At 40.3% G+C, this 121,896-nt stretch overlaps 4 protein-coding genes across 4 annotated transcripts; 1 reads left to right on the forward strand and 3 right to left on the reverse strand.

The window, feature by feature from the left end:
* The first annotated feature begins 23,087 nt into the window (after positions 1-23,087).
* On the forward strand, positions 23,088-29,193 carry EXOSC9 (exosome component 9). Its single transcript, XM_005143001.3, has 12 exons — positions 23,088-23,178; positions 23,324-23,418; positions 24,031-24,150; positions 24,340-24,442; positions 24,983-25,120; positions 25,549-25,631; positions 25,901-26,033; positions 26,454-26,542; positions 26,738-26,884; positions 27,256-27,446; positions 28,379-28,457; positions 28,936-29,193. Exons 1-12 carry the CDS (start codon positions 23,113-23,115, stop codon positions 29,015-29,017), a joined length of 1,326 nt encoding a protein of 441 aa, XP_005143058.1. The 5' UTR covers positions 23,088-23,112; the 3' UTR covers positions 29,018-29,193.
* Positions 29,194-33,066: 3,873 nt separating this feature from the next.
* On the reverse strand, positions 33,067-40,692 carry CCNA2 (cyclin A2). Its single transcript, XM_031043600.2, has 8 exons — positions 40,469-40,692; positions 40,120-40,351; positions 39,550-39,665; positions 38,968-39,191; positions 38,206-38,410; positions 37,244-37,357; positions 36,620-36,753; positions 33,067-36,165 (listed from the first exon to the last, which is right to left on the reverse strand). Exons 1-8 carry the CDS (start codon positions 40,598-40,600, stop codon positions 36,114-36,116), a joined length of 1,209 nt encoding a protein of 402 aa, XP_030899460.2. The 5' UTR covers positions 40,601-40,692; the 3' UTR covers positions 33,067-36,113.
* A 342-nt stretch (positions 40,693-41,034) lies between these two features.
* On the reverse strand, positions 41,035-61,204 carry BBS7 (Bardet-Biedl syndrome 7). The gene is made up of 19 exons (XM_034063358.1): positions 61,100-61,204; positions 60,699-60,764; positions 59,665-59,727; positions 58,705-58,880; positions 57,920-58,106; positions 57,144-57,216; positions 56,139-56,255; positions 54,643-54,773; positions 54,030-54,114; positions 52,521-52,623; positions 51,783-51,975; positions 50,273-50,347; positions 49,165-49,230; positions 46,906-47,045; positions 45,704-45,868; positions 44,517-44,626; positions 44,306-44,409; positions 42,628-42,751; positions 41,035-41,672 (listed from the first exon to the last, which is right to left on the reverse strand). Exons 1-19 carry the CDS (start codon positions 61,133-61,135, stop codon positions 41,536-41,538), a joined length of 2,151 nt encoding a protein of 716 aa, XP_033919249.1. The 5' UTR covers positions 61,136-61,204; the 3' UTR covers positions 41,035-41,535.
* A 632-nt stretch (positions 61,205-61,836) lies between these two features.
* Positions 61,837-106,129, reverse strand: TRPC3 (transient receptor potential cation channel subfamily C member 3). Its single transcript, XM_005143002.3, has 12 exons — positions 105,903-106,129; positions 96,314-97,085; positions 80,502-80,687; positions 73,664-73,828; positions 71,034-71,250; positions 69,257-69,490; positions 68,357-68,621; positions 67,715-67,910; positions 65,733-65,942; positions 64,285-64,365; positions 63,245-63,320; positions 61,837-62,295 (listed from the first exon to the last, which is right to left on the reverse strand). The coding sequence occupies exons 1-12, from the start codon at positions 106,127-106,129 to the stop codon at positions 62,153-62,155; spliced, it is 2,772 nt and encodes a 923-aa protein (XP_005143059.1). The 3' UTR covers positions 61,837-62,152.
* Positions 106,130-121,896: the final 15,767 nt, after the last annotated feature.

The raw sequence follows: 121,896 nt of genomic DNA on the forward strand, positions 1-121,896 counted from the left end.
TATGCATCTTGAAATGCACGTATGGATTAGATTAGAATAACTATATTTATGAAAATATTGTGGGTTATGAAATGGCTTTAAAAATGGTAGTTGACATTCAGATGGGTTGCCTTAAGCACAACTTTACACACATACCCCCCCATTCTCTTTCTGCAAGCTTATGTCTTTTTTTCCTTACACATTCTATCTGGAGCACATCCAGACCATGCTGTGATCATGTTTCAAGCTCTAACACCCAGAAAGTGCACACATGCCCATATAAATGCATGCAAGATCTAAGTCTGCCCTCTTTAATACATTCCAAAATTCTGTCAATCAAATTGAGGTGCATAAACACAGCAGTAAATATGCTTCGAGTGCCAAATGTCACACAGGTGAGAGCACAGACAAATGGATGTCAAACCTCATTAAGGACTCACATATGTGATAAGGAGAAGTTATTGGGTAACATGAAAGTTTAAAACAGGCTCTATCTGTATCATGTGAACAATGAACAAGTGTCTGGAAATTAACACAGCTGTAGTTCTTGTTAGTTTGACATGTTATTAGAATCACTCTACTATAGCAAATGGCATACATAAAGGTTTGTACATCACCTTTCTGATAAAAACTTACTGATTAAACTGCACAAATAAACAAACCCTTGAATGATTTGGAAAAAAGTGTATATTTGTCTAACAAATTATATATCAGCGTATAACCACTACCTGGAATGCAACTGCATTGCCTCAGGAAAGTAACCCTCCCTCAGCTCTCCTCTGCTGCAGCAAGCCCCTATAGGCACCCAGCACTGAATACAAGCTTTGAATTCTTTGCTTCCTGTAATGCTAAGTATAGTTTAAACTGGGCAATGGGACATACAGTGTCTGCTGGCTGAATGAAAATGTTCAAGGTGTGTCACATGTATAACAGTACATCAAGAGGCAGGGAGGGGTAAGCTCATTTTCTCCCTGCCTCTTCTTATGCTTTCTGATATATGAGGATCCATTTTTCTGTAGTATAGCATTTTTGTTTCTTATGCCTTATTTAGCATCCTTACTATTTTATAGCAATTCTCAAATTTAAATAAATTATCAAATAGATGCCTTCAATTCCAGTTTTCCCCCAATTTCCCCAATTCAATTCCCTTTCCCCCAATTCCTGTGTTGGAGGTTGTGGATTTGGAATCCAATTAACATGTAGCTTGTGTTCTTCAGCAAGCGTCTCTGTGTACATTTTGCTTCTCATTCCAGTGGATGAAGCCTATCTTCCTTCATTTCATGGTATTTGAAATGGTTTCCCATTCTTCTGCCTTTGACCAGCTTCACAAAATAGCTTCTTATTCTAATCTAATCTTACCCTCAGCCAAACATGAGGTAATGTTCAGTCAATTGACAGTAATCTCTGGATTTCTAATCAGTGAAGGACAGGGAAAAGAATCTTGGCTGTGAGAACACAGAATATTTTCCTGCTTTGGAAAGGGCCTGAAATACATGATCCAAGATGGACTGGAATGGGAGGAAAAGCTTAACTAGAGGAGAAGAGACCATCTTATTGCCAACAGATAAACTTAGGGGTAAAATATACTCTAGTCCCTCTAAGAGGTCATCATGTTTGAGCAAGCAAATATTTGCATAACTTCACAAAGCAAGGAGGCCAGGGGCAGGGGAAATGCTAGAGTAGAACCATATGAAAGACTTGCCAGTCCATTCAGCAAAAACAGATATCTGTGTGGAAAAAAAAGTCTCCTGATAATAACAGAAATTCAGCCTTTGTATCAATTTGAATGGAAAGGGAAGAGGCAGAAATAGATTCAGCAAATCCAGAGTGAATGTGAAGACACGAGCATGTAACTGGAGAGAAATGCCTATTGTACTGACTGCTTTCAGAGGAAATAACTCTGGTTAGGCTAAACCAGTTAACAGATGGTGACTTATAAGCACCAGATGCAGGACCTTCATAGTCACCGTGTATGTAACCTGACAGCAGCTCTTCACTCACAAGCCACAAAGAAGCCTTCTAGATTTAGTAGAATTCTTTTTCTCCAACTTACCCACCACACACACACCCCTATTTTTTTTTAAACAAAGCCAAATTTTCACACAAGGAAAAAGCTTACATTAGGTGAAATCAGTCTTTGTGCCTTCCAAGCTCTTCCCTGCTCTTTGCATCTTCAAACACAAACAGATTCACACCAGGATGTAACCAGTGCTGCTGCTGGCACAGTGCACTTCTGATCCTTCCCTAAAAGAGAGTTGCAAATACCTGGAACAATTAAAAGCAATAAAATATGATGAGAAACAGAACGGTAGTATTTTAATGATGCATTTAGCTCTGGCACACATTGTGACTTGTCAAGCAAGGCCCTGTCAGTTCTCAGTCAACTTCAAGGCACAGGTCTTGTCCATATGGAATAAATTTCAGTGCTTAGTCTCAAAATCACCTTTCAAAGGACATGAAATGCTTAAATATCACACTGAGGCAGAATGCGCCTTGATTAAGCAACCAGGAAGTGTTCAACAGCCAAAAAGCCAAAGTAACCTCACAAGCACAGATTAAACCAGCAACTTCCTCTGGAGGCAAAGATGGGATTGCCTCCATTTGGGGATACATTCTGGGGTCACTTCATTTGCTCTGGAGGTACATTGGCTGGTGCTGCTGTGTCACAGCTTACTACTTCCCTGACCTAAGCTCTTGAAAAGAGATTTTTAAAACTACACATTAATCAAAAACTGCATCATGGCAAAAAAAAATAGATGATTAGTCCATATTAGGTCTTGCTCACTAGTGCTTCTGCTCTTTCCAATGAGGTGAGGACCTGGGAGAAATGTGACCAACCTGAAACCCAACTTTAAGGGGCTTCACAGCCTCTTCCTGCAGATAGGATGACAAGAGAGAAGAAACGAAGACTGTCATGGGGGGACCATCTTCATTTGTCAAATGCTTCTCTGCTTTTGGGAGAACATGGGGTTTTTGTTGCCTCCAAAGTCCACCTTTTGTTCTTCAAAGTTATACCTCAGTATAACCTGAAACTCTTGGCCAGGGTTCAAGAGCCTGTAGGCAGAATCACATCACATATGACACAGGATAAAACTAGTATGCATATGCTACCTCCAGCGCTGTGATCTCAGTAAGCTTTCTCACTTCCCTATGGAAGCAGACCTAGGCATATTTATGTAAAATAAAATAAGCAAGGAAATTTCCCTGAGCACTGACCACAGTGTATAGTCCAAAATTGCCATCACATCACAGTTACGCAACAGAGCAGTTCCAGTTCTAGAAAGGAGGCACAGATTGCATACAAAAATCATCAGATATGTGAAATAATTAACTTAATACAGGGTTTCTAATAAGGAGCTGGAAAATGTTTAATTCAAAGTCCGATTGTAGCACTAAAATGCATTTGCATGTTTTTTTGGGGTTGGGTTGTTTTTTTTTTCAGAAACAAAGTAAGAGTCTTAGAGGATGAAATTAGCACAAAAGCAGTTCATTTCAAAAGCATGCCCTCTCACAGCTGCTGTCAGGAGCGGTCTGCTAGATCACAGCAAGACCAGCAACTTCTGGTTTTTTTAGATAAATAAATAGGAAGATAGATGGTTTGCTCTATCAAGACAGTCTTCTAGTGGGTGTCCTTGTTTCCTGCCCAGAAGTACCATACGTCATTTTGCTACCAGTAATATTTCTTAGCTGTTATATGACACTACATAGGATCACAGAAGAGAAAAAAAAGAGCAAGGCCCATATTAGTTTGGGAAAGTTTGTTTCAGCTTGTAGCTGATGGCTGCTGAAAAGGAAAAGGTCCCCCAATTTATCTAAGGGAGCTGGAGCACAGCAATCACATTAGAGCACTTTTCACATGATACAGAAAGACCAAGGACAGTTAGTGTCCTAGTTAAAATATTTTCTCTTAAAAAAAGTTCATTGTAAAATATTTAAAAAGCCTATTGTAGAGGCCCTGAAGTGCAATAGGTTTACCAAGGAAGATTTTCAGGCTTGGGAGATTTCACAGAGATGACAGTTACCTTATGAAATTATAACTGAAGATCAATCTTAAATGCTTTTCCATACTTTAATGTCTTTTTGGAAGTGAAACAGTCAAAACTTTGCTGAATCACAACTCAGAAGCAAAGGTGAAGGAGGAAAAGAAAGAGCAATTTCAAGTTCATTCTTTGATTAATACTGACAGAGAATAAATGGGTTCTGTTCCAGAGCGGGTGCCATGGGATGGCAATTTCTCAGTGCCTCATTGCTGTTTTTGTGTAAGAGTGGGAAAATAGTTCAGCTGTTGGCACAGACGAAGAGAGTTTTGTGCTGCACTCTGGCACCTTGGGTGACAGGCATGAGGCAAACCCTAAGCAGCAAAGCTACTGAGATGAGAGGAGGGTGATACTGGTTTACAGGCAGAGTAAAATGTTCCAATTTTAATACTGACAGGAAGTTTATAAAGATCTTTCCCTGCTGCAGCTGCCAGCCTCAGGGGGCTGCTGAAGGACAGGCTGAGAGTACAGAGTAGAAGAAGGTTTGTTATTTGTTTGTTTTTCTAAAGCACTTTGAGGCTTGCTTTGGAGCCTAAATATTGGCTTATATTCCAGCAAAGACAACCTCCTCTAAGTGATCCATTACTTCTAATCCACAACCTATTACAGACCATTGCTCTGTCAGATTCTTGATTTCTCTTGGGACAGCGGTATAATGTGAAAAGGGTAATGGGAGCTAATAACATTCATACCAGTTACAGCATCAGGCTGTGCAGTTCCATTTACTGGAAAAATTCTTTCTTTTAGAGTAGGTGCAGGTTTCTTTGAAATTGTCTTTAGAGAAAGACACATCACAAGAATATCATCAATGCAATAATCTCAGTTCAAGCAAAGATAAATCTCTTGAGCCATAATACAGTACTTCTCGCAGGCACTGAATGCTAATCTTGATTACTAGGATAGCTGTGCAGTACTACGCTAAGACAGGGCTTGATCTCCAGACTGCCTAACTCTTCCCCAAAACCCAGAATTTCCATCCCTGATGACTAGTGATATAAACTCCTCCTCCAGGGCAAAGGGAAGGAAAAGGACCCAGGTGCTGTATTTCTGTATTTTCAGCTGTTCTGCAGTACAAATTATCTTGAGCAGATCGCTTGGGCTTTGTGCTTTGCACACTTCCACACAGTGATGGTGTATGAGGTGACAGTCCATCAATAATAGTAGAACACTTGTTTTGTTCCCCAGCCAGGAACTTGAAGCATTGTGCTAAGAATTTAAGAGCTATTGCAAACCTTCAGGTTATCACTAAGTAACTATCAAGAGTGACCAATACAAGTTAAGAAAGGTATTTCCCTTAACCTGTTATGCAATTACTTCCACTTACGGAGGAAAAGTAGAGAAAATAATAATTCAGTTCTGTTAGCTTAAAGGAAATTTGAAAGTCCTGAGGAAAGAAAATAAAGGTTACCCATGAGTGTTCCTCTCCCTCTCTGTGTGGAAGAGAAATAAGAATCAATTTAGTTGAAATGAACTTGCATAATGTCACTAAACAAGTTTGGCCTTTGCATTTATTATTCCCAAATACTTCCAGCTGAGGTCCTGCAACAAGACCTCTTTCTCATGTAGGGACCTTCCATTAGCACCCCACGAGAGTCTTGCAATACAGGAACACTATTATCTTCATTTTCAAATGGAGAATAAAGATAAGCTGGGACTCTGGTTTTCCTAAGGTCACTCGTACCTGAACCCAGGTTTCAATTCACAAGCTACCAACTTTGCATTGCTTTGTTCTTTCTCTCTTTACTTTGCCAAAGGGCCTCAGTGTCACTGCAAACTGCCTCCTTGTTTTACATATTCACTGATAAAGAATAAAAGAAACTATCCATTATTCTAAAGGTGGCGGGATAAGCAACACCATCTACCTCTGCACTCTGCATGGCTATTCTCACTTGAAACAGCACAAGTCTTGACTTCCATAAGAGCAGATTCAGGCCCACAAAACTTTGGTTTGATTATGAGGAAGAAAGTCTGGAGGCAAAACCAAACAAAGCCTACATAAACATGTTTTCTCTTCAGCCTTTATTAAGAGTTTCTAAAACATGTAGATCTCCATCTTCCAAACCACTATCCATCAAAACCCCGAATAACAGAGTGCTTGAATTGTAGATTGTGTACAGCCTACACCACTGCCTAGACAACCCAACATTTCTAACAGGAGGCACTAGTGTCTTACAGAGCTTTAATGATTTTCCTCGAACTGAACTGATTTATATTCTTTCTGTCCATAACTTATCATATAATTCCTCAGACATTGGATGTTTAGTGCTTTTGTAAACACAAGAAACACTTTTATCACTTAGCTCAAGACCTCTAAAGCCCCTTTCCTGGTTTCTACAACATGTTGTGACACCTGAACTAGGAAAAATCTACCTAAACTTCCAGCACATAAGTGAAGTCTATTTTAACTGCTCCTGGTAAGTTACCAATCTGTGCCCAGGCACACATTCTAGATTTAAAATGCTCCATTTCTTTACTTAATTTTGGAACTTTAAAATATGAGCAAGTCACTCAAAGGTGTATGCATGGACAAAGTCATGCAAACACAAGAGTTTGGGTGTAATTCTCTATAGGATAAAGTTCCATAAGCTTTCTCTTACTCACTGTCGTACAAGGTTGCAGGGACTGCCGCACTCTAAACCCCAGCCCTTACCTCAACTGAAAAAAAACAGATAAATCAGTTTTTTGGTATTCCCCTGTTCTCTCATTGATCATTGCCAGGCACAAGGGAGGCTTTTCCCCTCCATGAATCACTGGCAGCACTATTCAAGAACAGGGATGGGTTTCAAGTAGTAAGAGATGCATTTCTTCCATAATACTGCTTGGATTATATTGTCAATCCCTTTCTCTATAGCAACAGACATAGGGTATTGTCAAGGGTTAATGAAAAGTGAGATTTCCAGGTGATACTATGATTGAAGGAGTACAAGTTTCAGTAAAACAAGGCATGAAGTGTAACACTTCTGATAAATTCCTATGTGTAGTCAATGTTGCCCGTAGTTCAAACTTCTCACCCCAATCATGTTTCTAAGAGCTGGCTGTACAACAGAAACTTTCCATTCTTTCTAAACTAGCTGTTTTTTCTTAAAATAAGCTTCTAGTCTGAGTGAAATGCCTGTGGTAATATTCCTCTGAAAAGACCCAGTGCCTCTGCATCTCCTCTTTCAGTAGAGTTTTTAACCTTTATTTGCATTTTCAAGCATAAAACTATTAATAGAGCATACCAACACCTTCCAGTAGCAGTTATTATAGCAGAGCTTTAGGTAAACTAGAGACATGTTAGGGTTTGGGAACACAATAACAAATTACATCCTGATACAAACTGCAGTTTTGTTTACTTAAAGGAGTTCTCCCCCACAGCAATATATATTTAGCTATTAGTCAGATAAAGCATTCTTAAGAGCAAACCTGGTTTATTTTATCGTATAGACAGCTTTTTGTAATGCTAAGTTTTCCAGAGTAGAAGGATGAATTGCAAATTAGGGGCTGTGAGTCATTTTCAAGATCCACTGTTAGGTTACTATGAAACCCCAAATCTCTTTTTCCAGGAGGGATATGGTTAAAATAATATTTATTGTTTATAAAAGCACCTTGATAAAAGTCTCTGCAGTAAAAAACTAATAACGAATGATAAATCCTAAACTACCTATTAGCATTGTTTTTGCAGTGTGCAGGTAGATACCGCCCACGTATCTTGATCCATTCCCAGACCAAAAACCAGGCTGGTTTTTGGCGTTCCGATGCAACAGGATGAGCACATTTGCAATGGGAACCAGAGAAGGCCTTATATTAAATTACGTTAAATTCCCTGCTTCCTCCTGGTATATCTTGAGATCCTAATTTTGTTGCATCTATTTCCAATCAGTGGCTTGAATTACTTCTCATGGGTTGCCTGCAACATCTCTTGCTTGCCCATGTCTCAGGTAATCAAAAGCCTACAGACAAAATTGCTGTCACATTTCAGGTCTGGAGGTCATTGCTCAAAAAAGCAAGCATGCAAATACATGCATGGAACTAAGAAAGAATGAAATGCCATGACTGATCCAGCCAATTTATCTTCCCAGAAAAAGAGAATACCCAGACCTCACTATTCCCTTGCATATTTACCTGCACTTGTAGCAACAGCTCAGTGAAACTGAGGTTAAAGAGCACTAAGGTTTTGACACATGTGACAAATCTTGTTCCTATATAGCTTCACACCTCCCAGCTCTGGACTGGGGAGACCAAGGAAAAGGGAAGAAATTCCTGCCCTGATCCCTCCAACACTTTAAAACCCTCAGACCTTGTAGTGCCACTGGCAGAGGCAGGATCTGCAGCAGCTATGAGCTGTGGTAGTGCATTCACATCCTTGCAACAGCACCAGGCAAATCAGCCTGGTGCATCCGAACTAACAAACACGAGCTGATGCATTTGACTCTTTTAATACCCAAATTATTTGCTTCCTGGTGTGATATTATGTGCTGAAGACACCTGCAGACATGAATTACCTATTTTCCTTCAGTCAAAAGAAATAAATATTTATGGCTAATTATGGCTTCCTTTCCTCTTTTGAGTGTTCACCTGGATGAACTGCTGCAGTAAGTGCAAACACAGCAAGGCTGAGCCAAGCAGGGCAAGCAGCCATACATCCCAGACATGGGTAGCAACTGCTATGCCTCCAACCACAGGAGCAGAACAGTAAACACACAAACTTCACAGCAACACCAACCCCCATCTGCACAGTCATTAAGGGTAAGTGAGATTCCTCCTGCCCCACATTGTGGTTCTGTGGGTCAGAGCTGCAGAGACAGCTTCAGCATTCACCATGAGGGGTCTTGGAACAAACTTCCAGTGGCTTACAGCAAGATGATCAAGAAACAGTCCTCTGGGATCTAGAAGCCAAAATCTTCTCTTGGTTGTGCCTGCCGAGTTCTGGAGCCCTGGCGTATATAACTGGCATGAAGGCAGTGGTGAATGCCACCATCTGAATATGCACTGGTAGTATTTCACAGTGTAATTCTTATAATGCTGTACAGAGAAACCTGCTCTATATAATGCTGTATGTCGATATCTATATAAGTAATGCTGCTCAGGCCTGCTCAGAAATACAACACACAGCACAATTCATACACAGCTTTGACTCAAAATTATTTTTAAACCAAAGAAATCCACAGAAGATGTACTTTATGCCAAATAACTCCCACTGTCGGTAGCTACAGAGCCAAGAGCTTGGGTTTTGTATAAGGAGGTCATTGAGATGTATGTTGCAGTATTGCAATATTACAACACTTACAGTGCTGCTGTAAGCAATTCAAAACTGAATTATCACAAGTTCTTCTACTGAATACAGTGACAGAGAAGGATGCCTGCATTTTGTCAGACCCCCATCTGTGGCCATAGATGCCTGAGGAATTCCTGCTAAACCATGTTAGACCACTCTTAGAGGCAGATTTTTAAAAACAGCTATCGTTATCATCAAAGCGGAAGCGAACACCTAATAATGTTAAGATCTGACTTGCTGAAATCCCTTCCCGTACTTCCAACATAAAGGAACATCAACGGTTTCGACACCTTTAAGAAAACGCGCCGTCTAGTGGCAGTGATGGGGAACTGCAGCACGGAGGGAAGAGTTCTCAAACAGAGTTCCGTGAAGACTGTGACAAAGTAGAGGAGTAACACTGACAATACATGACTCGTCAAAAATCCTGACACACGGTCATATTTTATTCCACGAGTTCATGCAAAAAAATATCTTTTTTTAAATAATAACAAAAAATACTACGAGGTGATCAGGCAGGTATTCCACTGGATGGGACTTTCTTCCATCACACACTTGATGTTTGCTTCCCTTTCTCACCCCAAACCAGTCCAAATGTTCACATTATGCCATCCCACTGCATCTGAATTATGGGTTCACACTTCAAAATACCATGGGCTTGCCGTTATTTGTAATAAATTAAAATGGAGAGCTCTGGTGTTGGGGAAAAAGAAAGCCTTTGTTTACCTATACCATCTCCCTACACATCCTAGTATTTGATCCCAGAATACTTGTTTTTACTCGGCATTCCCAGCAGCCGTAGGCATATCTTCTGCTAGCTCTGCACTTTTCAGTATGAAAGTGTGAGGAGGCTTCAGTAAGTAAAATGCTCTGTATTCATAAGTAATCTCATGCCAAGAGTTTAACACAGGAAAGCCAATTTCTAAACTGGAAATGGACTCAATAAAGATGCAGTTAAAAAAACAATCCTGAAGTTGGGGGTTTTGGGGGGTTTGTTCAGGTTTGGGTTGGTTTTGTGGGGGTTTTGTTTGGTTGGTTTTTTTTTTTTTGTTTGTTTCTTTTTTTTTTTTTTTGTCATCAGTCCTTAATAAGATTCTGCATTCAAGTTTGGATTATGTGTTACACATTGAGGAAATATATTTAATGGCTGAGAAACTGCATACTACCAAATCCTACAGTAATGAAGAACAAATAGAGAAAACAGTAAAGCATGTAGATCAGTGAGATTACTTCAGTAGAGATGGCAACCAAATACACAGCAATTCAGAAACACGTTTCATTTCTTTCCCTGCACTAGCACTGAGTAAAATGTCAGCACCTTCTAGCATTCTAGCATTCAAAGGGAAGCTGAAAGTGGAAGGATTTTCACAGTGATGAACTGTCTGCACAGTTGAGGCAGATGTCAAGTCAAGTAAACCTTTTTCATTTTGATATTAAGCAAATGTTTTCAAATGGTGAATGAGAAACCCTGTCAAGCACTGATTATGCTCAAAGGACTGGACTAAACTGGAGATGCCAGATTTAAAAAAAGGCAATTTTAAATTTAATTTCTCTTTAAAATGACATTGCACAGTTCCAGGATTATGCATTTACTTCAAAAGTTGAAGTATTCCCCCAGAAGCTCCCAGGTAAGTATTCCATTTCACAGAGCTGCAGGCTGAGACAAGCAGAGAGATTAGTTTGTTACACATCATCTCACATCAAACAACTCTGCTCTGTCACAGGCATTTGTTGATGCTTGAGGTCTTTTACTTTCTAAAACATTGTCACCTTCAGGTTTTCCATGGAGCCTGCCTTCACTTGCAATGCTGGAAGCAGAAAGGGGAGGTTGGAAACAAAATTTGTGTGGGGGCTTAGCACTACCAGTAAAAGCCTTGTGAGCAAAGGGGGAAGTTTTGTGGGTTCATGAAGCAAGTTTCCTCAATGCATCTCCTAGTAACCAGCCACCCATGGGCAAAACAAGCCTGCATCTCAGTAAACATTCCTTTTCCTCTAAGCAGTTTCACCTACCTTTCACACAGGACAAGGGGGAAAAAAGCTGTGGTTTCCCTGAGCTGAAGGCCAAATTGCAAGCTTTGTTTATTTAGCATTATAAAACACTTTCTAGCAATCTCTTAGGTTTCAGACCAGCATTTTAGCAGCAGATAAAAGTGCATGCAGGCATAGCTCTGAGCCCATTTGCATTCTTTATACCTCAGTTTCCCCATATGAGGGATTAGACTAGCAGGGTTTTGCCAAACTTGGCAGCCTCCTGGCTTTTTTAGCTATGTACAAGGTGATTGAATTCAGCCAAGTTTGAATGACTTACATGAATACAGGGCTGGTTTAGAGCAGTGATGAATCATCTTTCCCTCCATGCTTATTTCTTGCACTATGATGTATGGCAGACCAATTCCCAGGTGTTAAACAGGTGCAAGTATGCCTTGGTGATCACAGCAGTCTCACAGTTAATTCAGCATTTAAAGATATTGAACACATTATACTGAATCTTACTGGAAGAACAGAAGTTCCATTTACTAACATGAATATTAGGTAAAGCTAACATGAATATTAGGTAAAGCCTTGTGTACAAAGATGGGAATGAAAAGTAATTTGTTTTTCTTTATTACCTCATATCTTCAGCAAGCAGAAAAACAGTATAAGGACTTCTCCGCACAAGGAGTAAGATACAACCACAAGACCTTGATTGATGACCTTCTTCCATTTCAAACTTCTTCCTTGCAACATGAGATCTAGTGAGCTTTTTGAAAATGGGAACAGGTTTGTATCCACCCACTTGAATCCAGGAGCTGGGCTTCTCAATCAGCACTGAGTCTTCTGAGTGCAGCACAAGCCAAAGGAGCAGGTGACTCAGCCCAGACATGCTAGCATGCCTGAACAGAAAACCTGCGTGGCTGAAGTTCCACCAAGGTACCTCAAAATAGGTCTTAGATGACTGTTTTGATAGCCCTCCACAGAAGCAGATTTTCAAAGTAGAATTTAAGAGACGCAACACTGGAAGTGAATCAAAAGGATAGAGAGTTTCTTGGGAATGCAGAGAAATTAAAGCTACTGAGCAGGTCTTGCGCTGCTGTGGCTGTGAGCAGAGCTATCCTCCATGACACTGGGAAAATACTCATACCAGATTAAGTACCAGAAAAAGAAACAGGTTGTTGTATTTGTTTTAGAGTATTTGCAAATGACCAAAGTAGGAAATTTCTCACATAATCCTTCAGGCCTCATCAGAAATTATTTTGGTCCACTGTGCCTTTGTGTCTCTTCATCTGGTGATGGGAAAAGAGGTGCTTACAGAGTCACTGCCTCTTCATAAAAGCACAGCTTTATTTCCTCTTGTACACCATCTAGTTTTCAACAATCACCCACTGAGCTTTACGTGATTGCCTTGGGAGATTATTTGTTGATTTAACAGACCTTTTTAAGGAGACCTTGTTCTCCTGCTATTAGTTTTACCCATCTCTACCTGCACTCTGTGTCATTATGCCTAGTTACAGGTTATGCTAAGTAAGTTCTTTCTAGGTATCTATATCTTTCAAGTGTTTGCAGATGATGCATCCCCTTATAGCTGCCAGCTAACAAAAGCATACGTATTTTTTAGTTTACTCTTTTCTTTAGAATACCCCAAAGACTTTTCATTGCTCTTATCTGAATGCTCTCTGGTTGTCAACAACGGCCTAGTAATGAGGCGTCATGAGAGTGCCTAGCATATTAGGGCTGAACAGCAAGGAGCCCTCAGGCTTCCTAGGGACAGGCTGCCTCTGCACTTCAGCAACACACAGGTGTCAGGATTAGTTTACTGCTAATGGTCACATCTTGTATTTCTTGGGCCCTGCAGTTTATTTGTTTACATCTTCCCAAGAGGATTCATATGGCTGATCTTTTAGTCTTTAGCTTACTTCTGACTCTCATCACTTATTAAACAAAATAATGAATGTCTTTTGTTGTGAAGATGGATAGAGAAATGCTCTGGACAGTGGGACAGGCACTCTCAGTGCAAAAGGTGGCCTGCCCTCCTCTCTGAGCAAAAGAGCAAGGAGCTATCGGCAACATCAATCTCCATTTGGAAAAATAATCAAGTACAACATCAGCACAACAGAGCTTGACCTCTATTCACCTTTCTGCCCTGTGACCATGCTACCAGATGGGAAGGTGTTTAGGGCACTGCCCTAAAATCCGTATCAAGAAATGGGAATTAATTTGAATGGCACAGATGTTGGATGTCACTTGTGTGTGTGATGCTAAACAACTCCCCCGCTTGTCCTTTCAAATTATGCTGCAGGTGACGGCATTGGAATATGGAGTGTTCATCTTATTTGCATTGGAAGTTTGGGGTACTTATTCCTCCTGCAGGTATTTGTGGAATTAGGACATTTGAGATGCAGTACTAGTACCAAAACAAGACAGAGCAAAGAGCTGTTAATCTTCTACTTTCCAAATGTTTAATCAAGTAACACCCCAAAATTTCTATTGCACTGTGCTAGCATAAAAAGTATATGTGTCAGAGGGAAATAATCTATTAGTTTCCATTTTCCAAATAAAAGCAACGGACAAGAAAGGGCTGGGGAGCCAGAACATCATATGTGCACTCCAGCCTCCAACAGTGGCCTCGTCCTCACAGCACACTGCCTTGCAACAGAGCAATGCACAACAGGCGTGAAGGCGGCAGACTGTGTACTGAGAGGCATCTGCCGAAATGAGCAGCTTTCTGCCCTGTAAAATACACCTCGTGGCAATGCTTCCACAGCCAGACCACCCCAACAGCTGCCATCTAATGTAATGACTCAAAATATAACCCCCAAGCCCCACACGTTTGAACAAGAACACCAACTCTATAGTACTTCTAAAATACTTTCACCAAGGTCATGGCACAGCTGCTAGCACTTATCCTTAACTTCTCGACGTGTCCTTCCTGTAAGGACAAATCTGTGTCTACTCTTTGCCATGGTGCAGGAACTCCCTCGAGAGCTCCACCTCCTTCCCCTACAAAAGTGCAAGGGGTTGTGCTTTGGTGTATGCCACACCTGATGGCTCAGTAACCTCAAACCTAACATAGTGCATTACCAGGCAGTTTTACTTTGCCTCACAGACGTAGCAGGTCTGTGCCATTCCAGCCACCAAAAGTCATTCCTAAACCCTACTCAGACTTTTTTACTGACAAACACTGGTATGGTGAGAGGGTCTCATAAATAAATGACTGAATCAAACTTGCGTCAGGGTACAGATCATATACTTGCTTGAGCTGTATCTCTCTAAAAGCCACTATGGTACAAGACAGCTACCAAAACCAAAACGCTGGGAGAGGGCAATCAAAGGTCTGCCACAAGCACGAGTTTCCTAAAGGTCCAGTGGCCGAGTTATTTACTCCATGCCCCTCTTGACCCGATACACGGCACAAGGTGGGGGCAGCCGGCTGGAGGGTGCATCGTTTCCCAGGACTTCCCCGCCACACCACGTGGACACTGGCCTCAGGCAGTACCGTGGGAACAGCGGCTGCAGCTTTGTAACACTTGGATGCAGACTAAAACCTGCAGAGTGAGCTCACCTTCAAACTTCCCGGGATTCTGCGCTGCAAGCGTAGCCGCCCCAGAGAGAGCGGAGGGCGGACGGGGGGAGCGCTTCAGCGGGGGAAGGAGGCAGAGCGGGAGCAGTGGAGCGCGCCCTGCCGCAGCGGTGAGCCGGAGGCGGCCCCCGTCCCTCTCCGAGGACTCACCTGCGGGGCCGCCCGAGGTGGCGGCGACTGGCGGCTCACAGCTCCCGGTACGCACCCCACGGCTGCCGCGACTGAGGGCGGCGGTGCGGGAGGAGCTGGCAGCCCTGCCCGCCGAGCCCCGCAGCTGCCGGAGGAGCAGGCAGAGCAGCAGCAGGACCAGCAGCAGCAGGAAGAGCGCCAGGTAGAGGAGCAGGTTGAGTTCCCACTCCATGCCGCCAGCGGCTCCGCTCGAACGGTTCCCTCGGACCACCCGATGCTGATGCCGGTCTAGCCGCCCCTCGTCTCACCGCCCGGAGCCTCCTCCCGTGCGGCAGGCAGCCTGGCCGGCCGCTGGAGAGGCAAACCGGCCGGGCGCCCGCGAAGCCGTTCCTGCCTTCAGACGTCGCCTCTGCGGCACCTCCGGGTTCGGGAAGGATTGCACCGGCTAAGCAGAAGGGCATCGGGGCCGCCCCGCACTCGGCGGCTGCGACTTCTGAGCCGGTGGTCCCAGTACCGTTGCCCATGCTCAATGGGCACAGGACCCTGGATACAGAAACGGTGCTCTGAGACCACCTGCCGCCGCCAAGGAAAGCTCGCTGTGGTGGTTTAGTGTGAGGTGTCCCTGCTCATGGCAGGGGGGTTGGAACTAGATGATCTTGAGGTCCTTTCCAACCCTAACTATTCTATGATTCTGTGATTCTATGATTCCCATCCGAGCTGTGCCTCCCATCCTTCTCACCCCACAATTCATAGCCGTCCACCTGCACAGGCTGCCCACAAACCACCTTTGAACTTTGTTCATATTAGAAAACTTCCATCTCCTTGAAGACCTTTGAGAACTGTCCCCATGGCCAGAAACGAAAACATGAGTGGTTCCATGGGAACAGAAGTTGCTCAGATTTTTAGCCACTCGACTCAGATTTCAGTGAACAATGTAATTGTGATGAACACACCATGACTTTTGCTTTGAAGGCAATAAAAAAAACATTCAGAACCTCAGATGTCGCTTGTTGTACTGTATGACTACTATCTGGCTGTTGGTGAGATAACAGAGCCACTGCCCTCAGAGCCAAGAAACACACAGGGTTAGATGTGGCATGACCTGGTGGCTCCCACTTTTGGAAATGTTCTGCTCAGTGCATGAGCCTCCAGATGTAACAGACAGGTACTGAGGAGCATGGCTGCAGTTTTGGCTCAGGCCAATGTTCACAGAAAGTGAAGTTTCATAGAGTCAATATAACCACACCTGCACATATTGAAAATTTTGTCAAGGCCATAGAAAGTGTGTTACTTCCTGAAGAAATACATCAAAAACATCCCATAAATTCTGCTTCATAAAGACTCACAAATTCTTAATGCAAGTATAGCATCACAGCAAGTTTGAGCTAAGGAGATAACTACATACTGAGTTACTGGTTTACACCAAATCTTCTATGCTTATTGGACCTCTAGAATAATACTTCATAATAATGCTCAATAAACAATTGGAAACATTTGGCAAAAAATGTTCTTCCACCTTTTCTTGAAGTAGCAAAACTTCATTCAGACATCTTCATCAATACTGCAGAAAACATTATCTGTCAGAAGCACAAAAGGCAGGCATCCATTGTACCCCAGCACTCACACATCCCAGCTCTGTATTCCTCCAGGCACTATAATTAGCACTTTCCCATTTTGTTTGCATTATTAGTGAGGAATTGAACTACTCAAGACACAGTTTTCTTATCAGTGTTTCTTTGCAAGGAATCTTTGGGAAATATAGTAAGTTTAACACTTGCACTTGATATGCAGAGATTATTTATCAGAAGCTCTGTGACAGACAATCTGCTCTTGTTATCAGACACTGTATAGCTGTTGCAATAGCAGGTACCTTCTAAACCATGGTTTTAAGCTTTAGCAATGATTTCATTTTAAGATACAGCTGTAAATGGGAAATTGTAATTAAAATTGGCTGAATTAATGTATTGGTTTGGAGGTTGTTTGTGGGTTTTATGATCAAAACAAATCCTGACTCTATCTTTAAGATATTTAAAGCTGTACAGAAGTAATACAGGCTGCTTCTTAGAGTCTGAGTACAGCACACAACCTAAACAGGCAGGTATGCTAGAATTCCTTCCCACTCCTTACTCACGTAAAGAAGCAGTCAGGCTCTGCAGAACAATGGCAAGACAATTACTCTGAAGAGGCATATGTATAAATTTTCTAAAATGTAACTCCTGATTCAAAAGAGATATTTAGTATCAACATCTATTTGCCTCAAAAGAGGTTGTTCACATAGAGTAAAAAAATTACTTGATTCAAAAATATTCTGACTTTGAGCATTTCAAGCACTATGTGCTTGAGATTCACTTCTGGTTTGTAACAAATACTTGGAAGCTGAAATAATTGAAAAGAGCCATTTTGATTTAATTTTGATTAACTATCATTTATCCTGCTTATCGTGGGGCTGATCCCACCTTTCCTGTAATTGCACTAACACACACTATTCCAACATGGTTACAGTTGGCAATGCTGCAAGTGTGCAGTCAGATTTTCCTTGCATGTTTGTATCCAAACGTTCATGTTCATTCAGTTATCATTCTGTGTCATGATGACATGTTGGAGAATCTGGGAGTGGGGATGATACTGGTTTGTTAGAGTGGCAGAGCTGGGCAGATTCTATTTATAGGCAGCAGAAATCCAGATCACGTTATCTGAGAACAGCAAACTGTTAGAAAATTGGCACAACACTGAATTGAATTATTCAAAATAATCCAGGTTTCAAAGGAGAAAATTATCCCCCAATTTTATTAAATGTACTATCAGCTCTTACCACTCAGATGTGACCTGTAAGCCTTTCAGTGTGCCAGATTTCCTTTGTGTTGTAGAGAATAAATATGTGGAATGATGTCACACATACATGGTACCAGTAAACATCTTCTGTCTTCTTTTCAAATAGAAAAAAAAGTTTCCAAATGGATATTCACTTCAGTTTCACACTCCTGAAATCTTGTATCAAGATTTTATTTAGATATTATTTAACCTCTCTGACAAGTTATATTTAAGACTCGTATATGAGAAAGTGCTTTTTTTTAACAATGCCTGCTCTAGACAAAAAAAAAATATCTCATTTAAAACAAACATTTATTACTTTTTAGACAATTTGAAGATGCTTCTAAAAGGTTTGAAAAGTAAATCTTAAACAACACTAAAATGTTAATCCAAACATTGGTTTTGTATGTTCAGAGCCTCCAACTCTAGCTGTAACAATTTTGGCTTAACATGACACTTAACAACAGTTTTCACTTGAATCAGTACAAATCATGAACACAGTTTATCTGGAGATGGAGAAGTTGTGGGATGTGGAAACAGCAGACCTCTGTATTTAGCTGTTGTGCACATTAATTGCACTCACACAGTGACAGAACAGCACTTCAACCATTTCAGTAGCCCTTAGAAATATTACAGAGTGAAGCAGGCAGCAGCAGCAGCAAGAAAAAAAGAAGGGACATAATTTCTTTTCCCCCAGCTTTGCTGCAGGTATAGAATCCAGCCTTGCAAATATATCTCATTTTCCCAAAGAGATTGCTGAGAGCTCAGAGGTGCTAAATGCATCACTGTCTAGAGGATCAGGACTCTTGGTAGGACTCTCTGGTGCAAACAATTTCTTTCACAAGAATAATAAAACCCAGGAGATTAAAGGCTAAGTATGGATGGAAACGGCAAGAATATTTTGGAATTTACTCATTAATCCAGAGTATAAAAGATGATCAGACAAACATCCAGCAAGCAGATGAATCACAAGTTATTACCAACTTGTTTTAAGCTGGTGTTTGGATGATAAACTGACAATTCTGTGTCTCTTTTTCGGAATAAAATTACTTTAGCATAAATATATACATTGGGCAACTGCTTTCCTAAATTTTAGCCATACAAGCTGTGACACCTTCCTTCTAATAAGCAAAGGATAGATGTGCTTACAGATGAGTTTCAGATGAAAGTGTGTTCAAGTGCTTCTCTGGATGAGGGTCAGAGCACCTCACACATTGCTGCAGACAAGCTGGTATGCATGCTGAGCTGTTTGTGCTTCAGTTCTGCCAGCTACACTGCATGCAGCGATCACCTATCCTCACACACTGGATCTGTTTCAAAGCCTTGAAGACTGTTGTAAAATCAAATTATGAATTATATTACTGCATATCTGTGGAGCCTTTCTGCCCAAATAATCTTATGAACTGAGATATTGTATACAGGATGCTGTGCACATGTGTGTATGCTGGAGGCACTGGAGAGCAGGGCTTGCAGCTAATGAGCAAAGGCGTATTACAGTTAAAGCTACCATGAAAAGATAAAATCAATATCTTATTTATTATTACACCATCAAACATGGTTGCTGAAAGCTTGCTGCCAAGATGCTGAGATTCTGATACAACTTGTTTTTTTGCTTCAGTCTTTGAATGTGATTTTCCCTCATGGCTCTGTTTGGTAAAATAATCCAATTCAAGCACTGCAACCTACAGAGCATTCATCTCAAATGAAATGTGGGCACAATAGACCATTAGGCTTTTCTTTCTGATAATTCCTCCTTTAGCCTGAGTGCCTGTGATTTATTCACTTGTTTATTCACTCTGCAGTGTAATACACTAATTCTTTATCTTTCTGATTTCAAACACCCCGAGTGTTTCTATTACTTGATTACAATTGTAACTCTGCCTTTCACCGTACAGAAATATAGTAATTGCTCAACTTCTATTTCATTAACTTTTTATATTGACCTTATTTTCCATGTAGCCTGTTTCATATTCCCAGTGCTGCCATCTTACACCTGCTTGATTTGTGCATGAAATTCTTTATCCTTTCTAGCACATGCCTACACCAAAATTCCACAAAGTAGACTGTGTAAAGAAGATTGCAGGAATCAAATGACACATCTGATTTCTAGCCCACACTTCCCCTGACCTGGTTCCCTTGAAAAATGTACCCATGTCCTCCTAAAGTTCACCACCAGCTTCTCTGTGTACTGATCTTGAACAGGACCAGCATCAGAAGCAAAATCCACCATACCTGCTTTCCCAGTAATGAAAGTATAATTAGCACTTCTGGAAATGTTTCTGACAGAACATGTATTAGTGCAAGAAAACCTAATGCAAATAACTAACAACACTGTTGAACGTTCTGGTTCAGTGGCAGAAGTGTGACTCCTTTAAAATACTACTTCATCAAAACTGTTTTGTAAGAACCTCTTTTGCAAAAAGGCTATTGCTGTGATTTGCTGCACAACAAGACTACAACTCCTCACCAGCTCAAAGACTCAGTCACCCAGTTCTATCAGGAGGAGCCATGAAAAAGGGCATTTGCCACCAGCTTGTCAGATCGAGGGACACCACAGATCACTCTGAGAAGCTGGGACAGGGATTTTCCCACTCTAGCCCCAAGCACAAATCTCAGCATACGCCTAAGGTGACATTTTTGTAATTGATAGGGAATAACATCATTTATAAGGCTCCTACAAACAATACAAGTGCTTCCAAGGTAGTTGACTGTAATCAAAGGGTTTTGGAACTTAACACCAAGCTTTCACTATCAATACTATTATCACTGAACTTAAACAACAAAAAAGGCAAAACCAGGCAGAATTTCTACTTCTACTGATCTCCAAAGAAAATACCCAATCCCTAGGGCGCCGCAGGAAAAATTCCCTGAAGGGACGCCTTGACTCACTTGGATCACTGCAGGAGCAGACAAGGACCATCACCATCATTGTAAAGGTATTCTTTTGATTATTTTATTTTATGGCATTCTGTAAGGCATAGCAGATGTCCTATGCAGGAGCGCCGATTAGTGTTCCATAAGGTGCAGGAGGCATCCAATGCAGGAACGCAGGATCATGGTTAATATTCTGTAAGGTGTACGCAGGAATAAGAAAGCCTTCTGTAAATCAGGATAGAAAAATCTCCTAGGTAAAGGCGTATACCCGGCTGCTAGCGTATGTTTGGTATACAGGTATACATTCTGAATAGTTCCATAAGGCATAGGAGACGTCACATGTCTTCAAGAAGAAGAAGGATACCTTCAACAGCTCTTGGTAAATTTGGTAAGACAAAAGAAATAAATGGCAGAGTGTTAGGGACCAGGGCCAGAGGTTTACATTATCCTATTCATGCTTTTTAAGCCAGGAGATTGGGTTTATATTAAGAATTTTGCAGGTGATCCCCTACAAGAGGAGTGGAGCAAACCATACCACATATTACTGACTACCTTTACAGCAGTGAAGATAAAGGAACAACCTGCTTGGATACACTACTCAAGAGGCAAGAAAGCACCAGAGCCAGAGGAGATATGGCGAGTTGAGTCTTCAGGACCCACACATGTGAGACTGTATCGATCAATATCTGGTCCTGTGTATAACTCAGTTGCAAAAAAATTTGCAATAGGACAAGAAAAGGGGGGATTGAAGAATGAGGTTGATCGAAGAATAGGGTGAGATTTACGAATGGGGTTGATTGAAGAATAGGGTTGTAAATAAGTAACTTCAAAGATGTTAGGCTTTGTTAGCAGCTATAGAGAAAAGGAAATGACTAAGATAAGCTTTGCCAGAACTTCCTGGTGGTTACTGATATGACAGCAATACTAAAACGAAGTGATGAAGAAACAACGACCATGGGTCCCAAAGCCCACTACCACATTTTAGTGCATGTGATACCTGGGTATAAAGGGTTAACACTGTGCCTGCTTGCTTAAGCAGTCACTGTGCTTGGTGAAGCAGAACTGTAGGAGTCAAAGTTCCTAGAATGATGAAGCAGAATTGCAGGAGTTACAGCTGCTAGGCAGAATTGTAGCAGGTAAGATTCATAACTTCACATTTAAGACATTCTTGTTTAAACAGTATCCATAGAAAGAAAAGAAACAAAAGATAAACAGAGTAACAAAATTTGCAAACTTGACAAGTTTCTGCTTTAAGATACTTAAAACTGGCTTGTATCAAACCTGGGATTTGGATAGGAGCCAAAACCCTATTCAGTCTGCATGAAAGCAAGAGGTTACTTGTGATGATGAAGAGGAACTACAGGCCTTCATCCTCATGACTCCATAACGACCACCACATGGTGGTGCACATCCATCAATGGGATGAATGCCAGAAAACTAATTATAATACTAGACGGGAATAGGTTTTGCATGTGTATTAGACATGAAGCAATCTCATGTTTATGTAATAATTATATGTAATATAAACAAACTGAGTGGCAAAGAAAGGGTGAGCATGCTTTTGGAGAAGCAATCCCCCATGCGCCTCAGTGCTGAATAGCATACCTACTTTACAACTTTAAAAGTTGTGGAGTCTATCTGTGTATCACATGTGTGAGAGGCATTCTCTGGAAGTATGATGTAATATATGTAATCTAATGAATATGTATGTTTAAGGACAATATAATCACAGCCTGGTTGATGCTCGGAGGAGACACGCTAGAAGAAGCGATCCCCCATGTCTCCCAGTGCCACAGTAAAGAATACCTGCTTGTTAACTTAAACTTTGTTGGCGAGTTCCTGGAGTTCTGAATTAAATTCTGAATTAAATTAAATTCTCTGAATCACGGAACTCAAACTAAACGTAAACGCCCATTGTAAAAGCCTTGAATTTCTACTTGCAGACAACGCCTCAGACCAACAGGAAAGGATGTTCTCCTGAAGGATTTGAAGCTTTTTCTCGCTTTTAGCCTACAGCACTGATTGCCTTGCTTGAACTACCACCCTGGCCGTTCCTAGGGACTGCAGGAGCACGCACATCTTGAAGGCTGGGCCCTAAGGCAGCGTTAACCTCTCAAAATGCCTGGGATGAGGTTGGGTTTGCTAATTTCTGACGGTTTCCATGACGACCGCACTTCGGCAAGACCCCTCCCGGCCTCAGTCCCTTCGGCAGCTGAAGACGCGCGAGGATCCCCGATTCCAGCCCGCGTTCTGGGCAGTTGGCCTTCGGACCGTGGGCCACCTGAGGGTGGCCCCTGCGATGCAGCAGGAGGCTCCTGTGGCCATCGCTTCAGGGCTGTCCCGTTCCACGGAGGGGGGGGCTCCCCGGCCGGAAAGGGTAAGGGGGCGGGTACCCGCAGACCTCAAAGCACCGCCCATCGCTGCCGCCGCGCGGTGATGACGAAAGCACGTCGCGCGGCTCGCGGTCCGCCATGAAGCCGTCGCCTGTCTCCAACTGCGAGCGGCGCTTCCTCCTGCGCGCCATCGAGGAGGGGAAGGTGCGGTCCCGGCCTCCCCTTCCCCCAACCCCTGCAGCGGCCCCGGCCTCCCCTTTCCCACCCTTCGGGGGCTGGCGCTGCCCTTCGCACCCCAGGGGGATGGCGTGTTAACCTGGGGGGTGTCTGTGTGTCTCTGGGCCCGCAGCGCCTGGACGGGCGGCAGTGTTACGACTACCGGAACGTGCGCATCTCCTTCGGCACCGAATATGGCTGCTGCATCGTGGAGCTGGGCAAGACCAGGTTGTGAGGGGGGCTGCGGTCGGGTACAGCGTACCGCCTGAGGGAGGGGAAGGCCTTTGGGCGTTGTGTTTCCGAACGTGTGGAGGCAAAACCTCCGTAGCGTTCAACGGGAGGTGGCCGAAAGCCTCCCGAGAAATCGCAGTAAGCAGAGCTTAAGGGCCATAGAGGAGAGGGGGAAGGGAAGGAAGAGGGAAGGGATGGGGTTTCCGTGATAACTGTAGATGAAAAATAGTGTATATAAGACAAAATTATTATAATTTTTCATCCTTTAGTTATTGATCTCACGTTATGTGTTCTGCATATCAAGCAGCCTTTTTTGTGTGTGGGCAAGTGGAATACATGCGTTTACATGAGCGTCTAGGTATATATTCTTATGTGTTTGAGCCTATTTTTAATCCTCAGAGAAAGTAAAATGTTCCGATTCTGGCATTTCCTGCTCTATTGACCAGAGTTTATATACAATGACAGGCATTAAACAAGAAAATGACAGGAGTGAGAAATACAAACTAAAACCGTAACTGCATGCTTTTTCAAAGTATATAATTTGTTTCTAGTGATAGGAGGGTTTTCCCAGCTAAATTCTGTGACTTAGCTGTTTATTTACCTTTGCAGGGTTCTTGCACAAGTATCATGTGAACTTGTTCCCCCCAAGCCAAGTAGGCCGACAGAAGGTATACTTTTTGTTAATCTTGAGCTCTCACCGATGGCCGCACCTGGTCTTGAGCCTGGCAGGTATGTAGCTGTCCTAAAGAGACTAGACAGGTGTGACAGAAGAGCCATTGGCATGGTTGCTTGTGGCAAGGGGGTTGGAACTAGATGATCTTAACGTCCTTTCCAACTCTGTAACTATTCTATGATTCTATGATACAAGGAAGTATAGAGTGTAATCATACTCGGTTGGGGTTAATTTTGTTTTGACAGGCAGTCTGACTTACTGGTGAAACTAAACAGACAAATAGAGCGATGCTTGAGAAATTCCAGATGTATAGATACTGAATCTCTCTGCGTGGTTGCTGGTGAAAAGGTATGAAAACCTATGAATTTCAAGTGGGTTTAAACTAAAAGGTGCATATACTTTTTTTTTAGATGGTCCTTGTTTTGGAAGATAGAAATTCTGATTGTAGGTTAATGTGAAGATCCACACATCTGACTTTACAGGCATTTTTGACTTACGTGTCTACATAAGCTTTCTGAAGTAGTTGGGACCCTGCACACTCAAATATTTTCTTTGCAGAAGAAAGTTTAACTTATGCTAAGTGTTACATATTTTGTCATAATTAAATTCAGCACGCTGGTTATTTTGGAATATACTGAAATCATAGAGTCATAGAATTGTTTGGGTTGGAAGGGACCTTAAAGATCATACAATTCCAACTGCCCCTGCCATGGGCAGGGACACCTCACACTAGACCAGTTTGCTCAAATCTTTCATCTTAAGCAAAGACCTGAAGAATATGTGATGGTGGTTCTTATGATTCAGAAAATGAAATTGTTTGGAAAACCAGTAACTTCTGTAGAATCCTGTCACACACAATCAACCAGTTATGTATGGGTTTCTTCTCAGGTTTGGCAAATCCGCCTGGACATGCACCTGTTAAATCATGATGGTAACATTATTGATGCTGCCAGCATAGCAGGGATTGTAGCTCTGTGTCATTTTCGCAGACCAGATGTGTCTGTGCAAGGAGAGGAAGTAACTGTGGTAAGTTATACTGGTTTACATGTGGCATCTCAGGTAGTTGTTTCTTTCTAAAGGGGAGAATTAGATGTTTGGGTAAGCAGATAAAATCCAAGGTACTTAAGTTTTAGGATAGATATGTTGCTATTTCAGAATTGTAAGGGTAGTGAGGAAGCCTGCTGAATACAGAATTTTAGCAATATCAGTTTATGGGAATATTAATTGTAAAAGATCAAGTATGATGAAGATGGTGTATTTACCTGTGTGGGTAGTAAAGGGTAAGAATTGCACCAAAAGCATAAAAAGAATTTTTGAAATATTTAGATGACAAAACATTTGTTAGCATTTTTGTTTGCTTTTTCTTATTTTTTAAAATGTCTTTGTACAGTATGTGATTTGAAAATTAGGTGTGTTTTGTAAGTAATTATATTCTGGTCAAACTCTTTTTAAAGTATACTCCTGAGGAACGTGATCCTGTCCCCTTGAGTATCCACCACATGCCTATTTGTGTCAGCTTTGCCTTCTTCCAGCAAGGGTAAGACTTTTCAGTCTTTTGACAGAAACAACTTATTCTGTAGAACTGAATTTTAAACATAGAAGAGTCCTAAAAATATTTATATTGACAAGCCAGTTTCTTAAATTACTTTCTGAAGTGACAGACACGACATAGAAATAATTTTTTGGGTGTGGGGGCTATATCTATAATTTCTAATACATAAATCAATTCCTTTGCTTAATTGTTTTAAGGGTAGTAACTCGCCTCAAGCTTTTACTGTTGCCCTATCTTTAAAAACTTGATTATAGGACGTATTTATTAGTGGATCCAAGTGAACGTGAGGAACGTGTAATGGATGGTCTCCTTGTAATTGCCATGAATAAACATCAAGAAATTTGTACCATTGACTCTAGTGGAGGGATTGTGCTGCTAAAGAATCAGGTAAATCTTTGCCTTGGCCAGTCTCTCTTGTATATAAATTAGTTCCTGTGCTGTAAACTTGATATTGAAGTATCCTTCACATTTGGAAGCTAAGAAATCAGTTACCTCTCTGATTTAGTTGGAAAAAATTACAGATTTTTAGTCCTAATAGAAGAGCATAGTACTGTGTATCATGCAGATTGTTGGGTCAGACTTTGTTCCCCTGTGGGAGTTTGTAAATCAGTTCAGACTGCACTGTCATGAATAGCTGGAGACTGTTACATTAAGCTTCTACATCAGCTCTTAGTATATCCAAGTCCCTCCTACTAGGATGCTATCTTTTATTTCAAGTGTTTGTGACTCCTATGATGTTCTACAGTTTTAATTAAAAACCATCTTGCTTTCATGATAGTAAACTGTTGTTATATATGTAACAAACAGGTTCTGAGATGCAGTAAAATAACAGCTGTTAAGGTTGCAGAAATAACAGAACTCATTCAAAAAGCATTGGAGAACGACCAGAAAGTTAGGTGAGTGTTTTGGGAAGGAAGAGAAATGGGTGTTTTTTAAGAAACATTCTGAAAAGCCTGTAGTTTGAACATCTAATTGCTTTCACTTGTATTTGTTTTAAATAGCAAGTGTTTGTATATTTGAGCTTGAAAAGAGAAAGCACTTTTAAGTGTGCGGTATCCTGAAAAAATTAATGTCTTTGACTGAATGACTAGGAAAGAAGGTGGCAAGTTTGGCTTTGCAGAATCTATACCAAATCAAAAGATCACTGCCTTCAAAATGGAGAGTGCTGCTGTGGATACTAACAATGTGGAAGAACAAGCAGAAGAAATCATCACTAAAGCTGACCCTCCTTCAGAAGTGTATCTTTTCTGTTGTATTATTTAGGGAGAAGCCAGGCTTTCCGTCCCCTGCTTTAGCACTAGAAACTACGCACACTTCCAAGATTCCTCAGGGCTTAGGAAGCCTGACAGCCCTCAGAGGAAACATCAACAGCACACTGGGTTTAGTTCTAATTGCTTGTAGGTAACTTCATTCCTAGCCTAAAATGCAACACTAAGGTCTGAAGTGATTGACTGTTACAGTAACTGGAGAAGTTGTACTCTCTCTCACCTCTCCTTGAAGGGTGTTCTGCCCTGGGGAGTAAAGATACAGCTTGAAAAAAATAAATGGTTTGCTCTCAGAATATGTCAAGTTTACCAGCAAGCACAGAGATTTTTCTTAACTAGTTCAGTTTTGCCAATCCAGTATTGTACACGCCTGGGACAGCCCAAATTGGGGAAGGAATAGAGAACTCCTGGGGAGACTTTGAAGAATCGGAGAGGGAAGAAGCAGCAGAAGAGGAAGGTGAAGGTGATGCTACTGCCTCTGAATGCCAGAAAATGGAAATCGAGGGTACAAGTATCATAGAGGAAACTAAGACGGGTAAGTGTTTATCTTGTTATCACATGTGCTTCTTATATCCCTTTATTAACAATCTAGGATTAAAATGTGAAAGAAGTCCTTAGTAAGGAAGGAGAACCATAGTAGCCACTTCCCACCTGAGTTACACACTACTACTCTCACTTCACCAGGTCAGTTGTTTTCTTCAAAGTAAATACTGATTTATGTAGTATAGGGAGGGCTCCAAATTAAAGAGTAACCACTCTGAACATTTCTTGAAAAATGCTTGTTGTGGTTTAAGCCCAGCTTAAGCTCAGAATCATGCAGCCACTTGCTCACTCTCCACCTTTATCCCTTCCAGCTTCTTGAGGGATGGGGAGGAGAATCAAATGAATGTAAACCCCATGGGTTGAGATAAGAACAGTCCAATGACTAAAGTATAATACATAACTACTACTACTGCCACTAATAATGATAAGGGAAGTACTAAGGGGAGAGAATATAGAGCTAACGGGAAAATGAAAACACTAAACACAAGTGATGCACAATACAGTTGCTCACCACCAGCTGACTGATAGCTAGCCTGATGCGGGCAGTGATCTGGGCCTTTAGGTAATGCTCCCCAGTTTATATACTGGGCATGATGTGCTTTGGCAGGAATACCCCCTTGGGTAGTTTGCATCAGGTGTTCTGTCTCTGCTTCCTCCCACCTTCCCATGCACTTCTTTGTTGGCAGAGCATGAAACTAAAAAGTCCTTGATCGGGGTAAGCATTACTTAGTAACAGCTAAAGCAGCAGTGTATTATCAGCATTGTTCTCAGACTGAAGGCAAAACACAGCACTGCACCAGCTACTAAAAAGGAGAAAAATAACTGTTACAGCTGAACCCAGGACAGTGCTCTTAGTAGTTACTTGTTACAGAAGTTGTTTGTGCAAAAATGATCACAGGTTTGTGGTTGGTTGATTTGTTTTAGATGAACCTATTCTGTTGTCTGACAGTGAAGAGGAAGAAGTTGTCATTCTACAACCACAGGAACTACCAAAGAAAACAAGGTATTTGAAATTAGGAGGGGAAAAAGGTTCATAAGGAGTATTTTCAGGTAGCATAGGATTTGGCAAGGCCAAGAAAGGTTTCAGTTGATGAAGGGGATTAAAAATATAGCAGAGAGTGAGGAATTCTAAATCTAGCCTAGTTTACTCCTGTCCCAGGAAGCCAGTCATCCTCATCCTGGCTGCTCTGCAGCCAGATGAAATGCTTATATGACTAGTGATTCCAAAGGGAGCGAGAGCATAAAAGTGGATTTGCAGGAGCTGCTCCATAGAGGATATCCTGCAGATATCCTACTACCTCTGAAATTAATTTTAATCTTGTACTGCATCTTGAATTTTATGTCCCAGAAGTGAGATTGATTACAGTAGCTCTGCACTAGCCATGGAAACCGTTGTATTGCATTTCACGCTGAGCGTGGTGGATGGTTGCCCTGTTACAGGCGATCAGCCTGTGTTTTCTGAAAGTGTTGTTTCCTCATAGAGCACAGACCAACCTGAAACAAGGAAGTACAAGTAAGAAAGCATTTATCAAAAGGAGAAAAAAGAAGAGAGCTGCTCATTAGCGCCATCATCCTTCCTTCAGAAATGCTGTATAATTCATAATTTGGTCTGTTATTACTGAACTTAGTTCTGTAGATAATTCTACATCCTCCCAACCCATATCTAGTTCTGCTTTTATGTATATGTTATAAAATTGTACACACCTTTAAATACATAAATAAAAAGCATGAAAATGAAATTCCGCGGTTAGCACACAGCTACACCAGTAAACTCGCTCATTTGAGATCTACAACATGAGTGGCAGAGGTAAGATGTGTTGCTGTTCTTAACAAAGCTGCCTGTGCCGTTACTGAAGTGAGCTGCACCCAGTCACAGTTCAGGTGGTAAAAAGGAATTATTAATGGCAGGAAAAAGTTTGTTTTGGTTTTTTTTTGTTTTAATTCACCCTCTGCTCTTGGAATTGTTAAACAAGCAGTCATTTGTGACACGGTTTGCAAATTGGCAAACTCATTAATGCTAGCACCACATTTTCACCCTGGGTTTTTCTTGGCAGATAGAAACATAAAAAAGCCCCTGCTTCTATTTGCTTTTCATTTCTCATTTATTTTCTCCCGACCTTTTTCCTGGTTCACTTGCCATCTCAGTGTCAGCATTGAGGTCTGGAACTGGAGCAGAAGTCCATCCCCATTTCAAGAGATTTCCTTGTCTTACTGCTTCTCCCCCTGGTTCTGTTTTTTCCACAAAATTGGCTCCCACTAACGTCCAAAGTGATCTCTGTTCTCCCCAGCTTTGAAAAGGATACACAAAATTAGACCTATTTCGGAGTCAATTTGGAGGCCTTATCGTATCCCTCGTGACAATTTTCCACCACAGTGGGGCTTTCTTCGCCCTAGTCTAGTGCTCCCATGCTTTGGACTCAGCTCTCTTGATGACAAAAGGGCCAGTGGGAGGGCCTGAGGCCATTTCTAATTCCTTTCCTCACCTAGTTTACTAATCTGCCTTTTCAAAGATTGGTTCCTTCTTTCGACTTTTCCAGTCCATTGTGGCCTCCGAGCTGTATGGAGGTCCCAAGTCATTCCCAGCCTTTTCCTAACACCCGCTAATAATCACGTCTGCAATCAAATGTGGACCTCTAGCCCAAGATATTCCGATGGACAGCACCCCAGTTCTTGGCAGAAGTTCCCGCAATAGTCACTTAAGGACTTCTTCAGCTTGACTGCTCCGACAGGGAAAGACTGCCGGCCAGCCTGCAAAAGTCTCAACCCCGACCAAAATGTACCCATCCCCATTTGGCCGAGGTACTTCTGAAAAATGGGCTTGGCAAGAGCCTTCCGGTTCCATTGCCGATTTCAGGATTCCCTCTTGAAATGTTGTCTTTACAAGCGGGCTGGTTTTGGAACCTGTTGCAGGTTTTGCAGACGCCGCTTTTGCTCTTTCTGGCATTTGGCCCGATGCTCGCTGTCTCTTCGAGAGGGCCACTCGTGCTTGTGCTCCGCAGTGACATTCTCTCTGGTCTGTGTGTGTGCTTTCTTTCCGTCCTTCTAAGCGGTGGAATTAGTAGTGGGGCGTGTGAGGCTTCCAGCAAGGTGACACGCGCGCCCCCCCTTGTGCGGACCTGCCCACGGCCCCGGCAGCATTCTGGCGCAGACCCGTCCTGCGGCCGGTCCCGCGCCGCAGCAGCCCTCGCCCTGCGGCCGGTCCCGCCCCGCAGCACCCCTCGCCTCGCCGCAGCAGCCCCACAAGGCAAAAAAAGGGGACCGGCAGGGCCTGGCAAAAGCAAAGCCTACAGCACGCGGCCTTCCGCAGATCGTTGACTCCCTCGCCCGGACCGAGCCGAGGCAAGGCAGGTCTCCCATCCTTGGACTAACCGAGCCCTACCCTGCTTAGCTTCCGAGAGCTCACGGGATCGGGCGCATTCTAGGGTGGTGCCGCCGTAGGCTACTAGGGCCCCTCCAGCGCCGCATTTAGGTCTGCCGCGCCACGCCCCGGCCCGGCCCAGCGCCACAGCCCCACCGCCTCACGGCACCGAGCGCTGACTGACGCCCCCCGGCCCCGCGGCACAGCCCCCGAGCGAGCACAGAGCCGCGCACAGCCCGCGCCGGCCCCGCCACGGCCACCACCACAAACCCCCTCGCACAAGCCACGCCACGCTCCCTCCCTTGCCGCCCGACAGCAACACGCCACGGCCGCCCCCTCCTGCGGACCTGCCCCTTCACCCGCAACGCCCCACCAAGGAAACGGGGGCCGCCATCCCCCGCGCGTCCCGTCCCGTCCCCCCGTCCCCCCCCACCCACGGACTGACAAAAGCCTACAGCACCCGCCATTCCCAGCCGCTCTCCCACACAACTACCAAGCCAGCCCGAGCCCTGCTTGCCCTTTCCCCCCTCGCAAACTTAGGAAAATCACTTCACTCCTTTCAGACCAACAGCGAAATATTTCTTCGGATTGCCGCTCGTGGCACTCATTCAGTCTTAGCGGGCGTCTTCGCAATTCATTCTTGCTCCTCTCGCTGCCTGCCCACTGCTTCAGTGCTCGTGCCACTCCATGCACTCTTGCTCTAGCTGCCTTTTGAAACAAGAGTGGAGTGAGAGAATGACTCAAGACATTATCAACACGGCTAATGCAGTGCTAATCAGTGCCGTTAGCCACGAGCTCCAATTCCACCCTGATCTCGCAGATTTTCTCTCTCCAGCTTGCCTGTGCAATGTATGTCTTATGGAAGCTTTGGAGGATTCTCTCCTACCTTTTCCAAGAAATCCAAGTCGTGCTCCGCATCTCCAGTCACCCTCGGAATTCCGTGCGCACAACCCCGATCAATTCTATCTTGCAAATAGGTGCACAGCCCGGGCGCTTCCAGGAAGAGCGTCTCCAAAGTACTTGTGCTTTGGAAAGCTGCCCTTCAAGTTGCCTGTCCTTCTCAAGTCCTTCAAGCCTTTTCTGCTTGCATTTGCTAGTCTTTCTCCTCGTCCCGTTAGTTGAGAGATGCATTCCCTGTTCCTCCTGTATTGCTAAGGGAGTCAACAAAGACTCCAAAGTCCAACCAACTTGCACTCCAGTTGAAGGTTTATTCCATTCTTCAGCTATTTCTACCAATTCACCCATTCCAATTTTCTAATGCTCCCCTAAAAGTTCTTTTGCAGCTTGGACTTGGCATGCTTCACGTTACTTCTCTTCCTTTACCACCTAGAGAAAAATGAGTTGTCCAGGTCCCATCACCCACTGTCCACACGAAGTGCCTTGGGCTGTGCAGTACAGATTTCTTTGCAGCTAAGAAGCCTTCCTCTTTGGGGAATGCGTATCTCACCTCAAGGTCATTTCTAAGGTCTCTATGCAAACAGCCATATTTCAAAGCAGCAGCTAAAGGAGGACCAGTAGCCTGGCTCACCATAGCCGTGCTATTACAATTAGACACCTTTTACCACTTCCACCAAGGCACTCCCTTTTCCTTTTCTCGCCACCAGCTGCTCCTCTCCTTTCCGTTTGCCCACCTTGCCAAAGCCATTCCGTCCCAAATACAACACCAAGGTGCCTTAGCCGCGGATTGAAACGAAGCTAAAACGGCCAGAGTCCAGCACACAGAGCCCCACTTGGCCTCACTCTTTTCTATCGGACTTGCCACGTTACACTGCCATGCCAGGATCATTTGGCTCCGTTTTCTTTTTGCACCGTTGGAACACCATGCCGCGCTCTTAGCTCTCCCTGCTTTGCTGAAAACGTCATTTAACGCTTCCCCACAGGCAGCCCGGCTACCGGGGCATTTCCACTCTTTCCAAATGGTTCCCTTTGGTCATTGCCATGCAGCCACAGGGTTTTGTTCTTGAGCTGTGCTTTCATTTTTTCTTAAAATTGTCAGATTTGTAGTTAAAATTCCCCATGGGATTGATAGCTATTGTCAGCCCTTGGAAGTGTTTCGTACTTTGGAGTGTTCTCCAAGGTGCAAATGGTATGCCATAGCTAAGTCCTAAATGCCCATGCATGTCACTCCGTATCTTTCACTGCTTCGTATTATAAAAAACAAAAAGACTTAACAAATGAACAAATGCATGTACGTAACAAAATAACATCAAACTTCCACAAAGCATTCATAGAAAAGCAAATCATACATCAGCAATGGAGTTTCTTAGAAAATTTAATTAAATATTATATGCAACAGACAAGAATGCTTCTTGAGCTCTAGTCAAAGAATTCTGCTCTGGATGTAAGTTGTGCAAACCAAAGAGACAGGGAAGTTTCCAACATATCCAACTCTTGTTCAAAAAGCAAGTCTATCTGGAAACATGCACATATTTACAAGAGCCAAGTAGGACTACTTTACGTGTGACCTTAGCATTTTATTACATAGAAACATGAGCTGAGTCACTGCTGCAGATGTTACATTCCCTAAATCAAGTTTAGAATTTAATGTTAAAAAATAAAAAAGAATGCTTTCTGGCCAAGTAGAGTTCTATTCCAGTTGTGCTCTCCAGAAAGGGACAAAACTAGAAAGCCCTGTTCCTCCAGGAGTTAAACCAGAACTAAACCCCCACATCTTTCTCATGTTGGTTCTTCCAACCCAAAGTTGCTGTTGGGAATATAGGAATGAGGGAAGGTTCAGTTTCTTGTTACTTCTAAAGTGCCACAAGACCTTAAACTTCTTTGTATTGCTGTTTCTCTTCCCACACAACATCTCATACCCTACATTGCTTAGAAGCTTTACATTGAAGGGAGTAGGAGGAGTTAAACTGGATAAGCAAAACAGTAGTACAGTACAACCTGGAGTATTTTGTTGAAAGTTTAAGAGCTGGAATCAGCCTATATTAACTTCAGAAAATTAGAGGGTGGGAGAGGATGGTGCTTGCTGCAGCTGCAAGAGGTGTCAGTAACAAGGGGGGCAGAGGCACCAACCCATGCCTGAAGCACTGTTTTAGGCTGAAGAGGAAGTCTTAGTGGTATACCTGAAAACAGAGCTCAAGAACAAGGGAGAACATTTCTTTGGCCTATGGAAACAGTAACAGAACAGCTTCCATTGAAAATGGAGCAAGGAGGCATTTCATTAAGCAGTAAGAAATACAATAAACCACAGAGTCCTGTCATTTAAGTACTGCTGCTGCATTTCTCTGGGGAAAAATATTGATTAGCTTCCTATAAGTTACTCCTCTTCCAATGTTCATATTTGTCAGTGATCTTGGAAAGTTTCCAGTAATATGCCACAAAAAAAGGGGGGGAAGGCAGAACCCAGTGATTTCCCATGAAGAATACTGTGCTCTGTCATCTTCAAAGCATAACAGTCTATTCTGAGTTGCCCTTCCAAGTTCACAAACTGTGGCAAACACATTCCCGCATATACAGACTCCCTCTTCTGCAAGGTAACAGCATTTCTAACACTGAGCACCACACAGGATCTATTGCACATTTTCCTCCCAACTAGTTTTAGCCTTTCAGTAGCAACCTACTGAAATTAAACTGAAAGGCTATTGGAAAGCATGATAGACCAACGAAACGTTAATTAAATGTTAGAACATTCTAAAAGTCAAAGCACATCCTTAAAATCTCAGGCTGGCCAAAAAAGGCAGCTTCTGCTGCATTCTTTTATTAGGACCAGGGAAGCCACTGCCACTTGGGTCAGTTTTGTAATAGAGCTGGTTTGTGGAGGGCTCAGACTACAGCACAGGGGTAGGGGCAGAACAGCAAATTTTTAGTTCTCAAGTTGAGATGTGCAAGTTGTCTCACTGTAATATGTGCTTCTCAGCTTTGACAGAGAAATTACAATTGTTTAATGTTTCTTTTCAATAGCCCACACCATAACAGCTGTTCAACACCTGTAAAGAGTCTATCCCAGCACCTGCTGGGTGTCCAGACAGTGTAGAATTAACTTCAAGTTGAAGAGGCACAGGTTTCACAGGGCAGCCCTTGCCAAAAAACTTAAAAAATGAATGCCAGTTTAAGATGGTAGCATTACCCCTCACTGGTTTTAAGGTATTGGCAAGACCATTAACATCAGATGTAAAAAAAGGTTTATTAGCAAACCTGGAAGTGGCTCAGTTAATCCACTTACATGTACTCACTGCTTTACACACAAAGAACAGCACATACAGGGCAGCACCACTCCATTTACATGGGTCGAAGGGGAACATCCACTCAATCTAATGCCAATTGTGCTAGCTTGGTGCTAGGTGCTAGCTTGCTCCTGTAACAGTTCCAGAACTAAGGAAAAGTAAGACCAGTTGGCTACATTTTTGCTGCGTGCCACAGGGGAACATTCCTTTACAAGAGAAGTGTACAGAATTGGTACCATTCCATACACAGCCCATCCACACCAGAAAACATCCCCTGCTCTTGAGGACATGGAGCTTCACTTCACCCTCTTGCAGTTTAATCCCTCTACTGCCCCTAAAGAGGCACTCAGCAGACCAATGACTAATTGTAATAGATATTAATGGGCTTTCAGGACAGCTAACATAGCAGTAGGAACTCCATGAGTTTAAATTACTATTAGTTTTACAGTTTGACTCAAAAAAAAAAACTATTACAAGACCATTTTCTACTGGAAGAAAGAAGAATGACCTGATGTAGGCAGTTCTAGCTGTGCAGTCCCCTCCAGCAAAGCATTCAAACTTTAACCTGATGGAAATCTGACATTACATTACACAGAAATAAAGACTTCCAGTGGCTGGCACATTGTAAAGTGTCTCACCAGCATTGATTCCAGCAATGTTTTCTCCTCATAGCTATACAGTTTCTTCCAGCATTACAGCCATTAAACCATGTTTTGGAACCTATATCAAGTCTCAGTTTAGACACTATTCAAAAAAAAGCTACCAATACTGCTGTGGAGTCCAAGTCATTCTTACCCGGAAGGAGGCAAGGCCCTACTATTATAATGCACTGCTAATATTAATGTTTAGTCTATAATTAGATAAGCTGTCTCAGACTTCAGTTGATCAGACTTTGCATGGTTAATTCTGTGCTTGAAGAGAACACTTGCATAAAATCCCAGCTAAATATTTTAACAAGACTGCATGTACAAAAGATTTACATTAAAAACACGTAAAACTATAGTTAAGAGCTCATGAAAGCCTGTATTAATACTCCGAGTGATCACATCTGCAGTTTTGAGCCATGTTTAAAACTGTACATTATTTTCTTGTAATATACATAGTAAGAACAGTCTCTTGATTATTACAATATATTTAGTGTCTCTGGTGGGTCAATAAGCGATACTCCATGGTACCTAGAGGGGGGGGAAGGGAGAAAGAAAGATGCAGGACATCATCTTGCTCAAGTGCTCTCTGACATACAGAACAGATAAGTATTGCAGCAAAGCACATTGCTCACAAGGCAGGAAACATTTGGGGCTTGTCAGCTGCAATGCTGACACAGGTTTTTAGGTGCATTAGGTACCATCTCCTGTCTACCTACTGTGGGAACATCAAGAAAATTGCTCCAGTTTCTACCCAACTGTTTGCGTAGTGATAGCAGCCCTGGTGAACACCAAGTACTGCTCAACAGAACACTGCAAAAACCTGAGGAGTCTTGTCACCATCGTGTTGACATAATAGGTTTGGTTAGTTGAGTCTCAAGACTCAAGATACACCCAACCACTCTCCTACCCCCCATTAAGCAGTTATGTGCTAGGATAACTTGGGTATACATACCAACTCTCACACATCTCTACAGATACTCACTTTGTACTCTTGTACTTTTCTCTTATGGACTGTTGTGTGTGCTGTGCTGCTTTGAGGTAGGTCTTGTGTAGGTCCAGGAGGCAAGGCTTGATGTCCTCAAGGGAGTAGCCTGTTACTTTGCACAAAGATTCAGGCTGATGGAAGAAAGGAACCTTTTAATGTTTCTGCTCACTTACCCAAACAGCCACCGGTGAAGATTTTAGCTTGCTTGTGAAATTCTGTTGTTCCAGAGCACTGTTTACTCAAGCACTAAGTAGTTTAATACTCATTGACCAGATTTTTAGCAGTTCATATAGATTTACAGTGATCCTGAAAACTATCATACTGTAAACAAATATTCCTTGCCTCCAGTGCTTCAGCTTTTTTACCACCCACTTCCTCATCACAAGCAAGCTGCTTACAGCTTTGAGAATGATTGACAGAATAGAGTGCATCAGTAGATGCCTCTTCCAAGGCGTGTGTGTGCCTCCCATTTTTCAGTTACCACAAATAACAATCCATAATTAACAGCTGAAGAGTACAGAGGGGCAGTGATTCCTGCAGCCCAAGCCCCAGCATTCAGAACCTACTAATACACTAGACACACATAAAGGTGTATGGAAGCTCGAGTTCAGTGTTACATACCCAAGTTTGTCCAGTGATTGTATAGCCTGCTAGATGAAACGCTGCAGCAGCAATAACTGATGGCAAGTATTTCAGGTAAGGATCAGCATCAATTAGACTCAGCTCCCCAAGGTACTGCAAGGGAAATGAGAGTGAGGGGAATCATCTGCTTCCAAAAAGGAAGTACAAGAGCCTTTAATAGTTGCACTAGAACACTCATTTAAGCTTCCAATCCTGCTATTAGATGAAGCACAGCTTTCACTAATGTCCATTTACTTTCTCTTTTAGCATTTACTGTTGGCTACTGTCAAAAAAGCATTCCCAACCTGTATTTTTTCAATATCACATTTTATATGTAGAGGTATTTTTTAATCCAGAAGGCAGACTGTAGTCAGGCCTGACCTTTACACAATGAGACAAAGACTTCTATTTGGGAGCTCTGGTACCTGCCACACAATTAGGATTTAGTATAATTGTAGCTGAAATGTTACCTGTGCTGTGCTTAAGAAACCAGCCTCTGGATTTAAAGCTCACTGCTTATTGAAGGGGAAACCAAAGCACAAGTCCTTTTTTGCCAAAGTGGGTGGGTAGGTGTGGCAGCTTGAGATAAGGAGGAAAACATCTAGCAGTGAAACAAACCCCAGATTAAAGTTGAATCTCTGCCTGCTGTGATTAAGTGGGCATGCTGGAGTTGGGCAAGTGTAAGCCTGAGACAGGAATGGAGCATTTCAAACAGTGTATGGTGATAGGAGCATTAATTTCCAGTGGTGTGGCACCACTGCTGGAGGAGTATGTATCAAACTGTACAAGCTCTCTAGAGCTCTTCCAGAGAGACTACACATTTAAAAGGAGGAGGCAGGGAAGCCTGGGCTGGAGAATCCTTCAACATTTCTTTTCTACTGGGACTAGGGAACAGAGCTTGTAAAGTGCATTAATAATAAAACTTCATAGTTATACAGGTCAAGCTAGTAATTCTTACTTACCATTGATAGGCTCTCCACTTTAGGATTTGTCTGTTCATGCAGGAAATACTGAGTGAGGAACTGGTTGATTGTTGGAGCTGCCAAGTCAAATGACAAAACCTTCAAAATTAAGTGCTCCATTCTTAGAACCTGCTTCTTGGTGTAGGTGTCATCTGTGATGTAGACAAACTCTGCTACTTCAGGAGGGTAGATTTCTTCAAATTTCCTGCCAGGAGAAGTAGTTATGAGCAAATAATCAAATACTAGAAAGCCAGATAACTAGCAACACATAATGAAAGCCACCATCCTACTTTGAATTCTGACCCGTGAAGTAGCTGGGCACTATTACTGAGCAAGTTTGCTGTACTTGGTTCTGCAGAATTACAGAGCTACAATAGCCTGCTATGTTAGCACTAACCAATCTAGCACTCAGTGACAGAAATTACAGAACAACCCATGAAACTACTATTCAGTGTAAGCAAAACTTTCTTTCATGTGCCTTGTGCATGCAAAACATGCACAAGTAAATGTTCTGAAGCCTGCTAGTGCTGCACCTAGAAATGATGAATCCTCACCATCTACAAAGATGCCCTAGGTCCTTGCTTGCAAAGTTTCATATAAACTACCAAGCTTTTAGGTGGACAACTCCCAGTTTGTCTTTTAGTGTGAAGCTGTCCCATGGCTATAGTATTTCTGGTGCCTGTAGCCAGACATGCCATAGCCAAAGGATTCCATTTGTAGAAGGCCAGTAGGTGGAATTTTAAATTCAACGGTCTCACTTACGATGCAAGCAGCATAGCCGCAGTACCCACAAGCTGAAGTTTTCCTCTCAAAACAGACATGGAAGAAAGAAACCTATCAATGTAATTTACAGCTAAGTACAGGGTTTCATTCTGCAATTTGTATTCTTCTCCAACTTCCACCAGCCAGTCCACAAGAATAGCCCGCATGTTGTTTGTAATATCAGGTTGCTTCTTCATGTAACCCATTTTAGGCTTGCACTTCACCTGGAGGTTTAGAAGACAGGTAAGATTGAGTTTGGACTAAGTGCTGGTAGGGAAGCAACCGTTTAAGCTCTATTTACCACAATTTAAGCAGATCAGAAGTAAACAAGGATAAGCTTAGGCTCAGTACATTACATTTCCATAATCTGGCTTTCCAACTTCAGTTCGTGGCACAATCAATCAATTTGATCACAAGAAACCAATCAATCTCATATTCACACAAGTGGACACAGCAACTTACTCCTCCATTTCTAGCAAGCTTTAATTTAGTCACTGTAGTAGCAACTAATGTTTACATCCATTTCTCAGCCTTGAATCTCTCCCCTGTAACCTGTACACAAATAAATAGAGAGCAGCTCACCTCCATTTCCCTAAGGTATGCATGGATATCGCTGATATAGTCTGGCATGTTATTAACATTTGTTTTTTTCTCTTCTGCTTCTGAGGTTATTGAAATATCCATAATACTTGGAGAATCTAAGCAGAAGATAAAAGCCATATTAAAGGGGGGCCCATTAGACCACTCTCTCACAGCAGAGGGAACTACCCTGTTGAAAAACTGCTGATTGTAATGGCATGTCCGAAGAAACAAAACTGGTTTCAGCAACCGGAAAGGGATCTTCTGGGTCGAACCAAACCAAACCAAGCTTTGTCCCCTGCAGCCTCCAGCTTGCTCTGGACATGCCACCCGTGATCATACGTGGGTAGGGCTCCGCTCGCTCCCGAGCTACCCGGGAAAAGGCCCTGCGGACCCGGGCGCTGCAACAGGAGTAAATGGGACGAGGCCCACAGGAGCACACTAGGAGGCTGGGCCAGCACGGCACTCCCGACGGGACGCCATCCGATCCTTGAGCAGGTGATGCTCTGGGCTACCGGAGCCTCGGGATGGAGGGGGGGGGGGGGGGGGGGGGGGGGAATTATTGGCACGTACCGAAGCTCAGCTCCATGGCGTTGCCCAGGGGTGCCAGAGGCCGCCGCTCCCCGAGGGTGCAGACAGCCGCACGAAGACCCAATGAGGCCTCCTCTTTTCTGGTCGCTGGGCTATCCCGTCGCCGCTGCTGTTGCTCCCCGTCCGGCTCGTCCACATGGATGGCGAAGGGCTGCTGCCCGCCGCCGGGCCGCCCCGCCGCCGCGCCATGGCCCTCGCCGCCTCGCCGCCCCGTCTGTGGGGAGAGCGGCCCATCAGTGCCGTATAGGGTCCGGTCCGGAGCTGACAGCCTCCGCCGCCCCAGCTCATCTCACCCCGTACTGCGCTCGCCCACACCCGCTGCCCCACTCACCTGCGGCAGGAGCCCGGTCCGCTGCTGGGTGTTCCTCAGCAGCCCCAGCACCACGCGGGTGCCGCCGGCGGCTGGCGGAGGCGCTTTGGCGCCTGGAGGAACGTTCTCCTGGTTCTCCTGCTCCGCCAACATGGCCGCGGGAGGGGCCGCCGGAGGAAGAGGGCGACCAGGAGAAACCGAAGCAGCCGCCAAGACTCGCGCCGGGGCGCCGCTCTCGCCGTTCAAGTAGCCCGCGACTATTGAATCAGCCAATCAGAGGGAGCGGCGACGCGCGGCGTCACGCGGCCTACGGGCAGCGGCAGGAGCCAACACGGGAGGGGCGACCGGCGGGCGGTGCCTGAGGCGAAGGGGTGGGGCCTGGCGGGCGGGAGGGCTCGGGGCGGGGCCGGGCAGGCGGGAGGGCTCGGGGCGGGGCCGGGCAGGCGGGAGCGCGCGTGGCGCCGCTGTGCCCGGGGTGAAGGCTGAGCAGCGGTCGGTGCGCACAGCCGGCTCCGCGCTCCCGAGCCGCAGGGACACCGAGCCACAAGCAAGGCGAGAGTTTGACATTAAGAACAAAGACACGGGAGAAGCGCGGAGAAAGTTTAATGCCAGCCACTCTCCAACCAGGAGTGAACGTGCAGCTCTGCCTAAAATACAGAGTTTCCCCCTTCTTCGTGCACCCCAGTGACATCAGATGTGACAAGATAGATACCAGCAGCAGGCAAATACCATAGGTACAGGTTAACACACAGATTTCTTCTACCTATAGTTAGGTCTGTGAAAAACAGTTTCTTGAGACCTTCTTACAGGTGGAAAACGTTTTTGCAAGAAGGAAATGGGGTATTTATACCTGATTCTAGGTTTTCTTTAGCTCTCAAGAGCATTGTGGGCATAGAAACTCTGTGTGCACTTAACAGGTAACATAAACTAAAGGTGACTACTGCATTCAGTATGATAATAAATACAAATAAAGCTGAAATACAACATAGTGTTTTTCTTAAAAAGTGCTTTTGGACTGAATACTGAACTGCCTTGAGTAAAAGAAAAAAAAAGGAAAAAAAAAGAAAAATTACCCAGCTCTTCCCTTATCAGGCTGCAGCGTCAAAGAAAGCAATTAGTCCGTCTTGGTCACAGCCATCCAGAGTTTCCAGGAGAAGAGGAACTTTGCTTTTTACATTGGTGCCTTTAAATTTAAATTTATCTATGAAGAGATCTGTGATCATACCTGCAAATGTAAAATTCCAGGAGTATTATTTGCCTTGTTTTCTCTAGCTGAGGTATCTCTAAGTCACTATTATGTACCAACTATTCTAATTTAATCTGGGTTTAGAGACGAGACTCTTTTTAAACATCATGTTTTAAACCATGTTTTACTTATAAATATACCCAAAACAGTTATAATACCACAGATTCCAGCTTCACTCTGAAGCATGTATTTCTGGCTTAGAATTACCCACATCTGAAACATAAAAGAGTGAGGAACTATCATGGGATGGGTAAAGGGGACTCTGCTTATGCTGTATATACTTAGGATTATTACACCTGGCATCTGGCAGAGAATCTCTGAGCTGAAAGGTGTCCAGGGAACACCAAAGAAGGTTACAGAATTTCCTTCACTAACTTGGATCATTTTCCATAAGTCTCCCTTTCCACCCCATGTTTAATTTTCTGGTTTTATGATGTTTTACAATCATACACATTCTTAAATACCATTGTGAATTTGAATATGATCCTTAATCATGTCCATAAAGACATGGAACACAAGATATATGACAAGAATAAAGTAAGCTGTCTGTTAAGAAAAGCCACTTGCAAATAATCCTGGTATCTTCATTCTCAGTAATATGCTTGTGATGCCCAAAAATTCTTGGATGAACAATTCTTGAGTACCTTTAGAGAGTTACTCAAAGTTTGTAGTAGCATACAAGCTATTTCCAGTATGTGCTAGGCTTTTTTACTGCCTTACTTTTAACTTCAGATTTTTATGATCAAAACCAGGATGTATATATGCAGTCTTGCCTGTATGACCAAACAGACAGTCCCGAACCTAACCAAATATACGCACTTATCAAATTATTTCAACTCTACTAATTCTTACTTCATAACAATTGGAGTCACATCGAGTGTGCTCTCTGGACATTAAGTTACATTTAAATAAAAAGTTGAATTGAACAACAAACCATAAAGTCTCTCAAGATGTGCAGGTTGTCTCTTGTATTCCTCGAGCAGCTGATCTGCCTCTTCCAAAATGCTGCGGTATTTTGGTAGCAGGAAGTCCACATTTCCTTCATGAACTTGTAATTCCTCAAAGACATTATAAATCATTAAGAATTAACAGCATTTAATTATCATAAGAGCATAAAAGTATGAAGACAGGAGTCTGACAGGAGGAAGTACTTCAGAGACAAAGACAGTCGCCTTCCAAACTAGCAGGAGTTACTTTCAAAGTGCTTAATTTTCTAGTCTTATAATGAAATGCCAGATGTCACCTGTCACTTCCTAGACTGGATTCTCAAAATCCTGTGTATTACAGCCTCCAGCTACAAGTACTGCCAGAACAGGATCGCATCACTGCCCAGCACCTACAGGATCAAGCCTAGTGGAGGCTCAAAGCCTTCATCATGTCTTCATTTCTAGGGTAAGTAAATGCCTAAAAAGTGTAGCACATGCGAAAGTCTGAGAGTAAAAGTAAACTCTGAAAGCATCACTCAAACTGTGACAGGAAAAAGTTTTAAAGACCTCTTCTAAAATGCCCCAGTCTACCATCAGACAAATCAAAGATGATCAATAGTACAGATCTTTTTATTCTCAACAGAAAGACTATTCTTTTCCAGACTAAAGGTAATTATGCTGTGCATCATGAATCTGCTAGAATAATAGCTTTCATCAATCATCAGATTATTTTACTACCTATCAATAAGTTATAAAAAAAAAAGGAGCAACAAGACTAAAAAAAACCCCAACAAATAGAAAAACCCAAGAAAGAGTTATCAAAGAAGATCTGCTAAGAGGAAAAAAAGCTTAAACAGGCAAGACGCACACCATCATTATCACTGCACAAACATAATGTGCATTAAGAGTAAATTCTCTATTGTTCTCTACCCCCTGGTTTGTCACATCAAACCCGAGTAAAGGAAAATACTCTTAATGATAATAAAGGTACACACTATTGTCACTGCTAGTCAGTTTTTCTACTAACTGAAGAGTTCTGGCAACTAGTATTTGATTCCCCCAAAGGACCAGAGAGAATTGGTTGCCTGTTTTCATCTCTGCTCTCCCTCAAAAACCACAAAAAAATACCAACAGAGATGATTGCAAGTCTTTGACAGTAAAATCCTGGTTGTTGGATTTTCAGTTGTTGGAGAAAGTCCAAGAGACAAGCTGCCTAACTGGTACCTTCCAAAGACAAACTGTTGAGGAGGAGGTATTAAGCAAAAGATTTAAAAGCAGATAATTCAGAAATTAGGACATACTGGGATAAAGTTCCAAAGGGAGGGAGCCACATCTGGCCTGGATATTCACTAAAACCCTTCAAAGGTTAGTGGAAAGAGACAAAGAAGGAACTGGAAAATAACAGCAGGCAAAAGGAGAATGTTAGGTGACAAAGCTGTCTGCCTTCTACTGTCCAGTTTAAGCATCCTCAACATCAGTCAGTAATCCTACACGTTATTCACTAGTTGCATAGTATAAATGAGAATTTTCCTTGAAGAAGTCTGTCTCCTAGATAATTCAAATACATATCCTGGGAACAGAAACTAAATGGAAACCAGAATGACACACATCTGACTTGAGCTGTACAGCTTGGTATCTGACAACATAATTCCCCCTAAAAAATCCTGCAGGAGTTCAGATACTTACTCTCAAAGCATCTATTAAGTGAACCTTCTTGGCCAACAGTTGCTGATACTCTAATTTTGGGTGGATAAGCTTTAATGTGTGCCTCACAGATTCTTCATTTATGTCTGGCAGGGAGTGAAAAAACCCCAACAAGCAAATAAGTATCAAATATTCCATTTATAAGAATATAAAATTGAAGTCAAGGACAACAAAATAGGAAAGGAAGTTTTACCATATGATATGTTGAGATTAATCTTCCTTTTTGTAGCCTCTTTGGAAAGCACATCTTTTAGGATGGATATTGTAGAAATGTTGTCAGACTTAAAACATCCCTCACCTTTTCTATAAAGGAAGAAAAGATTTAAATGAACAAACTTAAACACACATGGGTGCAGTAGATTTGTCCCTGCGTTAAAATAGAAGGCCTGTAAATCAATGTCCCTATCAAAGTAAGCAATCTCTATAAAGTTTGTAATGATTCTCCATGTATCATGCAGCTGTATACACATCTATGCTATTCCATCCTTCCCAGGGTAATCTTCACAGAGCACACTTTGTTCCAGTAAATAAAACAAAGCAGTATACACAGATCTCAGCTATACACAAAGCAGTTATCCTTATTGTATGGCACTAAGGTTACACAAGTAAGATTTCTGACTGTATTTATTTCTCCTAAGTTTTATCATTACAATATCTTTGAAGCCAAACAGGAAAGCTTCAGTACCAGAAGGGTATTAAAACTTCCCCTTCTCCCCAACAAAACACCACCCAGGAACTAATTACATCTTGAGTAGGCAACATGTATGGTAGGCAGGGAGTACGCTGGCATCTAAATAATTACAATGGATGTTGTAATTACAGTTCCATTTTCAGATGGATGTATATAATTTGCTGAAGGAAGATATAACTAAGTTGAGAACAGAGTATTAATCTTAAACATAAATATTTGCCTAATAAAAGCTTCAGAAAAAAGGATTTTAGTTTAATGCTTATCACATTTTTGTTTGCATGAGTATTAGATGCCTTTATTTCTTCTGCTCAATACAAAAAAAAGGACGTTAGAAAACAATAGGCATTACACAGTCATTTGAGGGCTATGTTAGTTAGCTCTATTCTTTACATTCTAAAAGCAAGCCAACATCTTAACAATATATCAAGCCTTTCTTTCCTGGCAATTTTGGGTTTTTTTGACAAACTTACAGAAAAACCCTATTTGAGATACAGAGTGCATCATTACTGGATAATGCACACCCTGGTAATGTTTGACAAGCCTTTATAAAAAAGATACCTATTCTCTTTAGTAGGATGGGGTTGAGGGTAGAGTGGTATGTGCGTGAAATGTTATTTACAGACTGGTCAAGAATGAAAAAGACAAACCTCATGGCATAGTCATATTGCACTTTATTAATTATATTTTACCTGTAAGTACTTTCAAGCTGTGTACCCAGGAAGGTGTTCTGAAAATAAAAGGTGATGCTTTCTCCAGCGGGAGTCTTTTCAGGCACCTCAGGCAAGCAAAACACAACCCATGAGTGAATTTCAGCAAAACTGAACTGGCCTTTGAGCATCAGTGTATTCATGGGTCTGTGACATTATGAAAGTAACAACAAAAAACAAAGCAGTTAATGAAGGAGGGGCACTGTCAGTGCACTAGTTACTAATACAAAAAAAGGTTAGTTCCACATGGTGGTTTATTTTTAATCTACACCCTGGGAAAAGTCAGATATCTTGCTAAGTAGTTACATCTTGTAGATTACAGCTACTTTTATGTATTTCAAGACTAAAATCTACAAGCACATTCAAATTTGGTCTCCTAGCCAGCATGTCAGAACTGGCAAAGACACTAATTAGAAGTTTCTGATGTATCTCATTTCAAGTTGTTAAATTTGAAACTTATGACAAAGGTAAATATCTGACAATACAGCATACATGACTTAACAGCCTCAACAATCTCCCATGGCATAAACCACAGACACAGCATTTATATCAAGAATGAGGCATAATAGAGCTTGTTTGTGCACTGAAGCATTTACACATAAAAGCATTTTATACCATTCCTTCAATCTTTACATTCTGTTCTGAAGCAAGCAACACTTTGATGGCAATACAAGATGTTAACTGAAGGTGTGGGAAAAAAATCAAGAAGGTATTGCATAAAATACTAGGCTCTTAACAGAGAGATAAGGGAAAAAAAAAGATATAGTGGCTCAGTTTTGGAGCCAAATTAGCTATGGGAAAGAACTGTATTAAAAGGGTGGAGGGGAGAATAGGCTGAAACTGAAAAGACTATGGTTAGTAACATTGAAGTTTCCTTTCCACCACACCCTCAGCTCTACTAACACATGGGGCTGCACTATAACCCAGGTCAGTAAAATGAAAAACAAAACAAAAACCCAACCAAAAACCCTTCCACCAAACCCTGTAACCAAGGATAAAAGTTGTCAAGAAACCCATTAAACCCACATTTTCTGTCAGAAAACCCACAAAATGGAACTACAGGCTCAAAATTGTTAAGTTAGAGGTTAGAAATTATGCACTCAAGTTTATAAAGTAAACATTGTTTCAGTTGGATCCTGTCAGTTTTCCAAGAGAAGGTGGCATTGATTTTTCTTTGCAAATACCTGTCATGGTCAATAGAATGAGTTTTCTGATGAAGCGAAAGTGGTTTAATTTGATATTGATGAACTTGGCAGGTTTTTGGTTGAATTTTTGGAGTTATATATGCTTGAAGTGTCCCATACTGACCTTCAATTGACCGAACCTGCAGAAATAAAAGCAGAACCCACCAAAAGGAACAAAAGGGAAATTATTAATTTACCATGATTTGGAAAATCCATGGATGTTCAAAATGTGTTCAAAAAATACTGTTGTATTTCAGGAATATTTATAATACTCTATTTACTTGATAGTGCCACTATAAATAAAGCAGGTCAAGAATGCTTTAAAACCATATGAAGTAGCATCCAGTGAAGTGCTGCTATATTAGATAAATGAACTATTAAGAAAATAAAACCCTCTAATTTACTTCTTGATCAGTTAAATTAAAAAGTCTGTTGACTTGCTTCCAATTCCACAGTGGCACCATTTTTTTAATCTTTTTTTAGTTAAGGAAAAAATACATTCTGTAGCAGCTGGCAGCAAAGAATACATCAACAAATTCAGGAGAGTAAAGTGAATTTCAAAATATGAGTTCATCTCTTCATAACAATCAAAAGTTCTTCCTGAGCTATTTTTGGAAAAGTAAGAGGCCAAGTTTAAGTTTGAGTCGTGGAATATCCAACAAGCAGGGTGTACAAACACATTCAAGACACAGGACATACTCTCCATGCCTTGCAGAACATACCAATGCATCAGTCACTTCTCAGCTACACAGACTGCACTAAGAAGTCTGCCCTTCAAGCAGAACTGACAGAAACAGTAGTGTCCCACCTGTAGCATCAACACCACTGTAAAAGTTGGGCAGAAGAACTACTAAAACAGCATTTTACAACCAAAAGAGCAGATTGAAGTTCAAGTAAAGGTTTGTTTTATAATCTTGATCATATCCCCTATTTTATAGGGTCCTGGAACTCAAAAAGCAGCATTTGGCAGGAAGATATCTGCTTCAATGTTTTGAGTACAAATAGTAAAGAGTTCTTTTTGGAAATAAAAGCACCAAGACTTAAAAGTTGTATTATCTTGCATCTGCATAGGCGAAATACAAAAAGAGAATGAACTCCATGTGACAAGTGTAAATCAGTGGAGATCCTGAATGCATTGCAGTGAGGTGGCAGTAGAACCTGTACAGATCAAATCCATCCCATCAGGATCCAAATCCACAGGGTCTGATGACACTCTGCACTATGATGACACACAACAGCAAGCTTAAAAATGTTTTTAGTGTGAGAGTAAAAAAAAACCTTCTTTTTATGCATCATGAATGCATTTGATTAATTTTTCCTGTTACTTATCCTTTACCTAGTATTTTCAATATTAAAGGGGGCCAGAGTCATATTCCTAAATTAAAATATGAGAAGATCAAGTGACCTGCTCAGAATCAATGAACACATTTACAGTATTTCTTAAGAAAGGGACCTGGGAAATAAGACTCCTAATTCTGAACACTAGGTCCATTATTGCAACCTCACCAACAAACAGATAACCACCCCCAACTTCCCCACCCTTGATGCAGTTCATGAAGGCACAAATTTCTAATGATAATATTTTGCCTGAGAGTTTTGCATAAGTAAACTCAGATTAGGAGGCTGCAGTGTTAGGCAACTAAATAAAGAGAAAACCCAGAGCTGTGTGCATGTTGAGGATTTTCCTAGTTGTGATTTCCTTCATTATTTCTCCTGATGGTAGTCACAAAACGTGTGAATTTGGTGATTCTTTAAAAATAAAACACCTTCAAAACACCCACATGCCTGTAGTATAGTAAGCATGGAATGACTGGATTCACTTCCTCTCCAAAATAAATATCCAGTTTATATTCCCTTGTTACTTCCCACTGTAACTTCCTTCTAATGCTTCTGAGGACAAACAGTGCTAGAGCTTTCTTTCCCACGCCTCTCTTTATTTTACTTGATTCTGGCAATGGTGTGTGGAATTATTTTCACAATCTGTGATTTCCCCACTCCTTTCATCACAGGGACATTCATGAAGGACCCCAGGCTCCCCTCTGAAGTAACATATTTTTAGAAGCTTTTAGAAACCCTATAGACAAATATAAAGGAGCACAAGCCCCAGACTAGAAAGTGCTCAGGAAACAGCTAGCACTAGAAGTTGAACTTATCATTTGCCTCGGCTAAGCAGTCAGTCCAGGTGGAGAGCCCTCCATTCCAAAGCAGACATCTACACAACAATTAATTTATTGTGAAAAATATTTTGGAGCATTTTACCTTAAGTTCAAGCCTCGTAGTATTTGCTTGGCATCGGTAAGTTGCAAGAAGAAAGTTGCTATTTGGCTATAAAGAACAGAAAAAAGAAAAATAACACAAAACAGTCTGTGGATTCACAAGAGTTCCACTGGTCTGTTTTAACTGGTCTGTTTTATGTGTACAGTAAATTTTTTGCCATTTATGTACAGCTAATTTACAAAAGTTAAATAAAAGTAATCTTTGGCTCTCTTGATTATTCCCATTAATTTTAATCTTTGTATAAAGAGAAATTAACTGAAGCCTCTTAATACTACCATTAAAATTACATAGGTATCTGCTTTTCATCTGAAGAATGCGTGTCAGCCTGCCCCACTCATCTGCAGTATTAGTCCAAAATCCACAAGCTAAAGTAAGATGAGTAAGAAAACACACCCAGAAAAGCTAATTTTTAATCATCATAAATTATAAGAAACTTAAAATAAAAGTTTATTTCTGAAAGCTTCAGGGTAGATCAATGATGTGCAAATTTAGTTCTTAAAACTAGAACACTCAGAGGACTGTTAGAAGGAAAAAGACTTCACAGAAGATTTTCATAATGCTGAGATAGTTTCTGCATCTTCTCCCTGGTCCTAAACAGCATTAGTAATTCTGTAAGTATAAGTTTATAATTATTACATAAAAAATGAACTTAAACATATGAGTCCCTAGACAGCAGAATTTTCACATTCTGAAGTGATTTTTTATAGACAAACTAAGAAAGAAATATAATGTTCTTCACCTAAATTACTTTGAAGTAAATAGATGTGATAGTGGCAAATTCAGAGAAGAGACCAAAACTGAATGTGTCTTTCATATTCCTGATCAGACAGGAAAAAAACACAAGAAAGCAGTTGCTCCTCTCCTGGATCCTTCTGCGGACATTAGCTTTGCCTTATGTCAGGGCTTGCTACTAACTCCTAATTCTGCAGTATCTCTAATGAAGCTGAGCTCTCTGAAATTACCAAATAGAAAGTTTAACTCCATGTATTTAAAATGACAAATATATAAATCCAAATCCTATTTTTACTATACATTATTAAGAGCTTTCATCAATGCAATCTCTATAAATATCATCTCTTGTTTCACTTACCTCAGAATCACAACTGCTAAAACTAACAACAGCAGAATTTTTATCCACATCCAGCAAGTCTAGTGGGACATCACTCTGCAGAACATATGAGGAAGGAAAAATAAAGAGCTTAAGTTCCTGAGTAGCTTCTAACGCATTTATCTTCCAACTGTCATCAATTGTTTTAATAAGGGAGAGGAAATGATTTCTTCATCCATGAGGTAAAAGCCTAACAGACACACAGTTTACTACTTAATTCCGGAGTAAGATGATGATCTTTCTCTTACTCTCTTATGGAGTCCCAACCTCTTTTGTGGCTGGCTTACAACAACTTCAGTATAAGACATGTAACTATCTTTCAGACATGAAAATATACTTAATCCATACGCATGATGTATATTCATGATTGAAGTGTTTCCTTATTTCAATAGGGGATTACAATACTCATTCAAGAAACCAAGGATCATAATACATAATGATTAAAGATCCTTTTACTTACAGTAACCCTTCTAACACAGACCATTTCTTACCTAGATGCGTTTTCAGTTGAATTAAAATTAAATCTAATATTTTTTTTAAATAAGATTAAAAGGTATTAGGATGATTCATTGCTTGATATGGTAATGCTTTATAACTTCACAGAAGTACCAAGAAATGCTGATAAATATGTAACATAATTCCTAAAAAAAAAGAAAATTAAAAAACCCCATTCTATTGTCTTTTCACAGCAGAGGAATATCAGATACTGGTTTATATTTCTTTAAATAAAAGGCCATAAGTTCTAAATTCTACATTAAGTTCAGGGCAACACTAAACAATTTTGTTATTCCTCACTTGGCTATGGAAACAGCAGGTACTATAGAGCTGCAAATTAGCTGTAGCTGAGCATTGCTCTAATAACACCCTTAATAAAAATAGATTTTTATTAAGAAGTGAAAAATAAGATCTTACACTAGTTCTCTCCCATTTGTTACGGCAAATTTCTCCATGTCAAATTTTTCTCCCAATGCATATTGCCAGAGAAGGTAAGTCAGTACCATTACTCCTTCTGACTACCAAAGATACCATTAATTTCAGCTGATGAAGTAAGAGAAATTACTAATTAAGGCTGCAGGCAGGAGTATTTATCATCAACTGCACACAAATCAAATGCTGTTCCACGCTGAAAGTGCACAGGTGGCCCATACCATTCTGAAATTAATTTCCAGAACTGAAGAGTGAGAATCTGTACCTCATTAAGATTAGTGAGTTAATTGCTGTTTAAATAAGGAGGGACATGCAAAACAACATATTACACAGAAACTTGCAGTACAGCAGCCATTTTAGTCTACTTTGGTAGGGCAACCTTGCTGTGTTCAAGAAAAGTTTAAATTGTGTTTGTTTCGTAACAAGCATTTACAACAGGTACTTCATCATTGCAAGGCTATACACTTCATTTCCCTCTTCTTCTCTAACAATTCACACATTTAAAAATCCATATATTTCCCATACTATAACTTGGATTTTTGAACTAGGAAGTCTCCACACTTACTTGCACCAGGACATTATCTATAGCTGTCTGCACCTCCAAGATGAGGCTGTAACTAGCATCATCCTTATTCAGTGTAAACTTATCATTCACATTAAATGCAGGTACTGATGAAACAGCAGTACTGGATTGAGAAGACTGCTGATACTTTTCACGTTCCTGAAGTACTTTCATCTGCAAGTGTTGCAGTTCATTCCTAGAAAAGGGAAACCATACATAATGTCTAAAAAAAGCTATCCTAGAAATTAAGTAGATTAGCTTGCAAGGCAGTCATGTTTATCTTCTGTCCACAATTTTCAAGCAGTGACTGGTATTCTCCTTCCACATATATAACAAAGACAAAATATAAACAACACCACATGAAAATGTAGTTTCTACTGTACCTTGCCAAAAGGGATTTCTACAAGTCACAGGAAAGGACAACTTTTTCCTTCAGAAGTACAACACATTGTGAGTGACATGCTAGTACCTGCTTTCCTCCCATCATTTAGAGGCTATAAGCAGCATAGAAGAAGTCTTATCTTGCTGATACTGAGGGAGAAGGCATCAAGACATCAGCAAATGAAGGCAAGATAGAAAGAGACTGAAATGAAGCTGATATTCATTTCTGCTTTAAAAAGGCTTGCTTCTACTTCTAGATACATTAATGAAATAGAAAATCCAGTCAGATAGGAAGTAAAGATGACATTTCAGCTTTTAAAATTTCAATTTTTCCATCTAATTTTCTTCTAGTGCAATTACCTTAAGGATGAAATCTTGCTCTGCATTTCTTGACTTAATTTTAGTTCTTCACCTGATCCACCTTCTCTATGGACAGGTTCTGTAGTCAGTCCTGTCAGCCAGCCTAAACCAATATATGAAGTTTATATTCCTTATAAGCTATAAAGAAAAGTTTACACTCAGCTTTTGTATGTGTGGAGTGATGCTTGTTCCAGATACTGGGTAGAGAGAACCAAGTCTTGAACTTAATCATTTCTTTGGAGGATTAATCTAGGCACTGAGCATGGTTTTTTATGGATTTTATTCTTAATTTTTAACATTACTTATTCTTTTTCATTAAATACTTTGAGAAGTAAATCCCTCTACAGCAGTTCTTACACTGTGCTTTTGAGTTCTTACATTTTTTCTACCTCTATTTTATCTGCTAAAGTTATTTGCAGTACTACAGCTGAAAACAAACCAAAAAGCTGTGTAATGCATTTATAGCAAAGTATGTTGCAACTGTGTGCTTTCAGGCTGAATGCTGCCCCTTGGAGGGAAAAACCACAAATCATCTTTTTGTTTACTTAATTACACCACAGAAGTCATTTACTGCCAGGCTTCACGTGTCATTTTTACTGCTCTAAAACACTACTTTTCCTACTCCGCTTTGAAAACCCACAGGTGAACCTGAGCTTTCGCTTTTTTCTTTCTTCTAGGATTCATGGATCTTTATAACATTCCCAATAAAAGAAGCCACAAAAGACTTTGACCACAGTATGGTTGCAGCCTATCATACCAAAACAATCATATGAGGTGAGGTATAGGAGTCTTTTAATCACTGAAAGACTATTTCAAAGAGGTACTTGAACACTGTTACTTCTCAATAACCCACTGAGAATTGTATCTTGCCACAATACATTATTTTGAATATGAGAGGTTTCAGTAGGCTGTCTTTTTAGCACTGAAAATAACCAAAGATAATCAATTAGCAATATTTTATCTCTCAGCAGTTAACACATGCAGCATGTTTATCGTGGCCTCTGTAAGAGTGAGGCCAATAGGTCAAATCCTACAGAGAGGCTGCTGAGACACCTCACAAGGGAAGCTGAAAAGCATCTACTGAAAGCAAAATCAATCCTATTCAAGGCTCTATGAAGCTGAAGAGGAAGGAAATTACATATAAGATATGAAAACAACAACAAAACTTGCCTATGTCTCAGTATTTTGAATACAAAAAAATCATACATAATTCCTTCAGACATAACATATTTGTTATTTCACCACAGTTAGGCAGCAGTCTACACCAGAAAATAACCATCTGGTGTGTTACACAGCAAAACACATAATGAATACCTTAAAATATAAAAAAAATAGTTTTAAGTGTGAATATTAAATCAGAGGAGATCTTTTCAACAAAACACTATCCTGGCTCCAATCAATACAAAAAAATTTGAGGGAAGTGAGCTGTATTAACAACATAATCTGCTTAATTTTTATCTCATCACCCACGCTATGTGACATTTATTAAGTAAATGATACAAAGCTTACCCGAGTACGTGCATACTAAAATTTCATCGTATCCATCTTTTCCTACACAGCCACCTTGGATTGATGTAATGCTCTCCGGTAAAGCCTTCAAATAAATGCATTCAAGCAGAGGGAAATATTACTGTACTCATTTTAAAAGTTTTGGGGGGTTTATGGAGTTTTTATGGTTGTGCTCCTCCTCCTACCTGCATCACAAAATACCTACAGAGATGCACAATATCTAGACCTACAAATGAGTGAGCTGATAACTGTCAGTTACATTGGGATGTTTTAACAAATGCATTCCAATTCTGCTCTGCGTAACAAAAGCATTAAAAAGCAGTTTAAAGCAAAATGCTCATAGATTACATTTTTCCAGCAGGAATTAGCAACCTGACTGAAGGCTGAAATAACCACTAGGGATCAAATCTACTCTTTTGATTTTTCCTCAGATCAAGATTATTTTACTATACTGCTTTGAAGTTTATATTGTCAACATTATAGAGCTTATCAGATTAAATACAAGCCACACATTTTAGCAGTAATGATCTTGTAAATAAGTTTTGTAACAAACGGCTGGGGTTTTTTAATTCATTTTTTTCAGCAAAGAAGAATACGATAAACATGGGCTTACATGATCATACTGAAGGACAAGATCATCTGCACTTTGAAAGTTATAGATTTCTAGCATTCCGTCATCTCGCCCAACAAGTAATTCTTTAACTCCATCTCCCCGAATGTCAAAACTATCAATACATAAGATACCTAATGAAAAAGAAAAGAAAACCATTTACTTCATCTTTATTTGTTTGTGACACAATAATACATACAGCACATTAAATTACATAGAAATAAGATTCTTGGTCAGCTGTTTTTATTAATGCTATTTCTGGATGAGTCCACTAGAGGGCTGAAGTCTCTCACCTGTGCTTGAGGTTTAAGCTTGACAGTGAGTTTTACAGTAACCAATTAAAAACCAAAACCATTGAATAGAGACCCCTTCTGCTGTTCAAATAGCTTACTTCTGAGGGGTTCAACTCTCCCTCGTCAAACATTTCCCAGGTGAACTATTTGTCTGTCCACACTACTGCAACTTTGTCAGTTGAAGAAGCAAGCATTCTTGATTTCTTATAATTGACTTAAAGCTATTGGTAAATGGACTCTTCTGGCTAAGGTGACAGAAAGAGGGTTCTGACTTGTGCCAGATCTGGACTAGGTACTGCTACTCAACATGTTAGTGGAAAAACACACTACCAGCACATGTTGAACCAGCCTATGACAACTAATCTTGTTTGGACAGGAAAGAGAAAGAGGGTCTGGAAGAAAGAAAAGCAGCAGTGATATAGTTTGTATAAGAATATGAAAAACAAGAGGGAATGTAACTTTTATGACTCATATGTATTTCATATTAAGAATAAGGACATACTAGGAAGCATTTTAGGAAAGTAATTTAGCAATAGCTTTTATGATATATTTAAATTTTAAAATATTGTATCTATTTTACTCTTGGTCTTCTCCTTCACAAAGGTGTAGGGGCTAATAGATGCTGCAGAAGCAACATACCAAGGCTAAAACTGGAAAAGTGTTGTACTATGCTTTGATAAGTTAAGCCTTATTCTGGAGCTTTAATGAAAGCCTTATTCCATCTTTAGACAAAACCCCCTTATAGTGGTTTTTTTTTTAATAGAAAAAAAGAAAAAAAAACAAATAAAGAAAGACTTGCAGGAAAGATGCTAACCTTCCCCCTGAAGAGACTTTAAGACCACTGAACATCCAAGAAATCCAGCGGGTATATTTACACTTAGAAATAGTCATGAAATGGTAAAATCCTGAAGTAAATATATATGAATCAATGCTCCTTTACAAATGCCAGAGTAGTGTAAAAATAAAAGTATGCAAAAGTGTTGGAAATAACATGAACAGAAAACCCAAAGGAAGAGAAACTGATCAGATTCATTTCTGAGAAAATCAGAAGAATGAAAGGGAGAGCTGACTTGTACTAATAGCACATACTGACATAATTACAATTTCCCTCAAAAGTATCTATGAATAAGATTTCCTGATTATTAGACTTGTAATAAAGCTTCACATATGCTGGAAAGCTAAAGAGTGAGAGACTGAGACACATACCTCCTCTCTTTTTGTCATTTCCAACTTCACACTTGGGTATAGGCTTGGTACCAGTAATCTGAGTAAGACCCAGTTTACCATCAGAAGTTCCATACACAATTTCTTCTCCAGAGTCACCTGAACACATAAACTGAATTTACAATCAATAAAATCAAGTACACCAGTTTCAAAAATTGGAAGTGTTGTTTAATTACACCCTATAGCCCAAAGGAAAAAGAAAATGCTAACATTAGTGCTGTATAACAGAACTGTCAGGCTTTAAAAGCAAAAATTAATATATGCAAACTGCACCTGTTCTGACAATTTGTTCCTGGCTATCACTCTTCCGTGTGTGAATGCCCCCCTACACTCAGTTACGCCTAAAACACACTCATAATCCAATACTTTAAATTTCAGCTATTAAACTGCCTTTACAGAAGGGAAACAAAGAGGGTTCCAACAGTGAATGTTGTGCCAAGACTTCAGCACAAGTAAGAACTACTTTTGCAAGCTCTTGATGCCACTGCCACACAATTTAACTGAAACTAAATTAGGCACCGGATTAACACACTAAAGCGATTTCTATTAGGTTAGATTAGCAAAACGGATAATCAAACCATTTTAAGCTTGATCCTTCCAGTCTTAGTTTGTATGAACTCTACTCAATATTCTCATTCACCCATGGACAGGTGCAACTAGTGATTCTAGTTCTGGAAAACCACGTGCAGGAGAAACCCAAACTCTTAACTTTGACAAGGCCCCCAAGAGCTCAGTTTGTATTTACACAATGAGACTATTTCATATCTCACTGCTCTTGTAAGAGGCTTTCAATTAACTATGAACATAATTTAGAACTAAAACAGTCATATATGTGTGTATATATTTATTTATGTGTAATAAACTCTATCACCTCATCAGTTTTCTGCACCATTTTTAACATTAAGGCAAAATGTAATTAACAAGGCAATCCTAAAAATACAGTAAAATCATATTATCTAGTTCTGTGTATATTCAAAATCTTGTTACCCCCATTTCCATTCTTTAGAGCAAGAACAGTAGGTGGTCCAGGAACTTCTACTTCATACAGTAAATCAGATCCCTAAAGATAAAAAGAGTTATCTTGAAGGAATTTTGTAAAAAACAAACAAACAAACAGAATCCCAACCAAATCCCACCACATCACCAAAAAGACCCGACAAATAACCAAGCAACCAAACCACAAAACAATAACCCAAAGCATAAGGAAAAAAATATTATGGATAGTAGTAACTGATATGCTTCACTTGCACAAAATCCCCATACCAATGGGAGAACCATTTCTAAGCCAAAACAGGGTAAAGTTTATATAAATAAAACCCAGGACTCTTTAAATGTGTTGCTGTTAAAAATAATCTGTGAATTTGGAAACAGATTTGTTAAACCACTTGATATTACTCAGACCTGTCAAAAAATTAACCCGTGAAAGTAAGAATTTCCGAACTGATAAAGACTTAGGTATTAAATTCCCTTATGTGAGCACTTTTAGTTTGAAGGGATCAATTCGTTACGTACCTCTTCCTATGAATTCCAAAGCCTATTTATAGTGGGTCTATTAATCCTCATTCTGCAAGTTTATAATAATGATTTTCCTTTAATAAATAAATAAATAAATGTACCAGCATTATAGACAGTAACACTGCCAAATAAGATACAATATGCTTATCCTTACAATGTTTAAGCCATGCTGATATGTTGATTTCCTCAAGAATTAGTCCAATTCTATGGCATCAATACATAAACCATAAACAAGCAAGTATTTTAACCTGTAAAACTCTCAGTACTCTATCTTGACATGCAAGTACTGGTGTAATGCAATTCACTTTATGTACAGGAAGGCAGAGAACATCATTGATTTTATCTCCTGAGAGGTAGTAATGCTGGTCTTTGCAGTCGCAGTAATGGTTATAGATGTAGCTTGCACAAAGAAAGAGATCTGCTCCTGAAATATGCCTGAGAAGAAGAAAAGACTTGCTGTAGCATTTTCCCAACATAGTTGCAGTGATAGTCTTTTAGCCTTTCTACTGCTGGCAATCCAAGGCATCAGGGACCCCACAAGCTGTTACAGCTATTAAAAAGTTTCTTATGAATGCTAAATCCACATGATTCCTATAGGTTTCTACTTCCTATTTTGTCTTCATGTAAAATCCTACAAATATCTTTATAGAAATTTAATTATTATATTTTGATTGTATTCATTCTTCCCAAGCTGGTTTATATGTGTGACAGCATTATAGAACAAAAACCAAAAAGAAAAATAAAAGATTTGTTTCTTCTCTGCCAGAGAAAGGGTATGTGGATGTGATATAATAACCCAGCTGTGCTCACCTACATCTGTACTGATGTGAGTGCCCCCATACCCCTCCCAAGTCCCCTACTCTATCTAAGCTTCACCATGATTTTCTAAGATCCTTCTTACATGTCATGGCACAAGTAAAGTTGGACTGACACCATTACTTACAAGCACACAATACAGTGAAAAATATCATTTAATAAAATTATAAACTAACAGTCTGCTGTGGCTATGAAAAAAATTGCAAAATATACATACATAGCTTTGATGCTTTCAGTAAGGTTAGTTTCAAATGAAAGAAACTGCTTCCCTCTTTTTGTGAAACCTCTCACTTCTGATCCTGTAGCCACAAAAATTTTTTCTTGTGGGGTATTAAGAGCCCCTCCCAATTCCAATCTTGCAATTTTTTGGCCTGGCAGTGTCTTGAACACTGGCTGTAAACAGAAAAGTAGTTTTCAGCATCACAACCTCGTATTTATTATAATCTTTTAACATAAAGGATAACAAATTTGCTTTAGAATTTTTGGCAAAACTAAAATAGTATGGATTATCTGTGGACAAGTCAGTAAGTATAAAATGCTGTAAAATATAATAAATTAAAACTTTATTATTTCAGTGTTATCCATCCATAGGAAAAATTCAGCATTGCAGCTAGCTGAAAGTTTTTTGTTTGGTTGGTTTTGGTTTGTTTTGTTGCTTTGGGGGGGTTTTGTAAATAACAGTGACTCACTCCCTTCTGCTTATATGTTGCATTTTTATTACAGAAGACTACATAGGTTTCTTTGTATTCCCTTAAGGGGGGAAAATGATAAAATTTTATGAAGTTGGGCAGAAGTCTATTCTCATAAAAAGCAACCTGTTTGGCAAAATCCCCTAAGGTGCGTGACTTAGTGACTCACTGAGTGAGGGCTTTTGTCCAGTCACAGTAACAGAGTACCCATACAGACTTAAGCCCAAGTGTGCTGCACAACAAAACGTGTTAAACTGACCTTCTTGGTCATGATATACAGTAACGTGTGACTCTACAACTGTAGAGGACCATGTGCTTGCCCAGACATGAAATCAGCATGCCCTCATCATGGCTAGCAATCAGTCCCCAGCTCTACCTTGACACCTTCCACAGGTATCTTATTGGCCATGTCAATAAAAACAGACTTTCAAAGTTCATAAGGAAGAATATTTGAAAAGTAAAACTTGGAATGGAACATTTCCACTTACCACAGCTTCCCCCTTTTTTATGCCAAAACATGTAATGACCCCATCCTGATCTCCAACAACCACCTTCAAAAGTATAACACATTGTTATTTTTTACTACATGCATGGGTATTTTTAAATAATACTTTTCCTATGTTAATAGTTTTCTGTATTTAAGTACTTTGCATTCTACAGTACTTATTTTACATAGCTCTATGGGAGTATGCATTGGACAGCTAGGTCAACCGTTACACGTAGGACACTAAAGCCTAAGAACAATGGTTTAAGAAAAAGCATTTCCAATCCTTTTCCTGCTTCTACTTGCAAACACCAGCAACCATTGGATGGAATACTCCAGAAAAAGCATATTTGGGAACAGCTGTATTTTCAAATTGAGAATGTATTATTAAAACCAAACATGCACTGTTATTCCTATTGAGTTTTCCTAATTAAGTTTCCTAAGCCTGAACTTACATTAAGGAAAAATATAAAGTAAATATTTCATCTATATAAAGTGTTAGCAAAACAGAAATAGAGAAATAAGCAAGAGCTCCCTTGTGGTTTGAGCAATGCTTTAAGACTTAAAAATTGCTTACTGGTCCTAAAAGTTTTTCAAGTCCAAATTCAGATTGGGGGGGGGGGGGATGGGGGAGAGTTGTTTTGTTTTGGGTTTTTGTTGTTGCTGTTGTTTTCTCCAAAATGTTCAAAAAACATCGGCTTCAGAGGTTTTTTTCCTGTCACAGAATCATGGAATAGTTTGGGTTGGAAGGAACCTCAAAAATCATCCAGTTCCACCCCCCTTCCACAGGCAGGGACACCTTCTACTAGATGAGGCTGCCCGAAGCCCCGACCAAACCTGACCTTGAACACTACCAGGGATGGGGCAGCTACCACTTCTCTGGGCAACCTTTGCCAGTGTCTCACCACTCTCACAGAGAAGAGGTTTTTTCCTAAGCGCTAATCTAGACCTACCTCCATGACACACTACCTAAAGAACCTCAAGAGACGATTAAGAGTATTTTCGCGGTACATTCCACAGTGTCGCGACAGGCGCTACCTTCTGCGTGGCCTTTCTCCCCGACGCGGGAAGCAGCCTCATTGTCTTCTGCGCTGTCACCCCCACCTGTTGGCAGACACGCTGTCACCGGGACGCAGCGGGGCTGAGGCGCGACACCGGTGTGGGCCCAGCCCCGCTAAGGCTCCTCTGGAGCCGCGCACCCTGAGGCCTGCTCGGCAGGCCTGCTCGGCCCCCAGACCACCGGGCGGCGCTTCACGCTCGGGCCCCGCCACCGAAAGCACCGTGGCCCTCCTTCGGGCTTCTCACCGGCCCCACCACCCTACCGTGAGACCGCCGGACGACTTCCCCTCAGCCGCCGCCTCACCCCGTGGCCACCCGCGCTCGCCCAGCTCGCTTCCCGGGGTACCGGCACAGCGGTGCTGCCTGCGGCCGGGACCCACCTGCAAGTAGTCCACGCGGGCCAGGCTCAGCTCCATAGCGCCGGTGGGATGTAGCCCGGAGCTCCCACAGCTCCCGTTACCGCAGCAACCGAGCCGGCTGCCCGTTGGCTGGGCCTCGCCGCGAGGGGCGGGTCCGCAACGCGGCCTGAGGCGCGATTGGCCGCGGGCGCGGGAGGGCCCGGGTAGGGTCTGGGCGCTGCGGAAGGAGTGGGCCCGCAGGGAGCGTCAGTAAAGTAGGAATGTTTTATTGAACAGCCAAGCACGGAGGCAGCATCGAAACAGTGTAACAAAATACCAGCCCTGCGGCAAGTAGGAACGTTAAAAAAATCTTTTCTACCGCATAAAGAGTAGCTGCGGACTGAGGTCAGTGGCCTGCCGATGTTGGGTTGTACAAAATAAAATGTCCAGTCCTCACTCGTGAAAGGAAAGATGCTAGGTCAATAAATGGTAGGTGTGGGTACATGTATATACATCCGTGTTAAATGCTGTTGCTACAGTTACGTTCACACTTGCCTGATATTCATTCTTTCTTTGAAATCATACCATGAGGCCTTAGCTTAAACACATCACTAATAAATAAAGATTTCAAGTAATCCTCCACAGATCTATAGTTGATTTGTTGTATTACGAAAAATACTATTTGGACCCTATGGGTGCAAGGAACACAGTACTACACTGTATTTATTATTTTACTTTTTTTTTCTTTTCTTAAAAATGTAGTGTGTGTTTTTTTTTTCTTTTCTTGCAAATTTAGTGCAAAGAATTCTCAACATGTATCCATAAACCTGTTAAAATATCAGCAATTGATACCATTATACCTTTTAATGCATAAACAAACAAAAAAGATAATTCTTTGCCTTTAGACAAGTAAAATGAAGAGAGCAATCTTTGCGTGGTGAGTTAACAAAATCTCCTAAGATAAATACCAGAGAAGCTGTACATTAAGTTATTTAGTGCTAAAAATCTACAATACATTTTTCAAGTATAAGATACTGAAATATTATTGCCAATAAGTAGTTGTGCTGTAGTCAAAACCATAGTTCCTTTGTTGAATCATTCACATGTCAACACATTAGGATTTAGTTTCTCACTGAGTTTATGTATTAAAATTGCTAATTCTTCTGTTGCTTGGGACTTATCCTCCAAAAGTTCATAGCGAAGACTGGAGATATCCTGTTTGATTTCCTTTAATTCACCTGTATTAATCATTGAAAGAAATACTTGTTAGCAAAGTTTAATACTCCTTCAAATACTGTTAAATCACATCAGTGTGTATTTCAGACGGTCATCTCAAAATCTTCATGAGACCAGATGCAGGAAAGGCTTTACCTTTTCTCATTCCCAAGGGTATGAGAGTGCGTCTCCACCCCTATATAGTACCAAGAGTATTTTAATAGCCCACTGTACCCTAATATGCTCTACACGTAGACAGGACATCAAAAAGCACGGATTTTACACAGGTTAATAAATTAATCACACAACACTGCTGAGCAGCTGGTAAATATTAGTATCCCCCTTTTAGAGAGAAAAGGCAAAGAGATTTTTTTTCTGACATAATGTGCAAGATCACACATGGAAATTGTGGCAGAGCTGGCAGTAAAACTCACAGCTTCTGAGTCTCTCTCCTCTTCCTTACCAATATCCTTTGAATTAGAAAAAGTCAACCAATTTAAAATGGTGTTACAATTTGACACGAACACAAAACCACACTTAAATGAAGACAATTGTCAAGGCCAAGCTCATAACAAGCAACAAGATACTTTCCATCATAGGATATTCAGCTCAAGAGCAGAAGCTTCTTAAACTGTTCAAACACTATTCTTCCAGCAAGAGTGAGGTATGTGAATTCTTACAGCTCTGACTAGGACTCTGGAAGTATGCATACAGTTAATGGCTTTCTCACAAATTTCTACGGGAACTGTTACTTCTGTGCTCACATTTTCCACCTGTAAAATGGGGCCCATAATATTTCTCAGCTCTTCTTTGGTCCTACTTGTCCATTTTTGTTGTCACAAGCATACTTACACTACTATCTGAGTTCTGTGCATCTTTACCTGAAACTTCCATACACCACTGTAATGCCAATTCTTACTACAATACAACAAAAATTGTCTCTGACTGCTGCAATTGCAGTCTCTTTCTTACCTTCATTTACTTCATCATTTTCTTTGTCCACTTGTGCTTTCAGAACATAACGTTTTATCAGCCTTTTCATTATTTGCTGCCAAATTGCAACAGTTAGATAATCAGATGAGCATATACAATTAAACACTATTCACTTTTCTTTCCCACCTATCTACCTCACATCTGTGTAAATGAACAAATGAACAGCCTCAGATAAAGCTGTTGCCTCATATGGGGTTTTTGGCAGCATGCTGAGATTCATCATCACAATGAAATACCTTTCTTATCTGCTTATTTACAGAGCACCACAACTTTTTGTAGGGAACAGGACAACAGGAAAATATGTCTAAACACACCTAATTTAGGCTGTAGAATAGGTCAACTCTGTTGAACTCAGTTCACATATGAAAGGACGTGTAAAATATATTTATCCTCTAAAAATAAAAATTGAGATTTTACACTATGACAATGTAATGTCAGCTTTAAAGCACTCATTAAGATTGTATCTGTATTTTTATACTGTAACTGCCAATGTTGTATGTAATAATATTGTTGAAGTGTGTTACCCTTTCCAATCTAATGTAGGTCACCTAATATGGGTTGCACAGGTAAATTACATACCTTCAACATTTTCACAAGAGCTCCTATCTACTCTTTTATTTCTGAGCTGGAAAGATGTCAGGAAGGGAATATCTGTCAGATTCCGCCTACCAGAAGGAAGCATTCCTATCTGCAGTAATGTTCAATGTCACACTTCAGATGAGAAGAAAGAAAACGAAAGTAGTGCTAATCTTTGCTAAAAGCAGTGCCTTCACATTGCTTCCTCAGAAATCAGTTTCAGATGCTTGCTTCTCACACTTTCCAATCCAGGCCATCAAAGGAAAATCTAAGTTTTGCATGGGCTAGTTTTTAAACTCTATTTTAGAGTCGCATTCCAAAGTTTGATTTCTACAGGAGGTTTTCTTTATCTAGTAAAGGCAAAATGTACCTGAAACACAAAATTCTGCTAGTACCTTCACACAGTCCTATTACTCAAAACAATGATCATTGCATGTATTTACCTGATAGCGTGTTGGCTGATTGAGAATGCTGTTGAAGCTGTGTGATTCAAAAACTCTGGAGTTCGACTGAAAAAGGTTTAACTAAGGAGAAATAAGAGAAAATTAAAACCTGTTGTGGAGTTCACAGTAAGCATTCAGCACCTTTTCTTTTTTTTCTTGGAGATGTGTTTGGTGTGTCTCCATAGTCACTATACCAGAATATTATTAAAAAAAAAAAAAAAAAAAAAACAAAAAAAACCCCCCAAAACCAAGATAGCCTTATTTGTTGGATTTGTGGGGTTTTTTTTAAAGTACTAATAATAGCTATCCTGTTCACAGCACAGCTCCAAAGCAAATGTGCTTGCACAGCTGAGGAAATAATAAATTGTGACTTGGAGGCAGGGATGAGTGACCAGAGTAAGGAGAGACTCTGAACTGTCTTTAACAAAGATCTGTTATGGATCTGCACTCATAACCCTACTTTTAACCACAAATACATGCTCAAAACTATTTCTGCTCAGCTTCAAGTGTCTTTCCAAAGCACTCTTTTCAGGAATAGTAATGCATTTCTTTAAAAAAGAAAGGTCATTGCTCAACCATTCAATGATAACAAAGCTATTAGATCCCAAACAATAAAAGGTTTTTGTAACAGCAGGGTAGAAATAGAAGGGAGAAAAAAGCTATCTTGGACGAGAGAGCTTTGTGACAGATGCAGAAGGTTTGTTACTACCAAATCAAGTACCAGACTCTCCTTTCAGATACACTAATAAGGATTAAGTAAAAAATGTGTAATCACAGGTAAAATTCAACCCCCTAATCTGCATCTGTCATTGATTTTTAGTGTCACTGCATTCCATTTATATTTGTAAAGATCATTTAGATACTCAAATTTAGAATGCCATTAACACACTGAAGATTACTACTATTGATCCCTTCCTCTTTCCTGTTGTCTTCTGTTGAGAACACAGCTTTCAACAGTGGGAAGCGAGTATCATACTGACAACACTTCATCTGTCTCCTGTCCTAGTGAAAAGTTATCTATCTCCCCTTATTCCCTCCAGTTTTGGATTGTGTTTTTTTTTGTTTTGTTTTGTTGGGTTTTTTTGTTTGGTTGGTTTTGGTTTTGTTTTTCTTTTTACCCTGAACTAAAATATCTTTGTAAGATAAGGCTGAAAACATCCTTATTCAATATTTAGGTCATTCCTTGTGTGAATTATTTGCATCTTTAAGTACTCAGTTATTTTTATTGTGTTTTTCCAGTCATTAGACCTTGTTATCCTAAGAAAATTTAAAGCTATTTTTTTGTTTAATATAGTACATTTAGGCAGTCTGCAATATAGATCTATGAATACAAATACTTGACTAATTACCATACCATCATTGGAAGCACAGATTATACCCTAGAACATAAAGAAAAGCAAAATGCTTTTTACAGATCTTCACTGCAATGAAAAGATTTCAGTACCTACCCTAGATTTGGAATTGCCCATTCCCATTTCAATATCCTTCTGTAGTCGTCTCCTTCTGCACTTAGAAAAGTTAATGATCCTCATGATGAAATAGAAAAAAGATTTGGGGCTTGGTACAAGACTGAATGGTGGAGGTAAAGTTTTTCCATCATCAAAATATGATAACCACAGTTTAGAACGAGCAAACTTCCACTCTACATCACTGTCATCCTGTGTAAAGATATAAAAACAGGTATGTGCTTTATTTTTAGGAAATGCAAAACTTTTTCCACATGACTCTTCTTTTAAATATTGACCCTTTCTGTTTTACATAAAATGTTGCTTGCTAATAAGACTTCCAGTAGATTTGCAAAAGTGCAACCACTTTATCAAGTCTATTTTAACTAAATTTCAGTTGTCTCTTTATGGCAACACTTCATTGACAATGCTGAGTTGAAGCATGTGAACCATTTAAGTAAGTGTTATTTTTGCATTGAGTGAAACCAACATACAAATTCCTTTCAATTTAAAGTGGAACTTTTGGGGTTTTTTAAAGTCTCATTTTTCTCCTTAAACTGGTCACATGAATTTGGTACTTGCATAAATGATGAAGCATTAGCCTCACGGCAGATGGCTTAAAATGGTAGTACTCATTAGCTTATTACATAAAAAGTGATTCCAGTTTACAATGGAATACAGAAAACACAAACTTTGTTGCCATACAGAAATTGTGTCAAAAATGACAAACTGATTTTGTCCTAACACATTCTTACTGAAGTACTCCAAGGCTAGACTTAGTTTATTCCAAAGGTGAAAAGTTGATTTAGTATAACTATTTTTTACTCCTGCTGAATTCACTGTTATCTCCCTGGAATCATTAAAAATATTGGAAATTACTTATCCATTTGTATACTCTGTCTTAAACAATCTTTTTTATCCTGCTAGTATGTGTGTGCACCTGCATCTAAGAGAAGGTAATACTCTAAATAATATCAGAACTCATGGTCTGAAAATCTGGCAATATAAATATACTTTAACTTCAGCAACTTAATTTTTAAAACCCAAGTATCTTCTCTACTTTAAAATTTTCTGAATTTCTTATTGGAGTTGGATGCTAAATATTAGTTGCCTCTTAAAGTGGAGATACTTTGTCATCATGATGAAATTCAAATAAACTATATGTCGTTTAGTAAGCAATGCAGCTAATAACTTTGTGTGAAATCAGAGTGTTCATTCAACTGAGTCATTTGGCAGATTTGGAGCAATACTACCACTGTGTTTTCAGGACATATAGCAAAGCTCAGTAAACACAGAACCAGGTTTTGATATCAGACATAAAGTGGAAAAAAGCACATATTACAAACAAAGCATATAACCATTGCAAAGTGTGGCTCAGTCACAATAATCTTAAAGATGTTACCTGTACCATATTTCACCTACAGAGACATATAAATAAAGTGTATTCAAGTATCACTGTTGTATACAAGTGTCTAACTCCTGCACATTTTGCTAAAAAGTATGACTGGAACTAAAAATCAGATCTCCCTTAAAGCCCACATCAAAATAGCATTTAATATGTATTCTAATGACTTGTCAAAGATCAAAGTGATCCTACATGAAGGAATCATGAAATAAGCATCCTAAGGAAACCAGAATCAATAACTCATATCTAAAATGCTATGCCCAGTAACCTTGTTTTCTACTTCACAGCAGTCTTTGTTTTAGTATTACTTTAGATTTTAAGATTTCTGGATGGGTGACATCTCCTTAGATGCATATACATGGCCCAAGATGAACTACTTAATCAGATTCTGTATGATTATGCAGCTTGCATGGGTTGTTAGGTAAAGTCAGTCCTAGGAACCTGGTATTTTTTTTCAGATTACCTCAGTAAAGGAGATAACTTCACTACTGTATAATCCAGATGCGCTCACTGAAATAATTCTTAGTAATTCTGCCTTTTCTCAACATAAAACAGAGAGAACAGTGAGAACAGAGCCCACCTCAATTTCTTGATATGAGCTGTTGATCATAGCAATCAGCATGTTGAGCAGAACTACCACCATCGTTACATTGTATATACCATAAAGAACATAACCAATGTTCTCTATGAATTTATGATCATATTTGAGGACAACAGAGGTTACTTCAGACAGGCCAAATATTGACCAAAATAATGTCTTGAAACTTTCTTCCACTCTGAAGGGAAAAAAAAGAGGAAGACACTATTAACTATCTACATAAATAAATATATGGGTTGTGTTTACAGTAAGGGATAAACAATCTCAAGTAGTTTGTCTGTGAATTGGGTTTGTAGAGCACTGAACAAAACAACAAACATGAAAAAAAAAGTTCACGGTACATTCAATTTCTCCACTATGCTCCACCAATTGGTTTCCCACAAGTCTCTGTGATTAACACAAGGCAAAATGATTTCAGAATGCAATGAAAGCTTCCATTACACAAGTAGGACAGAATTTTGTGTTCTGTGAAATAACTGATTTCCCACTGACTTCAACTATTTTTTCTTCAGTTTTATGTTAATGCTAGGAAACAGCATACGATATCTCACAGTCTTTGTTACTTTAATGAAAAACCCGAAAGTTACATATTAGCTCTTTACTTGAACAAAACTGCATACTTACGTTGTAAAGGCTGGGTTTAGTTTAGCTCCAAGGTAGTAGGAATACAGTATGAACATTCCAATCATAAATGCAAGAAATACCATAATAAAAAGGACCATAAACTTAAAGATGTCTTTAACAGTCCTTCCAAGTGAAATCTGCAGAGGCCCAAAACTCTCATTTGCAGGCAGGATATATGCGATACGAGAAAAGCTAAGAACAACAGCAATTGCATAAAGGCCTTCGGATATTATCTGAGGATCAGATGGGAGCCATTTATCTCTAGCTGGAAGATACAAAATATATGGGTAGAGTTACTCATTTATCACAATGCTGAAAATTAAGTCTTAATAGGATTTTTCCATGAGCAGGTCTGAATTTAGTTGAGACAAATATTCAAAGTCTAGCAGTTCCCTTAGTCACAAGGAATAAATCTAAGTTACATCACCTTCTACTAGTACTTGAAAAAACATGACGGTTTCTTCTGCAGTTTGCATTTTAGCCTGACATACATAACAATACACAATTCCTTACTGCTTCTCTTAAACACAACTGTTTTGTCTGAATAAGCACTATGCTAAAGAAAGAAATGTATTTGTATTTTGTTACTGATTGGAAGGTAACAGTGTGAGGTGTCCCTGCCCATTGCAGGGGGGTTGGAACTAGATGATCTTAAGGTCCTTTCCAACCCTAACTATTCTATGATTCTATGATTAATCCCACCAGATTTTCCCATTGGTAGAAGTTCAGGATATAACCTAATTCCCTTTGAGATCATGAAGATTTATGCCATTTACCTCAATGGAAGTAGGATCGCCACAAACACATGCAAACGTTGATCTTAAAGCTTCAAAATGCTTTATAGTGCATCCTACCAGTGTTTCTATGTTCAGATCTGTGTTGAAGAAAAGTTAAACTCACCATAAGTAAAATATTCTATTTCTGGAGGAAGTGTAACCTCAGAGAGGTCATTTTCCTCAATGTAGTTGTCCACATATTGTTGTGCTTTTGTGGCCTGCAGGAATGCCAGAAGCCTTGCTGTGAAAGCAGCAATGAAAATGGACAGCATCCCAAAATCCAAAACATTCCATAACTGCAAAATATATTCCCTGGGTCCTTCCAGCCATAGCTCTTTGCATTCTGACCACATCATACCTGCAACAAAAGGTGAAAAACCACATTGCAATGTTGGCCAAATAATTTTCACTTACATTCTCTGCATTCCAATTCATAAAACCAGGTGGTACCAGGGGAGCAAAAATTCACTTATTTGCAGTGTCACAGCATCATCACACACCTTGAGTAAGGCTCTCTTGGTTTCAACATGGTCGATCAAATAGCAAGTTATGAATTGATATGTGGCAATAAGGCTCAAACATCTCCACATAGGGTAGCAGAGAGCCATGACTTTGCAGTGAGAACATTATGGCCTAACTAAATAACAGTATGCTGTACTTCTAAAGGAAGAATGTTAAATATGGAAAAAGAACTCCTCTCACTTCCTTACCCTTTATGTTCATAAAACACTTCCAAATCAGAAGGATTCACTTTTACAGAGGATCTCAACTATCCAGCTACACAGATGACCAAATATAAAGGGCACAACGGCATTACTCGTTCTCCACTTGGGAGAAGAAGTTTGCCTTTCAGCCTAGCAACTGGAATTCAGTTTTGGCTCGGTAATTCAGAGGGGGTACTGCTGCCATTCCAAACATACTCACTGCAGCCACGCACTGAATTGGCTTAAGGCTGGTTGTCCCTGAGTGCCCAAGAAATTTCTCAGTGACCAGTTCCTAAAGACCACCAAAATCTCTGTCCTTGCCTCCCATCAAATAAAGAGGCTGCTCTCCAGGAATGTACACTGGGACTACCAGAAGGCAGCACACAGATATGTATCTCCCTACTCTAACATAGTTTAAGACAAAGCAGGACTTTAACCAGGCATATAGGTGATTCAAAAGACAGTGTGAGGCACCGTCATGCAGCAGCCACCTGCTACACCTACCTGTTGTCTCTGCCACAGCCTGTAGAAGCAGAGAATGCTACATTATCATGCAGCTAACTGACATTTTGCCATGTAAAGCACCTGACCTGGATGAAATGCTAGAAGACTGCATTTTCTGCCATACAGAGTTTCAAACAGGCTAACAGTTTTGTGAAGAAAAGAAGGAAAATCAAAACCAACCAACAAAAAAAAAAAAACACAAAGCAACCACACAACCTCTAATCCCCTCTTTCCCCCCAAAAAATACCAATCAACCAAACACCCTCTCAAAACTACAACAAGAGAGTAGTGGTAACTGACTCCAGCCACTTGACACTGGTAGATACTGCGATTTCTCCACATACTATGTCAGCACCAATGTCACTTAAGTGCTGATGTGCTTTCTGGCACATGCTGTTACTATTTAAGAAAGCCACTTCAATAAAGTATGATTTCTGCAACCTGCTGTCCCGTTGCAAACACCAGAATTAAAAGTGTGGCAAATCAGCAAACAAAATTTTACCCCATGCTGCAAGAGGAAGCAGCAAAGAGATGATCTGATGCTTTCACCAGTCCTAATGCACTGTTATCTGTCTTAAGGTTTATTCTAACCATGCAACAGCAGGAGCAAAGGTCTGGGAGTGGACTTTTTTATTTTACAATTTATATCTGCAGGAGAACAGCTGACATAAAAAGAAGGGGCTATATACCTACCAAGTACCCACACCATGATCAGCATTTCTGTCCAGGTGAATTGGGTAGTCTTCACCCTAAAGATCTGTTTAGGGTAATCAGTAACAGTGACATTCGGTAGTGTTGTTATACCTTCAAATCTGTCAGAAGCATTGAACACCAGTAGGCCCAGGAAAATAATGAAGGATGCTGCATGTGCCACAAATTTCATAAATGGGCTTCGAAGAATTCTTCCAAGCTGCAAAGGCAGAACAAAAATTTTCTCAAAGGACAAACTCTTTCATCAGACATTCCAGAATTGTAAATGGGCACTCAAAGCTCAGGACAGTCTGAAACCTCATTTTTAAAGGATACGGAACTGTGATGCTTTACCATTTCAGACAAAAGTCTCCCAAAGACAACCTCATGGAGTACATTGTCTCTTTAGGAGAATATATGTTCAGAGATCTAAGTGCCAAATAAATAACTCATGTCTACTGGAACTAATGACTGTTCCCTCACAATGGACTAAGAAGAGTAAGATCAGAAATACTACTATTTTCACATAAAATCAGCTTATTTCATTCATATCTGCACCTGGGAGAAGTACAAAACAGCAACAGCAGAGGCAGTCTGTCTGCATCAGAAGAGAGGACCATCTGCCTCCAAAAGACCAGACTGGAAAGAGCAATAGGCCTGTCACTGTATGAAAAAGTCTGTGATCCCATCCGTACTAGCCTGCAAGCCAGCATTAAAAGTGCCACGCTATAAACCCAGTTTTCTGGGGGCAATACTGTCAGTATCCTTTATTTAGGCAGTGAAGTTCTCATATGGCCTGTGCTGCTGCAACTCCCCACCACATACTCAAAAAACCACAGGTATTGGTGAGGCTGCACCACAGACAGCCATTTGTGCACTGGCTGAAGCACAGAGGTGGAACTGAGATTGCCTAACTACCTTCTTTGGAGGAATCTTAGGGGAATGCACCTGTCCTTCCCAGCCTACTTCCTGCTGGGAGGAGCAGTAGCTTTGAAATGCACCCCCTTCCTGTGGTCTGAGCAGGACAATGCTCATCCTATCTCTGCACAAAGTGTGGCAAGGTGGATACTAGACACACTTCATCTCAGCTGCTGCACACCTCTTAAGGTCCCAGGTCTCCTGTCTCCTTCACTACAACAAATAATATACCGCTCTGTACATAATGTCCAACCTTTATTGATGCTAACATACAGTTATAATGTGATAAACTATCACATAAATCACCAATATTATGCAACATTCCAAAATTTCCCATGAAGAGCTGCTAAATACAATCAGCAGTATTGTATAAGAATTAAAACCAATTTCAGCAGATGGGGAACTTCCTCATTTCAAGGAATGTTTTTTCTGAAACTGGGATCAGCTACCATGAACTACGCAGAGTAGCATACACTAAACTGCACTTACCTGTGCAAACCATCTCAGTTTCCCTTCCTGCTCCTGACCTTTAGAAAGTACTTTGAAATGACAGTATCAAATTGCTGATAGGGATGTACAGTACTTTTATTTGACATGCACACTAGGAAAAATGTCAGGTGTTTCTGGTACTGAGAATTAAAGCTCAAGGACAAATGTCACTTTCCTATATTAGACACCAGCTAAAAATATATTAATATGTTTCTGTGATATGGAGCTGTGAATGAGGAATATCTTTACTACAGATGTTGACAGTGACATTTCAGATAATGAGAGTAACAATTATACTGTTTTCATAAATGCTTATCTTTAAAGTAAACAAATATTTAACCTACAGAAAATGACAGGTTCCCTTGAAATATGCAGTCAATCAGCAAAATCTTATTCTTTTGAGGTGAATTACAAGAGCAAAATACAAATGAGCAAAACTCACATTTAACTTATTAAGGAAATAAAATTTAAAAACCACATTCAGGACAAAGCAAATTTATTTAAATTTTTGAAAACAGTAATGTAACAGAGAAATTGTCCTTCTTCTGATTTACCAGATATCTATCAATGTGCTTCATTTGCAGACAACTCACATGCTATAGTCTACAAGTATTTCAAAGAAACTGCTGTTATTTTCATTGTGACATCACCAGGAAAGCTGGAAGCACCCATGTATTTTCATAATGAGGCAACAATTTACAGTTATGCTCTTTTACGAATACACTCTACTACATGGTTGAAATACTGTGTTTAATTTCATTTCTGCTCACCTGGTAAACAGATCTATAGCAGGAATAACAAGTATTTTACTTAGGATTCAGTTCTGCATCAGCAAAGTCAACAGATGCGCTGGTAATGGCCTATATTGGAACAGCATCAGATCTTAAGATGCCGTCAGAGGAGACCTAATACAGAATCTGAGTGGTGAGTTTCAAAAAACCCATGTTACTAATACAAATACATAGTAGAGATTGTGAAGTAAGCATGATTTCATTTAAACTTAATGACAATGTATTTTCATGCTTTATCACCATGGTCCTCTCTTTACGGTGCAAACAAAACAAATAGCATTTTTTGACTCAAGACTAAAGATTACTAAAAATACCATTAATTAGTTAAAACTCGTAAGCAGCAGAACTGGAGGTACAATATTGCATTTTGAATGCCAGAAATTGAAGACCAGCTTCCAGAATAGTACAAGACACATAATTTATAAAATTCAGTACCCTGCTACACGGTGCAATCCAATAACCAATAGCTAGAAATGGAAGGCCCAACGCCACAACCAGCACAACCAGACACTTGATAGCTATGGTCTGCTCCCGTAATCCTGAGAGATTTTCATACCAGATAGTCAGTAGCTGTTGCTGGCAGTTTGGATGGGCTACAAACTGTAAAGAAGAAGAAAGAAAACCAAGACATATAATTATTTGTAAGAAGAATTATGTAACTGCTACATACATGATTAATTTAAATACCTGGTGTTAACTTAGACCTTAAAAACATGTTATTTTCTCCTTTCATTTAAATTAAAGGTTAATAAATAAAGAAGAAACTGCAGAGCTGATTTAAAACAGCACTTTGGGGACAAGGCTGCACATGTTGGACAGCAATCATTGATAGAAGCCTCTTAATGCATTATTAGAACAACTTCACATATCCAGCTGGATCCTGTCAGAGTTGAATCTCAGTCTTAACTTTCAAAAATTTCTTAGCAAATCAGGCTGATGCAAGGTACGTGCAGAATTTCTGTGGAGACCGAAAATTTCAACCTGATCAGAATCAACCATTTCATTCATCCCAATCTTTCATGAATTCTTCCTTAAGTGTCCCAAAATTGAACAAGAGCAGAGAGATTGAATCATTAAGATATCAAACTGGCACATATTAAAGATGTAGCAGCCACTTAAAAAAAAAAACAACAATCAACTTCCATCTTTCTTCTATGCAGCAGATATGTGCAAGTGTTATTTTCCTAGCTTCAGTAAGATTTTAGTATGTTCACAGGGAAAGGGAATGATTCCAAAATTAATTACAGACTGATAAAACAAGCTGCTGCCAACAACTGCATTTGCTTAGATACGCTTTAACTTTCATTTTACCAAAATCACTTTTGGTTGAATTTGGTGAAGTGTGAGCATGTATCGATTGCTCTATTTCTTTAGGATGTCCACTTTTGGCAACATGGACAGAGAAGACTGTGCTACCACCACATCACCATCATGTTGTGTAACCAGGAGTGTGAAGCCCACGTGTACTCCCTATGTTCTTTGCCCATCATACTTACATTTCTGGTTAAGTCCATTTCTGAAGTATTATCATACTTACTATCATTGTCACTATTATACCATTGTCCTGTGAGACATCACGAGAGCACTTGGAACAATCAATTAAGCGCAAGGGTAACAGCCTAGTTATTATGGCAGTCTGAAGAAAACTGGTAATGTAGTTGTCAGAATAGCTGACAATAACTAGTAAATCAGAGTAAAGAATGCTAGGCAGTTTCACAAAAAATGTTTTAAAAATAATTCTGATAACTTTGATGATCCTTGTTGGATTAAGAGTGAGATTTGATCTGAGTTTCTTACACTTAAAAAGTGTAAACCTTAGATATCCATTTTATCATCCTTTGTACTCTGTTGAGATCATAATGTACTATATACACTGTTGTTAGCCAGGTCTTGTCTGTAAAACTCCATTTATGTGCCAAATCCCATTAAAAAGAGCATTCAGTAGTACAACAGAGCAGATTTCATTTAAAAAGCAAAATTAAATCATTGGCAATGAAAACAGGCAACCTTTAACTCTCAAGAGAAAGAATCTGAAGCTGTTGCACAAACTTTAAAAAGGGAAGAAACTTTTGTATTTTAACCTATTTTGCCCTAAATGGTAAGTCCAGAAGTATTTTGGTGTGCTGTTCATGACCAGTTAGATCATATATTAATTCAGTTTGTACCTATAGTGGAATGGCCAACAAAAATACATTAAAAGATTTTTAATTAAAAAAAAATATCAACCTGAACTGTTTGCATTCTTTTTATTAGTCTGTCACGTTTGAAGCCGCCAACCTGGCCCACTGGAAAAAGAGACTGGATTTTGTGTACTTCTGCATGCTGACTATGCACCCGGTCTCTTCTTTTGCTGAAATAGATCTCAATCTCAACACAGGACATCAAGGGACAAAGCAGGTTACTGTGAACAAAGTCAGGAATGAAAGTAAACAACTATTTCAAATTGCAAAGACATTTTTTAAAACCAGACTTAAAACTGTAGGGAAGAGGAAAGAGAAGAAACACCCACATCATTGCTCCTGTTACCAGAAGCAATAGGAAGAAACAGCAAATGAGCTTTAAGGGAGCTTGCCTAGGCACATAAATCAGCCCTCAGGCCCTCTTGCATATCTCATCCAAGGCTGTGTGCTGGTTTATTCCTCCTGGTCTATCAATATTTTGATCTGACAGCAAGAGGAGATCTGCCTGTGCTATAATTTTCCCCAGAAAATGGAGGAGTTAGTGAATAAGATGCCAGTGGATATGGCAAGATATCTGGCACTAAGTCTAACAGCTCTTGAGAACATCTTAGCAACTTATTTAACTGTTGGCAACTGCACAACACACACCACTTCCAAGCCCTCAGAGAAATTTGTGTCACTTCTTTCATCCACAAAAGTGCTGAAAATCATCCTTCTCTTCAGCTCACTGAAATACTTGAATTTATGATTATACTATCCTTATTTTCAGCAATTGCAACCTCCCCTAGCTGTTTCCCTGCCTTGTGTATCTGTCTCTCCCCCCAACTTCATCTCCTCCAAAGACAGGAGGTTCACATCATATTTCACCTATGAATCACATCATCCTACAACCTTGTTCCTTCTGCATTTCTCTTCTCTCATCCTACTTTCCATAGTTTCTTACTTACATATGTTGAAATCATTATCACATTTATTTAATATTTTAGGATCCAATCCAAACCCCAGTGAACAGCAAGGACGCAGAAGGACAGTATCTTGTCACTAAAAAGCTCTAATTCTTAATTAAGCTGCCTTTCTTGGCATAACTGACTATAACACTTTACATTTCATGACCATAAACCAAGTCATCAGTATGTAAATATTTTTATGTATGACTAAGTGATCATAATGTTATTTATTCTTAACGTCCTAATGACTAAGTTCAGACCTAGCAGAAACAGATCCTGGCATACTTTGATACACAAACATACAATGTAGAAAAGGAATTTTGAATCTTCTTTGTTATCTATTGATTCAAAACCTCAATATTTGAAAATTAAATTCAGTGATTTTGCTCAAACTCACTTGGAAATTCCATTCTGATTTTTATTTTGGCAAGAAATAAAGAACTTGGCAGTGTCACCACTTCTCTGTAATTTGGTTGACAATCTAAGGACAGAGTTAAAATACGATACTAAAAGCACTACTGCGGCAGCAATTTAGCATACCGCATGAGACTACTTGTTCTAACAAGCTTTTTTTTTGGGGGGGAGGGGTGGTGGTATGGTCTGGGAGAAGGAGAGGAAGGAGGAAAGAGGAGTATTGTGTTTTTTTGTTGGTTTGCTTGTTGGGTTTTTGTTTTGTTTTGGTTGGTTTTTTTTTTTGCCACTCCCTTCCTCCCCCCCCATTTATTAATTCACTTAGTCATTCACTATTGGGACTGCAGTTTCAGTCTGAACCTTAGCTTCAAAATTATATCCTGCTTACAAGGTGGGCTACACTTTAATGCAGTGCCTAAGATAGTAAGTGCAAGAGTCTCATTACTAATGGAATTAAAAACTCCCACTTCCCTAGCAGTGAACTTGTGAGCACACTTGCTTACTCGTCATTTGTTTCTTCCTCTGTCTTCTCCCTCTGAAAAGTGCATATGGCTCATTAACCATTTCATGGACCTGTAGTTCTGTTTGGCTGTGCTGCCTGTAACAGAAAACTGACCTTAATGTAGCTGACCCAGAAACCCAGGTAGAAACACTGAAAGGTAAGAAACATAAGCCACATCCTTGTCTGCTTCCTACAGTTATAGGGTTGAAAACATTCTGAGTGGAGTTCCCACATGTGAACCTGTTCTGCAGTCAGAATATCGCTAGAATGTGCCACAGTTGTAACGGAGCTGAGCCCCAGCATCAAAGGACCACCATGGCAGAGACATTTCCTGGCTCAGTCCTTGCCATGCCCTCTCTAATGGCCTGTGAGCGACTGAGCTGAAATCAGACTCCATGTTCATTGTCTCAAAGGTTGGTCTGAGAAGTGGAGATGGAATTCCTCCTATCTTTTGTTCAGAGATGGGTGGGAGGAGTTGAGATTAGACTCCAATATCCATTGCCTGGGAGAAGGGTGTGACGAATTGAACTGAGACTCCACCACCCATTGCCTGAGGGATGAGTGGGAAAGAGTTAAGACTCTTCCATCCATTAACTAGAGAATTGATGTGAGGAACTGCTACCCATTATCCCAAGAATTGCTGCAGGCACATGTGTACAGACACATGCAGTTGAAGAGCTGGCTGCAAGAGCAGGGAAACTGGTCAACCAGGAATGTGTAACACATGACACAAAGAATAGAGGTACTTCACCCAACTCCTTCTAAAAGGGGGAAAAGGTAATCACCAAGAGAGATATCACCAGGGAGCCACTGCCATGAGGACGACTCCAGAAGGACACCTCTCTGAGGACACTTTCCTCTGACTAGTACGGACCATGAGGGACACCCTCCATGAGACATCACCATGATGGCAACTTCACACTCCACGGGATACCTTCAAAGGAATTACTCCAGAAGCACTCCTCCACAAGGACACCCACCTCTGATGGACTCTTGAGGGACATTTCTCCAATACTGACTATGAATTCTGAAGAACTCCCATCACCTATGATGATGACAACGGATCCTCAGGACACTGCTGGATCCACGGTGGTGACTCTCTCTCTCTCTCTCTGCACCCTGAATCCTTGCTTCATTTTCTGCCTTTTTTCCAATCTGTCCTATCACTATCCCCTTTATTACAATAATTCCCCCTTTTTGGGATAATCGTCCTTTCCTAATAAACCAACTGATCGATTACAGTACTTGACCTTGTTAGTGTCTTAATTTCACTCTTTGGATCATGAACTGAAATCGAATCTGGCACTGGGGTTTTCTCCAATTGGACCCTGACATGGCCATTTATAGGGAACAGCATATGTATGAATATGGTAACAACTGTGCATCATCTATTTATCTTTTTGCACCAAGATCATTAGTCTTGTAGGTTCTGAATTGTGTTTGTCACAAATTGGAGCCAAAACCTTAAGTTTATATAAAAATACTGAATCTCTTGCAAGATGAGAGAACAAGTTTGTTATATGGAATTATCATTTCTTTCTTTCTTTTTTTTTTTTTACTACACAGATTATTGTTACTCTTAACAGACTTGTGTGATCCTTTGCTCAGCAATGGATTCCATCAGTGACCACGACCTCTTAGAAGAAAATCACAGTCTTCAGAAAGAACGCAGAGACATAAGTCTCTGCAAGGGTTTAGTACATATTAAAATGCAACAGCATAAAGAATTCATGTGTTATTTAGGTATGATAACATGCTCATACACTTTGATTCTCTCCCTGTTTTATAATTTTTAATTAATTTAATACTTGTATATATTTACCTTGAATTTTGGTAATTAATATGCACTTATCTGCTGTAAGCCAATTCTATATTGGAAACAGTGATTTGCTGTTTAGGATATGCATTCACGATCTTTGTTAACCATCTGTTGGGAACATAATAAACATCAGTATGTCACAGTTGTTCTGGCAGATTGCTTTCAATGCATTTTATATGGCAGATTGACACAATAGGTGGCCACAGAAGGCAGTGTTAATTGTTCTGAGAGACACATCTTGTAGAGATGATGAACCTAATGGCTGTTAAGAATGGAAACAATGCTAACTGTAAGCAAGTAGCTGAAAATAATGTATAGGCATTGCTGTATTTCTAGAGTCCTCCTACAGTACAACACAGTGTTAACTATTTTCTGTGCTAGAGTAGTGGGATCTTAAAGAGAAAAACGTGCTGATATATTGGGAATTTCTACAGTAAATGGGTACATCCAATGTGTGATACACAGCTACACTTTTCAACACATAACATTCATTCACAAGATAACAGTTCATTAAAAATTACTTTGAGAGGCATTAACCAAAACCACATTGTACTTTACAAAACACTGATGAATACAGGTGCAATGATGAAGAACTGAAATCAATTAATTAACTACAAATTGATTAGCCACAAGTATCTTCCATACCTTTCCAGGACTAAATTTTAAGATATGTCTTAAAGAAACACACATGGTAGATCATGTAGAATTTCTCACTACAAACCACACAGTTGCAGATAAGCTGTATGACTTACTGTCATACTTTAAAATAAATAAAAAAATAACATACTTAAAGAGAACTTAGATGTACTCTTCCTTTTTCAAAGTAGTAAAAGACCTTTCTCTAAAAAATTAAAAAAAAAACCACCCAAAAACCTCCCTGCAAACAAACAAACCTTTCTGATGATAAAAATGCTAGTAGATAGCTGCAAGACTCACTTCCCACAATTTACTTGTCCAATTCAGTTAGAAAGCAAAGATAATAAAAAGAAACAATGAACAGACCAGATCTTTTCATTGGTTGAAAGCAATACTTTCACCAATACATCCTTCTCTTTGAATTAGATATTATCACACAGACCAGCAACAAGACTCATACTTGCTTTCACTGAGTGAAAATCTGGTCAACATTAAGATGTCTTCTTTCGGATTACTCAGGAGAAGGACCTGACCAACTACATGTCACCTTACTAGCTGAGCTGATTTATGTCATTAAAATCTCCTGCCAATTCTCAGCTGCAGAAAACTGATTAAACAACTCCTTTGCTGTAGTCTGCTTCAGCCTTGTGAGAACCTTGGTTACATACACTATGTCTCATTAATGCATCTGACCACCAGTCCGTAACATCTATGGGATTATGAGATGACACTGCATTCTGATTACACTGTCTGAAAGCACTGGCTATGAGGACATTACCTTTTTGACTTCGTACTTAATGGCCAGCTTCACACGGCTCAGTGATGCTCTGTGTCTCTGTGCTTCAACTGGCTCAGAGTTTATATCCCCATTCAGAATGGCCTCCACTTCTTCTGAGTCTCTGCAGAGATCAAGAACACCCACCACAAAATCCTTGCACTGCATAGACAGCTTGCGATAGTCATTCTGAAACAGAAGGGTTAGAGAAAACAGCCCATGACGAACATGCTTAAGAGTCAATGGCAAGGAAAAAGGCACCTGTACAAGTTGCTAGAAATAAGTAATGTTTGACTTTTACATACTATGTTAAGGTGGGAGCATATCAGACATGACAGAATTTTTGTACAGCGGAATTATTTCTCTTCTGACACAAAGTAGCCACTTGAACAGAAGATGATGACAGCTGTTTAACAGGGCATTTGGAACATTACATAATAGTATGATCAAAATAACCCAGACAGGCAGCAAGGGGAAGTTGAATGGACAAATCAGAATTGCTCAAACAAACCAGGACCAGAATGTCTGAAATACTAACCTCACCCTTGCAAAAACTTCACAATTAATGAAATAATTCTTGCAGTGTTGCCTCCCAGGCTACAAATATATTTCTGCTCTTTCTACACTGCTAAAATGGCTGCTTACTCTCTACTCTGTTATATACTGTAATCACTTCCCTCCATTTCCCACCCACTCCACTTCCCACTTCTACTTGGAACACTTCAGGCCCAACAATAGGGACAGTGGGTTAGAAAGTAACTGCAGCAGGTAACTGTGGTGTGAACCTGGATACCAGTATTATGGGCAAAATACCCTGAATTGCCTGTACAGGCAACACAAAAAACAGGTTGTTCAAAGGACAGTTCAAAGGTACTAGGCTCTCAAATTGTTCTCTAGTGATGGCTTTGCTGCCATTGTTGTTTTCTCATTTAATGTCCATTTTTTTTTCCTAAAACCCTCGCTTGTTCCCCCTTGCCTAGGTAACTTTCACGTCCTTGACCTGCTAGTTTTGTTACATATTCAACTCAGCATCTGTAAAATGGTATAGAGAAACTAACATGCTCTTAGTAGTTTCAGCTTATTCTGGGAAAAGATGGAAAAGAGGCTGTATAGGATAACTACAAGAATCAATCATGGTTATCAATCCCACAGGTCAAATTCAGATATGAATCAAAATGAAACATTACCACAGACAAGTACTACTAGGAACTGTGTTATTAGGGAAGACTAACATCCTAGGTACATACTTGAAAACAGACAGTAATAATCATAGAACTAAGCAGCACCTAGGCATTTCCCTTGGTCGTAGAGGACAAATTAATGCAGTTGCCAGTGAAACAATGGGATGTAAGTTATTGTAGATTTGGTTTTGGTAACCAAGAAAAACAGTACAGAAGAGCCAATTATAAAAACACTGAGGTATATGATTAAATTCAGTGAAAGGATGAGCAAGCATTTGTATGACTAAGACTTAGAACTTTTAAAAAGACAGTCTCATAAGAAAGTTGGTCAAAGGAGTAAAACATAAGCATGGAGGTCTGACTGCAAAGAATTAAAAGTAGTGAAAAGTACTGAAATAAATACTTTTTAAAGTAAAAGATATGAAAGTGATTAGACATTAGATCCCACAAAGATAAAAGCCTTGCAGAGGAAAACTCCAGAATGGTGGCTAGAATAGTAGTCTTAAAAAAAGACAAACAAATGGAAACAGTTTTTCTTGACAACCTAGTCAAGAAAGAAAGTTTCATCATAGAGACCAAGAAGGGAAAGTGTAAGTTGCTAGAATTCAGGCTTGTAAAGTATTTAAACAAAGCACAATGAGGTAAGGCAATGTTAAATGAAGATGGGGATTTTCTTCAGTGCAGGCAGGGTAGAAACTGAAGATAACTCTAGTGAAGCCTAAAACAATACCTTGCCTTCAGTCAGATGAAGTCCTATGTTCTTGACATTGTCTATATTGTTTTCACAACAAAATTGCTATGTATCTGTGAGAACTTGAACACTCTTCCTTAAATTTACAGTTTCAAGCAAGAGTTGTGTCGTGGTTTAAACCCAGTCAGTCATAAATCATGCAGTCTCTCTCTCACCCCCACACTCCCCCCTCCCCCACTTTCTTGCCCTCCCCCTGCTCCCAGAGGGATGGGGAGGAGAATCAAAAGAATGCAACTCTCAGGAGTTGAGATAAGAACAGTCCAGTAACTAAGGTATAACACAAACCACTACTGCTACCACCAATAATAGTAATGACAAAGGAAATAACAAGGGAAGAGAACACAACACCTCACCACCCACCAACTGATAACTCACCCCACCCTGCCAGACCGAGCACTGACCAATACTAGTCTAACCCCACAGTGCCCTGGCCCTTCTGGGTAACTCTCAGTTATATCCAGGGCATGATGTGATGTGGTATGGAATACTTTTGTCAGTTTGGGTCAGGTGTCCTGTCTCTGCTTCCTTCTCACTTCCCCTCCTCCCTGGCAGAGCATGAGGCTCAGAAAGTACTCGGTGAGACTAAACATTTGAGCAGTAACTGAAAACATTGCTGTTATCAGTGCTGTTCCCAGGCTGAAAGTCAAAAACACAGCACTGCACCAGCTACTAAGAAGAAGAAAAAAATGACTGCTACTGCTGAACTACTTGTACATTTCACTACAGCAAAAGAAAGGCATTTAATGAGATGGCTGAGCAAAAACCATGCTAAGCATCAGATACAGCATAATATTATTTCAACAGGAATACAACTGGTAATCAGTTTGTCTTTCAACACTATGAAGTAGCTGTAAATCTGCAGTTTGAAGCACATGGGTCAATACACTAACTTCAATGAGTTTAATCATAGTTCTATATTACTAAAACAGAAACTACATTCTTTCATGCCTAAATTTGTAGGCACTTGTAACTTTACAGGGAAAAATAAGTCTGGTTTAGTATTACATCTATCCTATGCTCAAAGGTGATACTATATTAAGATTTAATAAAGTTTAGATGGTTTTGTATATTATTCAAGTGCTTTATGACATAACGGAATCCAAATTTTGTCCTTGCATCGATGAACATAGGCAGTCCAGTTGTGGGGAGTGGCTTCATTTACAATATTTTTTTCTCACTCCTTTTCTAACTATGAAGAAAGCGAAAGAGAAATTGTAGACTTGTGTTATCTAGAAAATAAGTTACACTTGCTAAAGGTTCACTACATTTTCTTTACCATTCAACTATTATCTTTTTCCAGAAAACAACACAGAAACATGATAGCAAAAATTACATTACTAAGAAGATACTGCTCTAACAACTTTAAATATAAAATCAGGAAAATTAAATGGTGTTACTTCATGTGTAAGCCGTAACGAAGTCTCACAGCACACACACAAGCAGACAAGTACAACCCAGCATGAGAGTCATAAAATGTGAACATTCAAATGTGTTTCTGGTATAGTCACCCATACAATTTAAAAGAGCAATTAACATAGTTTTCTCAATTGGTACAAACTAAGGAAGAAGGACACATTTTCACTGTCAGTTGTGAAATACTGCCTGCAAATGGCAAAGTGGTGTAAAATTACCTCACTTTGGCAAAAGAGGCAAATTGTGACTGCAGTGCTATACCATAAAGACTGCTATTTCAACACCCTACAGATGGTTTAATTTCGCTTTTCTCTCATGAATGGAGATTAATTTGCATGAGTGTGTCAGAGCTCCTGACTGATACTGGCAAAGGGTGCAAAGCTCCTGTCACCACAGCTCACATGGTATTAACCGGCATCCTGAAAATTACACCCATCCACCCTGTGAATAGGCCTGCCAGTTCCTGAAGGACAGACTGCTTTGCATGGACTGTTTCTCTACTACTCAAGAGGTATCCACATTTCTACTGGAAAATTAACAGTGCTACATGTTTCTGAATAGGTGGATAGACCACTTGCTTATGAAAGTTATGCTTACTGCCAGATAAGATTAAAGATACCATGGATGAAGTTTTATTCTTTCTAATTTAAGGGTTAAATATAGGCTACATTACTTAGAAATGTTGTTACGGGACCTGAAAACCAGTACATGCATTGTTAATATCTAACTCAGGCTTTGAATCTTACCCTCAGAAAACTTGTCAGATTTCCCTCTCAAGGTCTTAACTGACATATATTAGGAAATCAAATTTATCTCTGTCTATTTGATTGCTTTATCGAAAAAAACAGACAAATGCTACCCACACTGTAACCATGGGACCCAATTTTCAGTCTTCTACCTCTAGGGTGTTTTATGAATATCAGAAAACAGAATCTGTGGTCTCAGTCATCCACACACACCTCTGCTTGCTCTGAAGAACATACAAATGAAGCCACCAGGCCATTCATCCCTTCCATGTCTTAAATAAGGCTAATGGACACACTCCCCCCTTCCCCATGTGATGCATTCATGTATGAAAAACCCTGATACATACTATGCAAGTGGGCAGTTTGTTAATGTGAACCTTATCTTCAGGGGAACACCAGGCTAAGGCACCTATAGACTTTAGGTCTGAAGTAGGGTTCTTAGCCTATTTTTTGTCATAATACTCCCCTTCCTTGAACAAAGTCCTTTTCCCATTAGTTCACAATCTAATTACACTGATTTCACTAGCTATATCACCTTAAATGATCTCTCTCAAAAATAAATTACTGGTTATGCATACATTGTTAACACCAAAAATATCATAGAATAATAGAATAGTTAGGGTTGGAAAGGACCTTAAAATCATACAGTTCCACCCCCCCCTGCCATGGGCAGGGACACCTCACACTAAACCGTATCACCCAAGGCTTCATCCAACCTGGTCTTGAACACTGCCAGGGATGGAGCATTCAGTCTCTCTGGGTAACCCATTCCAGTACCTCACCACCCTAACAGTAAAGAATTTCTTCCTTATATCCAATCTAAACCTCTGCTGTTTAAGTTTCAACCCGTTACCCCTTGTTCTGTCACTACGGCATCCCTGTAGGCCCCCTTCAGATACTGGAAGGCTGCTATGAGGTCTCCACGCAGCCTTCTCTTCTCCAGGCTGAACAGCCCCAACTTTCTCAGCCTGTCTTCATATGGGAGGTGCTCCATGCTGTAGGTGACACTGGTACAAAATAGGCAAGTGAGGATGCCTGGAACTGCAGAACTGTGTCTCATGAGCACACAGGAGGACTCTGGCACACATCAGTGGTTGGACCTCAGCCTACCCAACTCAGTATACTGTGCTCTCACTCACAACACTAAAAACTACCATGTGACTATCTACGAAATTTACAGAACCTATGAATCTGTGTGCAAAGAAAAAAGTATATGAACAAAAAAACTTTAAGTGATTTCACTCAGATGATTTTAACTATTCCAAAGAAAATTTCCACTGAGCGATCACATGCAAGCAGACAAAACATATAGATCTGTTTTTTATTAGGAGAGCCACATTCCTGTACACACCAGTTTGTGACCATGCAAAACTGCGTAACTAGATCACACACATTATATGCAATCATAGATTTATGTTGAGTATTATATATTACATGACCATTTTGAGATCATGTATATAGTAAGCATGTAACACTAGAGGAACTGTATAGGCAAATCAAGCACATAATTGCAGTAACAATTATAGATCTGGGGCTTGTCCTTTTAAAGGTTAGATCTAACCATAGATCAAGCTTGAGCACTCTTTGTTAGTTCAGCTGAGATAACATTATGTAAATTTACTTGGAACAGTGACAGATACTCCTTTTAGATGCACGTCCTCATCTTCCGTTGGTTTCGGCAGGAGCTTTTATCAGAACTGGGAACAGGGATTTATCCTATATAGAGCAGGATGACAATCTCTTTGATCCTTGCTATGATGGACTGGATACTGACATGGTATCAGCTAGCACAATTTCAACTCTGAGAACTGAGCTTGCCTAAACAGAACAATATTTGGTTGAAAGCTAGTATACAGAGACTGTCATGTGGCTTTTTAGCTACCTTGACCTGTTTTTTTTCTACGGTGACTCCAAAGGAAAGTTCCATCAGCTGCTCTGACTGCTAGAAATTCTCCCATCACCATGCAGTAGCAATTTTAAAGTTCTCATGGAGGAGGGTAAATATCAATTAACTTTAGCTACTCACAGCAGCAGTGGTGATTAGGCTTTGCTAAAAATAGAAGAAGAAAACATAAAAATAAAGAATATTGGTATTTTGTGGTCCTACTGGGACTGGAAAACATGGTACTCCAACTATGGTAATGAACACTTTCTCTACATTAGAAAAAGATAAAGGTCCAGACTGAGCTTCCCTAGACAGTCTATCAGGTACAAAGCAGTACATCTCAGAGATCTCTAACCTCTCATAAAGACAGACACCAGTAGAACACCACTCCATAACTTTTTCTAACTGTTGTGGTTTAAGCCCAGCTGGTAACTCAGAACCACGCAGCCACTCGCTCACTTCCCCCCCCCCCCCATCTTCCCCCACTCCTGGAGGGATGTAGGGGAAAATCAAAAGAATGTAATTCCCATGGGTTAAGAACAGTTCAGTAACTAAGGTGTAACACAAAACCACTACTGCTACTACCAATAATAATAATAATAATGATAAGGGAAATAACAAGGGAAGAGAATACAAGCACTCACCACCCGCCAACTGATATCCAGCCCAACCCGAGCAGCAATCTAGCCCTTCTGGGTAACACCCCCCAGTTTCTATACTGGACATGACGTGCTGTAGTATGGAATACCCCTTTGGTTAGTCTGAGTCAGGTGTCCTGTCTCTGCTTCCTCCCAGCTTCCCCTCCTCCCTGGCAGAGCATGAGACCCAGAAAGTCCTTGGTCAGACTAAACATTTCTCAGCAACAACTAAAACCACCAGTGTTATCAGTGCTGTTCCCAGGCTGAAAGTCAAAAACACAGCACTGCACCAGCTACTAAGAAGGAGAAAAATGACTGCTACTGCTGAACCCAGGACAGTATCTACCCTTACTCCATACCATTCACGTCATGCTCTGATCCCACATTTTGCAATATACCATCACTCTTGTCTCATGCCAAGAGAGAGATACCATTCCTTAGTCCATGGACCAATCCCTGTAAACCTGCTGAATTCATCCAGTCCATGATGTCGGGCTCCATCTCTTGTAACAGTCTTTCAGAGCAGGAGAGACAGTGTGCAGTGTGGGATTGTTGCCTGCTGATGACACTGCGGAACTCATCTGGCCACTGCTGAGCTCATCTGGTTTTGTCAAAGTTCATTCTTCATTGGGATGATGGTTGGAGGGACGTCAGGGCCAGTCACTGGTGACCTGAAGACATCTAGCTGGTGGGCTATAAAAGTGCTACATAGCATGCAACAGCATACAGTTGAGTTCATTGGCTGTTTTCCCCTAAAATCAAATCCCCTTGAGGTACACATCAGAATTCCCCATCTTCCTGCATTACCCACCAAGAATATCCAGGTCCCTGAGCAAAAGCAATCCCACAAGTGGGTTTGCCTTTACCTGAAGCAGGAATAACCCAGACTGTCTTCCCTAGCAAATTCCTTATGTGCACTACAGGAACTTTGTCCCCTTCTACAGTATGTAAAAGTTCTGACTGGGCTGGGCCAGTCCTGTTGGCAGATCCTCTGGTGTTGACCAACCAGGTGACCTTTGGTAAACGTGTATCCCAGTGTTTGAAAGTTCCCCCTCCCATTGCTCTCAGTGTAGTTTTAACAGCCCTTTGTACCATTTAATTTTCCCAGAGGCTGGTGCATGGGAGGGGATGTGATATACCCACTCAATGCCATGTTCTTTGGCCCAAGTGTCTATAAGACTGTTCTGGAAATGAGTCCCATTGTCTGACGCAATTCTCTCTGGGGTGCCATGTCGCCACAAAATCTATTTCTCAAGGCCCAGGATAGTGTTCCGGGCAGTGGCGTGGGGCACAATGTATGTTTCCAGCCATCCAGTGGTTGCTTCCACCATGCTAAGCACATGGCGCTTGCCTTGGCAGGTTGGTGGGAGTGTGATATAGTCAATTTGCCAGGCCTCCCCATATTTATACTTCAGTCATCGTCCTCCATAACAAAGAAAATTTAACCATTTGGCTTGTTTAATTGCAGCACATGTTTCACACTCATGAATAACCTGGACAATAGTGTCCATTGTTAAGTCCACCCCTTGATCATGGGCCCATCTGTATGTTGCATCTCTGCCCTGATGTCCTGAGGTGTCATGGGCCCACTGGGCCAAAAATAATTCACCCTTATGTTGCCAATCTAAGTCCATCTGAGCCACTTCAATTTTGGCAGCTTTATCCACTTGCTGGTTATTGTGGTGTTCCTCAGTGGCCCGACTCTTGGGTATGTGGGCATCTACATGGCGTACCCTCACCACCAGCTTCTGCACCCGGGCAGCGATATCTTGCCATAATGCAGCAGCCCAGATGGGTTTACCTCTGTGTTGCCAGTTGCTCTGCTTCCATTGCTGCAACCACCCCCATAGGGCATTTGCCACCATCCATGAGTCAGCATAGAGGTAAAGTACTGGCCACCTTTCTCGCTCAGCAATGTCCAAGGCCAGCTGGATGGCTTTCACCTCGGCAAACTGACTCGATTCACCCTCTCCTTCAGCAGTTTCAGCAACTTGTCACTGGGAACTCCATAGAGCTGCCTTCCATCTCCGATGCTTTCCCACAATACGGCAAGAACCATCAGTAAACAAGGCATACTGCTTTTCACTTTCTGACAGTTTATTATATGGTGGGGCCTCTTCAGCACACATCACCTCCTCCTCTGGTGACATTCCAACATCTTTGCCCTCTGGCCAGTCCATGATGACTTCTAGAATTCCTGGACCACTGGGATTTCCTATCCGAGCTCATTGTGTAATTAGTACAGCCCATTTACTCCATGTAGCATCAGTTGCATGATGTGTATAGGAGACCCTGCCTTTGAACATCCAGCCCAGCACAGACAACTGGGGTGCCAGGAGGAGCTGTGTTTCAGTGCCAATCACTTCTGAAGCAGCTCAAACCCCTTCATAGGCTGCCAGTAGCTCTTTCAGCTGGGGAATAGCTGCCCTCGGATCCTCTGTATCCCTGACTCCAAAAGCCGAGGGATCGAAATCAGGTCTCCCCTGGAGCTTTCTGTCAGAGTCTCCAGGTAGGACCATTCTCCCCAGCTGCCGTGTACAGTACATTTTCTACCTGTGGGCTGGTCCGGACTGGTCCAAGGGCCACTGCATGAACTATCTCTCGTTTATTTGCCCGAAGGCTTGTTGTTGCTCAGGGCCCCATTTAAAATCATTCTTCTTCTGGGTCACATGATAGAGAGGGCTTACAGTCAAACTGTAATTTGGGATGTGCATTCTCCAGAACCCCACAACACCCAAGAAAGCTTGTGTTTCTTTCTTATTAGTCCGTGCAGACATTGCTGTTAACTTATTGATCCCATCTGTGGGGATCTGGTGACATCCATCTTGCCATTTTATTCCCAAAAATTGAATCTCCTGTGTCCTTTGACCTTACTCCATTTTATGGCAAAACCGGCTTTCAGCAGGATTTGGATTATTTTCCTCCCTTCCTCAAAGACTTCTTCCACTGTATCACCCCACACAATAATGTCATCAATGTATTGCAGGTGTTCTGGAGCTTGCCCCTGTTCCAGTGCAGTCTGGATCAGTCCATGGCAGATGGCAGGGCTGTGTTTCCACCCCTGGCGCAGTCAGTTCCACATGTACTGGATGCCCCTCCAAGTAAAAGTGAACTATGGCCTGCACTCTGCTGCCAAAGGAATTGAGAAAAATGCATTGGCAATATCAGTGGTGGTATATCGCTTGGCTGCCTTTGACTCCAGTTCATACTGGAGTTCTAGCATGTCCAGTACAGCAGCACTCAATGGTGGCGTGACTTCATTCAGACTACGATACTCTACTGTTAGTCTTCACTCTCCATTAGACTGTCACACTGGCCATATGGGGCTATTAAAGGTCCTACTGATCATGCCTTGGCTCTCCAGTCTATGGATCAGCTTATGGATGAGAATCAGGGAGTCTCGTTTGGTGTGATATTGCCACTGGTACACTGTTGTGGTTGTGATTGGCACTTGCTGTTCTTCAACCTTCAGCAACCCCACAACAGAAGGATCCTCTGAGAGACCAGGCAAGGTAGACAGCTGCTTAATTTCCTCTGTCTCCAAAGCAGCAATACCAAAATACCATTGGTACCTTTTTGGGTCTTTGAAGTACCCTCTCCTGAGGCAGTCCATGCCGAGGATGCATGGAGCCTCTGGGCCAGTCACAATGGGGTGCTTTTGCCAATTCCTCCCAGTCAGGCTGATTTCAGCCTCGAGTACAGTCAACTCTTGGGATCCTCCTGTCACTCCAGAAATATAGATGGGTTCCACCTCTTGACAGCTTGATGGCATCAGGGCATCAGTAAAAACTAGACCCTTATACTTCTGTGGGACTGATGTGCCAGGCCATCTGATCCACACAGTCCAGTAAATCCAATTGTCCCCTACCTCCACCTAGCTGGAGGCAGGACCCCTCTAATAGTGATCACAATATTGGTCACTTACATCTTATGGAAAGGGATTAGTCTTCTTCATCACAGGAGCTGGAGTAAAATAATTTCTTCTCCTCCATCTGGGAACCTGCTCACCAGAGAATGAGGCCGCAGCTTTCATGGGCTGATCATCCTTCACCTTTGTTCTTCCTTCAGTTCACACAGAGGGTACCCAAAGGCCATTCAAAGCCTTCAGAACTCTCAAATAATGTTGTAAATAGTCTGGTGGGGGAGCAGAAGGTATAAGGGAATGTCTCCTTCACCGACTGACCACCCAAGGAGGGAAAAAAAGATGCACAATTACTGAACACTTCCATTATATACCTCCCAAAGTATAGAGGTGATGATCACACTGGGAACGCAAGCTAGACCACTTTCATGATCAATGAGTCTATTGTATTACAAGTCATTACTATGAAGTACAGCGAAATAAGAACTTTAGGCCAGGGCCCCCAGCTGACAAACACTAAAACAGCAACTACAGGCTGTAAGTAAAGTACGACATGCTGAAACTGTGAGATCAAGAGCAACAACTTTGAGAGCAAATAAATCAGCATTGTGACACATGACTAGTAAGCCAAAACAAGGAATGCTTATCACAAATCTGATCAGACACACTCTGGTCAGATCTGTCGTTATCTCTACCCATCGATCCCCATGTTGGACGCCACAAAGAACTGCCATGGCTTAAGCCCAGCTGGTAACTCAGAACCACACAGCCACTTGCTCACTCCTCCCTTCTTCCTCCCCCAGCTCCTGGAGGGATGGGGGGAAAAATCAAAAGAATATAATTCCCACAGGCTGAGATAAGAACAGTCCAGTAACTAAGGCACAACACAAACCACTACTGCTACCACCAATAATAATAATAATGATAAGGGAAACAACAAGGGAAGAGAATACAACCACTTACCACCCATTGACCAATACCCAGCCTGACCCAAGCAGAGATCTGCCCTTCCAGGTAACTGCCCCCAGTTTGTATACTGGGCATGACATACTGTGTTATGGAATATCTCTTTGGCTAGTTTGGGTCAGGTGTCCTGTCTCTACTTCTTCCTGGCCTCCCCCTGTCCCTGGCAGAGCATGAGACTTGGTCAGACTAAACACTACTCAGCAACAATTAAAAACATTGGTGTTATCAGCATTGTACCCAGTCTGAAAGTCAAAAACACAGCAAAATCATAGCACTGCACCAGCTACCAAGGAGAAAAATGACTGCTAACACTGAACACAGGACACTAACTTAACAGGTTTTGTCCTTCTCAACAAAAGAAAGGAATCAAGCCAGTAGATTTGATATAGTTTGAAAACGTTTTCTGATCAGACACATTGGTTATAAGAGCCCTTGTAAATACCAAAATCGGTGAAGAATTTTAGAGTGAAGCAGAAATCTAGTTTTGCATATTAGACACAGGACTTCATGAGCAGTGCTACTTTCTCTCTAATTATCTCTATAACATACAAAACACCCCTAAAGACATAACAGGAAAGAATCTAATCCACTACTTTGAGAGACTGAAACTTGGTGTGATAGCAGTTAGTATGGAAGATGAAAAAGAACAAGAGGAGCTTGGAATGAGGATTTCACAAAGGAGTAGGAAGTAAGGAAGCTTGATTAAAAGGGAATCAAAATGATCTTTAGGGCTTCAGCTTCCTCATCTATTTTTACTCATTTTCAATACTTATTCTTGGCTACACATCTTTTATCTTCCAGGAAAAATCAAGGTTTGTCAATTCCTTTAAATCTTTTCTCCTCACTTCTAAGGGAAAAATAAAAAAAAAATGTATAGTAAAAAACATTTAAATCCATGCAATTTACAAGGTTTTTTTAATTATTCACAGGAAACTGATTGTCATGAATTAATGTCCTAAGCTACCTTCCCACATTTCTAATACACTTGTGTAAACTCTGGTTTTCACACAAACATTTGTTAGTGTAAACCGTAAGTCATAGAGGCAGAGTGGACTTTGCAAATGCAAAAAGTGGGAAGTACAATTTAGCAGGTGCTTACCAGGAAGCTTTGCCCTCAGGCATTTTTAAACAGGTTCACCCTATATTCTTTCTCTGTAGGAAAACCAACTAGGAAAGTGTTTTCTGTATAAGTGCTCCACATCCAAGGAGGTATATTGCTGCAAGCGTGCTTATGAGATGTACGAACCTTAACGTACCATAGCTACTAAGAATAAATCATTAATATCACCATAAGTTCCTTTAAACAGATTTGTCAATTTTTGTGGGTGATGAAATATTTTGTCCATTTTCCTTGAAACATTTCTGATCAGTGTTGTGATATAGATAGAATTTGATTAGAATGCTTAAGTATCTCCAGTGATGATCCTAAAAGAAAGTGCACCAGAAGTCTATCAGTCATTCTGCCTCATAGGGAGTGCAAACGTTGGACTACAGCTTTCTCCTCTGGCATGTGACAAAGCATTCAAATTACATACCTATAGAAAAGAAAGCACTGAACTGACGGTTACAAATCAGATTTACATCAAATGTGGTTAGCTCTTACAATGAAGTAGTTCTGTAAGACACAGACGTGCTGCTTGTTTTCTCCTTGACCTGTCTCTACAGTCCTCAGTGCAGCATTCTGTATTACACCCATGCCATGAACACCCCATTGTACCCCTCCACAGCCCCAGTGGAATACATGGTCTTCTCATCAGGGCTGCAATTACAGACCTTCCCAGATTTTGTTTAATGGCGATGCTAAAAAATTCCTAGCCTCTTCTTTTTCCTCCTTCCCTCCATTTTCCACTCCCATCTCCCCAGGAAGGGCAACCAACCATTAATGCCAGAGAAAAACAAGCAACTCTCCTACCAGGCTTGGTAGAAACAGAAAGATCTCCCTAAGGCACATAAAAATCACAAGGAAGAGAGACAGATGTGAGGTCAATGAGGAGAACAAATCTTTCACTGGCATGCTTTGAGTTTGATGAGAAGCCAGGAGCAATTTCTAATATAGGTGCCCAAACTGGATTATCTTATGCACCTGGCAAGATTAGCAGCTGTATAAATACTATCCAAAAATACCCAAATCTGTGAAAAAAAGGATTTTTTTTTGTTTTGTTCTTATTCATCCCAAATTAGAGGCTAAACCGTTGAGAGGGGAAAAAAAATAAGAAAAAAAAATGAAAACCAGAATATTTTCACCTTTTTAAAATTGAGGGTTTGTTTTTTTGTTGGGGTTTTTTTTGTTTGTTTGTTGGGTTTGGTTTTTTGTTTGTTTGGGTTTTTTTTTTCCAATTCTGGTTTGAAATGAGAAGTTCAAGTAAAACTCATTACTTTTTCTCCTGCAAAATTTCAAGCTTTATTTTTTCTCTGATTGAATTGTATTCATGACACAAAAGCTTTCCATGAATTTATGTTTTTACTGAAATTTTTCTGTGCAGTTTTAATCATCCACATCCTCCCCTTATAAAAACATGGTACAGCTTGCCTTAATTTAGCTTTTGGTGGCAGAGATTGTATTTTGGGTTCCAAGCAAGTTATGTACCACTTAAATTGTGTCTCTAAGCCCTTCAGTGTTTCTGAACACAGGTACAATAACAAAATTTGTATGCAGTATTGCAAAGAAAAAAGAAAGGATGGTAGAGTTTCTAAGGTGCAATCCAGAAGAAAAGTTCTCTCTATAAACCTGTAGGAGAAAACAAGGGCAGAGAAACAAAGAAAGAAGGTTGGTATCCACAACCACTGAGGCATTATTTAGAAAACACATAAACCTCCATCTTGGGCACAAGATTCTGGAGACCCTGTCATTCTCAGGTGGTTTGCCTAGTTGAAAAGGAATCAGTGAGAAATAGGATGGTTATTTTATACATCAGAGACTTAACCTTCTATAATGATCTGTAAATGAGGAACATATAACTGTAGTTATTGTGTGAAGCACACAAGCCAACAGGCTCTGTGCATATGATGAAATTTTCTAATTCTTCCATTTTATGTTCATAAAGAGCTTTCACGGAACTTTCAGTACTTTCAATATGTTATATTTTCAGCAGAGGAAAAATTAAACGCTGACATTTTTCCTACAGTCCTACATAAATACATTGAGGAAATACTCAATTCACATGCCAAATTACACAATACAGAGCACGGCATGAGTGGTTTCCTTCAGCAAAGGAAGGAAAAGAAAGGTTTAAGCTGACTTTTATACTTCATTAGTGTGCGGTATAATACATAAATCCTTCTCAGCACTGAAATTTCATTTTAAAACCACATTTTAAAACACTCAGCCAGATCTTGAGCTGCTCTTTCTCAGGAGTCTAAAACTGTTCCTTCCTCTCTTAGTGTAGTTCACTTTAATAATTTCTGTCTATATTTCTCCAGGTTGTGGTATATCTCTTCTGAGTACTCCATAGTGTTAGCAAAAGGTTAATGCATCTTTTGCCTCTCTCAGATCATTTATGATGATATTAAACAAACAAGTAGTACCTAACACTGCAGAACACAGTGTTGTTTACCATTACTGCCCACTGATAGCAATCTATCATTCCCCAAGCTGAGCTGTTCTTATTACACGCAGTGTACTGGGGTTTGATTTTTTTGGTTGGGTTTGGTTGAGGTGATGGGGGGAAGGGGAAAAGGACAGGCAAGAGAGAAGGTGGGTACTTCAAGGTATTCAAAAGAATTTCAAAACCATTAAAAAAAGAACTGGACAACAGTTAACTAAATCAATTGTCTGATGGAGATGCTGAAATATAGAGAAGAGTCAGGGCATTGACATACGAAACCAGATATTGCTCAAAACCAGATAACAGCACCTACATCTGTTATCAGTCTAACAGCTGACTTTGAATAAGAGGCATTTTTAAAAGGTGAATCAAAACCTCCACTTCCTGTACTTTTAACAATTTAGACACCACTCAAAATTAGTACAAATACAAAAGAGGGGACAAGGTCAATACTGCAGTATGCTTAAGGAAAGAGTAATATTTTTGCTTATTGCACTTTCATTATTCAGCATTTGTACCTAAAACTGATCTTTGCTACAGCAATCAAAATTGGTTTTCATCTGCTATGAGTTATAAAAACACACACTACCCCTTTTTCCAATTTTCCCTGTACACAGTAGGTTCAAAAGCAATTTCATTTTGTTTAAATATTATATTTTTAAATACTTATGCATTAAAACCTCAAATTCAAGAGAAAAGAGACAATAAATAACATGAAAGCATTTGCAATTGAAGAAGTAAAGACACAGGAAATAATTTAAAGTATCTAAGGATTTCATGAAGCAGCAGCAACTTTAAAATAATAACAAAAACACCAAATACCATTACCTTGAATTCTTTTTCAATGTTGGCCAACTTGGCAAGTTCGTTGCTGAGTTCTAGAGCAGTGAGTACTGGATCTTCACTGGAGAGGGACAGATAAGCTGGACTGGCTAGTCCTTTGTATGCGTTTATTCTTGACCTAGAGTGACTAAAAGAATCATGCTTTTGCTTCTCTGTACAGTCATTACATTTGCAGAAATAATCATGAGGTCTTTCTATCCTTGCTCCTTTCATCAACAGCATGTGCACGACTTCGTATTTTTGGCAGTGAGCAGCTAAAATTATGGGAGTGATATCTGGAGAAAAGCGGGTACCGTCTTCATCATAGGAATAAAAATCATCATCCTGGAGCTCCTGCTCACAAGGGCTCAGAGTCAGTCGCTTATTTACTGAAAACCCAGGATGATTCAAAATTGCTTCCACTATCCTAATGTAACCCTTGCTGATCGCAAGCAGCAGGGCATCTCCAATCCGTGCCAAGTTCTCTTTTTTTAATAGAAGCTCTGTCACTTCCAAATGTTCATTCCCTACAGCAAGCTGCAAGGCGTTTTGACCCATGTAGTCAACACAGTTGACATTGAGTGTTTTTGACTCCTCCAGCATTTTGCGCACCACAGGTATGTTCCCATACTCTGCCGCATCTAGAAAGCGCTCCTCTTCAGCCGTAAGACTGGTGCCTCTGTTGTTGAACATGAATGCTGGGCCTCTAATGGCCTGTCGCCTTCCCTTTTCCCTCATCATAGTCATACGTCTCAGAGATGGACTTTCCTCAATGTACCTAATGAGAAAACAAAAAGTTTTTTTTTAAATTCTCAGAATTTCACTATGCTGGTTATTTGTAACTTCCTCTTCTCCTGTGGCTATAACAATAATGACTCTTGTCCTATGCAATTTACTTGTCTATTGACAATAAGAATTTTTTACTGTGATCTTTCTGCCTTCGTGCTTGCTTGTCTGCAATCTAAAGACACTTACAGGTTCAATGTCACAGGCCACTTCTGGTCCGTTAGCATGGACAAGATCTTACTTTTTTTTTTTTCCTTTTTCCTTACTTTATGCAAGATATCACTTCAGAACTCCCTCCCACTCACTTCAGCATACATATAAAATAAAACCATATCTCCTATACTACTTGCAATAGTAATTAGTGCTATTATCTAATCTATTATATATCTGCCATTCCAGGAACTGAAAGGAAGAAGCTATCTAACGTCATCACGAGTATATACATATTTTTAAAAGCCTTTATGCATTCTTATAATACAATAAAAAAAAAGGAAAAGAAGGGGAAATATCAAAGAGGTACTGGATGAAAATGAAAACTGGAATGGTGGGCTGCACTGCAAAGGAAAAACAGGTGTAGCAAAGCGAGATTGGGAAAAGGTACTGAGAGCCAGGGAGCCTGTGAACTCCCATCAAAAACTGGTTTAGAAAGTAGAAAGAGACAGGAAAGAGAAGGAGAACAGGAGAAAAGAAAGAGTGAACAAGCTAATTCAGAAAACATAGAAACTGAAACTATGAACCAGTGAAGCTATTGGCTGAGAACAATGGAAAGCAAACAGAAATGGGATGAAATACCAGAGAGATCAGATGATGAGATGGACCTACCTGAGGAAACTAGAGGGGGGAAATGAGCTTCAGAGAAGAGAGACTAGGAATTATGAAGAAAACTGACCTAGGATGAGAGGCTGAGAAGCAGACACTACCTTGCTGGAGAAAACAACAAGAAACAACTGCCTGGTGAGGTCTGAAACAACAGAATAGATGGGATCATTCTGAAGTGGTCACAGCTGGGTGAAGAAGAAAAGCATTTATGCCTATCAGAGCAGAGGTTAAAGGCCTAGAAAGGTACCTGGGATACCATAATCTTCCCACTACCTTCTGCAAACAAATGTGAAACCCATCAGCCAACTCCCTTTACTTTCTAATCCAGCTCAGGCTATAGCTACTATCAGTTAATCCAGTACCTCAAGGGATAGAGATCACTGGAGATGATTTGATGGGCACAGAGATACCAGGGCAGCTGATCAAAAATATATGAGTTAATGGAGGGCATGCTTTGAATACATATATACATATGTATGTTACACAGAGACAAAAAAAAAAAGCCTTCTAAATTTCAAATTTGGTCCTTAAGTCCTCTAAGCCTTTGTCCATGATCTATAGAAAAAAGGACAGTTTGCTCCCATTTCACAAAAGCATTGTGAAAATTAGTTTGTGCACTTTGGTGAGAAACTCAGAAACAACAACAGAAAGCTAGAGAAAAACTGAAAAGGAAATTGATCCTTCTACCCTCAGTGCAAAAGCCAGCTAATGTGCACTAAGAGAGATGTGGGTCCATCTAATGAATGCTGAGGGCAAAGCAAAATACTAAACAGCCCTTTTTAAGCAAACCCCATCAGTCTGAAGAAGGACAGAATCAAGGGAAAAATGCCACACACACCTTTGACACACACAAAGGCTGTGTGTTTAAGAGAACCCAGTGGAACCTGCATGGGCAGCTTCAAAAGCTGCATATCCTAATTGCTGCAGGTTCAAACCCACCACCAGAGCAACAGCCTCTTAAATGTAGGTGGGTTTTTTTGTGTGCATGTGATTTTTTACAATGATCTTAGCAATATTGATGGCTTGGCTTCATAAGCGAAGATTTTGGGAAGGGTTTTAACATGCTTACTGCAAGCACGGTGACCAAGAGTGAGTGGGATATGCAAATCTGGTTTGAAAAGGGTGCTTAGGCAACCAGGGAGTACCCGACCAGGACCATCATCTCCTGGGTAATCTTGAGCTACCCATGCCCTGGTCCACCCACATGCAAGGTTGGATCTGCAGCTAACCATGCACCTTGTCACCTACCGATTCGACCCTTGCCTGTCCATACCGACAAGTGAGAGCAAGCCCTTCCAGCCTGAGCAGTGGAGTTTTCAGGTGAGGCACAGCTTGCGCAGAACTGGCCTGAGGTTTAACTGCCAGGCCTAGCTAGCTAGGACAGTGACAGCAAAGTCCGTAGGTCATAGGTTCTATAAGAGCGTCCTTCTCTGAGAATGAAGATCCAACAGGGCTAGATGAGCTCCATTAGCCTGGGTTTGAAGATAGGAGTTTTCCTTCTCCTAAGTTCTGAGCAAGACTGTCATCTCCTGGGTCAACCTCCAGCGACCGCTACCGCGAGCCCACCGAGGCACCGGCGGTGCTGCGGTATCACTACATCTAGGCGGGACCGGCTGAGGGCTTATGACTGAACGCCTCTTAACAATATTATCACTGCACTAAATACACCTGTTGACAACACTGAATTTCCCCATAAGCAGCAGTGTCAGTCCTAACAGCTTTCTAATTCCATTCAGACTGTAAGAATATGTCTGACCTCCCAGCTACCTGCATCAGGTGTAACAAATTCAGCCAAACATAAAATCGTAATCACTTTATCACAGCTACAGATATCTTAACACATAGTCCATGTTCTGCACATTTCAGTTAACGCAGTTCTGTTGCAGACCACTTGAAGAGATTGTAATACATATTATCAAGGCAGGTCTCTCCTGGGATGAAGCATTTGATCTTTTTACATTTTCATCTGTGCTTGGTGTTTCTGAACTACCAGAAATGACCCGGGTGGCACTGCAGTGTCAGCGGTACTAACTGGTATTTACTTTGAGATATGTGTCAAAATTGTACCATCATGGAGTTAAATCCATGAAAAAAGGCTGTACAACAGACAGGATTTGAGACTGTTAAACACAAAATTGAATTAATGTCTTAAAGCTCGGGTGTATTTCATGTTTGGAAGTACTCAGACATAAAAACTTGAGCCCAGAGTGTACAGGGTGAACGGACACAGGTTGTTGCCTTATTCCCCAACAAAATAGTAAGTAAAGCAACAAATACTGTCTTTTCATAGTTACTTTTTAAAAAAGATCTTGTTGCCTGCTATGCTGTTGCATTTCTAGTCTTCCTCCACATCTAAAAACATATAGCTACAGAATGTAGTTGTTTACTATAATGTTATGAAGAAAAAAAAAGTATGGGTATTGAAAAAGTAAAAAAGAGAACAAATTGGCTCATGCTGACTTCTTGATTTAAGAAGACTCTAAACTGCTATCCAGAACCTCATGTTTAATGAAATAGAAACCAATATATTTTATCTTATATGTTTTTATTTTTTCAGAATATTTTTAAGTATAACACTTTCTGTTTTCTCTACTTTTCTTTCAAAACCTACTGTCTGACAGAGGTGACTCATCTGACTTCCTTGAAAAGAAATATAACCTTCCAAAGGTGTTGCACTAGAATGTATTTCCAATAAGGAAGATATCCTTAGCTGTAAATCTTGTGACAGAAATTAAATATTTGAACTGACTGCAGCATCTTCTCAAAATAAAGGTGAAATTGACTCTGTATTAAAGTGATGAAAATTCTGTCAAGCCTCCCAAAAAGATAAAAAGCAAAACATCTTGTACAGCACCACACAGCCAGAAGACTGTTAGGTTCATCCATACCCCTTCTCTCTTCTTCCCCTGTTCCCTCAGAAAGCCTTGAAGCCAGCACAGCTCTGATCAAACTACCACATGCAAGAAGTACAAGGTCTCCTATTCCATTTTCTGTCCTCCTCTTCTTACATATTATATTTTTCAACTATCCCAAAACATGAAGAATATTGTTAAAATTTTATTTTTAATATTTAACAGTTTTCAGCACATTTTATATGTAATATTTGCCAACTGAAAAAAATAAAAACAACCAAATCTCAAGTTGTTGTATTTAGAGTTACATCTCTAAATATATTAGACTTATGAGTTAAAGAGAACTAGAGTACATTAATTATTTGTTTTCTGCTTTCTAAAGCCTTTACATTTCATATTCTCAACCTTGTCACTGTAAGGAGCCTCAAGCCTCTGCTTCTCAGCACAAATAAGAAGGGTGGAATTTGACAAAAGCAATCACGTTAACTGAAGTACACCAGTCCATCAAATCTGGACAAGCTTCATTTGGTTCTAAACATGCACCAGTTAGGCAGCTCTTTTGAGGCACTGAAGAGCTTCATCAGCAAGAAGGAAGAACTTCAGAAACACCTATCTTTAGAATCATTCATTCATCAGTATAAATCAAGGATGGTCTCAAGTTATATGTTTTATTTCCTAACTGTATTGCTACCTTTATCCATTTGCCAGGTTAAGTTTAGTTCATTTCTTCGTACTTAAGCAAACTCTCAAAAACTTCAGTAATATCTGTAAACAAATGTAACTCACAACAAGACTATTAACAATTAACCAAGATGTGACATGACCCTAAGTCAGCCCCTTGTAGAATAATATGAAACCAGGATACCTCCATTTCAGCTTTGCACAGCAGAACTCTCACATTAGTGAGGCCACGGTTCCTAAAGATGAGCACCACCTTTCAAGACCTTTACCTAATGAGTAGTATCACAAGCTTTCAGATAGAGCAATGTTATATACACCCTGAAAAACTAATTAGTTAATTACATACCAGGTGATGACATAAGACACAAAAACCTATCCTACATTATAACATATTTATGTTTACCTTATATTAATGTAAAATGTACAACCTTCATAAGTACAATTAACACCTTATTTTTTATTTTTATTTTTAATTTCCACTAAACGAACAATGGCAACTTGCTTTTTTGTGTTTTGCACTCAGCACACTTACAACGACCTTACACAGTGTCGTATTGCTGCCTGGGAAGAGCTACTCCTACGTACAAGGCTATAAATTTGAGCAGCACAGCAACTGCAAAGGACTGGAATAAGTACTTCCTCTGCTTCTACCATGGATTGTTTAGATTACTCCATCTATAACTTCACATTCAAACTTTCAGAATTGCAGCAGCAGGACAAAAATGTGGGACAAACAGTTGACCTAAGAATTCCTTGTGTTCTGCTGTTCATTATCTCAAAAACAGTAATTCAAAAGGTTTATAATCTTGTTTCTAAGTCTATTTTTTAACACAGCAAACTGCATAAGCAATTTTAAAAGAAAAGGAGGGAAGCTGGAGAAACAGAGGTTTCGTTCTGGGCCTTCCCCAATTCATAGAGCAATTTTCTAACATCTGTACAGAACAGGCTGTTATTCTTCCTGAACTATTAAATGCAATAAAATAGAACATTAATAATTTACAACTTTACCCCACTGCAGTAAACTTGTGGGGTTTACTGCAGAACAACTCTAGTGATCTTGATTCTTTTCTAGCCCTCAAAGGGAAATGCAGTTCAGTGATTATAGGCAGGTAAGTACATCACAGAAACAGCGATGCACACACACATTTAATAGTGACAACATCAGTCAGCTGCACAGATGTGGACTATGCCTCTGTTCTGCCAAAAGTAGCCTCCAAAGTCCCAGTTTTAAAATTAAAGCCCTACAAAAGTAAGTGCTCACACATGCACATACGTGTGAGCAGCATTTTAGCTCATGACTCCTGAGATCTCTTAAACTAAATGATCTCAGACACCTGCTTTGCTACCATCACAGGAAAAGACTGAGTTGTTCCATGGGAGGTAGCAGCTCCTGGTCCTGTGCAGGATGACAGGCAGGGTTAGAGGGGCAACGCCCCATGCCCCAACCTCACTGACTCTCCCAAATGAAGGCTTTGACATCCCTCCAAGCTCTGCTGCAGCCAAGTGCCAAAGAGGCTGCTGGTAAATTTGTTTCTCCACCAGTAAAAATAATGCACATTCATGTATGCTTGCATGAAAGCTTTTGCAGGTTCCACCCAATTTGGGAATCCTTGCACCAAATCTAAAATGTATTAAACCAGTTTCCTTCTCCCTTCTGTGAGCAACTGCCTGGGCTTTCCAGAAGAGAGGCTAATTGGCTAATTCAGCTGAACAGCAGAACATAAATCAGGCCAGCTGCAAGATCCAATTCAAGTCTATACTCTCCCACTGGTTTGAAATGATATAATCCATCATCCAAAATGCCCTCATGTCAGCTCACAGAACTTCTGGCTCCAAAATGGAAAGAATTAGTCAAAAAAATGGAACAAAACACAAAGAGGTATCAGGGGGAGGTATACACATATTTAGCTTGTTCCTTCCCCTCCCGCTCCAAAAACTATGCAGAGCTTTTTCCTACAATTACTCTTCATTAACTCCTCAATAAAAAATACTGAGTGTCTGAATTCCTGTGGGAAAAAAGGGCTATACTTTGGTGACATGAGTACATCTATACACAGAAAAAGGCAAATATCGCACCAGGAAAGAACAAATACAGCAAACAGTGCCACAGCAGCAAAGAATTTTAAAGCTCCTTTTACAGTCCTTTATTTCTGTTCTGTCATTCCACTCAGGAAACTAAGCTGCAATTTTTACAGAGACTTAGGGAACCAACCACCCAATGACTACTACATTTAATTTACAGTTTTAGTCTAAGTTTTTCCCACTGGGACATATATTACATTGTGAAACAAGTATTAGATCCAGTTTGCAGTCTTAGTAGGAATCTGAGGTTAATTATTTTTCCAGAAATATTTGGCACAGAAGGGAGTCAGCTGTACATTGACTGGTACCTTGCACTGGTTACAGGTTTCAGAATGAAGACATTTCTATACCAGCTAAGTGCATCTTCTTGTGCACACTACTTGACATCTTTCTGCTTCTTTCCCCTTGCACTTTTTGTCAGCACTGAATACTCAGACTACAAATTCTTCCAGTCAAGTAGTCTCATATTCACTTTGCACACACTAAAGCTTTACATGTGTCAATCTGAGTGTATTATGGAACAAACTGATACTCGTATTTCTTTGATTAACGTACACTGATTTTATGCATTAGCACCAAACACAAAATGTTACTCCAGAAGAAAAGCCCCACTGTTTATGCCAAGGATGAACACGGGCATATAACAAGGGAAATAGTAGTTGTGGGTCTTTTCCCTCTATGCCCTGTCAGTTGAATATACTCCTCTTACAGGGATAAATGTCAGGCCTTTTGTCAGTCCACCTGACAAAAAGTGTCTTGTAATCACCGCTGTCATAGACTCCCAGGACAGGGTCACAAGAATTATATACCAGGAAGCAATTCCAACAGACGGAGCTCGCTCCAGGCTCAAATGCCTACAGCTGTACAAACTGAATGCCAGTTTTATTCCCTGGTGGCATAATACCTGTTTCTTAAAGAAAGGAATATGCTAGCAGTTATAGGACACTAACCTAAAAGGGATCCAGAAGTTTAGGACTCATACGTTACAATTCATCTGAGCTAGTTTCAGCTGTCTAAACATAAAGCAAGTCTAAACTAATCATCTAGGCTCCATTATGGTGAATGGAGAAAGGCAGGCATCTCAAGAAAGAAGACAAATGACAATGCTGCCTTGCCTACTGCTATTTTCTCTCACATGCCATCAACTACAGAGGCAGCCTAGACAAATGACTTAAGGCAGCTAACTTTCAGACAGCTGAAGACATGGGAAAGACTCCCACATTTTAAGTCTGGATTGCTAGGTACAGAATATATGTGAAGAATTGCTACCGTGGGGTAGTAAAAATAATTTTTATTAGTGGTTACCCCATTCTAAGCACTACTCTAATTATTTTTGTACTTTACAGTTGCCTCTAGGGTGATTTTACCTATGGCTTATTCTACAAATGCTGAATATTTTACCTTAAAACTCAAAATAAAGTGTTTTTCATGTGGTAATTAGAAAATTTAATCAAGAACTAAATACTGTCCTGAAAGTATAAAACACTCAAGTGACCCTCAGAAGTAAGTCTATGATGGATTGCAGCATGTTACAAGAACAGGTTAATAAATTACGAACAATGAACATTTTGTAAGACAAAGGGAAAAAAATAACATCCCTATTAGTAAGATTGAATAAATTTCTCTTGTGGTTAAGTTTAGTCATGGTCAGGATTTTTATGTGTATCTATCTATCTATTTATAAAATAGCATTTTAAAACCAACAAACTGAAATTTCCAAAGACAACATAGAACAGGATAAGCCACATCTCAGGAACTGAGGCTTTTCTGCACAGGTGTCCTTGATTTCTGTATGTCTGTGGGGAATGTGGGCTTCCCACAGCCTGGATTAAAAAAAAACCAAAAACAAAATGATGCATTAGCACTGCTAATACAAAGGGTGCAGTGGGCTCTCTAAGCCTCAGCCGAGTCAATAAATAGTTTTTCTAGGCAGCTATGGTAGTAGCCAGGAGAAGAAAAAGGGGGAAAAATACAAAGGAAGAGATGAAATGTCTTATGCCCCAGAGCCCGGGGACCCCTACCTGCCTCCTGCTACGTGTTGCCCCCGCCTCGCTTCGAAGGAGCAAAGCCGAGAGGTTGGGGAGGAGGCAGCAGGGGGCAAGAGGGCAGGTAGTGACCGGACTATCCCCTCAAGGTACTTTTTCCGAAGTCCTTGCACCTCAGCCCATTGCAAGCCGCCACCTCTCACCCCGTTAGCTGCCAGGCCGGGCGAGCCGCTCTCCCGGGCTCAGCAGGACGGAGCGAGCCACCGCGCAGCCAGCGTCGCTTCCCAGGGTCGAGCACCGCAACTTGCCGGGGAGATGGCTGCCGGCCCCCCCCGCGGCTACTCCTGGAAAGTTGCCTGCCAACACCCTTTTAACCCTGCCCCGACTTACATGGTGCTGGAGAAGGGCTGTGGCGGGTAGTAGCCGTAGGGCTCCCGGAACGTTTTAACGGCTCTCTGAGGTGGTGGAGGGGGCTCTGGCCCCCCATTGATGCCTCTCCAGCCGCGGCGCCGGCGCTGCTGCTCCTCTTCTTCTGCTCCCTCATCCTCCTCCTCCTCCTGCTGTGGAGGGAAGGTCACTCGCCCCTGCTCCTTGCTCTTCCTGCTCTTGCTCGACATGGTTAGGGACCTCTCAGACGGCGGTGGCTGCTCCCGCTCCCAGCCGGCCTCGTCCGGCAGCGTGCGTGGCGAGGAAGAAGACAGGAGAAAGAGGAAAGCCCTGCCCAGGGGGGACAGAGTACCTAGGGAGGACAAAACCCTCACCATAAAACCATCGCCGCACCTCTACCCTCTCCTCCTGCCGCCCGTCAGGAAGGCAGCGCGATGCGCAGCCCGGCAGCAGAAGCCGGGAAGTGCCAAGGAAGCGAGCAAGAGACAAGGGCTCCCGGCAGCGGCGGCGGCTGTGTCCCTCTCCTCTCCCTGTCATCATCCCTCGCTAGGACACCATCGTTATTGAGGCAGAGGAGACGAACCACCGCAGAGAGGAGCAGCCGCCTACCGCAGCCAGCGCTCCGGAGAGGAGGAGACGCTTCTCCCTCCCCTCCGTCCGCCCGCCCGCCCAACACCGCCTCGGCCCGGGGGGCGTGAGGGGGAGGCGCTGTTACACAGGGCTGTTACTCCGAGGTGAAACCTGCTGGCGGTACGCCCGTTCTTCAGGTGCGGGTATCGCTGCCTCTGTGGGGTAGTCCTTGGGAGGTCCTCGCCGCCGAACGGTCCTTGCAAAGGTGGCATCGAGCCCTTCCAAGGTTGCCCGCCACTGTACGAGCTCCGAGGGAATCTCAGGTGGTAGCGGCGGTGACCGTGAACAGCAGCGTGGTTTTCGTTGAAACAGCCCAAACAGAAAAGCGGTGAAATCCGCATAAAGCTTGCTCATGATTTTGAGAAATACTCATCCTTAGGCTGAGAACAGTTGAAGTTCAAAATTTTCAGGTAAAAAGAGACTTTTTTGACTGCCTCACCGTTCCAAAATTTTTCAGATGCCACTGCCTTAGGCTTGGCTGGTTTAATTCTGCATGGTGTTAAACTAAAAAACAGTGGGGGGATGATAAGACGCCCACTGAGTGTAATCAGAGTTAGTTATACTTTACTGATACCTGTCACAAAGATTCTTGCTATACAGAAATGTATCACATCTTTTCTTACTACGAGATTTCCCGTGCATTATGCCATAGGGAAAAGTGTTCTATGACAAAACTGCAACTCTATTAAAATGGAGGCAGAGAATCTTTGGGTTTATACACAAAGTATGCTGAACAGTAGGTATGCAGAGACTATATGTTGACATATATATATATATACAACAAAGCTATTCCTTTGTCTTCACACTGTCAAGATGACATTTTTTCTCTCGCTTTAAACCTTTTTTAGGCATTATGTGGCATCAATACAAATTCGCACAAGTCTATTAAAAAATGCAGGTCCTATGTAAGTTTTCCAGTTACTTCAGAGAAAGTGGACTTTAAATCCACGTATGACTGCTTAAATAGAATTCTCACTGCTAAGCACCATTAAGTAGTCTCTTAATAGAAAATGCTCATTATCTCACACTGTACACTGTTTTCAGTGTCAGCCATGGGTTTGCCTTTGTTGTTTTCTATGTGGACAATATTTGTACTCATGAAGCACAGGAAAAATCAACAAGGAGTTTCACAGAGATAATTTACTCAGCTACAGCTTTGAAGAAGCAACTGGGGTTTGGTTTTGTGATGATAATTAGTTTGTATCTTGAACTATTTAGGGAAGTGGTTTCTTATGTCTTTCATCGCATGCAAAATCCTATTGAGCTTCAGTGGAATTATGTACATGATATAGCAAGTTTTGCTCTCTAAGAAACTAATACGTTGTGTAGCTGCTTTAGCTTTGAAATACTTAGAGTTACTCATTTAGGACAATCTAGGTGTCTAACCTAATTATACATGCTGTATCAGTGTTACATAATTTAGAGCACAGCCATGCAACAATCTGTTTGCATCATACCTTGTATTCTTGCAGAGGCCCTTTGATTTAAAAAAAAAGATATTGCCCATACTGTGTTCCTTAAAATAAAATAAAAAAAAATAAAACTCCCTGTACTATTGTAGTGGGCTACAGGAATGGACTTTAAATTGCCTCTAGAATTTCCCTTGAGAACAAAACATAAAAGCACACCTGGAAGTAAATGAGAAATGCTCTTGCTTCCCAAATGAGCAAGGCTTCTATATATGAAGGTTTATTTTCTCTTCAGAAATACATAAATGAGGGATTTAATATTGGTTCTTAGTTTTAAGAAAGTTACATTCTTGCTTTTTCTGTTGCACTTCCCATCACTAACTGGAATTACGTGTTCTATGGGCTGTTTTTTTTCCATTATTTGAGTATTGTCTAAACAGAGATTGGTTTGCTGTTTCTACAATGAAAGGTAATGACTACTACCTATTCTATTAACTAATTATTGGTAATACTTGACTTTTAAGTCTTCCTTGCAGAAGCCTTCATGATGCATCCCTCCATTTTGAGGGGTGAAATAATGATAACTCTCCAAGTAATTGCAATACTATATATTACAGTATATATTTCATGCCATAGAACTTTCTATTGAACTGTTTCTGTTCTGAGAATGCTCTGTGAGACAGTGGCAAAAAATCTCTTATAATATAGCACTGTAAGTGCTGTGTAGAAGGCCACTTTTTCTACTACACAATATCCCTGCAACATGGACTTCTGACAAATCTGATTCCTCTTACCACCTATGTTAGAGAGGAAATGCCAGTCAAAGTTTTCAGGGAAGTTAGCTTTCCTTCTTGATACTGAAGGAAAAGGACAATGTAAGAAAAATTGACCAAATCCTTTTCTCTTTCTCACCACGTTATTACAAAGCCACCAAGCCAAAATACTTGGTTCTTAATGCACTTTTCAATTAATGGCTTTTCTTCATCCTGCCCTTCCTGCTTTACTTGCTTTTTGGCCATCATACACTTGCATTTGAACTCTACAGCACAATAATAGTGGAGGAATTTTCCCCTTTGTTTATTTGAAGGAAATTCTACCTGAAAAACAGCCAGGATGACAACAAAAGAATCCATTACAAATCTTGAACATATTCTGTATAGTTACCGTCTTAGAAATATTTTGTATTTCCAACTGAAATGTGTAGGGAAACAATCTCAGTCATAATAAAGTTATATATAGAAAATTTACCAGGATCTGAAGTACCAGGCTGCTACCAAAACACAGTATTGAAACAGACATATGATAATTCTTGTGTGATTAAACTTCAGCCATCACTGCCTTACTTGTCTGTAAGAATTTAATTGCTGTGTCTTGATGGTACGGTTGAGGCCTCAAAGTGCCATATTCAAGTAAGTATAATGCATGAAGCCACACTTCTGAAACAGCAGAACAAGTGAGGAACCTAATAGTAGTGAAATTGCACCTATGAAATTCTGGGTGTGGTTGAATGTTCTCGAAAAGGGATGAATCATTTAATGAATCATTTGCACACATTTGAAAACATTCATAATGTCAATAATGCCAATGTTCCAGAATCATTATTCTTCCCAAAAATATTTAATGTTATCAAAGTATCAGATATATGTCAACGTAGCCAAACTTCAAAAAGCAAAGGAGAACGGATGAGGAGACCAGGCAGAGCAATGCAACCTTGCGTCCTGTGTTATTTCAGCTGGTTAAAGACTTTACAGTCAAAGGCTGCCAATCTAGTATGTTTTGTGAATGCTGACTTGAAGTTACAGGGGTTTGAAGTGATGTCATTTTAATTTAGAAAACTGCTTCCTGGAAGCTGCTTAGACAAGAGTGGAATACTGAAAGCTATACTGCTGTAAGGACAGAGACTGAACAGAAAAGCCTGAAGATTTACAGCAAGTAGTAAGCATAGAAATGTAGCAAGTATAGTATTATATCACTAAAGATGCCAGATTATTCTTACTGCCTTTTTAAATTTTTTTAATTAAGACATGGACTTAATGCTATAACTATTTCACGATTGACTTGGAATTGCAGCCAGTATACAATCCCTCATTTCTTTCACTGGACTGGTTTGATCAAGACAGGGGGGAATAAGTTTGGAACAGGGTTTTGATCACGTGGATAGACTACTCTGGTGGAATTTATCCATCCTCCTCAAGTTATGAGAAGTACACAATTCTGATTTTAAAATTTCTATTGGCAATATTTTTCAGCTGGAAGAAAGTGATCAAAAAATTGCTTTTCTAAATTGAAATAAGGCATCTAAAGAACCCACAGCAATACATTTCCTTTAAATATTTTCAAAACCATGAGTTTCATATTTCTCTTTCACATTTTTACAGCTTCTTTAAAATTGGCAGATGAATGGAGTAAAGATCTGAAATATTGGAACAAATAGCACAGCTGGCATTCAGTGTACAAAAATATCAGGAAATATAATCAGATTCTTAGATTGCACTAGAGCAGCAGGAATACCTTCCAGATCTGTGAAGCACCTGACTAAGTGGATATGCAAATCAGTATGACTGTGACCAATGATGGGGAAAAAGGTCATGTAGTTAAGGTGCTCTGGCGATTGCTCTTACCAGAATTTCTTGAGAGGTACATTTCAACAGTTTTAATCTGAAAATAAATCTAACCTGCTTGTTAAAAATTGGAATGTTGTCACTAAGACCTTCTGATTGAAACTGATTTACGTTTAAAAATCAGCAAGATCCAAGAAATTTCTAGTAACAATTTCCCTTGCGTAAGAACCTTGCATGGTATGTGATAATACCAAACAATTGTTTTCTTGCTTTATAAAAAAGTAAGAGTATCTTCTCTCAAGAGATAAAACTGGTTTTTATTTGCTTGAAGTGATGGATGAAGAGAGGGAAAAAGACATTCCTGGTAATGCTAGAAATAGAATCCAGGCCATGCAGTACACTGAACCCTTCTCTAACGTGTGTGTGTACTACTTTCATGAAAATTGGGAAGTTGGTGGGAAGTGTAATAAAAGTAAAATTGCCCTTCTTTGCCTCACACTGGGAATTTGCCTACTTGCCAAGAACCCAGCGTTTTCAAGGACATTTAGCTCCTACATCAAGGACTTCTATTAAAGTCTAAACAGGTTAATCAGCATGTAGAAAAAAGGAGGGGTGATATGGTATCACTGATCTGTAAGCACATCTCAGCCTCAGAACTAATATTATGGTTTAAGGCTTTTAAATGAAATGAAAATACAAATTCCTGAGACCTGACACTGTTATTTCATGGACACTGTGCAGCAATTCAGGCCCATGGAAAGAGAGTAAAATACTGTCAAATCACCTAGTGGAAACCAGGCCCTCAGAACTGCATGTTGCAGTGGTATTATGTGGTCTAATATATGATATTAAAAGGCTATTGAAGTCTCATGTCAATAAGACCATTAGATAGATACCAGTTATGTTTTCACAGGTCTGCAGAATGTCTGTCTAGACAAAATGGATGAATGCTCCTTTTTTGCATTGTGGCAACTGTGTGTGTGCATTTACATGTTTGCACTTGTTATTTCCCTTTTTCTAAGGCAAGATAGATATGTCTTTAAGCAAATCCAATTTACTTGTACACTTTTCAACAAATCCATGTGATCCTGAGCCTCTTCCAATTAAGTTTTATTCCTGTCTTTTCACTCATACTGGTAGAAGTTAACAGAAATGCTACTAGGAACTGGGCTACAGAATGAATTCCCTTATCTGTACATTGCCCTGGGGACAGTATGGAGCTTATAAACTTTAGCAAGTACACTTTCATAAGATTTGCTTTACTGTTTGTTTATATAAAAGGCTGGTTTTCTTCCTTAATTTAGTTTCCCTGTCCCTGTGTCAGTCAATACTCCTTGAAAATGTAAGCATGAATCTTGGCCTACTCTGGAGTGCTGGCAAGCATGTGATAAAAAAATTTACTTTCACAAGACAACACCTTCAACATCTAGGTTTCCTTTTTGACAGTGCTTCAAATGGGGGGGGGGGATGTGAATGCAATGCATCCTACTGTATCCTTGCTGGCTGACAGTAAAAATTATCACACAGACATAGTATTTCAACTAATGAGATCGAGAACCGCAATGGATGTATAGAGTGAAGACCACCTCTTATTTTAGCAAATTAGCAACATTTTCTGCCCTGTGCAAGTATTAAGTCTGAATATATTTGACACAGTTCAGTCTTTCTCTAAGTGGGAGAGTAGGGTTTGAGTCACTGTGGGGATCCGAATAGGGGAAACAGGACATAAAAAAATAATACCAAGACACGAACAGGTCAGTGATGAATTAAAACAGTTCCCAACGAGTTTTACACCCAGAAACAAGTGGATTTCCTACATTGCATTGCGCATTGATACTGTACTATATTTTAATTTGTGGGCACATTCTCCATTGTAACACCTCAGCAGAGAGAAATTTCAACAGCATCTTACCATTGTAAAAGACGAGTCTGCATGACAAACATGGCTCTCTGAGGAGAAGATCCTTCATCCTCATTTGTACTGTTCAAAGCTCTGTTGTCCAGGATGCCTGGCAATTTCAACTGAAAGATACCTGATTCTGTCATAGTTCAGAGCCTAATTTTATTAAATCCCATCAGAAATCTTGGATAAATACCATTTGGTACTAAATGCTTACCGTACCTTAAAACATTCAATACCTCTTGTTGGATGAGGAGTAAGTACCATAGCATAGATTTAAAATGTAATCTTTCCTTCTATGGGCTGCTCTGGAAGAGGCGATAACACTCAACAACAGGTACTAACTATCTGAGTGACAGCAACTCAGTGGGTCATCTAAAACCTCTTTGTTATGTTGCAGGAATGGGCAACAACAAGAAGAAGAGATTGAATAAAGGTCCCACTGCGTTTAGCTATGCTGCAAGTGGGAGCTCATCCTCCTGCTGAGCTCCTGAGTTATTTGTGGCCATGTGAAAAAAATGGTTCAGTGTCTAGTATGGCAAAAATCATGTTACCAGTTCTACCAAGTAACAATTGCCCTTGAGAAGTTTTGCTGTTCAGTGCACAGTGAAGCACTGAGCACTTGAATATTATTATTCCCAAGTGACCAGGAGCTAGTATTGGCAACTGGTGGATTAGTCTTCATGCTCCTGGTTGTAAACTTCTTATGAAGAGATCACATCTTGTCTTTGAAGTAAGATATGTTCAGAAATATTCATTAGGAGTTAATCAGAATCAATATAAGAGACACAGTAAATATATATATTTGTGTGTATATATTTATATGCATATACTGTCTGATTAAAGCAGCCACAGAATGCCAACATCCTGCTTTTGGATAGCATGCAACTCATCTGACTCTTGCCAGCTTCAGGGTTGGAGATCCCATATACATATTCTGTGTTATGAAATTTAAAAAAACCCTGTATATACTTTTGTTACAGTTTTCCTGACTTGTAGGTAAGAAAAGCCACTTTGCAGAAAATGGAGTGAAGAAATGCTGAATTTCCTAGCAGCTGAGAGGTGTTCAACAGTAGAAAGAAAAAAAAACCAAACAGAATGCTTCTGTGAGAAGAGACTACAATTATTAGTAACAACCTTCAAAGTGATTGACAGGGAAAATGGAAAACTTTGGAAAAACGAGACAGAACAGTACTTATAAGTTTTTCACTGAATGCCAACTTAAAGTATAGTGGTGATCAATATCTTTTGCCATTAAAATTAGAATAACTCTGCTAGGATCAGTAAAAGGTATGTGTTTTGGGGAGGAAGATGGTTGTAGAAGTGAAAGCAAGATTAAAGACCTTCACTGCTCTTGTCTTTCAGTAGTCCCTGTAGTACCCTGGTGTGTGACCAGGTGTTTACACAGATAAGGAGGTCATTGCCAATTTCATTTTCCAACTTCAGGAAAATAAAACCCTGAGTTCAGGCCAGTGAAAACATTGCAGTCACTCTCAGTAGAGTCTGAATTCCATATCTGGCTTTTAATAAAACCAGCAACCCATGTTCATGAAAAGATGGAAGAAATTTTTTCAGGGTTTCAGAACAGAGCCAAATCTAGGTGGGCTGGTATCTCTGGCAAATTAAGGAGAAAAAAATAAACCTCAGGATACCCTCAGAAGTTGCATTAATTTTTAAAACACCCATGTCCTGGTTTTTAGGAGTAAACAGCATCTACAGTTCCCATTACAACTCAGAAAATGAGACCAGAGTTGCTTATTTAGCAGAAGAGCCATAGAAGGCAGACTACTTTGCAATAATATGACAGACAGACATTAGGAAACATCTTTCATGCAGAAAGCATTTATATGCCACATAATAGAGGTATTTCCATCTTCCTCAATATTTTTCATTACGCTGCCACTACTGATGTGTGGAAACTGCCTGCAATCACAAAGTTTAGGAATCCCACCCCACCCTAGGCTTTCAACTAACAGGGATTTGATACCAATAGAGAGCTCAAAAAAAACCTTCATCTTAACAGCAGGAGGCAAATGCTCAGAAATTGGAATACTGAGCATCAAAATTAGCCTATAAAGGAAAATGTTTTCTTTATCAGATGAAACAGCTGCTGACAGAAATACATGTCTGGCAAGCCAGAAAATTAGGAATCTGCACATTGTGGAATTCGATGTTGCCATAGAATTCATTGAAGAGATGTAAAGATTATTCAACGGCTTATGTTAAAATCTCATGTGTAAATATACATCCTGGGTGTAAGAAGAATATGCTAAAATATATACAGAAGTTTTTTTCTTTTTTTAATTGCAAAAAACAAAAATGTGGCCAAAATTTGATTCTGAAATTAGGAAAAATCTCTTTTGTTTATGTAATCATCCCAAAAATAACCTACCTTCACTATTAGATAAAAAGCATTCCAAGAGCCTCACGCATTCAAACTTTCTATTTTTGAAATTTTAAATCATCAAAGGGGAGCCCTTTAACTTCCTTAACATTTGAGATACTTTCACTTTAAACCAGGCTATTACCTCTGTCCATTTTTGAACAGTTCATTTTCAGATTTAGAGAGTGCTTAACATAATTCAGCATAATTTCAGCAAACTTTTTAGCAGGAATGAATCTATTATGTTACCCCTTCTGTCTGTCATTCAGAAATGAAAATGACTGATTGCACATGAATATATGACTAACCAATAGAAATGGTGTCTCAAGTCATATGAGTGACAGAAATGTAGCTTGACTTCTCTGTTCTTTCTTCCTGACACTTTGTAATGAAGCATCTGTATGAGATGATAGACACCGAAGATTATATACATTTGCATTATTAAAAGGAGAGGGTGGAAATTATTATGAACACAAAGCTCTAAGAAGGTCAACAATGATACACTGACTTGTCCAAACCCAGTGATATACACAGGAGAAAATTAAAATGATTTTGGAGAGGAGGCAACAGTTTGTTTCAGCCATCTTCAGAGATGCAATCACTGAAGAAATGAGGTAGATACTGAGATGGAATGGGAGTAAGAAAGCATGAGTGTATCGGCATTTTGGTCCTTTTCTCCCTGTGACACTCCCACAATTAATAGCTCATTAGATCAGGAAAGGACTGCTAGATATTTTCCTTAATAGTGTCTTCCTATAGTCCCATTAGATTCCCCATTGTCTGATTATGTTAAGTTAAGCCAATTAAGTTATCAGTATCCAGTTTTGTATGAAGCCACAAGTCAAATCCAGATAAAAGGTAGTAGCTTGTCATTGACTTCTGCAGGAACTGAAAGATCTGTGTGACAAACTGATATTAAACCTGACTCCTCATCCCATGAAAAAAAAAAAGGTGGGAAATGTTGTCTATCAAGGCACATAAAGCTTGCGGTTCCCATCCAAATTCCCTACTTGTATTCCTTTAGTTTGCCCATCTTCTCTTGTCCTTTGTGCTGCCATCTGCATGCAATGGACCAACAACTGTTTGTAATTCTCACTGAGGCATCTGGAGGCAGATCAGCAGCTAAGCCTTGCCAGAGAATAACTGCCACTGTCATGGATTCTGTCAGAAATAGGTGTAGGTCATGTCAAGAGAAATGTTACCTGGGTATTTTGGATTGCTCCTTGCTGCATTTGACATTTTATTGGACTTCAGTCAAAATTGACGTTGCTGTGCTCTGCCCTCTCAGCCACTCTATTTTCTATAAACATTTTCTCCCATTTATCTCCTCCACCTTTTTCTTTTCCTTGTATTATATTCTCAGATTTGTTTTCTCCTATGGTCCCTTAGAGCTATCAGATCCCTCCAGTATTCTGTACCATGCAGTTCTGAAGAAAAAGTCAACTGAAAGTAGCCCAGGTAAGAAAAGAAAAATCCACATTTTATAGTATCTATTAATTGTCTCTTCTAATGTACTTTTGAAAGCTTTTTCCTCTGCTTTTTATATAGATATAGAATCGCTACCTCACAGAGTCCCTTTTCCCCTTTGCAGGGCCTTGGATCCTAATCCTATATATATGTAAATCTACAAGTCACTATAGTGATGCTTCTGACTTTATTTTCCAGTCCTCTCCAATTGCTCTGCATTCTGACACTTGTGTATTGCCCAGAACATGAGATAATCTTGATGTAAGAGGATGGACCTAACCAGTGTGTCTGAAATGGTTTGATAAACCCCAATTCCTAAATTATAGCCCAGGTGCAAGACAGTGAAAGGAAAGAAAGGTGTAAACTTTGCAAAATATATCCCAGGCCTCCAAGTAAGAAATGAAATCCTGAAGGAAAACAGCAGAGAACAAGAAAACAAAAATGTTACGCCCAGAAAGCAAAAAATTAATAAACAGACAAATTATATCAAAATAATAAAAATATCTTCCTGTAGTTCCTAGTACCTAACAACAGTACTCCAGGTTCCTTAGCCAACAATTCATTAGCAGTTGTTACGCATGGGTCAAAACTGCAAAGTATTGACATCCAAGTTAGAAACTTTTCTCACCTCTCTCAGAAATTAGAAGATACAATCATGCAGCAATAGAATGTAATTCTAATGAAGGAAATGCAGTGGAACACTATTGTAATGCTCTGAACAGTGTATGATGGTTCATGATACCAGTTAGCAGTTTAATAGAAATATCCACTAAGGTCAATATAAAATCATAACTGATTTTTTAATACTGACAAAAACTTGTATGGATTTGTGAATACAGTCAATTTGCTTAGCTGCTGAATTGGAATTAGAGATATAATGAGAATGAATGTGAGCAGCATTGTACACAAAACCAATTGACAGTTCCAGAGAAATAGACCCAAGCAGAGCATAAACAGAGTCTTAAATATTATTAAAACAGTACATTTGGCCAGTGACACCACTTGTCTACTTTAACATTTGTAACCATATGGGACAAGGACTTGATATGAGAATGGAATGGCCTTTGCACAACACACTATTGAAATAAAAATTAGCCAAGTGCATGATGGGCAATTTGCTTTCCTTTGAAGCATCTTGCATTTGCCAAGCAAAGTGGAGAATATTGGACTTGATGGATCATTGGCTTAATGGAGTACGGCAGATCCTATGTTCCTATTAAAACTGACTGGTAGGCAGCATCTTTCCAAACACAAATTTGGTATTAAAAGTAAATGTGTATGTTCTTCTGAGCTTCCCTGAGCTAAATAATAACAAGTCATCTGATTTCTGTTGAAACTTATTAATTTTACGTAGCCTGATTTTTCAGTGCTGCACTCTAATTCACAGATGACCTCAGAATAACAATAATTCATGATGAGTCTGAGTGAGAAGAAAAATAGTGATGAATTATTTAATGTCTCATTTCCAGCTTGCTTTGCTAGAACCAAGATCATGTGAGAAGAAGCTGGTTTTCTAAATTGCCACACAAACAAGCAAATAAGGTGTTAAGATTTGTGTAGCTGAGAAATGCAGTAGTCTTGTGACACAAGAACTTCTAGCTGAGATGAAGGGAATAGTCTTGAGAAACCAGAGGTACAATTCAGTGATCACTGCCTTTATCTTTCAGCAAGTATAATGCACAAACCTACTTAGCTCACAGCCATGAAAGCTCTTATCAGAATTAACCCGAAAATAAGAAATCAAAAACAGTTAAGCCTTTTTACAGGCAAAGGCAGGGCTGGGATGCATAAGTTTCTCAGAATGATATCGTTCTCTACTGTCTTCTTTGAGGCAGGTTCACACCCTTAGGAAAAGGGCAAGGCAGCACATCCAGTGTGGCTTCCTGGCTGTCAGTTATAATGTACTACAAACTCCTTCCCCCTAAATTTACATGAACATGTCTTGGTCCTTGTTAGGTGTTCTACCTGCTTCTCCCGTCTATGGTTTTAGAAAGCTATTGTAGAACCTTAACTCTTAGTCCAAATAACTTGTTTTCCAAGGCCGGTTCCCTTCTGAACACTATCATTGTGGCCTAGTGACTACGTGCAGTGACACAGCACCAGAAAGTGGTTTGTGCATGACTTTTTTTCAGGGCACAAGCTACAAAATTATCCCAGTAATAAATGCAAAGACCCTTTAAAATCCATCTGCCTCCAAGTCATTTACATCATAATTATTAAATTACTGCAGAGCTCAGGTGAACTTCCTGCAGTGAGCAGTAATGGGAGCAGAGGAGAGTATCACACTGCCTAACTTCTGGTATGTAATATAAGTAATGAATTAAGAATCTGTCTTCCTAGCTCTTTATATATCAATGGAGAAAAGGAGCAGCTCCTCCAAACAGTAATTCTAAATACCCATGTTACAGAATGTAACGAGTTTTCCAAGTTAGCCACCAATATTTGGTCCCTAAGTCAAGTGGTGCATTGTAGTCAGGAAGGGAAATCTCTAAAAAGAATTGAAAATCCTTACTTTGACAGAGAATATAGTTTTATATTTGCAAGAAAATGGAGATTTCTTCTGGCTCCTATCACATTTGGACACTTCCTTGGGAGAAGGAGGTGAGGAAAATATTAGGAAAAGTTGTGAGGAAGAGCGTGAAAAAAAAAATATCCTAGAGATGGTCCATGAGATTACCATCTTCTGACAGAAAAATCGGGAAAATGCTGATGGCAGCTGCTTCAACATCTGCTTCTGAGTAGGGTATCTGTCAGCTTCAGATACATGAAAGCTCAACAGCATTATGGCATCTCCTGGGATGGAATGTGCCAAATTATTATTTTTTTTTAATAGTGGAAGATCCAGAATGGTGTTGGCCATTTCTGCCTAAATCTGATAGTAAAAGGAAGCTTGCAATGATCAGTTTAGAAATTTAAATAAAATTCTAGTTTCATACAATTTTGTAAGCTCTTCATGGGATTTGAATACTCTTAATCAGCAATTATTTCCATCAGACCTCTCACATGCATTTTTTGTTGTTCCAGTGACTTCTTTCTAATATGAAATTAGACAACATTTGCAAACTAAACCCATTTTCAAACACTTTCCCTCTTTTTTGATATTTACAAACAGTCTAGACTGCTAGTTACTGTTCCGTTGCTGTTTAGAACTGCAGAGACAACATAGCTGGATGTCATTTGGATGAGCAGAAGAAAACTGCTGTCATTTCATCTGAGCATCACAGCATGTGGAGCCACTCCAATGATTTTAGCTTCCATTTTTTACTAAGAAAGTGCTTCTGTCCTCAGTGTTTATATAAGATAAATGTGAGTTTATGGAGATAACAAAGCACAGCTTTGCTTAATTGTTAGACTGTCATTTATGATGGGCAAGATTTATTCTCAATTCAGGTGCTAAAGAGGCATGTTTGAGTCTTGCCTGGAGAAATCTGCATCAGGAAATCAGTTTTTAAGCCCATTAAAAATCTGGTTCTGCACAAAACTAGTTCCTGTGTACTTGCCTGTTACAGGGCATGCATACTGAAAAGGGATCACACCTGTGTTTGTTGATGACTAAATTCAAAATAAAATGCTCTTTTAATATGGAATTACTGAAACAGAGATTTTTCTCTTACTTTCTTTTCAGGATCTCAATTTTTCTTTCATTTGCTGCATTTTTTTTTTTGCACAGAAGATTATTTTTGGTTCGATTTTCCATACTTTACCTAGCTTTGTACCAGATCCCAAGTACAAAGATACTTCTCCTCTCTATTCAAAACTTGCAGGGTTTTGCTTCCTCCATCCAGATAATACCACACTCAGCCAAAGAATTTCACTTGTGAGGAGTGACAAACATGAAGAGAGATCATTGCTTTGCAAGGACCCTGAGCAAAGTACAAAAAGGAGACCTGAGTATATCTGAATTTTGTCCCTCTTAAAAGTGTTTTTTCACTTTAGGCCTTTCAACTTTGTACAAGTATTAGCTTGGCAATGGAAATGTTGCTATACAAACATGTTTAATGCTTACAGAGTGCATTATCTTGCTACAAGCTCAGGAGTGTTGCATCCCGACCAGAAGGAAGTGCAGCAGGAGGGCCAGGAGACCTCCTTGGATGGATAAGGAGTTGCTGAGAAAAATTCACAAGAAAAAAGAGGCATATAAAAGGTGGAAACAAGGACAGGTGGCCTGGGATGAATACAGGGATGTTGTCAGGGTAGTTAGGGACCAAGTTAGGAAAGCTAAGGCCCAATTGGAGCTAAACTTGGCAAGGGATGTTAAAGATAATAGGAAGGGATTTTATAGGTATGTAGCGGCTAAAAAACAGACTAAGGACAATGTAGGCCCCCTCCGGAAGCTTTCAGGAGAACTGGCTACACAGGACTTGGAGAAGGCTGAGGTTCTGAATGGCTTCTTTGCTTCGGTCTTCACTGGCAAAGACTCTGACCGCAGCACCCGAGTCTTGGAAGGCAGACGCAGGGACTGTGAAAACCTAGACCTTGGGCCCACTGTAGGAGAGGATCTGGTTCAAGACCATCTTAAGAACCTGAATGTACACAAGTCCATGGGACCTGATGAAATCCATCCATGGGTCCTGAAGGAGCTGGCGAATGAAGTTGCAAAGCCACTGGCCATCATATTTGAAAAATCATGGCAGACAGGTGAAGTTCCTGATGACTGGAAAAAGGGAAATATAACCCCCATTTTCAAGAAGGGGAAAATGGATGACCCAGGGAATTACAGACCAGTCAGTCTCACCTCTGTGCCTGGCAAAATCTGGGAGCAGGTTCTTTTGGAAGGCATGCTAGGGCACATGAAAAACAAGAATGTGCTTGGTGACAGCCAGCATGGCTTCACTAAGGGGAAATCTTGCCTGACCAATTTGGTGGCTCTCTATAACGGGGCTATGGAAAAGACGGACAGGAGTGGTGCAGTTGACGTCATCTACCTGGACTTGTGCAAAGCGTTCGACACTGTCTCACATGACATCCTTGTCTCTAAATTGGAGAGACATCAATTTGATAGGTGGACCACTCGGTGGATAAAGAACTGGCTGGATGGTCGCACTCAAAGAGTTGTGGTCAATGGTTCAGTGTTCAGCTGGAGACCAGTAACAAGTGGTGTCCCTCAGGGATCGGTGTTGGGACCAGTCTTGTTTAATATCTTTGTCGCTGACATGTACAATGGAATTGAGTGTGCCCTCAGCAAGTTTGCCGATGACACCAAGCTGTGTGGTTCTGTTGATACGCTGGAGGGAAGGAATGCCATCCAGAGGGACCTTGACACACTTGTGAGCTGGGCTGATGCCAACCTTATGAAGTTTTAACCATGCCAAGTGCAAGGTCCTACACCTGGGTCAGGGCAAACCCAGGCACAGCTACAGGTTGGGCAAAAAGGAAATTCATGGTAGTCCTGTGGAGAAGGACTTGGGGGTGCTGGTCAATGAGAAAATGAACATGAGCCGGCTTCAGTGTGCACTCACAGCCCAGAAAGCCAACCGTATCCTGGGCTGCATCAAAAGGAGTGTGACCAGCAGGTCAAAGGAGGTGATCCTGCCCCTCTACTCTGCTCTTGTGAGACCTCACTTGGAGTATTGTGTGCAGTTCTGGTGTCCTCAACATAAAAAGGACATGGAACTGTTGGAACAAGTCCAGAGGAGGGCCACGAGGA

The sequence above is a fragment of the Melopsittacus undulatus genome, chromosome 5 (genome assembly GCF_012275295.1).
Source record: "Melopsittacus undulatus isolate bMelUnd1 chromosome 5, bMelUnd1.mat.Z, whole genome shotgun sequence".
Classification (NCBI taxonomy): Eukaryota; Metazoa; Chordata; class Aves; order Psittaciformes; family Psittaculidae; genus Melopsittacus; species Melopsittacus undulatus.

Excerpts from the sequence above, each read along its gene's own strand:
- TRPC3 (XM_005143002.3), bottom strand. The coding sequence starts at position 106,129 with ATGTCGAGCAAGAGCAGGAAGAGCAAGGAGCAGGGGCGAGTGACCTTC. Across the intron at positions 73,829-80,501 it reads TTAAGTACGAAGTCAAAAAG|TTTGTAGCCCATCCAAACTG; the intron begins GTAATGTCCTCA and ends TCTTCTTTACAG. Across the intron at positions 67,911-68,356 it reads CTAAACCCAGCCTTTACAAC|AGTGGAAGAAAGTTTCAAGA; the intron begins GTAAGTATGCAG and ends TTTTCCCTTCAG.
- EXOSC9 (XM_005143001.3), top strand. The coding sequence starts at position 23,113 with ATGAAGCCGTCGCCTGTCTCCAACTGCGAGCGGCGCTTCCTCCTGCGC. Across the intron at positions 25,632-25,900 it reads TTTGCCTTCTTCCAGCAAGG|GACGTATTTATTAGTGGATC; the intron begins GTAAGACTTTTC and ends ACTTGATTATAG. Across the intron at positions 28,458-28,935 it reads GAACTACCAAAGAAAACAAG|AGCACAGACCAACCTGAAAC; the intron begins GTATTTGAAATT and ends GTTTCCTCATAG.
- CCNA2 (XM_031043600.2), bottom strand. The coding sequence starts at position 40,600 with ATGTTGGCGGAGCAGGAGAACCAGGAGAACGTTCCTCCAGGCGCCAAA. Across the intron at positions 40,352-40,468 it reads GGACCGGGCTCCTGCCGCAG|ACGGGGCGGCGAGGCGGCGA; the intron begins GTGAGTGGGGCA and ends CTCTCCCCACAG. Across the intron at positions 39,666-40,119 it reads CGCCATGGAGCTGAGCTTCG|ATTCTCCAAGTATTATGGAT; the intron begins GTACGTGCCAAT and ends TCTTCTGCTTAG.
- BBS7 (XM_034063358.1), bottom strand. The coding sequence starts at position 61,135 with ATGGAGCTGAGCCTGGCCCGCGTGGACTACTTGCAG. Across the intron at positions 52,624-54,029 it reads TTTAGTATGCACGTACTCGG|GCTGGCTGACAGGACTGACT; the intron begins GTAAGCTTTGTA and ends ATATTGGTTTAG. Across the intron at positions 49,231-50,272 it reads TTAGCAGTTGTGATTCTGAG|CCAAATAGCAACTTTCTTCT; the intron begins GTAAGTGAAACA and ends TGTTCTTTATAG.